The sequence below is a fragment of the Mustela erminea genome, chromosome 1 (genome assembly GCF_009829155.1).
Source record: "Mustela erminea isolate mMusErm1 chromosome 1, mMusErm1.Pri, whole genome shotgun sequence".
Classification (NCBI taxonomy): domain Eukaryota; kingdom Metazoa; phylum Chordata; class Mammalia; order Carnivora; family Mustelidae; genus Mustela; species Mustela erminea.
Window position 1 is genome coordinate 192,215,551 of NC_045614.1, and position 144,179 is coordinate 192,359,729.

At 37.8% G+C, this 144,179-nt stretch overlaps 1 protein-coding gene and 1 non-coding gene across 4 annotated transcripts; one reads left to right on the forward strand and one right to left on the reverse strand.

Annotated features, from left to right (window-relative positions):
* Positions 1 to 6,015: 6,015 nt before the first annotated feature.
* On the reverse strand, positions 6,016 to 106,657 carry NRIP1 (nuclear receptor interacting protein 1). 3 transcript variants are annotated; one of them, XR_004287894.1, is made up of 3 exons: positions 106,383 to 106,657; positions 86,949 to 87,030; positions 13,323 to 13,345 (listed from the first exon to the last, which is right to left on the reverse strand). XR_004287894.1 is itself a non-coding variant. In XM_032352665.1 (2 exons), the coding sequence occupies exon 2, from the start codon at positions 12,992 to 12,994 to the stop codon at positions 9,524 to 9,526; it is 3,471 nt and encodes a 1,156-aa protein (XP_032208556.1). In that variant the 5' UTR covers positions 12,995 to 13,345; positions 105,374 to 105,472; the 3' UTR covers positions 6,016 to 9,523. The 3 variants fall into 3 exon arrangements, 2 of the variants coding, with proteins under 2 accessions (XP_032208556.1, XP_032208566.1); XM_032352665.1 differs by lacking the exons at positions 86,949 to 87,030; positions 106,383 to 106,657 and adding an exon at positions 105,374 to 105,472 and having other exon boundaries at positions 6,016 to 13,345; XM_032352675.1 differs by lacking the exons at positions 86,949 to 87,030; positions 106,383 to 106,657 and adding an exon at positions 44,241 to 48,672 and having other exon boundaries at positions 6,016 to 13,345.
* Positions 64,205 to 64,311, forward strand: LOC116581442. Its single transcript, XR_004282062.1, has one exon. It is a non-coding gene; the product is annotated as a U6 spliceosomal RNA (small nuclear RNA).
* Positions 106,658 to 144,179: the final 37,522 nt, after the last annotated feature.

Below are 144,179 nucleotides of genomic sequence, written 5' to 3' on the forward strand. Positions count from 1 at the left end.
TACAGAAGCATAATTTTAGGCAAGTGCCAAATATCAAGGACCAGTCCTTGACTCTACACAGTCCTTCCTCTACATGGCTTCCAATCTAAGGGAAGAAAGTCTACCCTTGGTGTGGCGGGCCAGGAATGGTGGGCATTGGTTGACCTAACCACTGCTCACTCAGGGGGTAGATGTTTCCCACCAGAAATGGTGAGCAGAGAGCCCTAAAAACTATCATTTCTACCCAGAACCCTGCTTTTAAAGCAAGACTGTTAACTGAGAGAAGCAGACCACTATCTCTGCCCCAGCAATGCAACAATAATGGCTCAGAAATTTTGCCCAGGGGAAGAGGCAAGCAATAAGGGCAGAGAGTTCTGAAAGTCTTCCTTCATTTAGAACAGAGTTAAAGAAGTTCAAGCATCATGAGTTCTTGAAAACAATGAGGATCTTGGTGGTGAGCAACCCATCAGAGGCTGGTAGCTCCATGAGAACAAGAAGCTAAGCCATAAACCAGCTGTTTACCAGAGAGAATGAGGGCACGAGACTGCTAGGAAGAGCCCTCCCATGGAACAGAACAAATCTCAAAGACTGGCTTCAAAAATTACTCTTGCAAAAGGACCCAAATTTAATTAGATCAGACAATGGAGCTATTTATGCCCCAGGGCATTGTCAAAAACAATAGAGCAAGGATCAAGCAATTAGTGGAGCCTAACAGCTGGGTGTGACACCAGAAGAAGCAGACGGTTTAACAGATCAGGGAAAGAGACAGTCCAAGAGAGTCTTGCTCAAGCCAACATTCTAGGGTGCTGGTGCTGAAAGAAATTAAAGCCTACAATATATGAAAACACACCCCATGTTCATGGATGGGAGGGATTAATCTTGCAAAGATAATATTCTCCCAAAGCTAATCTACAAATTGAATGCAATCTAAATCCCACCAATCACTGTTGCAGAAATCGACAGTCTTACTCTAAAATTCAGGTATGTAAATTTACAAAACCAACGATAGCCAAAACAATGTTGAAAAAGAAGAACAAATTTGGAGAACTCATACTTGCTTCAAAAATGACCACAAAGCTACAGTAATCAAGATGGTGTGTTACTGCATAGGATAATCATATAAATCAATGGAATAGAATTGAGAGTCTAGAAATTAACCCTCACATTTATGGTCAATTAACTTTATACTGTAACGATGTGCATATGTGGCTATGTCCAAGCCAAATTTTAGTTGGTTGTCCATTTTCTTTTTGAAAGAGTGACTACAGCAACAACTATCATAGCACAATTATTCATAATAGCTAAAAAGGAAAACAACCCAAATGTCCAGTGACTGATAAATAGATAAAATGTGGCATGTATAAAATGGGAAATTATTCAGCAAAAAAAAAAAAATAATAATGCTGTACTGATACATGCAACAACACGGATAAATCTTGAAAACATTAAGTTAAGTGAAGGAAGCCATTCACAAAAGATCATATATGGTTCCATTTATATGAAATGTCTAGGATATATAAAAATCTACAGAGACAGAAACTAGATTTAGCAGTTAATCTAACACAATGGGAAGAAATGGAGTTTCTTTTGGGGGGGTGAGGAAAATGTGTCTAGAGATTATAGTGACTATACATATACTAAAATTCGTTGAATTTTATACTTCAGATTGGTCTATTACACAGTATGTGATTGTACAGTATGTATCTATTATATTTTAGAAAGAGAGAGGGAGAGAGATTGAGAAAGCAATCTGATAAATATAAGAATAGGATGCTCTGGCCTATATCCCTGCTTGAGTGAGTTCACTTGCTGATCACAAGGAGCTCTAAGTTCTCTATGATCCCATTCACCTACTGGCATCGATGTCATCATTATTTTAGGAAGTTATGCTTTGACTCTTGCAAGACCCTGGCTTCTTGGAACCTTCCTCAGATGACTATCAGTCACAATTTTGAGGAAAAGAAAATCCTGGAGTGTATAGTGTGATCGCTTCATCTTGAATACTCTTCTGCTAATCCTTAAGGCCATTTGGACATACAACAAGCATGATTTAAACTGAGACCTTATTTCTTCTCTTGGGGCTGGGAACAGGCAAGGTAGTTTTTCCGAATAAAATGCAATAATTAAAAATTAAAATGTTTATTATGTTAATTTTATATCTGAATAAAAGGAAATTACATGCATCTGCCCAGTTCCACACATGAAAAATGAACTTCTGCTTTCACATCAATATAACACAATTTTTTATTCAGCACCTAACAAATCACTGAATGCATGTATTACTTTACAATACTCTTAAAACATGGTGATTTGGTCTTATACCTAAGTTGACACCATCAAAGCACTCTGATGTATGAATATTAATTTGGATGGACTAGTTCATATGTTGCCCTGGTTTCTTGCATTTCCACACCATAGGGACCCAGACTGCCTTGAGAACCGGAAATAGCTTAATGCTAATTCCAGCTCCTTCCCTGATGAGGGTTTCAGCATCAAGGAGTTAGTTGTACCACACTCCCCAAGACAACATGTTCTGCCTGGCTTTGATTTTGTAGAGTTCGAGAGTTTGGACAAATGTAGCCCTCTGGAACATAAACACATTCATGACTGGCAGGAGAAGCCATGAATTCTTGCCTCAGGCCTATCTCAGCAGAGTGGTGCTTGGAAGGGTTGAGAGCTTCTTGGCTACAAGGCACAACTTCTAAGATGCGCCCTGCTCTTTGGAGGGAGGTACAGTACAACAGGTTATTAGATTTTTACTGGTCAAACCCCCCATTTCCATTCTGCTTTCAAGAACCAGTTTCTTTATCAGGAATTTCTTAGCAGGTCACATTTCTGTGGATTAGAGAAGGCAGAAGGAAGAATACACGGGCTGGACCACAGAGATCACGAGCTCTGGGGCTAAAGGTGGCTGAGGAGGCTGGACATTGTTTCAGGGAAATGGACCCGTTCCTACATAAATAACTTTGTTCATGTCTCAGACTGGTGCGTGGGGGTCGGGGGGCAGCCTTTCATTTTGTGTGTGTGTGTATGGCAAAAAAATGTATTTGTGTATTTCATTCGTTTTCTGACGAGGTACACCTTTATTGAATTAGCTGCTTTGTATCAGGATTTGGACTTGCTACCGAATGTCAGACTTAGAAGACACATTTCTTGCCTTTGGAAGAATACAAGGCATGTTGGCAAATACTCTAAGGATTGCAACAAAGGAGGCCCACACAAAGCATTATGGGATTACAGAGGCCTGAAGGGGCTCTGCCCTAGAGGAGCCGCAGACCAAGGGCTTCTTTGAGGAGGTGATATTTCTTAAATTGTAAAGACAAGTACAAGTTTATAAAGCCGGGGGTGGGGACGAAAGGGCAGAGGGAGGTGTTTTAGGCAATGTTATATGATTGAAAGGCGCTGATGCCAAGAAGGCAGATGTGTTCCCTGAATAGTGAATTCTTCTTGGGAAGGTATGAACATCAGAATGTTCTGTGATGATGGGCAGAAAGGTATTAGCTGGTGGGAGAAGGAGCTAAGAAAACCATCTAACTATTGTATCCTTAAATTATTTCATGTTAATTAGCCAAGAGAAAATAAAATCTCCGTGTATTCGCACTTCGGCTCTCCTCTGTGGTCCAGCTGGTGGTTTTAGAAAAATATAGGCTAGGGGCATCCACCGGGGAGAGGCCACATCCTTTTCCAGAAGTGATTTCACAGGGGGATGCTGGGTCAGCAGATAGGACTACAGCACACAGTCCAGAATGGTCATAAACTTCTCTCAACGTTTAGAGCACCTCCCAATGAAGCTTGGTAAAAGCAAAGACTGGAAAACAGAATTTGTCTAGGTATATGAGTCACTGAAAAGGCTGTAAGATTGCTTGGAATGACTCAAAAATCCTTTTGCTCTGACTGCAGAAATACACTTTTAAAAAACCAGGTTTTTTTTTTTTTTTTTTTTTAAAGAAGAAAAAGAAAATTAAATAAAACCTGGGTTTATATAGTTATTGTCAGGGGAGCTCTTGAGTGCAGCAGCCCTTCCTCAGGACTGATTTATAAGTTTTCATTTATTTATTTACTTGTTTACTTATAAGTTTATAAGATTCAGATTTTATTTCCAATTATTCTGCTAAAACTAAAGAATACATTAATTCTGGTTTTTCAGAGGAGTCTTTAACTTACCAAGGAAGATGCATCTTAAAAATGTTGTAAATATTACTTTACCAACCATTGAGAGAAACATAGTTCATGCTAAATGATACCAATAGCTCCCTCCACCAGCCCTTATGAGGTGCTTGTTTGATACCTCTGGTTTTTCAGAGGAGTCTTTAACTTACCAAGGAAGATGCATCTTAAAAATGTTTTAAATATTACTTTACCAACCATTGAGAGAAACATAGTTCATGCTAAATGATACCAATAGCTCCCTCCACCAGCCCTTATGAGGTGCTTGTTTGATACCTCTCTTAGCTTCATGGAATAAACACAAAGTGACATGCTTAATAACAAACATTTGAAACCTACTTTAATACATATATATGTATTAAAGTAGTATACTTTAGTAGTATATATAAAGTAGTATACTTTAGTAGTATATATATATAGGGAGATTATAGATAAAAATTATCTATAGATGATATCTATATCTATATCTAAAACCAAATAGGACACAGTTTAGTGATATCGGTGGTGGGAAAAAATTCTGATAATTAAAGACTTCATATTTAAGTCATGGGCTCTATCTTGTAGTCAAGAATTAGTAATTAGTTCTCTTATTAAAAATCTCTTTGGGGTGCCTGGCTGGTCCAGTTGGAAGAGCATGCAGACTCTTGATCTTGGGGCTGTTGAGTTCAAGCCCCATGCTTGGTGTAGAGATTAAATAAGCAAACAAACAAAAAAATCCCTTACTGGGCAATTAATTACTCAGTACACTTATTATGCATTTTCAGAATATAAATCAATAAACAGGGCTATGCTTCTAATGGTGGTATCTATATATCTATATCTATATAGCTATACATTGCTATACATTATAGCAAAGTATAACTTCAGTGCTTTGATGATGTAGAATAGCTGAATGTATTTCTGCTACTTGGTGGTTTTTCAGAAAAGGCTTATAGACCTGTTAGGAGAGTAGCTGCAACATTTTCGCTGTTGTAACAGACTTATTTTAGTGCCAGAAAATAGACACTCATTTTGGGAAAATGTCTTCCTCCTAAATTATCATTAATAATCCTTATGCAAAAATAAAAGTTCCCAGGCCATCGGTTCACAGGAATTGTTTTTTCCTAAATAAATTTGTCTACCTTACTTATTACATATTTTGCTTATCATTGTCAACTAGTCATTAGCTATATACATATGGTATATATTTACATATGGATGCCTGGGCACACGTTCTATATACATTGTTTTGGAAGATGACTGAAGACATTTATTTATTTATTTAAATATTTACGTAGTTTGAGAGAAAGAAAGAGAGAGAGAGAGACACCAAGCAGGCAGGGGGAGGGGCATAGGTTGAGAGATAGAATCTGAAGCAGAGTCCCGGCTAAGCAGAGAGACCCACAGGGGACTCGATCCCATGACCCTGAGGATCATGATCTGAGCTGAAATCAAGAGTCGGACACTTAACAAGCTGAGCCACCCAGGCGCCCTGACCTTTTTTTTTTTTAAATTTAAAATGAACATAACACTCATTGAAAATTGGATAAAACCCAATAAAATCTTATTTTAAACAAATGTTTATCAAATCTTTATTTCTGAACACTTTACAAATTCTTCCACACTTTGAAAATCTACAGTGATCATTGAGTTACACACCAAACAACGGAATCGAGGCAAGGTAAGCTGCCTGCCTCTTTGAGCTACACTTCAATTGCCCTGCCTCTAGATACATTAAGTCACTGGCCGCCACTTCTTCATTTTCTTTCGGAGAAGGGTAAAGTATCCTTGAAGACTTGCTACTTTCGTGACCAGGGAGTTTTATATTTATGGAAAACCTAAAAACCAGAGAAAGCCCACAAAATAACAGTCATTTGAAACCAAAGACAATGCATTTTTTTTCTCATTTATTCAAATTCACTGCAGGAAGTAAACACTAAAAGATTAAAAAACAAAACAAAAAAATTCACACTGCAGTATGTACAGTTCCATGACATCACATGAAGAAATTAAATTTCTAATAAAAATGACAAATTATATTACGAAGCAGATCGCATCAAAATTGGTTGTGTAAACGCCAGAATTCATCTCATGAGTGGTAATGTGCCTGTATTCCAGCATACTGGGATACTCCTGGTAGAACAGTACATTTCCAATGGGATTAAAAAATTCATGAAAGTAGTTGTGTGAACTTGTCATGTTGAAAAGTGGTTGACTTGATTTTAAAAAGTTTTAAGACCCTTGGATTCAAAGCACATTCTTCCACAAAGCTTAAACCACAGAAGTCATATCCAAAAATGGAATACTGTCATGTTGGGATGAACATCTGATCTGACTTGTTAAGACGTTTTGCCAAATGCACAGATGCACAGGGTCCCCCATGCATTTTTCATGCAGCAGGTAATCACAACTTAAATAAAAGGTTTATTCTATACATTTGTCCAGACTTGCAACTGTATACATACATGCACAATTTTTAAACCTGTCTGATTATATTTACACTTATACATGGAATATACAGAAACCAAAGAGATTAAAAGGCTTTTCTGTTGCATTAGAACAATACAAAATATGTATTTTTCATTAAGGAAATCACTATTTACATCACCTTTAAAAACAGATTTTAACATCTTCGTGTAACAAGTCAATATATATATATATACATATTATATATATATATATATATAAAATATATACTCTCACCAGTTTACTCTTCTGTAACATGTACCAGAGAATAAACAGGCAATGCTACCTTACTGTTGTCAATGAGAGCTGTAGTACCCTTTCACAAATGACTTCATTGGGAAGAAATTATCTAGTATCTAAAATAGTCCTTGAAAATGTGTATATGTGCATCCTTGTATCTACATATGCATAAACAAAGTGAATTTATGGATGTGTGCCCTTTCTCACTGTTCTTCTTTAAGATCACCCTAAATTCAAATTGGGGACATTCTCTAGTAAATCAGAACATCGTTTTTCTGGTCATGTTTAGCTACGTATTATATATCCTCATTCCTTTAACTGTGAACGACGACAACAACAAAAACAACCAACCAACCAAAGGAACAAACAAAAATATAGCAATGCTGGCCCTTGATGTTCATTCCCCTGACCTCAATTTCCCTCCCTTGTGAAAGCCCATTTTTCCCCGACCAAAGGGGAATACCAACAATTTTCCTAGCATATCTCTAAGGCTCCAGACCTTTCATAATGTAGCAGGGAAAAAAATGACTTGCTTAAAAGCTTATTTATAGGATGTAGACAATAAGATTGTCACAAAGTCAATATGGGATGGAGTAGAATATATTCACTGGCCAGTGGGATTTTCACTTCAGAATAAGTGTATGCCTTCATCTCTCCATGATGTAGCATAATACTCACTCCTGACTATTGTTTTATAATATAATCCAGTAACTATTTACAAATCATTTTGAGAAAAAATAATCATTTAGGGTTTTAATTCATATTAGGAAATAACGCCCATTTTTAATATAAAAATCTTAGAAACAACTTCAAGTAGAACAACTTCAAATAGATTTCCTTCTAATTAATAGTTGATTATATAACAATTTGTTGATAGGTCAGTTGCAAACCTGGTTCACTTTTAAAAACAAAAATATTACCGGGTGACTGAATTGTGGACAATGAAAGCTGAACTTAAACATATGGACTTGTTGCGAGATCAAAACCCCATGTGGCTCAATAATAAGTTCTTCCAAGATAATATTAATGTTTACTTCTAATTGCAATTTTAAAATAATAGGTCCAATGGAGTGATCGTGTACAACTCTGTCATGTCTATGTGCCCTTTGAACTTCTCTGTTTAGTCAAGCTGAGTTTAGTGCCTTCCTTGGGTTTGAAATGTTTTCATCTTTGTCAGCAGTGATCTTAGGACTATGATTTCAATAGAAACTAAGGATGTTTCAGGAGAAGTTTCCAAACCATCCTGGAATCACCTGAGTTTGGTAAGTGGCCCTGTTATACCATCCCTAAGGCTAATTAAGTAGATGTTACTCATTAGAACACGTAAATAATCATAGATTTTCCTGAGATGCTGAGCCAGATATGAAAGTTGTCCCCTCCACCCAATTTTTTTTTTTTGTCATAAAAAGTATTTCGAACCCGATTTTCCAAAGACAGAACGGTTATATATGAACTACAATATTGCAAATTTTGAGTTGATGTATAACTAACTGTACTGGGGAAAATATAGGCATCAAATAGTTGTTTTTTTTTCTTTTTCTTTTTTTTTTTTTTTACAATCCTGTGTTCTGAGAAAAGTCATAAGCAATGGTTCTCAAACTTCAGTATGCAGAAGAAACATCTAGGGAGTGTGTTAAGATGCAGGTGGGAGATTCCCCGGTCCACTGAGCAGAGCTTCTTGATCTGTAGATCTGAGATGCTGCCTGGGAATCTGCATTTTAAAACAAGGGCTCCAGATGATTCTAATGCAGGTGGTCTGAGTCCAGCTTTTAAGAAACCCTGGTCGTAAGACTCACAGGTACCACAGAAATGGTGAGAAGTAACTTTTACAAGAGATGGTGAAAACTGTCCAAAGAAAAACCATTTTGCTTCTGTTAAAAACAACTTCTTAAATATTCACCTATTCAGGAAACCACCTGAAGGTAAATGTTTAACTTTCCTAATTCTGTAAAAGGAGGACTATTAATTTAGTAAAGTAGCTAAAATACAAAAATGGAAATCTGCCTTTTTTGAAGGATCTATCAAACTCCCATCAATTGTAATCAATTTTTACTAAGTAGTACAAGGTTTAAAGAAATAGATATTGAAAAGGACTGGGGTAGGGCAGACACATTGGGAACCACAAAACCCCTTCCAAGAGTTAAAAATAAATATGTTTTTTAGCAAAAGTGAAAAATGTAAGCATTTTCTTTTCTAATTTGGTTCTGAATCAGATAATGAGAAGTGAATTAGGTTTTTTTTTTTTTTTACTCAATAATTAACATTTCAAGAGTTATTTAACAATTTGGATTTAAAAACAAATGTGTTATGCAGGCTGACTTCTGAAAAGCAAAATAAAGTACCCTAATAAAGGCAGCAAAATGCGTTAATCCACTATGGATGGAGATTTACATTTTCATTTATGCCTGTTATCTGACTATAAAAGAATTTCATTCATAGGCTACTCACAGTTGTTGTCCGATGCATACAGAGTGTTAAACAACCAATTGCTAGTTCAGTAGTTTCCTCATGACATCTAACGTAAAGCAAAAAGCAGTATGCATATTTAAACATCACCAGTAACCAATACTTTTCAAAATGAAAAAAGTGTCAATTATACCATGCTTTTCTCAAATCATGCTCTTATTTATACAGATCGCAAGTTCATACTAAGCAGTTTTAAAAAGATCCGAAGCTGGATGGCAGGTACGTTTTATTCTGATTCTTTTTTTATTGTTAGCACGTTTCCCAATAGTCCGTAAACTTCTCCATTGGCGCTGTGTGGACGAGAGGCGTTACTCCCCATATGGCTATTATATGGGCTTCTTAGATTAAAGAAAGAAGCTTTAGTTTCTGCGGCGGGAAGTAACTCTTCTTTGACTGTAACCTGTGAGATGCTTTCGGCAGGTGCAGGCTCCCTCCAAATGTCCTTGTCCTGCGTTTCTCGACTGGTAACAGCACTGCCTCCCTTCTGAAGCATGTAATACAGTATCGGGTTAGTTTTGGTCAGCCTGGGACAGTCCTTCTCATACTCATTCTTATCCGCATCTGTGATAACCCACTTAATGGGTCCCTTCTCACCGGTCACAGAACACCCGTTCAAAAGCCCAGATTCCGGTCTAGACCCTGCACAGCCCAAGTGCTCGGGAAAAGGGGGACTCATGGGAGATTTCACTACTCCTGGGTACGGAAATGTCCTGCTATCCATGCAGCCGCCGGGCTGAGGGGAACCGTACATCAGTCCATTCAGAGAAGAAATGCTGAATTCAGGTTTGCTATTGGTCACGTTATTTTTGTGTCCTTTCTTTTTACTCTCGACGACAGAGTTACTCCTGTGCTGGGACAAATCTCTTACACAGTTTTCTGAGAGAAGCAGCTGCTTCAGGACATTGAAGCTTTTGCTCTCCCTGGCCCAACTCCTATGTTCACTTTCGGGCGCCGCACCATGACTGGCAGGGTACTTAAGTTCAAGATCATTTTTGCTCAGTTTCAGCTCTTGCTGGTTAAGCAAGGACCCATACAGTCCTTCCGCAGCACTGTGACTGTGTGCCGCGTCGACAATGTTATTTTTCATCTTCTTAAATGGGTTTTCCAAAGGCTCAGTATAGAGCTTCCTTTTCTTAGGGACCATGCAAAGGTTCTTTGATTCTAGAATTGTCAGTTCACTGTTTCTGTGACTGTTGTCCAGATCTTCCGCCAGGTAACTCTCTTGATTTTGTCTTAGCAGTCGACTCAACAGACCGTTCTTTGAGAAAGAAAAATCCTGAGGTGAAACGGGCTCCGATTTAAAGTCCTCGGACACGGGTAAGGCAGCTGAACTTCTCTGCACGGGAGGCGCCACACCCAAGAATGGGGCCCCCTTGGCGTCATGGGTCAAGTGCACATTTGAGTTGTGAGTATGTAAGTCATCGCAAGGCTCAGATTTGATTTTGACCATCAGTATTTGTTCACTTAAAGCTCTATCCGCGTGTTCCTGAGTACTTTCGTCTCTCACAGAAATCTTCTCTTTCTTTTCGCTCTTCCCTTTGTTGGGGTTTCCCAGGAGCAGCTGGAGGACAGTGCGCCTTTCAAGCAGATTTTCTATTTCAGAACCAGAAAGTCCTGATTCGGGACCTGTTGCTTGGCTGCTCAAGGCCGTGTTTTCCTCCACCGCGTTTGTTTTATTTGCCAGCAGAGGACTGTTTAATCTGTCAACCATGCCCACGGGTCTATCTGTGTTTACACTTAGCAGCTGCCTGCTGGGTCTCTGCTCGTCTCCTGAGGTGGACTGCATTCCGCACTGAGCTAAGTTCTGTAACAGTTTACTGGCACTGAAAGTTGCAGAGTTTTGCGCGCCTTCATTCTGGATGGGCTTCTCTCCGTGCGACTCTTTGCTCTTCGTCAGGTCCATCAAGTGGCTGGATGCGGTGTTGGCGGGCTTTTCAGACTGAGAGCCGCAGGCGTATGGGGGGGAATTCCATTTGATGACCAGAGAGTGCTGGGAGAGATTGATAGGAGACTCTGGTTTCGTGGAGCCGAGTAACGGAGGAGTGCTCACGGGGGTAGTCCTGTTGGCACTGGGGCTTTCAATGACCGAAGTCCTCGTGTAATTCTGAGTACTGAACTTGGGCACATCGCTGGGTACTTCCTGAGGACTGCTGTTTCTTTCTACGTTTTCTTCATTCTTATGGCCAAGGAGCAACTGAAGAAGTGTTACTTTCTGGTGTGAATTTAGCTTAGAATTCCTTGAGGTATCTTGATCTTCTTTGATATCTACGGTGGCGGGGACTTTGGGATCCCAGGTATTTAGCAAGGACTGAGTTAAATTATCGAGAGAAACAGGCTGGTCAGGTTCCGGTTTCTCAATTCGATGTTTGCACGACAAGTCTATGGGCACACAGTTGGAATAAGAACTTTCGTCGCCACTGCTGTCATCTGTAAAACTAGGGTTGTTATCAGAGTACTCATCAATAGTTGTGGGCGTACTACTATCCTCGAAAATGCTTCCTCTCTCGCTATGGTGATGTCCGTTCATTGGCTTTGGTATGGTCTGGCTTTTAAGAAGATGTAGTAGCAAACTGTTACTAGCAGCTTGTTTGATATTGTTTCTTTCCAGTGAGTTCTTATAGCCTGCATTTTTGGGGGAAGAAGGAACGACACCCATTGGATTTTGGAAGGCCGTGTTTTTGCTCGCCATTAGTTTGCTCGACGATGTTCTTGCTTGACCATTGAGATGGCTCGACATTCCTTTCGAGAGCTGGAAACTGCCAACATCCTTCTGGCCGTTTTCTTGTAATCTGGCCATGGCAGCAAGTCTTTCACTTGCCGCTTGATTTGCATTTTGTGTTTTTAAAGCATGTTCCCGAGAATACTGCTGCAAATGGGCTTCACTTGAGAGGAGTAACGCTAACTGGCTACAAGCAACACTAGGTTTGGGTGAAGTGGCCGGACTAGCCCTTTTCTCCACCATGCTTGCGACAGCCTGTAATCGGGCAGCACACGACAAGGGTTCACTCATGACCTTTGTCCCGCTTTGTCCAACATGATGTGGTGACTCCACAAACCTGTCTCTGATGAGGTTTTTAGTTACATCGGGAAGATTGGTATCAGGCTTTTGATCTTTAGCTTTACTTTTCTTCAACAAAGTTTTTAAGTGACTTGATGCAACACCATAGCACCTTAAATCTTTCTCCACTTTTAAAGAATCATGACCCAGTGCATATCCTTGCTCCTTGAGGCTCTGCCTAATTTGTTGCGACAGAGCAACAGTCTGCAGCCTAGAGCTGAATGACTGAAGCAAAGAGGCCAGTAATGTGCTATCTTGTTTGCCTTTAGGCACATTGTCAACCATGCCAGCTAGCAAAGCTTCCTTCTTCACGTTTAAATTTACGATGGAATCAGACAGCCTCTTCCGCTTCGCGGCATTCCAGTCCTCCGAAGACTGCAAGAGTCTGGCTTTTTTGAGATGCAGCATGCCAGATCCCTGATAGGACTGTGCATTGAGAACTGGACCATTACTTTGACAGGTGGGAAATGCATTACCAGAAATGTTAAAGTTCTGATCCTCTTCATTATGCCCAGCAGACTTTTTGTCAACGGCAGTACCTGATCCCTCTGCTGCCTGATGCATTAGTAATCCTTCTAGGTAAGTTAAAACAATAGAATCCTGGTGCACATCAGAGCCAAGCTCTTCTCCATGAGTCATGTTCAATAGAAGTGTTCACAAGAGCTTGGTTTCTATTCACGTTAAAGAATGGTTTTCTGGGGGTGAGTGAGATGTAACTTTAATAAGTGACTGCCAGTTTATCACCTTCCATAGTAATCAGGCAGAAATGCCCTGTGACATTCCAACAAGGATTTCCTCTGGCAACGACAAGGTGAAAGACAGGCAAATTCCAAAGGAGCCTGACCACAGGGCTGATCAACTCCTAAGCAAGAAGGAGCAGAAGAATTCTTAATACATAGGTCTGCAGCAGCAAGCACATAGAATCCTTAGCGAATATACTGCTTTTCCTTCTTCATCTTTTGTGTCCAATTAAATGCAAATAGCAGTGTTCTAGAAAAAGAAAAAAAATAAATAAAAAAGTTAAGAAGGGGCAGAACTCATGTTATGCTACCGATAAGCAAAAGAATCTAGTATTTGTAAGTTTCTACATATGTGTGTGTAAAACATACTTACATACGTAAAACATAATGTACATACACATATATGCATTGTAGACAGTTCTTTGGTACATATTTTGCCATTCCTATTAAACTGCAACTTGCCACTGGAAATCCCATGAATCAATCCACATTGCCAATCAATTAGAGAAGATACTTCGGCATTATGTAACTGTCTTCCAAAGCACACCAAGTTTCTGAATTTTCATGAGCACTTTGCACAGAGTAATATGAATGCTAAGTCTCTTTTATAGTGATGTAGCTCTATAATGGAGCTAGAATTAGCCTTCTTATTTTACTGGGAGATTATGAGGGAACAGAAGCAGAGGTGCAGAAAAGAAAAGAGATCATGTGACATGGACTCATCTGATGAGCTGGGTGTAGGGTTGAGTACTACTTCTGATAGCATCCTTCAAACATCGCAAATTCCGTTAAGTAATCTGTAGGATTTCTGTTTTCAAAGAAATGGAAGACTGACAAGTGTAAGTATCTTACAGGCCTATGCAAAGTGTGACAGTCTTAGTCATATTCATAAACACTGAAGCATAATCAAAGCTTCGTTTTTACCATGACCTATTAAAACCAGAAAAGAGTGATTCTCTACATGCTCATCAAGTCTATCAGAGGTTTAATGTATCCGAAATCTTCACTCATTGCTCTAGGTAAAAATTTTAATGTGAGGTCCATTCGTAGCAGATGAAGAAGACAGGTTATGGATGAACCTGTAATTCTAAATTTCTAGAATGTTCCTCATAGAAAATACTCTTTTCCCCACCAATGCTATTTCTTTTTGTGTGACTTCATTATCAGTATAAATAAAGTATAAATAAACTATTATATGTGATTTGAAAAAAAATTTGTAACATTTTTTAAAATAAAAATCATTAATCTAGAAAAATGTGTCAGGGCACTTGTACCAATTTTTAGTTGAGAAAATGTGGTTACCATAATACGTGTAAACATTACCGTGTGTATACAAGAGGCAATCACAGCGCCCTGTAGAAAGTGAGTAGGAAACAAATTTAGAATAGGCTTGAAGGGAAGATGAATAATTGCTTCCAGAAAATTCTAAGTCGATGTGGTTATTTTTCATTAATTTTTTGGGAAAGAAAACATATAAACAGCACCATTATGAAACAGGGAGGAAAGACCTTTTTTTAATAGGAAACCTGTTTTTTAATACGATGAATCTGTAAATCAAAGGCTGCATTTCCTGAGATGCTGCTTCAAGAGGCACTCAGTGGCAATAGCTACCATCGTGCTAGCAAAAATGCCGAAGAAAGGAGGAATTCTGAGACTACTTAAGGCTTGAATTCACTCAGATCCTACTATTTAAAAACTCTTCAGGGAATTGAGTGAGCCAAATACTTTCTGATAACTTCCTTTTCTTTCCTTTAAATAACGAAGCAGGAGAAATCATTAACAACCCTTCCTAGCTTTCCCAAATCTTGCCTTTTCATATTTCCATTATAAAGAATACAATTTAATTGACAAATTTAGAAAAGAAACAAGAGGAGGCAAGGTGACTGAATATGGTACATCTCCCAAACTACAGATATTAGGGTATAATGTAAAGGATTACCACGCCTAATAAATAAACTTCTTAAAGTTAAAATCATGCAGTTAGTATAATATCCCGACTCATTTTCTTTTAGCAAAAAGACAACCACATTTTTTAAAGATTTTTAAAATTTATTTGAGATAGAGAGAGAGCACAAGCAGGGGGAGAAGCAGAGGAAGAGGGAGAAGCAGGCCTCCTGCTAAGCAAGAAGCCTCATGCAGGAGTCGATCCCAGGACCCTGAGATTATAACCTGAACCAAACGCAGACACTTAACCAACTGAGCCACCCAGGCACCCCATCACATTATTTTTGACTCTTTGACATAGAGTTTGTTTGCTCTTTTATTTTATATACAGGTTACTTAAAAACGCTGCCAGATGCTTAACACATATATTCGGTTAAAATTAACTAAATGTCAACACACTATTAAGAATTAGGCTTCTTGACGGGTGCCTGGGTGGCTCAGTTGGTTGAGCAACTGCCTTAGGCTCAGGTCATGATCCCGGACTTCCAGGATCAAGTCCCGCATTGGGCTCCCAGCTCCTTGGGGGTCTGCTTCTCCCTCTGACCTTCTCCTCTCTCATGCTCTCTCTCACTCATTCTCCCTCAAATAAATAAATAAAATCTTAAAAAAAAAATAAAGAATTAGGCTTATTGAGAGATTGGTAAGCAATATATTTTAAAACTGGAATATTTTACAAAATACTGTGATTTAGTGGCCTACCAGTGGATCTACTTGCACGTCCATAATTATGACAATGATTTATTAGAGCCTGTGTCTATTTAAAGATACTCAACGGTCTTTTCACAAACACAATAAAGAAGAGACTTTACTTATATGGCATACACTTGCTAAGTGGTTTTGCAAAGGAAACAGAATTTTCCACAACATTTGGATTATGGGAGGTAAAAGAAAACCAAGAGTTTTGTAAAAGTAAGGAGGGGGCAGGAAAAAAAAAGGTAGAAAAAAGTAACAAATGAACAAATGAAGGCCTCACAAGTTTTGTAACTCTCATGAGATTCTGTAAAGAATTTTAGTTTAGAAACTAAAACATGTTATATTAGTATACTATCTTTAAACATTAGGTTGGTAGATATGACAGGCAAAGCCAAGAAAGACTTAATGAACCCTAAAAATGCACATGTATGAAGGAGAAAAAAATTAAACTTACCCAGTGATAGAATAAAAGTTGATTGAACTGAAACTTAGTTGTCATTTTTATAAGGCGGTGCCACAGAACTTTTAGAAAAGCTGATTTTAAAAAAGCTCTATGTAATCTTTTATAATATATCAAGAGGTGACTTAATCTTCATTTTAGATTTATCATTCTAAATCAAAATCAGCTCTTTGTAATTTTAATGGATTTGTTTAACCCTCAGTGTACCAAGAAAAATAGGCATCACCATTACCATCTAAGTGCAACAAACATTTTACTAATATTTAAGTCAATTTATGAATAGTTAATAGAGTAAGAATGAAGGGATAATATTTTAAAAATCAGAATTTTAAGTAAAAATTTACACATTCTTTATTCCGTATCTTCCTGGTTTTGAAAGATAATGCTAACTGACAGCTCATCAACTGTCATGCAAGAACCTGGAAACATCCTTTAAGTACCAATTCCAGATTGGTACATGTCTAAGGGGTAAACTTTATTATCACCTCCGAGTCTTCTTTTTGTACTTGTATAATTCAAAATGTGTTACTTTAGGGAACTCTGAAAGCTCATAATGACGCTGACAAGAGGACAGAAATCTTCCTTGTTTCATAATTGCAAAATACGTATTTTTTATTTTTAGACTTACTAACACCAATTATAATGACCAACCTAATGAATTATTTCATATCCATGTCATCTCTTTTCTTCTGATCTCTTTTATTACAAACCAGCCTTCAATATTTGTCCACTTAACGATCATTTCAAATAAATTTGGATGTACCAACATCATAAAAGAAGAATACTGTCATACTTCCTTTGAGCGAAACAGAACAGTTGAGGTTCTTGTCACAAAATAGTGAGTGATGAAGCCCTTCTTATTGAAGTCAACTGACCAGATGAAATACTGTATTTCCTTTTTGTTTTTAGAACTATAGTGTTGTGGGAACAATGTGAGGTGATGGGTATATTAACTAACTTTATTATGGTAATCATTTTGCAAAAATGTGCATATCAATTCACCACACTGTAGACCTTAAACCTTCACAATGTTACATGTTAATTATACCTCAATAAACCTGGAAAAATATAAAAGAACTATAACGTTGGACTATATTGTTCACTCACTGATTCCTGAGTGTGAAAAAATTCATTGAGGATGTTGTCATCTGAAGACCACGTGAGAGCTGTTGCTTATACGGTCAATGTCACCATCGCCATTCATGTGTGGAGTACTACTAATCATTCTCTTTGCAGTCATCCTCTGATTCATCTAATTGGAACATCTTCCCAGGTCAACTTTCTTTTCTTTGACATTATAGATGGAAAATGGAAAATCCTGAATTTTCCGTTGTGTTTACTAAAGGCTTAGAACAGGAAGACTACAAAGACAGTGTGTCCAGACTTTTTAAACATTCATGAAAAATGATACAGAATTAATGGACTATGCGATAAGGAAACTGAAGATGATATAATGATGGCTTATTTCACTACTGCATCATCATTCTAGGCACTTCCATTATTTTCTCTTGGCTTATTCTTTTTAGTCTTTATTTGGCACAGTTGGAAATAAATAATGAATTAATTCTCAAGACCAGAAAATGGCAAAATACTTAATGGTATGGGAAAATTAAGGTCACTAAGGTTCTGTAACATATTTTTGATTTGGCACATATAGTAACAGCAAGACAACTGTTCTTTTCCTATTAAAAACACATTGATTAAAATGTTAAAAGAAGAGTTAAAGACATGCAATATAATCCTTCCTACTAGATAGAAATATTAAAAAAAAAAAAAAGTTTCAAAAACTAACACCAGATCCAAAGAACCCTGCTTGACAGTATATCAAGGATTAATGCAGTTCCTGATAATTTAATAAAATTCATGTAAAACTACTTTATAACATTAAAATTATAAACTGAATCTTCATTTTATTAACTGAAAATTATTTAGAAGCATGCAAATCTTTTAAATTTTATAAAGTTGACATTTTACTGCTCTAGCTAGCATATGGTTAAAAAAATTACTGTTAGATTAAAAAAAATAAACTATTAAAGAAGTCCATGGAATCTTGACCATATGCACAAAACTGGGGAAAGATTCAAGTTTCAACACATAGGTTAGTTTAGTTAAATGTCTATCTAGTAAAATGTGTGAATTCAGAGTGTAGTTTTTTAAAGCTACATTTTCTTTAAGTACCTGAAAAATATGAAATTATGTTGAAGTCTAAGGTTTTTTTTTTAAGAACTTTAATCAATAAGATAGTTGTAAATAATTTGCACGTTAAGAGTTCCCAAATGAGTGTTATATTGATTCTTTGAAGTAGTTAAACTATTTTCATTGCAATGCATTTTGTATTCCCTATTTGGTAATGGCTTATTAAGGAAAGGGAAAATCTACTGAATTTTTAAGCACTTTTTAAAATGGCAAAACAGATTTTTATTTGGATAAATGAAAGATGAATCTAATAGAATTCTTGCATGTGTGACTACTTTTAATTGACAATAAATAAATAATGAGAAAGGTCTTCCTCCAGCTGTAAAGGATTCAGTATCTTACTTGCATCAAATTCTCCATTAGAAACACATTTCAATGACTAAACACCTATGAATTCACTTTTTATGGTTTTAAAATTATGTCTAGTGAATACCTCATGACTTCCAAATGTTTCCATGAAATCTCTTCCACTCTATTCTCCATTATCAAGTAATACCTGTTTGGGTACTGAATTTAAAGGTACTTCTCCAATATCACTCTAATGAGCATTTTAAATTTTGACTCTGGTTCTTCAAAATGCAAAAGTAACTGAAAGTCTACTGAAATGTGACATTCAAGAGTAACTCCTATTGGACAATATTACCTAATTTCCACTGTAGATTATTTTAGGAATGCTTTTCACCCAACAGGCTAAGAAAACTATTAAGATGTTTCACTAAGCATTTAAAGAAAAATATCTGAGTACTAGGAAGATTCCAAAGTCCTTATTATTGAAACTTCCATTAAATCAATACAAATCAAGCTAAATAATTAAGAAAACTCTTGGTGTTCTCTAAGGTGAGACTTTGAAAGAAAGTTTTAAAAGTTGAAAAGGGAACAAAAATCCAAGATTTATATTTATTAAAATTTATCAAAAGCACATAACACCAAACATTTTCCAAATGTATGAGATTAAGCTTTCTAAACCAAGGGCCAATGAGAAGTTATAATACATGAAACTCAACACTAAATTTCACAGAACAAGAAAGAAAAAATAACATTTCAGATTGAGGGTCCTGGGACTTCCTTAAGAAGTAAAGACTACAGTGAACCCCCTATTATAAATAAAAAATTAGTTTTTACCCAAGTCAACAAAAACTATAAATAAAAAGGGAGATATTGCCATTACTGATACCACAGAAATGAAAGGGATCATAAGAAGTTATTATCAACAACTATACTCCAACAAACTAGGCAACCTATAAGAAATGGAAAAACTTCTAGAAACATACAACTTACCAAGATTGAATCAGGAAAAAAATAGAAAATCTGAAGAGACATTACTAGTAAGGAGATTGAATTAGTACTCAAAAATCTCCCAGTGAAGAAAAGCCCAGGACCAGATGGCTTCACTGGTGAGTTTCACTGACTCTCAAGAAGAATTAACACCAATTTTTGTCATACCCTTACAAAAAATGAAAGAGGAGGTAACACTCACAAACTCACTTTTTGAGGCCAGCATTATCTGGATACAAAACCAGAAAAAAGGACCCTACTAGAAAACAAAACAAAATGAAATCAAACATAAAAAACTACAGGTCAATATCCTTGATGAATACAGATAAAAAAAATTCTCAATAAAATATTAGTAAACCAAATTTAGCAGCATATTAAAAGAAACATTTACCATGATCAAATGGGACTAATTCCTGAGATGTACAGATGATTTAAGACCAGCAAATCAATTAATGTGACACATCGTATTAATGGAATGAAAGGAAAGAATGATGATCATCTTACTAGATGCAGAAAAGCATTTGACAAAATTCAACATCTATTTGTGACAAAAACTCTTAACAAATTTGGCACAGAAGAAATATCTCAACATAATAAAAGCCATATGTGACAAGCCCCCAGCTAACAACACACTCAATGGTGAAAAGTTGAAAGTTTTTGGTCTTAGATCAGGAACAAGACAATGGTGTCCAGTCTTGCCACTATTATTAAATATGGTATTAGAAGTCCTAGGTAGAGCAATCAGGCAAGAAAAAGAAATGAAAGGTATCAGAATTAGAAAGGAAGAAGCAAAAACTGTCTCTATTTGCAGATGAAATGATTTTATATATAGAAAATCCTAGGGGCTCAGTGGGTTAAGCCTCTGCCTTCGGCTCAGGTCATGATCTCAGGGTCCTGGGATCAAGCCCCGCATCAGGCTCTTTGCTCAGCGGGGAGTCTGCTTCACCCCCCTCCGCTTGCCTCTCTGCCTACTTGTAATCTCCATCTGTCAAATAAATAAATAAAATCTTAAAAAAAAAAAAGAAAATCCTAAAGACTCAACCAATCAAAAGTCTGTTAGATGCAATCAATAAATTCAGTAAGGCTGCAAGATACAAAATTAACATACAAAAATCAGTAGCATTTCTGTATACTAGCAACAAATTTTCTAAAACAGAAATTGATTCTATTTACACTAGAATCAAAAATAAAATACTTAGAAATAAACTAAGTGAATAATCTCTACTCTGAAAACTACAATGATGACAGCAAACGAAAAAGACAAATGAATGAAAAGGTATCCTGTATGCATGGACTGGAACAATTAATACTGTTAGAATGTCACTTTTACGAAAAGCCACCTATAGAGTCAATGCAATTCCTATCGAGAGTCCAATGGCTTTTTTTTTTTTTTTTTACAGAAGTATAAAATAACACTCTTAAAATTTATATGGACCCACAAAAGACACCAAATAGCAGTGGGGCAGGGGAGGGCAGCTAGAAAGAAGAATAAAGCAGGAGGCATCACACTTTCTGATTTCAAGCTATACTATAAAGTTATAATCACCAAAATAGTATTAGTATAAAAACAAACAGACCAATGGAACAAAACCTGGAGCCCAGAAATAAACTAATATTTGCCAAAAGAGTCAAGAATACTAAATGGAGAAAAGATAGCCTTTTCAGTTACTGGTGTTGGCATGACTGGATAGTCACATGTAAAAGAATAAAACTGGACCCATGTCTTATACCATTCACAAAAATGGATTAAAGACTAAAGTATGACCTGAAATCATGAAATTCCTGGAAGAAAACATAGGAATAAAGCTCCTTGACACGGGTCTTGTTAATGATTTTTGGAATATGACACCCAGCAATAAAGCAAAGCACAAGCAATTAAAAAAAAATTAGACTATATCAGAGTAAAAGGCTTCCACACAGCAAAAGAAATAATCAACAAAGTGGAAAGATAACTTATGGAATGGGAAAAGATATTTGGAAGCCATATATCTGATAAAGGGTAATATCCAAAAAATTTAAAGAACTCATAAAACTTAATAGAAAAAACCCAAATAACCCATTTTAAAAAAGGGCAAAAGACTAGAATAGTCCTCATATTTCTCCAAAGAAGATGCATGAAAAAATATGCTTACCATCACTAGTCATTAGGGAAATGAAAATTAAAACCACAATTGAGACATCACCTCACGCCTGTGAGAATGGGAGAGCAAATGCCAATGTGGGTGTAGAGAGAAAAGTCCCTTGTACGCTCTTGGTGTGTTTGTAAATTGGTACAGCCACTATGGAAAACAGTATGGAGGATCCTCAAAAAATGACAAACAGACCTACCATATGATCTGGCAATTCTACTCCGGAGACTATATCCAAAGCAAAAAAAGATACTAACTTGAAAACAGATCTGCATCCCTGTTTAGAGCAGAATGATTAACAAGAGACAAGATAGAGAAATAACTTAAGTGTCTAAGGATTGATGAGTGAATGGAAAAAGAAGCTGTGTACGTACACACACACACACACACACACACACACACGAATATTATTCAGCCACAAAAAGAGGAAATCCTACCATTTTGTGGCAACATGGACGGCCTCTAAAGCATTATGCTAAGTGAAATAGTAAGTCAGACAGAAAAAGGCAAATATGATATGATCTCACTTATATGTAGAATCTAAAGAAATAAATAAAACAACACTGCTGTTTGCTATCTAGGAAAGTCGTTAGAGTAAATCCTAAGAGTTTTCATCATGAGAAGAAATTTTTTTCCTTTTCTCTCTCTCTTTTTTTTAAATTGTATTGATATGAGAAGATGGAAGTTAGCTAAATCTATTGTGGCAATCATTTTACAATATATGTAAATCAAGCCACTATGCTGTACACCTTAAACTTATAGTAATGTATGTCAATTATTTCAAACTGGAAAAACTAAGGAATTCTAAGTATTTGTAAACATTTGAAAAACTTTGAGTTATTTCATGTAAAAAAACTGTAAATATCATTTGTTATTCTTTTAATTATTATAACTATCATTTTATTAAAACTAAATCTAAAAGACTGACCCCCGCTATAAGAGAAGCATAATAAATTAGTGGCAGAAATGGGCAAAAGTCAGTTTAAAAAAAAAAAAATTAAGGAACAAAAAGTGAAAGAAACATTCAATTGCTGCCATTTCAAGGGGGAATAAAAAGGGTATGGTCAAAGAGGAAGCCTGAAATTTCACTTATCAGAATCTATTTCTCATTGAAAAAAAGGAATAAATATTTGTTAATGTCCTTTGCTATAATTTGAATCTCAAGATAGTAATTTTCCCTGTAGTAGTATCGTCATCAAAAGACGGATGTGTGGTTGTACAATTTGATGGGTACTAGGAAAATAAGCTTATTTAAGAACACTCTGCGCTACTGGGGGCCTCAACATTAAATTAGAACAGAAGAGCTTCTTGCCCTCTCCCAGGCATTCTCATTTTAAATGTAAATAGTCTTCAGAGATTGCTAACAGAAGTCACTGACACTGTAGTGAGGAAAGCAGGTGTCCAGATTGCTCTGCACCGCAACCTGAGGGACTTACATATTTTTGCCCAAGGCCAAATTTGCTCCTAACTTCCAGGTCCATCAGCTTTAACTTGCTGTCAGCTGCTTCCATAAGAGTAAAATAGTGTCACTCACATTTCCTGTTCAAAGAGACTCCCCAGGACACACTAGTGCTTGACTTACTCAAGTGTTTAATAGAAGGACATGTATCTGAGGACCTCTTCAACTCTAAAATTTTATTTCTCTGATTCCAAGTAATTTATCAAATTGTAGTTGATGAACGTGACAGCATTTTAATCAGAAAGATGATAATCTTATCATAAAGTTGTGGAAATAGTCCTGACTAAGATGTGTTATAGTCTTTTTAGTGAATTCTGAGGGAAGAAAATGATTTTCAAAGAGCCATACACCTGGCACATCCAAAACCCCCCAAATTATTTATCTTCGCTTTTGTCTTTGGGGGGGGCACAGAATTTCAAACAGATATTTATTTAAAAGCCAAATATGAGCTAATGTTCAAACTGGAGCTTTGGCTTATCTCACAGTGACTACATACTACATAAAATGCAATACTAAAGATTTAGGATCCTTGATAACGTAGATAAAAGCATATGAGAGAGAGGACAATTATTTGTCCAGATGACAGAAACAGATATCCCCTATAACTGATACAGCAAAATAAAGAGCTTCTTTGTTCTGAAGGCTTATGTATATGATCAGATTCAATAAAATCCACTATCCCTTTTACTCTGCCTCTACAGTTTATTAAAAAATTTATTTTAAATAGAAATTAAGATGAAAAAGCTGGAGGTTTTTAAGTCAAAAAAGGCTCACAGAATGAAAGGAGCTAGAGAAAGAGCTCGATTGCCCAACAAGTTCTATGCCAAAAATGTAATGCTTTCCTGGATGCTGGGCTGCATTAGCTAGAAAACTAGAATACTTTTAGCTAAAATGAATTCTAACTACAACTTTTAAAAACCCAGAAGAGAATCATTATATGATAAAGAATACATACGATGTTTATTTAGCATTAATATTAATGTCTGTTCACTGCCTCCTACTGTTCTTGAGGAAACAACAGTTTCTCTGAAGAAACACAAAACACTCACTGACACATTATTTTGGTAGCACATCAATGTGGGAAAAAAGTGTTTAAATATAAAATAAATAGAAGGTATAGGTTCTATTAACCTTTTTTAAGAGCTCTTCAAAGTAACTGGTGCTCTCTTTCTATTCGTTTTCAAAAGTATATTTTCCAATCCCTATCAAAATATAAAGTATAATGAAAAATGGTGCTTTCTTCTCCTAGAATTAAGTGTTTACACTGTGTGTGTGTGTGTGTGTGTATGTGTGTGTACATGTGTATGTATTATGTATACACACACACACACACACACACACACAGGACATCCTTTGAGATTGTAGCATAAATCCTATTAAATTCAACTATGGTCTTCCCATCCCCAAAATAGATTTGACATACAGATACAAGCACAAGGTCAAGGTCACAGATCAGTAAGAAAGATTACCAACAGAACTGATGTAACAGCTGGCATTTGATCAAAGCTCCTGAGGTTTTAAGTACACTTACCAGATACTCTGCATTTACTCACAGGGTACACTCTGTTTTAAAAATGTTCCCCATCTATGAAGACAAGATCTTTGTGCACTTTTTGTTATAAAGCATATTCTGCCTAAAATGTTGTACTGATCACAGAACATGAGAAGAAACTTGTATATATGTATGTGCATGTGTATGCTTGCATATTAATTTGTTATTACCAATCTTTGCCATGTGACAATCTGAAATTAATTTAACTTGCAGGTCCCTGAATCATTCCCTGGTCCCCGACCCTTAATGCCTTTGTACCAGCTGAAATGGAAATTAATCATATAGTTCTCAATATTGGGCCACTTCTTCCCAAATACACAGATTTAACTGCTAACAACTGGTTGAACCAGAAAAATTTTAGAACGTATCCAAAGTCTTCCATGATAACTTCCAAATTATAAGAAGAAAATTTTGTTACTGACAACAGCAATAAAAGTGATTCTTAGTGGAATATATTATCTAACAAAACCATGCCTTTTGTTTTAGCTGTTCAAACAACGTATTGAATTTATATTAAATTACATTTATGAACCAAGAGTTATGTGATGAATGTTCTTATTCTGATCAAGAAATCATCATTTTTGGGGCGCCTGGGTGGCTCAGTGGGTTAAAGCCTCTGCCTTCAGCTCAGGTCATGATCCCAGGGTCTTGGTATCAAGCCCCACATGGGGCTCTCTGCTGGGCAGGAAGTCTGCCTCCCTCTCTCTCTCTGCCTACTTGTGGTTTCTGTCAAACAAATAAAATCTTAAAAAAAAAAAAACTTATTAAAAAAAAAAAGAAATCATTTTTAAGGGCACACAGTGGTTTCGGGGTAGATTCATACTATAAAAGCTTTCCTTCTTAAATCCAGTATCACCTGCTATAGTTTTATATAATTTGTAAATTATAATGTATGTACATGTAGACGTTCTCAATGATCAGATTTTCATTTTGCAAAATTATTTTTGATAATTAAATAGGTTTAAATGAAAATACCAGAATTGTACTATGGTAGGAAGACTGGGTTTCTCAGTTACAAAGTAGAAAGATAAAAAATATATGTATCCAATGAAATACCACAAAAAGTGGAACTTCCTTTACCAGGCAGAAAAAGAATGTGGGTGTAGTAAAATGACTAGTAATGGATACTAATTAGTATATCAAAATTTGATCACAGAAATCTACTGACATTTATTTTCTTTTAAATAAAGTTCCTTATAAAATACACTATTAATGTCTATTTAGAGGATCATCTATCAATTAATCAGTTCACCAATTAACATCCTTCTTTACATGTTGCCTGGATGAAAGTGCTGCTTTGCTATGAAGGTCCATGAACTCTGACTTGATTTTCCAGAAATGGTAAACATCACAATGTCATTCTTGCCTGTGTTGGCCCAGAATACAGAGCTTTCCTAATTGAAGGTTTTAGTCAGCCTGAGGCAGAGAAACATCACTACTGACACAATCCCTGGGCAGACAGACATAATGACGGTATCTGTAAGGAAAAGATGTCCATAGCCAACAGGGTCCCACCCCAGGGGATTAATAAACAAAAAACCAGAGTATGCACAATGTACCTGGAGAATTTCTGTCTTTAAATATTAAAGGGTAACATTAAAATATGTTCTTCAACTAGGAAGATGGAGCTACTGGCATACCAACCGTCAACAGGCTATTTATTTAAATGGTTTCATTTTTATTGAAGAAATTGCCACCCATACTTTCCTCCCAACCTGTCTAGTGCTCACTGGGCACGTAAGCAAATGTTTGCAGCAATCATCTCAGTGACTATAGGCAGTCACTACCAGTGTGAGCTCCAGCTGTGCTGCTATCCAGGTCTCGGGTCTGTTCAGTCCGTTCAGGGACAGTCTACTTGTGGCCCTTGCCGGGGTACCTGACACTCAGCCACAAATACAGACCCAGGTTGGGGGCAGGGCAGTGAGGAGGCTTTGGAAGAGGCTCCTCTCGAGCTGGAGAAGAAGTGAGAAGGACAGCAGTAATAGAAGTCAGGGCTTTTCTGACTTCGCTCATTAGACCAAGACATTTCAGAACAACTCTGACTTCAGCAATTAAGATCCTAAAAAACCACCACTACCATTAGCATTACTTACTGAAATTAAAACATTTTTACATCAAAAAATCACACACTCTAGCTTTATGAGATTCTCAGGGTATCATGTATATCATTTTTCTTTTTCTGACAGAATGATGATACGTGGAATGGCACATATACACTATTTCGATCACTTCTATGCTTAGTAGTTTGTTCAACTCTAACATCAACGACTGAAATCCTTACATCAATACTTTCTACTATTTATATTTTGCTTGGTTGTTTGGTGCTTATTGTATTTTCAGTTATAGCATTTATAAAATGAATTATTTGTTTCATATTTAAATTCTTGTCATTACACATGAATAAGACATAATAGTGGGAGAATAATGGATAGAGAGTCAAGAACCTTCTACTCAGTGCCCCTCCCCCATTCACCCACACAGTCCCTACAATCAATCATCCTCGTCTCATGAAATGTATCAGACATTAAAATGCATCAGGTCATACATTTTTGAATCATAAAATAAGCCCCATTTGCCTACTCTCAAGCTAAAGGAATAAGACACCTCTTTTATTCTGTAAGCCTCAGCTGAGGACTTACCCCTTCCTTGGACAGCCTTCCCCGAACTCTGGAGGCTGAGGATAGTTTTCCATTTCCGGGACTCCACAGCACTCAGTAGATCATTCAATCATCTCATTGCAAAATCGTATTTTATTTGTTTATGCCTGGTCCTCAACTAGAGGGTAAGCAACTTAGAGACAAGCATTATATCTTTGTCATCCTCATGTCCCAGCACCTGGCAGAGGTAGTGTTCCTAGTAGAACATGCAACAAGTCAGCCTCTTGGAATCTGAGTCTGTAAAATGAGGGGCCCACTGTCCTAACTCTAAAGTACTTTAAGATTTAAGATGATATGGGAGGTCTAGGTCGCTCAGTCGGTTAAGCGTCTGCCTTTGACTCAGGGCATGATCACTGGGTCCTGGAATCCAGTCCTTCATTGAACTCTGTGCTCAGTGGGGAGCCTGCTTCTCCATCTGCCTGCTGCCCCCCGCCCAAGCTGATGTTCATACTCTCTCTCTGACAAATAAATAAATAAAATCTTTACAAAAAATGTTTTTAAGATGGTATGATAATGCTATTTATAATGTTTGGTTCTGAATTCAAGATATCCTTTTCCCCTTCATTCTGGATATAAAGTTATAAAAAATAAATCACAAAATTACAGAGTAATAAAGTATTTTGTCCTATGCAGAAAGTTCTATGTTTGGAAGACAGTGTGACTAGTATTCTGTTAGAAAAAAACAACTTTTAAACATTTTAGAAATATATATATATTTAGAAGATTTTAGTTTTCACAGGAACATCTTCTTTTTCAACATGTTTATACATATGTATATATAAAAACTGATCATACTCATTGAATTTCCTTTAATTAGTGTCTCCCCAGTCAAGGTTTATAAGATCTAATATGCCCACAGACTATATCTAGAATGGGAAAATGTTTCAGAATACTGATATCATAAAGCTTTTTATCATATTTCCCCTCTTCAAACTGTACTCTATACTTGACATAAAATTGATTAAAACCTATTTAACATTATAATATTATTTTGTTAAATTTTCATATGACGGAGATATGTAAAGAAATGAAGTTAATACATTGAAAGATTTATTCCCCAAAGCCAGACATACCAAATCCTAAAAAACAGTTATGACAAACTGGGGAAAAGAAAGGTTTTATGAATTAACCTTAATTCACAGCTGTATCAACCACAATTGAGAAACTGTTTCTCTATGCCCATTTTAAAGATCAATCACTGAAGTAGACAATCATCATAAAGAACTTGAACCCTTTAAATGATGTGATAAAGATGAAATCAAATTGGTCAAAGCTATTCTTAGGATAATCTTTTCCATTTGAACCTTTAGAGCTCTAAGTGTGAGATTTTACTATGTCTGGCTAAATAAAAACAATATCCTACCAAAGTGATTCAATTAGAGGACATAAAAGTAATTGAATTATTTTTTGAAGACTTAAAAACTAAAGAACTAATAACCAATTCAATAAAAACAAATATTATCCAAGCAGGTCTTGAATACTGATGCAGGAGATCAAGCTGTCACTGCTGTGCCTTTTCTACTTTTCGCCCTATCTGCATGGTGCTGTTGGTAGTGATAAAAAATCAGGACATTGACTCTTCTGACCCACGCTGAAGGGGTAAACTTCAGGTCTCTTCCTGCTTCCCTGTATGGTGTTAAAGCCTAAATAATGTGTCTCAGGTCTGAGGAGGCGAGGAAGTCACATGGGTCCAAAAAATTAACTTTGACGTAGACGGAGAAGATTTTGAAAACTCAAGGTTTCTAAAATGTACAGTAAACCACTCCTAAATATATGTTAAAAACAAAACACACCTTAATGTATTCCAAAAGCTATTTAGTCATTGGCTTTAAAGATACAGAGCTTTCTAATCAAATTCTCTTGTCATTCATTATAATTTTTTTTCTTTTCCTGGCACTTTCTTCACTTGGACTCATGACTTCTTTTTAAAGCTAAACTGACCAACATCATAGTCTGCATAATATCGGGAAAACAAATTTATAGAATTTGTATAAAATTGGCAGAAGAGCTAATTTTTCTAAAGAGAAACCTATTTTCCTGTAATGACTCTACCGCGGGCTATCATTTCCCTAACAGTACGTCTTGCAAATTGATTCTACATACACTACAGGATGAGAATTTAACGGTTGAAAGAGAAGTGAAAGGTCTGCCTAACCAATCATTCCACAGAATGCTTAAGCCCCTTTATAACCCATTTACTAACTCTGATTGTCTAGTTTTTTTCCCCAAAACCTTCGGTGACCATGGACTGTCTTCCAAGGGGGTATCTTTTGGAACCAGACAGCTCTGGGTTCAATTTCTAGCTCTTCCACCTACCAAACTATTCTTATCAATTCGTTAGTAAACTGTCTGACTTTAAGCAAGTTAACTACTCTTGAAAGTTTTATTTACAAATGTGCAAAAACCTAGTCAAGCCTCTGTGAGGGCTAAAAGTTCCAGTGTTCACGGAGTGCACAGCGCAGTGCCTGGGCACAGAGCAGACACTCAGTAAAGGTTACCTATTATGTAGAGAATTTGTTTCACATTTGGACAAGTGCAACAGTATAAAAATTCTTCCCTACACTGGGCTATCCTCTTGTCTCCTTTTAGCCTGAGGGCTAGTCCTGTAGAGGCCTCAAAAAACTCGGCTAAGCCTGCGATTATCCTTCAGACCGGAGAAAAGAACTGTCATATTCCACTAAGTCTAGCACTTCGTTAAGTTCTAGGTAAGACAGTTAAAACTTCATTGTTGACAGGAGTCTAACAAAAAAGAGAAACAAAAGAAGACAAAAGTTCTCAGGCTCCAGTCTGTGGTGGGTGCTATAAAGATTCAAGTCTTTTTTTTTTTAATATTTTATTTATTTATTTGACAGAGAGAGACACAGCGAGAGAGGGAACACAAGAAGGGGAGTGGGAGAGAGAAAAGCAGGCTTCCTGCTGGGCACGGAGCCCAATGCAGGCCTCAATCCCAGGACCCGGACACCATGACCTGAGCAGACGCTTAACTGAACGAGCTACCCAGGTGCCCCAAAGATACAATTCTTTACATATTCCTGGCTGGCCAAAGCAGTGTCTGAAAAGCTCCTGGGGGCTTTCTGCTACAAACTGGACTCCTTTGCTGTTTACTGTAAATTAAAAAGGCCCTGATTTTCCCCAAGTGCTTTAAGCCACATCTCCTCCTCCAATGAAATACCAAGATATATTTCCTTCATTTCTTCTTACGGGGTTGGTTAATAGTGTATTATCCTCATTCACATTTTAACGAACAAAGGTAGTAAAGCTAAGAGCAACTGAGTGAGTGGTTAAACAGGCCATTAAGTAGCTCATCCAAACCTAAGCTGGTTCTAGCCTTTCTTATTAGCATGTAAAACTGCCACCCAGTAGAGCATAAGTGAATTTGGAAACATTTTGGTAAGGCAAATACATTTACAGCACTCTGAAAACTTTGGATTACTTTTTCTACTCCCAAATCTTGTCTCTATTGTCCTGTCTCTTGGTTTTTATTATAAGGGCCACAAAGCACAGTGGTTCAGAGAATTCTGTGGATTCCTGACTCTGTCATTCATAAGCAGGTGACTCTGGTCAGTCACCTATCCATCCTGGGGCTCAGATTCTTTAGCTGGAAAACAGGAATCACAGTATCTACCTCATAAAGCTGGTGTGAGGTTTCCAACATTCATGAAGCTGTCATCTTAAATGAAATACGTATGTAAAACACTTTAGTATAACATCATTTTTTTTTTAAGATTTTATTCATTTATTTGACAGAGAGGAATCACAAGCAGGCAGAGAGGCAGGCAGAGAAAGAGAGAGAGAGATGGGGAAGCAGGCTTCTCAATCCCAGGACCCTGAGACCATGACCTGAGTTGAAGGCAGAGGCTTAACCCACTGAGCCACCCAGGCGTCCCAAGATCTGGTATTTTTAAATGTTAACTATTCTATTCGTCATGGCCGTAGCACCAGATCTTAGCAAAAAAGAAGAAAAATTTCTTCATTTGCCCGTCATCGCATAAAGTTCCTTGAGAACTGAGATTGTCTTTTGTGTTTGTATCCTGTACCTAATAGATTAGAGACACTCAAAATTATCTGTTGAATGCTTTAACATACTCTCTATATATCCTGGAAAACTAAAATAAATAAATAAATAAATAAATAAATAAATAAATAAATGCTGTGTATCTATAAAATAATTGAATAACCTAGCTAATTTATTCCTTAATTTTCTAATATTTTATAAGACATGTTTCCATAAACCAAAGAGTAAGTTTAGGTACAAAAGATAGCGCTCATTTCTTTCTTCCCTAGACCTTTTTCGTCAAGTATCTGTTCCCCGTCCCCAGGGCACAGGGAAATGTGGGGACGTTCGGAACCTGCCTAAACTGGATTGATTCATTTCTTCTCTTGGGATGGGAAATTCAGTGAGATGGAAAACGTTCATTTTGGGTTGCTTTAATGCGGCCACAACACACAGATGACAATACCGAGGCATCAGTATGCTGAAAAGAGGAATGAAGCAGGCACATACAGAGAAGCAAAGACGAGGAAAGCCAAAGGAAGAAAGAAGAGACAGTCTGGAGTTGTTGAGTGGCTTTCCAGTTTCAAGGAGGTGCAACGCACTCTTGTCACTGGGTTCCTGAACTGACTGCATGTCTCTAGGGAGGCCTCCGTACATGTGCTGAGTGGGCCTCTGTACTGTGCAACCACAGCATCCTCATAATATTATAATAATACTACATAATAATACTACATAATACTACTGTACCTTTTTTTTTTTTTAAGATTTTATTTATTTATTTGACAGACAGAGACCACAAGTAGGCAGAGAGAGAGAGGAAGGGAAGCAGGCGCCCTGCTGAGCAGGGACGGGGCCCGATCCCAGGACCCTGAGATCATGACCTGAGCTGAAGGCAGAGGCTTAACCCACTGAGCCACCCAGGCGCCCCTACTACTGTACCATTTTATTGACAGTCTTATCTGCAATATATCAACACTCTCCCTTCCTTTTCCTACAGTGCCTTCCCCTCTGGATGGTCTGAGAGCAACATGTATTTCCAATTTTCAAATGGGGAAATGTGATGACACGAAGAGGTAAGTAAGTTGTCCAAGGTCATACTTAGTTTGTAGGGGCAGAGCTGATAACAGAATTTCTAATTCCTTATTCCCAGGAGCTTGAACTCACCCATAAACCAGCTGCCTCCCTTGATGGAACTAAAGTATGCCAATTATCCAAACTGTGTAGGAAACATTGACCAAAACAGGGGTTAATTGGACATTGGTTGTTTTAATTCCATAATCAGCTCTTTCCCTGAGTTACCCTGGGAGGGAATAACATATCTTTTGCAGGAATGGGAAGGAGGCCAGCGCAGGCCATCTGGCTGAACATGTCCTTTCGTCAAGTTATCCCTGCAGCTGTGTGAAACTTACTGATGTTGAGGAACTTTACAGTTTAATTTGTTTTATCATTTTCCCTCCACTCTATTAAATTTGAAAGTAGATAAATATTTTCATATCCGCCAAGCAGCTTAACTGACTCTGAAGTTACTGAATCTACATGAACTTACATATTGTGTGTGTGCATACATGTGCGTGGGCAAAGGGGACTGATATTTTCTGACATTTAAATTGACTTCTCATATTCGAAATGAAAGCAATTCATCTAAAACATGGCCACTGGAAAGGAAATAAAGACTCACTGTTCTTTTCACAGGCAACAGAATATTGGTCTTCCTCTCAATCAAGAAAAAAGGGAACCATGAAAGAACACAGGTAGCCCATTTCCTTCTCCACGATCCAGACTTCTCTACTTTGTAATTTTGTGAAGATGACAACAAATCTGGACTATTAACCTCAAGAGCAGGTCCTAAGACCTCAAGGTCAGATTCACATCCATCAAGTCGGTTCAAATCCTGGTTCTAGCACCATTAGCCTAAGGCTTAATTCTCAAGTCTTAAATTAATTTTACTTGTTTCACTCATCAATGTTGCAGGTATTCACAGCGACAACGGTTCCTGGTGTTCAAGGGAAAGTCCCATTCTCTGTGCTGGGAACTGGATGTGGGAGTGGGACAGGGTGGGTTATTCGTAGTTAACACTGCAGATATTAATGCCTAACTATGACTAAGACTAGGGTTGTCCAAGCCCTAGATGATGGCCCCTGAACCTTTTAAGTCATTGAAAACGAATGTTTGGAAGGAGGGGAAAAAAAAAAAAAAAAGGCAAGCTTAGAGGGAATGTCTTTAACCCAATATACAATCTGGGTATTTTCTCTTAATTGAAAGGTAAGGGTCTGTGCCAGGGAATTACAGTAGGAATCAGAAAAGGTGATAAAATCTTAAGGAAGACACTTGTATTCAAGCTGTATGTGTGAGTGGATATGGAAAATGAATTCCTAAAGTAGAACCAAGCACGAAGGGTGGGTAGATGGGTTATTTTGAAGTTGGCAAGCAAATAAAGACCAGATGGTTCTTGCTCAGAGGGCTCAATAGCAAAATATTAGATGAGGGGATCTCGATTCAGCTAACCTCTACCATCTCTAAAAACATACGCCCCTATTTCTAATAGGGCATGGGTACAGTGGGCAGCCTCACACTGGGTAGTGCCTGCAGTCGAGCTTCGCTAGTGAAGACTGGCTGGGAAGCTGGGTTACCCTGGCTCAGGCAAGCCCAGGCTGCACCTAAGGGCTGCAGATGCTTCTCTTGTTTCATCTGCTGCTGTCAACTAATGGATATCCACCTGCCTCCAATTCTTAAATAAACTTTGGTGGCTCCTGATCCTAGATTGCAGCCTCGGCCAAAATGTTTTGACACTAACTGTCCAAAGGAAGAGTCAGAAAGAACGATTACTCCATGGTGGGATAAATAAGAAAAGAGGCAGAAGGTTCCTCTGTGACCGTTCTCCGACTACTTCTCCCTCGATTCCTTCCTGCACATCACGTAGAATGCCTCTTCCTGTTAACAGGACCAGGGCACGATCAGCTGCAGAATATACTGAATTTGGCCATCGGGACCAATTCCTGGAACTCTGGAGCTACAATGGATACTGAAGGGGGGGAAAAGTGGCCTCGTGTTTTTATCTCTTTGTGCCTCACTCGACTCATTTAAAAGGAGAAGGCTCAACAAGATCGGGTTTAAGATTCTATCTCATCTCCTTCGGCTCTAGCTATTTTAGCTTCTTATTTTAAAGCCCTCCTTGAGAATGTTCTTAGTACAGCTAAGCCCAATCATTCTGCCTTTCTTTCTCTTCTCCATCTTTTAGGACTGATGCTCCTTTCAGGGGGTAAGTATATATGTGTTCCTACTCTAGATGGCATCAAATGCCTTCTTTCATCTTCCTTCTTACTCACAAAAGGGAGACTTTTGTAAGTGTCACTCCAATTGTTCTGCAGTTGAGCTTTAGAGGTAATTACCCTGGATTTCAAAAGGAAATACAAATACTTGCATAAAGGATACCAAATTTTCAAAAAGTGACTAAATAAAAAGGTAATGTACTCTTCTATGTATATCATAATCAGAGTAAACATGGTATGCATTACTCCTTTCACTCTCCCCACAACACACTCTAGAACCCAGGCATGTGAGAAAGATTTGCCAAAAATATTTCCAGTATTAAAGTGGGAGAAACTATAAATATTGTCCATTAACATCTGAGACGGTAAGAAACCGCATCCAGGATTCTTTTCCTTCAAGAATTTTTCCTCCTCCCCCTTGCTTTCCCCTGTTTCTCTGACGAATGTTTTCTCCTCTAGTCTGAATGCACTACTGTACCTAAAGAGACTCAGTCTATTTTGGAAATAAATTCCAGAGGCAAGGTTAACACTTAAACAATTTAACTTAAAAATTCAGCTTGAGTGAGGACAGTGGTTTAAAATCCACTCACAGAAATGGCTGATAAGTTTCTGTACCCATTTACATAAGAGAATACCATTCAAACTTTTAAAAGAAAAGACTCAGTGTTTCCAAAAAAAAAAAAGTCTAACCGCAAACACGAGTTTGCTATAAAATAGTTACCAAAGTTGTCTTCCTAAGTACAGTGTCCCCTTCACCCTTTCAAGAGGTATGCACTATAGGAATACTAAGAGTATTCCTTCCAGAATTCTAGAACAATGACACAAAGCAGGAAAGGGAAGGGGAGGGGGACCCTTCAATATACTAGTTTGCTATAAAATAGTTACCAAAGTTGTCTTCCTAAGTACAGTGTCCCCTTCACCCTTTCAAGAGGTATGCACTATAGGAATACTAAGAGTATTCCTTCCAGAATTCTAGAACAATGACACAAAGCAGGAAAGGGAAGGGGAGGGGGACCCTTCAATATACTAAAAATATCTACGATGTATTTTAAAAAAGTCCCCAAATTGAACCATATTTTGGTTCTAACTGTATTATTCAAGAGTATAAACATTATGAAGTAAAACTGGTTGGAACACATGTCAGAATAAAGGGACTAAATGCAGTTGTGTATAACCAGCAAAATCGAAGAACAAAATTATACATTAAAACCTGCATACTGGCACAAAACTGAGTAAGAATGTGCCCTGAATTTCTACTTTTAACTACACAGTCAAGAAAAACGGTCATCAGATAGTTGCTACTAGTCAAATCTTCTTAGTACACAATTATGACTGAAAAGGGAAAAAAATGATTAAACCTCCTTCAAATCTGTTCAATACCAGTTTTTAGTTGCTAAAAGAAATGCCAACAGGAAAAACACTTCTACAATGGCAGAAGATCACCTCTGTGTTTTGCATTATGAAGTCTTTATACTTTTGCGTTATCTGTGATGGGCCTAGGGACAAAAGATGGTTGGATGGAACCAACAAAAATGGAGACCAGAAACAGCAAAAAATTAGGACTGAGAAACTAAACTCCATGAACTGTTACACTGTCTTGGCTACTCACAGGACTAGATACCACTTTAATCGCAAAAGCTTTCAATGCCAATCCTTTAAAATGAAGAAAATTTAGGAGTCAGATTCTCCGCAGCTCACTTTGGAAAGAGCTTGTTTTACATCTTCAAACAATTCATATCATCAAAAATTCCTTCCAGTTTTCATTTATAAAACATACTGCGAGCTTCAAACACTGGGGCACTGGGGCTCATCCACTAGCTCTGCAACTGTGGGTAAATCTGTCTGCACCTCAGTTTAATATGTAGGGTATCAACCCATCGAAAGGGACAGTTGTGAAGACTGAGTAATGTATATATAACATCCAACACAGCGAGTCCTGAAGAAATGTTAACGTAGTTTCCTTCTTTGTGCTACTTATCTCTCTAGTAGATACTGCTGATAATTTATGTAATTGTTTTAACATAATTTTATATTAGTTAGGCAAAACCTGTCCTTTCTAAAACCAATCAATATAGTGGAAACTAAGTAAGTTAGTACTATACTGTAAATGTTTTGGATACTCAAGTATTTTCAACAACCTTTTATAAAATAAGACATAGCTAACTAACAGAATCTGAAATCTAAAGTAGAACCACATAACATGTATTTATTGTGACTTGGTATGTTAAGTGATAGGAAATCACTTAATCACGTATTGGGCCTACTGACTCTACTATCCTATTCTCTGTAAGATCATCCATTAAAAGCAAACTGCTAGATTTTTATGCTGTACAGGGAGAACTTAAGTGCTGCCTTAACTGTTCCCCCCCATTTTCATTTAATTAAAGGAAATAAAACCTTTAGTTTACTGAAAAGTATCAGCCTTTTCAGTGATAACACCTGCATCAACTTCAATTTTCTAAAAAAATGAGATTAAAAAAAATATTTTATTTATTTGAGAGAGAGAGAGAGAGAGAGAGAAACCACAAGCAGAGGGAGCGGCAGAGGGAGAAACACATCGAGCCTGATGGGGAGACCGACTCCACAACTCCAGGATTGTGACCTGAATGAGGGCAGACGCTTAACTGACTGAGCCACCCAGGTGCCCCAAGAACTGTGATTTTTACAAACTTAAGTTTAATTGACCTTTGCTTTTTACAGTGAAAAACACTGTTGACAGTGTAAATGCTTCATAACAGGGACACTGAGAAGATAACTGTTTCAAATATACCTAAAAAATGGGTAACATACCGAAGCTAAGAATTTGGCTTTGAATCTTAGTTCAGATAGTCACTTTTCTGGGATTCTGGGAATAATGTTACCTATTAAATAAGGCTGTAAAAAGGATTTAATGACATAAAACAAGCAAAGTACATAGTATTGTGGCTGGTATCTTGTAAGTACTCATAAGTGTAAGCAGATTCTATGGTAAATAAACTGTATTCTTCCCCAAAATTAGGCAAACAAAACAAAACAAAACAAAACAAAAAAAAAACACCCAAACAAACAAAAACACAAAAACAAACAAAAAAACAAAAAAACCCCACCAAACCCAAAAAACAAACAATGACTAAAACCCCAAACTATATTGACATGTCTTACATTTTTTTCAAAACTATGAAAAATAATCTAAAACCTGTGCCATCACAGAATAACAGTAAAAAGCCAAAGTTATGAATTATTCCCATGTTATTATGTAAGTTGAACAGTGGTCCTACAAATGCAGCTTCTGAGCCAAAAAAAAGAATGATGAATCGTACTCACATTCATACACACACACACACACACACACGCCCCCAGAAAAGGAGCAATCAGATAAGAGGAAATCACAACCCCTATCTGAATGATCGGAGGTTCAGGCCAGAAACTTACTTACTACCCTCTAACCTTGGCAGCTTGCTTAATTACTCTAAGTCTCCGGCGTCTTTTTGCACAAGAGGGAGAACAAGCTCTACCAGGAGAATGGTCCGGAGGATTAAAGGCCGTCCAGTCTGATGAAGCTTCTTAAGCCTGAGATAGAGGCTGCACAGACAGACCTGCCCCATCCACGATGTCAGCAGCTTCCACCATATCAGCAAGTAATTCCTTGAACCCCAAAGTACTAAGAAATGTTTCAGGTTTGTCAAAACTCTTAAAAATCTTTAAAGCTATACGTGATTTGAGGTATTACCGTTTCCATGAATTACAGTGCTCTGGGAAGCTGGTAGAGATTTAATTTTGTAAGAATTTTAATATTCCATGAACACGGAGAAAAGAAAACTCTTACACATATAAACCTAAACCCATGTCTAACATCTACAGCTTTCTAAATTCCATCAGAAGGACTGAGAAACTCACTTACGATTACAGACACGACTTCTTATATAACATTATCTGACAGCTGTTGTGATAACTGCGTTAGCTGTGTGTGTGTGTCCTACTGTAGGAGCTTCCTAATTGGCTCCCCTCCAATACAGTCTCCACGTTGGAGCCAATGCTCTTTGTGAAAGGTAAATCCCCTTGGCTAAAAACCCATAATGGTTTCCTATTTCACTTCAAATCAAGTCTGAATTCCTCTCTGTGGTCTGCAAGGCCCCGTATAACCTGGCTCTGGTGAATCGAACCAATTTTATCTCAAGCCATTTAGTTCCTTGTTCCTTACACCCTACTAAGCCGCTGTCCAACAGAAATATAATGAGAACCAAAAATGTAATTTAAATTTTTTTAGTAGCCATATCTTTTAAAAAGTTAAAAAAGGTAGAGCCAACCTGAATAAATTTTATTAACCCAATATACCCCAAATATTTTGATACCAATATAAAATTCTTAAGCTATTTTATATACTTTTCATCACACCAAGTCTTCTAAATTAACATATATTTTACACTTGGAGTGCATCTCCATTTCGACAAAGCCTGTGTGGCTCGCAGCTACCATACGGACAGCATCACTTGAGCTACATGGACTTCCCTTGGTGCCAGAACAGGCAGTTCTCCCCGCCCCCCCTTCATGAGCTGCCCTTCTCCTAGAAGGCTCTTCCTTTGACAGCTCCTTTGCCGCCTTCCCCAACTCAGTCTGTGTGTCCCCTCTCTTTCCAACGGCTTCACGCCCTAGCAAAGTACCCAGAAAACACAGCTGTTTTAAGATTTCTCTCATTCTGTAATTTTTTTTTCTTGCTTGCTTTTCCTTGCTTTTTAAATATTTGTTTAATGCCTGTCTTTGACCACTATGCTGTAATTATTGTTCCAGGAGGACAAGGATTAGTTTTATTCTGTTTGCCACAGGCATGTCGGAGACACTGAATTTTTGCTGAGTAAGTGGGGATCTATACATATTCTTAGTTTCTCTCTGACCACACAACTCTCATACTGAATAACAAACTGCAGCATAAGAAATACATATACAAAAAAAAATACATATACAATCACTTAAATAATTTATCATGTAAGACAAGTAAAGACGTTTTAAAAAGTATCACTAAGAAATTCTTTGATTTTTATGATTTTATAAAGATCAAAAGAAATAATCACTTTGTTTAAAATTATAAGTTAAATTTTAAACTCAGATCGATCATGAAGTATTTCTAATATTTCTCTTTTCTGTGACTTCCAGAGAAAGTACCGTGTTAAATGCAATTTATTTAGCATTCATGTTGGTACACTTAGATCCCCTAAAGATCTACAAAAGCCTTAAAATTGCTAGGTAGATCCTACAACTAAAGGGAGAAAAGAAAAGTGTGGAAACTACAAGTGTCACTGGAAGAACACTAAATTTTTTAGCTAAGATTGAACCAAATTAAACTTTATCTCCTCTAGCTTCTCATTTTCTAAATTATTTGCTGTAATTCTAAACTGAGATCCATGATTTACTTCAACATTTTACACTGTTACATTGGAAGGTGGTCATTGAAAATTATGCACAGTTTTTAATACATATTTTAATACAGTCAATGCAAATAAATACCACATAACTAACCAGTATGTATTTTTGAGAGAGAATAATATAAAATTACAGACTTTTTTTTTTTTTTTAATGTTGAAATCTGAGACTAAGTGGACAGGTTAAAAAAAAAGAGTATTTATACAGCTTCACTATACTGCATATAAAACACTATATCATTTATTTTAAAATAGCCAGAAGTTCTATCAAATTGTATTATGGTTATCTTTTCAGGGCCTCTGTTATCAATAGTAGCATAAAGATTACATCTTCACAGGGCAAGGCTGTCTTATATTGAGACACACAAGCCCCTATACACAAAAAATGATCAAATAATTATATAATGGTCCAAGCACTATTCACGAGTCCTTTCATTTCACTGTAATAACCTCAAAAGGTAGATATTTAATAATGCCCATTTTGAAGATGGGCAAACTGAGGTTTAGAGATGTGAAACAGTTTGCTGGTAAACTTTGCTCTGCCCAACTGTTGAATCAAAGAGCTAAGAATGGAGATTCCCCACCCCACCCCCCGCCACCCCCACTTACGGGAGAGAAAGGCTTAGAAACAGTTTATTGCAATTCCTCTGACTTGTCAGCTTTATATAAACTTTAATTTTAAGCATGAGACAGCCAAGTCCTCAAACCACACCTCCAATGCCTACTAGTTTTCCACTACTTCCATGTTTGGCCAATTTGGTTTCCCATCAGTTCTCTAGTTCCTCACTTATTTCTCTGCTAAAAATAAAATGAGGTTATAAATCTCAGCACAGATAGATGAAGACGAGTCTACTCTTATCAGGCACACATTTTGGACAGACTTTCTCATTCTATGACTTGGATACTCATCTGACATGCACTGCTGGGACCGATCTGCACACCCTAACTCCATCCCCACGAGTCCGATATTTCCAAGAACAATCAGAATATTTCGCAAACTTGTCAATTCAGCATTTAATTATGCTTCAAGGAGGCCATGCGAGGCTGGGATCTCCATCTTGGAGGTTCCCCTTACCCAACAAGAGTCTCTGTTAGCTGTTCTCTTTCTCTGCTCAGCCATTATTACACTATTAAGGAAAACACTGCCATAAATTATTATATAACAACAGATATTACGTGTTTGAGACTGTACCTTTCACAGATTTATTCTACTATAGACACTATAATTTTACACAAAGGTTTTCTCCCTAGTTTTTAATGTCTTTTTTAGTAATATCAATATTTTCTCACTCTTTCTGGTATAAAAATATAGGGGGTCCACATTCACTGGGAGCAATCCACAAATATGTGTGTATAAAATGATATAACAGTTTGCTTTAATTTACATCCTATTTGGAAATGAATTCAATTTTGTTGTGGCTATAAGATTTCTCATTTGTTAAATGTATGCTTTATATTAACTGATTTCTAAGGTTCTTAGAACTCAAAAGCTCTGGTCTAAGCTGAGCTAATGGACACCAACTAATGAAAACATTAACTCATTAACTGAGCTTAGAGAATTGTCACCCACATATTCAAAGTTGTCCTCAGGAATGACTTTTATTTTATGGCCTAAATTAATAGTCATGATAACATGCCAAATGCTTGTCTTCTCCATATGTTTCATGTACCTAGAAATCTCTGACCCAAGTTAACATGCAGTTTCCTTGGATGTTCAGTGTAATTTGTTGATATTGATTAATAAGCATAATGTACCTAGATTCACAAAATGAATCTAAATAAGAAACAGATTTCATAGTTTTAAAAAATTCAACATCACGGATCAGTTCTGATTTTCGTACTTCCTTGTCCTGTGTTCAGAGGAAGAACAAGATAAAGCAGTCATTTGAATTACTCTGACCGTCACATAATTCTATAAACACGATCCCTAGGTTGGTTCTAGAACAATGAGTCCCTATTCCTTCAACACAGAGTACTTTCAGAAGAGAAGCTGAGGGACCCCTGGGTGGCTCAGTTGGTTGGACGACTGCCTTCGGCTCAGGTCATGATCCTGGAGTCCTGGGATCGAGTCCCGCATCGGGCTCCCAGCTCCGTGGGGAGTCTGCTTCTCCCTCTGACCTTCTCCTTGCTCATGCTCTCTCTCTCAAATAAATAAATAAATAAATCTTAAAAAAAAAAAAAAAAAAAAAGAAGAGAAGCTGACGCTAAGCACGCATTCTAGTCCACACTGTAAAAACGGAACCGTAAATAGACAAGAGAGGAAAAACTAACGTGTGGTGCTGGGGTGGGGGATGGATTGGTTAAGCATTCTTTTTTCATTTGACCAAGAAATATTTACTGAGCAGTTATTATGTGCCAGATACAATAAGAATTTCGGGCACTTTGGTAAACAAAAAACCAACCTCCCACTCCACCAAAAGAAGGGAAGAGCAACAACTACAAAAAGAAAAGAAAACGTAAAGACCAAGTTCTTTATTGGGTATCCCCTTCTCTATCTTCTCATTCTGAGCGGGCTGAACATTATATATACACATGCCATGAATTTCTTTTGAGAAGGTGAAAGATTCCAAAATTTTTAAAGTTTGTGAAGTAATTACAAAACTAAAAACTAAATTTAGAACGAGAGAAAGTTTAAAAGATGTTTTATTCTGGAAAATATTCTGGTTCTTAGTGCCATGGTTTATTTTTCCTCGACGTTATCTCAATTTACACTTTTTCAATAGGAAAACGACTACAGAACTAAGTACGTAAGAGTACAGCAGTAATCATCTGGATGGCTTATATTCCTCTGAAAACATCTCTAGTACTCTTAATTTTGCCATCAAGTTTAAAAGTTCTTTGAAAACAGCCCTTCCCTTCACGGGTAATAAAGCCTTACATTTTAATCACATCAGGATTTGGTATATTTGTATTTGTTATTTAACAAATGCTTAAAAATATTTCTCCATTCACCCATTATCTATAAAAGTCTCTGAGAGCAAGTCTAGACCAATGTCCGAGACCTCTGATCTTCTGTATCAGGATGTTTTTGTGATATAAAACTAAAATTAGTATATGCAGAACAATTACACATTTAAATGGAAGTGAAATGCAACCTAAAAACTGTAAAGCTATATACTAATTTCAGGAATGTTGCAGTAAACAATGGAAAACAACTTTCCTTTCATCTCTGAGCTATTCTGCTTCCTCTCTGACCGAAATCAAGGTTCTGACTCTAATGGAAGGATCAGGATGGGGACAGAGGCGGCAAAGGGCACTTGCAGTTCACATGTGGCAAGAGGCTCAGACAAGAGGAATTTCTCCTCTCCCCTTCACAGTACAGATTTATACGTAACCTCAAAAGTGCAGCCACAACATTTCAAGAATGCCTGAAAATGGCCAAGGGGTCAAATTCCAATCACAGATATTTCAACCATTTTGTGAAATATTAAAACATTGATTGAATTCATACCAAACAACCCTAAATTTTACACTATAATTATCTGACAGTCACATAATTAAAAAAAAAAACCCTGAAAAAATATTTCAATTTCCTACAACAGAATCAAACAGTCCAATGTTCATATAAATGAATGAAATCAGTAAAAGAATAAAGTAAATAAAACATTTTTTAATTTACTTAATATAGTTAAGGCTGTACCGTGATTACCTCTTTTTTTTAAAATGAAAATCTCTTTTCTTATTCTCTGCACCACGTTATGTAGGACCTTTAACAAGGTAATATACTGAAAATAATTAAAAATCATTTCCTAAACCAACTAGGTTCTCCATGACTTCTCCCATTCATTTTGTGGTTAAAATCTTACAATATTAGCTTGAATTTCATCTCTGCCTGACACGTTTCAAGCAGTGAAGCAGATTAGTGCCTCAGAACACTTTACAGGGTTTCGTTATCAATCAGGGTTTGTTCCTCGTGACGCTTTCAGCAAAATTATCTTACTCGAATGAACTCTCATGGATGGAAGTAAACAAAGCTGTAGCCCACTGTTCTTGCATACTTTCCATTCATTTATTTCCTTTTTCTTTACTTACACTTAAAGCACGTGCCACAGAAAGAGCGCATGTTAAATATTCCTGGAGTGTCACAATATGTAATACAATAAAACAGATTACAACCCTACCTTTCCTTCACAGCAGTGGTGCCAAGCACAGGTACACCGGAGCAATCAATTTGTTCTGCAGACAGTAAGGCTTTCATAGAATACTAATGTAAAATCTCTTTTCTTTCTCCTTTGCCTTGACTCCCCAATGCCCGGGTCCCGACCAATACTAGGAGGAGGGCGGTATGTCTTCTGCTGAGATAACCACAACTACTAATCAAGTCTACGTGTACAAGGGCACAGGATTAAACCTCCACCAAGCTTGAGTCAGGGTTTGAGAGCAGCTAACACATGCACAGCACAGTCAAAATGAAACACACACACACACACACACACACACACACACACGCACACCCACCCACACACACCCACCCATGCACATGCCATGAAAATACAGATGTGTCTACTTCAGTGAAGTAATTCATCACACTTTACCACTGATAGTTTCTTTTCTTTTCTTTTTTTTTTTTTAATTTCAGGAGCATAAAATTACCTCCTGTTGGACTGGGGGCTTAGATCCAACAGTACCCAACAATAATTACGTTTTTCCAGAAACGAGAATCATGATCAATATTCTCTGCATTATACTGTTCAGTTTTTTTAAACATGGCATTTTTCTAAATTGGACTATTCAGTACAGTTTACATGGACTTATACTTTCAAGTATTAACACAGGGTTAACGGACTCAGCAAAGATTCTTAGAATTTTGCACTAAAAAGTAATAGCTCACGTCTACTCCTTCAAGAAAAGTATGTGCATTACCAACAGTGAAGAGATGTTCAAAAGATTTTCATTTATCTTAAAGTTTTCATACGAAGTATAAACACAAGCTATTTAAAAAATTTTTTTTCAGGTCTCAAAATTATTTAGAAAACATTTTTAACAAAACTTTATAATTATGGTAGTAGCATAGTGGTAATTTTGAGCTCCTAAATTCAAAACACTGAGGTTCCTTTCTATGGGGCATTTTTACTTGGCTTATTCTTCTTTTATCCAAAATGTGAAAAGGTAAGCCAATCACTGAGTAGGGTGATGACAGTAGTTGATAAATATTTTTTTAACAACACATATTACCGTTTTAATTTGCCTGCCTTAATTTTCAAAAAACTCCTCAAAAGTACTGACAGTCGAGGGGCGGCAAACGAAGCAATAATTAGGGACAAAACACTCTAGATAATCAAAGAAACTTAACAGGAGGTTTCCTAAACCAGATCTATTTTCATGTACACAAATGCTTTAACACTGCTAGAAAACAGGTCCTATTCTGCACACTTTTCTTAAAAAAAAAAAAAAAAGGCAGCAGGAACAATTAAGAAATACTAGGGCCTTCAATGAAATATTGCAATAATGTTTGCAATAATGTTTAATCAATACTGATGCATTTGTCCTTGACACACTGACCATGTCATCAGGCTACTGTCATGTGATATCATGTCATTTCCCCACCTGGCTCATGACCTTGTCCTCTAAATGACCTAAAGCTTCCCTCAAGTAGCAGGAGGCCCCTCCCCGCTGTCTCAGCAAGGTCGAATGGGTCAGCGTGTCCTCATCTATAATCCACCACCATTTGTCAGCAGGGAGGCTGGAGGAGGCAGGCTTGCTACAAGGGGAGAATGCCCAATTAGGCAGCTGTCACACAAAGCATAGGCTGCAAAATTATCCCCTGTCAAAAGAAAGAGCAGCTGCGGGTGCCAATTACAGCAACCTTTCAACCCTTTAGGTACTGGAAACTACACAGAAGTAAATGAAGAACAATTAGTGATAACAAATCGATGAATTAGGACAGTGAATTAGAAATTACTAGCAGGTGAGCCTGGGTCATACATGACATAAGGGCACAGCAGACTCCGGGCAAGGGCAAGTGAAGAATCACACGGACCATCTTCTTGCATATAGATTTTCCCTCTGGCTTTTTCTTTCTGTAAACCTAAAATCCTTTAAAATACCCAGAACCTCAAAGAACACATACCTTCTTACTTTTCAGGGAAGACCCAAAGAAACTGTTTCTTGACTAGAAGAAAATCCTTCAGAACAGTAAGTCTAGTTAACTCTAAGTTGTTCTTAAACAATCTGTCACGCTATTGCCTCAAACTTCAATTTAAGTGTGGCCCACAAAATCTAAAATATCAGTTCAAATAATCACCCTCAAAACCTCATCCCTCTTCACCTAGTACTTGCCCTGATTCTACTTTAATCACACTCACAGGGAAATGTCTCCAACAGAGTAACCGGGTATGAATTCTGAGAAAACTGTGATGTGGCTATCATTACGCCGATGTTAAATTTCTGTACAGGGTGTGATTCTGTGTACAGAGAAGTAACTGCAGTGTGTGCTTCTGTGTAGGATATGTATCTAAAAAACCAACTATAAATTACTCGGCTTATTCTGCATTAGGTGTGATATGCATTAAGTCCCAAGCATAGGAAGCTAATTCACTTGGATCTCTCCAAGGAATGTCTTTGCTACTTCACACTGCAAGGCAACAAAGGAGGAACAACATGGGCAAACAAGCCCCACAAAGGAGAGGGAATCCAGTATGGCTCAGTGTTCATGGACATGGTTTCGTTGTGCCTCAAAAAAGTTCTGTATGGTTAGAAACAACTTTCTGAAAGTCCACTTTAAACTGACACTATTTTTTTTTTCTTTCCCTTAGGAAAAAGCATGTAACTTCCCATACTGATTCTTTGAGAGTTGAGAAACCTGAATGAATCTGTGCTACGATTTCTAAAGAAGCAGGGACCAACTGCTCAACTAGAATTCTAAATCACAAATGGGCAAAAGTGAGGGAGACAAGGTGAGGCAATAAAAAGCCCTTCGCTCATCCCCTCCAACACATTATAAATAAATCACGGTTGCCAGAGGGAAAAGTTCATAATTCCTAGCTCCTAAATCAAGCCATTGGATAAAATTTCCAGGAGGGAATTGTCATGGGAAGAAAACTTCTCCATTAAAAGTTTACCTAAGAATTTGATTCGTAAATTACATTTCACCTTGTTAAAAAGTGGGCATTTACACATTTGCTTTAGTGCAGAAGGCAACCTTCTCAAGTCAAACGTAAGAATTCAAAGAAAGAAATGGCAAGTAGACTGGAATGAAGGAGTTAATGCCTTTAGAATTCAGCTTCCATCATACATGGGTGACTATCTCTTTAAATAATTTAAATCCTCTCCATCAACTACAAAGCTGTTTTGAAGCCATTTAGCTTTGTTCTTTACATGTGTTCTAATTAAGAAATGACCTTGTCATCACACACACCATAAATCCGGGATTATTTCCTACAGCAAAAAATTCACAGAGTCCCCAAAAAAAGAAAAAGAGGGGGGAAAAAAAAAAAGACTTCTTCCTCAGTTCCTCACTAAAGGAAGTTGTTGGTTGGCTAAACGCTGAAGCAGTTTCACCGCATAATTTTTTTTTGTTGTTGAATGTCACAGGGCGGGTTAGTGTGACCTTGAGCTGCATCAGCGGCACAGCAAGGGTCGAGATGCCTGCAGGCGCCCTTGTACTGGATTTGCAAGACAAAAACCTTCAAACTGGCTGAAGGACATCTTAAATCTCTTCAAAGGTTTTCCGAACTAATCTGGGCTGCTCTTAGCAGGATCTGTGCCAGTGTGAGAGGCAAAATTAAAAACAAGGTCTTTGACAGGATGTTGTCTCCTCTTAACCCTTCCCGAGCAGAACAGAACAAATCACAAGCTTTCTGGAGATATGGTTTACCTAGAAGCATTCTTTCATAACAAATTATGTAAGCAAGCAATCACAAAGGATGGGGCAGCTATTAGCCCTCAAAACTAAACCTCCCCACTGCACTTATTTAAGAATTTGGGTCAATTTTCTTCTTGCCTGCATTTTAGTGTAGTGAATGTAAAACTTAAAGCTCTGTTTGTTTGCTCTTAGATCTGCAGAACAGTCATAGGTTAAGAGTAAGGAAGTATTTCCATCAACATTAATCTCTAGAATTTTCTTTCTTTCTTTTTTTTTTTTTTTTTAAGAATAAGCTTCTAGCTGGTTAAGTTGCAAGCTTCATACGTATTACATATAGCTCACCACAATTACAACAGGTAAAGAAAATTACATCATACATTTAAAAATTTCTTATATCTAACATGATGGATACACTGGAAAAAGGAAGAAATCAGAATAGTGAAAATGAACATACTTTAAACAAAGCAATGTCAGGCTTGTTACAAAAAATCAGTATCAATGCCAGCACAGGGTGTGAGTCTTCCCTGGCAATGCTCTCAAAGTTTAATTTAGTAGCTATGCTCCCAATAGTCTAAGGGAACAAACACTGTAACACTGATTTTAAGATACTGCATTTTAAGTATCTCTGCACCTGTAACATGCCTGTTTGTCATCATCAGATATAAGGTATATCATAATTCATTGTAAAGAGCATTTAGTAAAAGGTACAGAATTTGTTAAGGTTCATTAGGTTTCAAATCATGCCCTTCAAAAAAAAAAAAGACTAAGTAAACTGAAGATTATGCTGAGTAACAAGGACACTTTCACTAACTTGAATTCTTTTTTTTTTTTTTTTAAGATTTTATTTATTTATTTGACAGAGAGAGAGATCACAAGTAGGCAAAGAGACAGGCAGAGAGAGAGAGAGGAGGAAGCAGGCTCCCTGCCGAGCAGAGAGCCCGATGCAGGGCTCTATCCCAGGACCCTAGGATCGGGACCTGAGCTGAAGGCAGAGGCTTTAACCCACTGAGCCACCCAGGCACTCCCACTAACTTGAATTCTGATAGGCTTTCCTGAATGGGACAGGAAAAGGGTAAAGCAGTACCTAGGTAAGTAGATAACGCATGAAAGTGAACCATACATGTGAATTTCTTTAGTACCTGTGCAAAAGGAGAAAAGAGTATATATACTGTGCTAAATGCTTCAGCTAGAAAACTGGTGTTAAAAAAAAAAAAAAAAAGAACTCTAAGGATGCAGAGTGAGCAGTAACTAGGTTTTCCGTTCACAGATACGTGTGCCCTAGGTGATGGTCCATGATCATTAAAAAACAAGGAAGGTCTGGCCAGGGAGAAGAGAAAGGCGCCACTCTGGGTTACATAAATAGGCAGGGAAGAGCTGAGTGTGATACAGGAAGGGGGTGGTCCAGTGTGACTAGAGATTAGGCTGAAAATGCAATTGGGACCAAGGACTTTGAATCAAGGCCATGCCAAGGAGCTAGCCTTTATCTGGTGGGCAGTGGAAGGTTTACAGGCAATGGTATGATTAAATGCATGCCAAAAACAAAAACAGAAGTTGTAGAGTCATTGATGGCTTGGAGGGGAAAATATTGGGATGAATTCGTGCAGAGAAGAAAATATGGTCAAAATATGACAGGGGCAGGAATGTTGAAGAAAAAAATTAACTGAAAAATAAATAAAGGCTGGTCTGAATATTTAGAAAGCAATTTATAGAACATAAATAGTGCTGTAAAAAAGGTTTTTTTTTGTTTTTTTTTTTGTTTTTTAAAGATTTTTTATGTATTTATTTGACAGAGAGAAATCACAAGTAGATGGAGAGGCAGGCAGAGAAAGAGAGGGAAGCAGGCTCCCTGCTGAGCAGAGAGCCTGATGAGGGGCTTGATCCCAGAACCCTGAGATCATGACCTGAGCTGAAGGCAGAGGTTTAACCCACTGAGCCACCCAGGCGCCCCAAAAAAGGGTATTTTTAATAGCAAATTCATTAAGTCAAAAAATAATGAAAATAATTATTATATCTGAAGCCCATATTTGTAAATCATCTTGTTGACATGATTTGTACAAAGTTTCATGATAACTAAGAACTCCTATAGAGGAATTTAGGGAACAGTCAGAATCAGAATTCATTGAGATTTGAATTTTGTACATTTCAAACCATAATCTTCATTAAGTATCAGGTAGGGATTGTTGTTTATGAAGGCAGCAATATGTACCTTTTCAGAATAGAGTGAAGGCATATCTCCCTTGGGTATAAGACAGAGATGTCTGGCTTAAATCATAACGTGGTTGATGAGGCTACCATATTATGAAGCATTTCATCAACACTAATGAGCACAAAATTAACTCTGCAAACATTTATTGAGTATGTACTATGTTTAGAACTCAGAATTAAAAAATAAAAAGTCCCCAACATTCTATCAGCTTTGTGCTTCTAGTGTGTCACTTACAATGATAAGTCCCTAAATTATAGTTCATACCATCACACCATTACACAATAAAAAGCCTATTAGTAAAAAGAATATTGAGTTTTCAGGGAATCAGTTCTCAACTAGCAGCCATCTTGGTATTCCCAGGCAGCTGACAAGGTATACAGAGAAAACCCAGAACTCTCTGGGAAGACCCAGTACCCATGCAATTTGAAGAGAGTCGTCAAATTCTCTGGAGACTGACTGTCCTGCTAAGACCTCAGAAAGAATTTAACAGAGGATCAGCCAAAGTAAGAGGGTAGGGAGTAAAAAAGAACAGGAGTCACCAGGGCCAAGAAACTATCTGCCAGAGAGCAGACTGTACTCTCAGAAAAGGAAAGGCAGCATCAGGGATCAGGTTGAGGCAAGTGGAGGGGAAGGTCAAACAAAGGAGAGAAGAAAGATTCTGAAGGGAGTACTTCTCACTTCCCTGAAGAAGAAGCAAACTTTACTCTGTGAACTCCTTAAGAAATGATGAAGTCTCCAAACCCTCCGGAGGAAGAATCATCATCACAGGAGATATATTTGGAGATTCACAAGTCATAAAAAGGTCTAGCAATTGAAAGCCAGTATAGTGAGAGGGCACAACTAGAAATGACCTTCCCAAGTATCTACAAACAAAATGACTTCTTGACTGAGCATCTCCACCCTACCAGTAATAAGTTTCCAGCACACTGGATGTCTAGTTATTAATATGGGGGTGGGTACTATGTTAAGACTTGTAGATACTAAACAAAAAACAAACCAAAAAACAACAACAACAAAAAAAACCCACACAACTTATTAACCTACAAATGCAAAAGCTATGATACATTATTGAAGTAAAAATACAGAATATTCTGTAGGCAATTAGACAGTAAATTCCTATAAAGCAGTTCTTAAACCATGGTCCAGGGAGCCCCAGAGTCTCCATGATCCATTTAGGAGGTGCATGAGGTCAAAACCTAATCTGATACCCATTTTGTCTCTCTCATGAGTGTGCAACAGTGTTGTCCAGGGGCCATGAGATGTGTCATGGCTAATGTGTTAATGGCTCATGGAGTGTAGCCTTGTATATTCTTGTGCTTTACAAATTTTCTCAGTTTTAATTTCTAGTATGGTAAAATATTGGTTGATATGACCCCCATAAAGAAAAGCTCTCTTGGGTCCTCAATAATTTAAGAGATTGAAGGCGTGCTGAGAGGGAAAAGTTTGAGAGCTGCTGCTAGTCTACTCTAATAAAGTTAATAACTTCCATCTTGGTTTTAATGTTCAAACAAAATCTCTACTTTCTAATTTTCAAGAATTTATGCTATAACTATGCCAGATAGTACTGTTCTCTATGCAGAAACGTCTCGGAGAGCTGAGTAGGGGGAAGAAAAAAATGACCTTTAAAAAAGAAAATTAGTAAGCTAGAGACGCACAGTTACTACTCTTCTGAATTCACCATGCCAGAAGTAACAAATCCACAAACATTTATAAATAAGCTGGTGTGTGCCGAGAGCTGAAGACGGGAGGATCACTAAGTAACAAACGAGCCCTTGGTAGGCTCACCCTGTCCGGAAAAACGTAATCCACGACCCAGTGAGATGCTAGTATAAGAAAAGGCCTGCGCAAAGCCAAAAGAGCACGGAAGGGCAAATTCTTGGGAGGAAGACAGGCAGGGAACACGTTTGTTAGTGAAGGCACTCTGCCACGGAGGTGGCATGAACTGACTAGCAAAAATCAGGCTTTGCCAAATGGAACAGAAGTTAAGGAGCACTCTTCAAGCAGGGGGAGGTGCGTCGGTCCCAGCGGGAAGAGGAACAGCACGGAGATGTTTTAGAGACTTTAAGTTTCTAGTTACAGATAACGGACCTCTGTTCAAGGCACAGAAATTGTGAGTAATGAAGACACTTTCTAGAATTCGATAAAGTAATATGATATATGAGTTGAAGTCAATGATGAAAAATTTGGACTTGTAAATTTGTAGGCCTTTTTCTTCATTTCCAATCTGTCCTAGATAGTGGCTTTTTAAAAAAATACAATAACAGTAATTTGTTAAAAAAAAAAATGGAGTGTAAACAAACACTGGTCCTTTGCCATAGGTATTTTGAGAACCTTAGAGAACAAGCTGCAGGATGGTGGGATGGAGGCAGGACAACTGGAGATAAAAATTTCATCATCTATTTTGCTTAGAAAAAGAGAGGACATGCTCATATAGGGCAGGGCAGGAAGAGGGCGGGGAGAGGGAGAAGGTGGGAGAGAACGTTGGTCAAAGCTCCATGCCCAGTGCGGGAGCCTATCCTGGGGCTCGATCTCACAACCCTGAGATCATGACCTGAGCTGAAATCAAGAAGAGTCAGACACTCAATCAGCTGAACCACACAGGTGCCCTATTAATAATCTTTCTATAAGTACTGCAAATAACTAACTAACTAAATAAATAAATAGGGTTTGAAAATTACTCTAGTATATGTAGTATATCTCTGATCTAGAATGAGGAAATTCTGGTTATCTAAATAACATGCATAAGCTGTACTGTTAGCATCACACTAACTTCAATGTGCAAACCTCAGGCTGTGTGGTTGGAGGGCAAACATCGCAGAGAATCAAGGAGAGTATCAGGTTCACTACAATTATTTTAAGTGAGAAAAACCAGAGTGTGAATAAGAAGAGAAAGTGAATGGACACTCTTACCAAGACATTTTAAAATTATTTTAATTATTTCATTTGAAAATTTTCATGGGAGAGAAAAAAACCTGAGTTGACATGGAGGCTTGGTGTAGTGGGGAATTTCCCTCTCAAAATGATGTTGGTTGTATCAACTAAGATACTAAGTAAAAGACTTTAAAAAAGCCAATTCTTTAATGACATCAATTTCAGCAAAATATTAATTATATTAACAGTTCCCACTGTAACAGTGAATTAGGATTAAGGAAGGCCTGTCACTTTCCTATGGTCATTGTATTACTGGGATCACTGAGTTATTTTATCAGAGAAGTAACAGAAGCAAATTGGAAGTTTTAGGAAAATGTGGTAGTTGTGGAGACAAGGCATAAGTAAGCAGGCTTCCAGCACAAGCATTCCAGATGAGGTATGCACTCGGAGACAAGATGCTGGGAAAGGAAATTAAAGAGTAGGTAGAAGCAATGCTGGAAATCAATACTTCATTTGAGCCCATCACCCAAATTTTCTTGCCCAGGTTGTCCACAAAGCCAGGGAAACATCAGCTGAGAAAGACAACTTAGTTTATGGGAATTAATTCCAACTAAAATAACTCACCTAGATTCTGGATTGATCTTGGTTTCACCAGTACCACAGTCTTCACTGATTACCTTGCATAAACACTTTTTCAAAGTGTTATTTCCTTCTTTCTTTCTTTCTTTTTTTTTTTTAAAGGTTTTATTATTTATGTGACAGAAGAGATCACAAGTAGGCAGAGAGAGAGGAGGAAGCAGGCTCCCTGCTGAGCAGAGAGCCCAATGTGGGGCTCCATCCCAAGATCCTGGGATCACGACCCAAGCTAGCAGAAGGCAGAGGCTTCAACCCATTGAGCCATCCAGGCGCCCCTGTTTTTTGTTTTCTCAAGTAGGCTCCATGCTGGGTGTGGAGGTGGGGCTTGAACTCATGACCCTGAGATCAAGACCTGAGCTAAGATCAAGAGCCAGATGCTTAATTGACTGAGCCACCCAGGTGCCTCTCAAAGTATTATTTCTTAAATTAAAAACATGACTTTAAGAAATGTTTTATAAAGTTTGGGGAAAGCATTTCATGGAGATGATTAGACTCACTTTACCACCTACTAAAATAGGTCACTTTACTGGTGACCTATTCTGTTAGAACCAACTGAGTAATGGCCATTGTCTTTTCATACAGATACTTCTATAACTGATCGAAAAGTTCTAGCACTTAAAACTGTTTTGAAATAGTTATGTGCATTGAAATAGCTATCACCAATGTAATCAAACTAGGAAAAAAAAAACATACATTAAAGAACTCTTCCCAGTGAGAACTCATGAGATATAGTAATAAAAACTCCACTTAGTGAGAAAATGAGTATATTCAAGTACTTAAGGTAAATTGATTTATGGCCAATTATCTAATTCTACCTGAGACAGTCACTGTTTTTAATATTATCAGTATTTGCCAAAATCAGCTAACAAATGCTGCACTCTGAAATAAACAGAGCACAGAAAGAATATGTAGTTCTAAAAACCAAAGAAAAAGGTGATTTTATTTTATTAGTTATGTGGGATGATTACTTTTTTTGTTCAAAAGAAGGAGCTCACAAGGGAGCAAAGGAGATCTCGCTTCAGGCCCTGAGAAGCTTTAGAAACACTTCATGCTTTATATGGTTTGCAATATTCATTTAATCCAATTCTTCTCCTTTTTTCCTAATCACCCTCCTTGGCCTCTCATTCAGGACATTACTCTACTTAAAAAACATGATGTACTGGGGCGCCTGGGTGGCTCAGCAGGTTAAGCATCCAACTCTTGATTTTGGCTCAGGTCATGATCTCGGCTCAGGTCATGATCTCAGGGTCGTGAGACTGAGCCCCGTATAAAGCTCCCGAGCTCGGTGTGGGGTCTGCTTGAGATTCTCTCTCTCTCCCTCTCCCTTCTCTCTCTTCCATTAAAAAAAAAAAAAAAAAAAAAAAAAAAAAGTGACCATACCCGTTCTTGGAGTGTAGCTGTATGACAGACAAACCATAGTAAAACCTCATGGAATATATTAATTCAGAGTCTTCAAATGCTTTTCTATCAAATACTAGTCTAAATAAGGCCCTCCTTTTGGAAACTGAGAAGTCAAAGGCTGGCTCATGGAATGCCTACTGAAAAGATATTTTATATAATGACAACTTCTCCCAAATTTATTTGACCATGGAGTCTCATTCAAAACACAATTTGGAGTGCTCGCTTCGGCAGCACATATACAAAACACAATTTGGAAAACATATACTTAACATATTCCCTTTCAAATCTTGAAAAAAATTTAAATATACATAAATGATTATCAGAAACAGCTCATTTGTATATGCTTTCCAAACTATTCATTGTACATTCTAAATAATCTGTCTTTTCTATCTGGGAGAAAGATCTAAATCTGACCATTTTTCATTTTAGCTTTATTGGCTAAGTAAATTTCTCAGCTGGCTATGTATGATTTATTTATCCAGCTGGCAAAGTGGTGGTCGGTACTTGGAACAACAAAGGTGTTGACAAAGAACAACAACAAACTAATTGTATCTTGCGGGTCACAAGAATATGCATGATTATAATTTTCATTTTAGTGAAATTAAAAGTTGGGAATTGGGGTGCAGTAGCAACTTAGCTCATCAAATATAAAAATAGATTTCAGACTATCAGTCATTAACACATAATTATACTTGAATGAAAGAACTCAGCATTGAACAAATAAAAGTCTGGCTGATTTAAAATCTTGATTTAGGGGGAAAAAAACAGTATGTGAGTATGTGACGAATGACGAGCAACCAAATAATTATGAGTAACTAATTTTTATTAAGTAAATGTTTTAAAGATTTTCTTGCTTAAACTACAAGAATAAACAGAATTAAAATAAGAAAGAAGTAGAATGCTTAAATAACTTAATTACTAGGTTTTCTGAATATAATCAGAAGAGTAAAGAAAAAGGAATTTGTATTATCACTGAGCCAACCATATGACACCTTAGATAAGGAACAAATTTGATTCAAAGTTGCCATTCTCCTTTAGAAACATCAGGGTCCATTAAAACACCATGAAGTTCAGGATATCCTATCTGCTTTCTTCTAACAGGAGTTTTCAGCTAGCTAATTGAAAGTGAACTCTTCACAACTAATGATGAGCACAATAATTAATCACTGTGTCCTTTCCCAGTTTATTTGGAGCGCTTCTCTGCCCAGGCGTAAGCAGGCACAAAGTCCAAGAGCTTAAGATATGACAAATTCATTTAGGTTCTAGCTCAACTAGATAACAGGAGTGTTAATCCACATAGAATTAGCCACTCACCCATCTCTTTCTGTTGTGCTGTCCACTTACTAGTGTTAATTTAATCAGACCATTTTATCGCTTCTCAGAAATGCTAATATACTATTTGCCTTATAAGAGGTAACCATTTTACCTAATTCAAAAAGTAATCATTGACTTAGACTATAATAATCCCACAATAACCAAGCATGCTTCTATTTTTCCTCAAAACAATAATTAACTTTTTATCTGAAATCAGATTGCTATTTCGGGTTTTATATTAACTGTTCATTTTCTCTGTTTTTTGGTAAAAACAAATTATCAACACAACCACTATTTCTAATTTCAAGCTTCCCAATCCCCACTCCACAAGTAATCTACTCCTTTGAATTCTATATTTTTTTTTGTCTTTCTTAATGGCGTTTAAGCTCTTTCTACTACTTGATTAAATTTATCTCTACTTATCCTTTCTCAGTAAGTTCCTTAGGATTGTATCTTATTCAGTATCGACTTTTTTGTTTGTTTTAAACCACGTTGTGCCTAATGAAATAATTTGCACAGATAAAACACAAAACATAAATCTGGTGATTACAAGCTAATTTATCACTAAGAAAGGATTCTCCAAAATATATTAAAATCACCATGATTAAGCCTTAAGAAGTCAGGAAGAATATTCTCACCATCTGTCTCTACTTTCTGAGAAAGGAAATGGAGAAAGCTGTTGAAAAGGAGCTCTAGTGTCATCTGGAAAGTTTAAATTCCCCGTTTCTCCTCCGGTCTAGTGTGCACCTGAGGAAAAGGAAAACCAGATTCTGGAATATTTTTTGTGGAGTTCTGTAAACTTTTCCCAGTATATTTTCTGTTCAAGTTCAATGTAGAAGTAGTCATTTAACAGAGGAATATAGTTTCATGAAATAGGGATCATTCATTAAGGGAAACTACGTAACTTTTGCTTTCTAGACAATACATTGGATCGAAGTAGATGTTTCAAGGCAACTGTGAGTAAGGTTTACAGTTGCTAGCTTGTGCTTGTTAACCTCTGTTAATTTCAAATTTCTGTCAAATTATTCCAATTAAGTTACATCTAAAAATTCTAAATCCTCCCAAAGGTATATTTCAAAAAAAAAAAAAAAAAAAGGAAAGAAAGAAAAAAGAAAACTAAAAAGGAAAAAGGAAAAATAGATGTTCATATTAAGCTTTTTCTGTTACAAAATACTCCCTATGTAACCTTCTAGCACAAAATTTGTAATAAATATCAAATGCCTTATGTCCAGAGACAGACTTGCACACCAATCTCCAAAACTGCTTTATTTTAAAAAGTCAAAAACTGGGAATAACTCAAATGCCTTTCAGTAGGTAAATGAATTATGGTATACTCATACAATGGGATATTTACTACTCAGCAACAAAAAAGGATGCACGATTGATATAAACAACAGCACAAATGAGTTTCAAAATAATTATGCTGAGTGCAAGAAGCCAGACAAAAAGGAATACACAGTTTGTAATTCCATTTGCATAAAACTGTAGAAAATGCAAAGTGATCCACAGGGAAAGAAAATGTTTCAGTGGTTATCTGAGGATCCAGGGGTGGGATGGTGCAGGAAGGAAGGATTACAAAAGGACATTACCTTAACTGTGTTGGACATGGGTGTATACACATTCAAAATTGATCAAGCTTTAAACTTTAAATATGTGCAGTTTATTAGATGTCAATTACGACTTAATAAAGCTACAAAATATTAAATTTCCTCAAATGTTGTATGCCCCTTTGTGTAGCAATGCCAAGTCTAGGATTTATCATAATGAGAAAAAAAAATGAGGACATATACAAGTATTCAGCCATAAGGATGTGACAATATACATTATTTCTAATCGTTAAAAAAAAAAATAGAAAACAGCCATTAAATGTAAAATAACAAATTTGGGACAGGTTTAATAAATTCTGGCAAATTACATGGTAGGATACTATGTAGCCACTAATATATTATATAACAAAATATAGGCTATCATTCCATAAAACATGCACTGAGTGATAAAAACAGGAAACAGAGCACTAAGTTCAGTATAGCTGAATTTGTTTCCAACATATATGAAAATAAATGTAGCAATTATTTCTGCATTTAGAGGTAATTTTTATTTTTCCTTTTTGCTGATTTATAGTCCCTAGTTTCTTTTTTCTTTATAATAAACACACATTACTTTGGTAAAATAAAATGAATTAAAGGATAAAAATACCAACAGCCTACAACTGTCCACTCCCTATACGAGTAAAAGACTCCTCAGAGCTGTGCCCATTACAGAGCTCTGAGCTATCATGTCACCTCCACCAGTGACCTACCAAACAGTCGTGAAAAAAGGGCACGTCTGACAGGATAAACTGGAGTAATAATTAGTAAGCTACGTGCTTTACAAAGCGCTTTCATGGGCATGACCTCATTTGATCTTCGTAACTCAGTGAAACGAGCAGAGAAGGCATGATCCCATTTTACAGAGGGGAAACAGACAACTGAGCAAGGCCAATCAAGTGTCATGTCCCCAAATTACAAATCTTGGATTTATTAATTTTTTTTTAAAGATTTTATTTATTTATTTGTCAGAGAGAGAGGGAGAGAGAGCGAACACAGGCAGACAGAGTGACAGGCAAAGGCAGAGGGAGAAGCAGGCTCCCTGCCAAGCAAGGAGCCCGATGTGGGACTCGATCCCAGGACGCTGGGATCATGACCTGAGCTGAAGGCAGCTGCTTAACCAACTGAGCCAGCCAGGTGTCCCCAAATCTTGGATTTAAATTGAGCCTTGACTATAAATTCTGATAGGAATTCTAAGAGAAACAGGGAACAATCACTTCTGATTATTTATAACTAGAAGGCAGTGATTTATATGTGAATTTAAAAATAACCACATTTGCAATCATATTAGTATTCCTATTAGCATCTGCTGGGGGCCTTAGGGATTTCCTAAATCTCCAGGGCCCAACTTCAGACGCTATACCCTGGCAACCCCATCTTGTCCCTTGTCAACATTATTTACTAAAGCTCTGAAATTCAAGTAGAATTTAATCGTTTATTTTTCAGTTGCAATTCTTTCCTTCTTGAAAAATAAAGAAAATGTATTACCTTTTATTTTAAAGAGGGTAAAAGAAAGTAACCATAACTATATACATAAATTTATGAATGCTACAAACATTGACCTACAAGAGGTCAAAAGATCTAACTTAATGGTATTTTAAAATACCACCTTTGGGGCCAAATCTTTTTGGGGACACGTGCAGTCAAGAAACAGTCTCCAGATGACTCCAAGTATACTCAGTGAAGAAAATGATCAATTCCTCACAAAAATATCAGAGGCACAACATTAACAAGCTGGTTAGCATCTGCTAATGAGGCCTTGAAGCATTAGGAACACTTATAGCTAGCATTCCTACCAACACGCCCACGACTACCAGAGACTTAAAAGGTAATTAATGGTAGCCTTGTTTTCTGGGTGCTTAATGTGTATCAGACACGCTAGTGTGTCATGTGTATCAGGTTATATACATGATCTTTAAAACGACCTAATGAGGTGACTATCATCAATCCCACTTTATAGATGAGGAACCTGGCCCCAAATCAAAATACCAGTAAAAGCTTAAAGTGGAATTCAAACTCTGGTATATTTTACTTACAACAAAAATGGGGCCTTGGCAGTTCTCTGGAAGAGACATCTGACTTTTCTCTAGCGTAACCCACCTACAGTGGTCTCAGTTCAGGAAGTACAAAACACTTGGCAATGGTATATGAAGTTCACGAGTCTATACTTTCTATGTAAAGAGAAAAATACCCAGAGCCCAAAATTGGTTGTCTGATATTTTGCCACATTCTACAACAGTTTAATGGCTAGTTTCTATTAAAGCACTATTTAACCTTTTTGAGCCAACACGATCACATGAAAGATAAATTAAAAGAATACTTAAATAAAAGTTGGCAAAAGGAAATATTAAAGAAACTACTCTCATAGATTAATATCTTAAGACTGTTTTATATTAATAAATGAGTAAATCAGTCTTAAATACAAGTCAGTGGAACTATATTTCCCAGAAGTTTGGGATCATGAAGATAGGAAGCATTTCTATGAATAAGAAAGCATTTAAGTAACTGTTATAATTACAGAAATATAGTATTTCCGTAGAATATTATGTGATCATCAAAATACATAATTTCAAATAATATTTAATGACAGATACAGCAAAATGAATATGAGGCTAAGAAAGCAAGACACTCAACTATCTGTTAAGATGAACAAATTGTAAGGGGCTAGGCACTGTGCTTGGTGTCGGAATTATAAAGTGAATAAGACAAGAACAATGCCAGATGCTGAACTACCCTTCATGTATATTCTCTTTGCCTGATTAGGACCTTCAGGTTGTCTAGATAATCAGTTTCAATGTCATTTCCTCAGAGAAGTTTGTCCACATCACTTTACATAAAGTAGCTTCCCCTCTACCTCTTCTTTTGTTTAAACTTTTTATTTTGTTTTATATTTCCCTGATTTTCTTTTATCTGCATCTACTGAGGTACATAAAAGGCTCTTGTCCTTTTATTCTATTAATAGGATATATTACATAATTGATTGCTTCAGAGTGAAAACAACCCTTCCTTTCTGAGACAAACATCTACAACTAATACCATACTTCATGGTGAGAAACTGAATGCTCTGTCCTACTGCCCTATAATCCTGGTAAAAAGGCAAGAGGCCTGCTCTAGACAACACTATTCACCATTGGACCAGAAAGTTTACTCACTGCTGTAAGACCAGGAAGAGAAAGACACATAAATTGGGGGTAAAAAAAAAAAAGGTTAAACTCTTTGCAGGCAACGTTATCTTCTATGAGATAATTCTAGGAAGTCTACCAAAAAGCTACTAAGAAAGTTTAGAGAGGCTGCAATATATAAATCTATATATCTACATATAAAATATAATGAAATTCCATATAATGGAATATTATTCAGTCATAAAAAAGAATGAAATCTTGCCGTTTGAAAAGACATGGATGAGCTACAGAGTATAATATTAAGTGAAATAAGTCAGAGAAAGACAGATACCATACAATTTCACTCCTATGTGGAATTTAAGAAACAAAACAAACAAGTAAGAAAAAAAAAAAAAAAGAAGAGAGAGTCGAACAAGCCAAAAAAAGACTTAACTACAGAGAACAAACTGATGGTTGCCAGAGCAGGGGGGGATGGGGATTAAGAAGTGTGTTTGTCGTGATGTGCATGGGGTGATGTATGGAATTGTTGAATCACTACATTGTTCACTTGAAACTAATATAACATGTATGTTAACTATTCCAGAATTAAAATTAAAAAAATTAAAACATTCTTAGCAAAAAAAAAAAAAAAAAAAAAAAAAAAAAAAGATGGCAAGTCTCCCCATACTGATCATCATCAAAATACCACCATAGCTTTTTTTTTGGTAGAAACTGATTCTAAGATACACATGAAATTGACTCTAAGATATATATGAAAGATATATTTATATACATGCACACACACATATATATAAAACATCTTATATATCATATATAGACATATATAAAATCTAAATAAGGATTTAGAATATCCAAAACAATTCTGAAAAAGAAGATTAAAGCTTTAGGACTTACATTACTTAACTTCAAACCTTTATAAAGCTATAAAAACCAACACAGTGTGATACTGGCATAAAGACAGACATACAGATAATGAAATTGGATAGAGCCCAGAATAAACTCTCACATTCATAGTCATTTCAACAAATGATGCTGGGACAGGTCAAGAATCACATGCAAAAGTAGACAAGTGTCAATCTTTCACAATATACAAAAAAATAACTTAAAATGGACCACCGCAGGAATTATAGAACTAAAACTTCAAAAATTCTAGGAGGCATAGAAAAAAGCTTGTAAGCTTAAGTTAGGGAAAGAGTTCTAAACATGACAACAAAGACGCAATCTATTAAAAAATGAACAAGAAAAATGGAAAAATTAGACTTCATCAAATTCTTCAAAAGTCATAATTTAGGTAAAAGACAAGCCCTAAAATAAGAGAAAATATGCACAAAAATGCATAATTTAGGTAAAAGACAAGCCCTAAAATAAGAGAAAATATGCGCAAATCATACAAATGATAAAGAAATGGTGTCTAACATATTAAAACCCTCAGACCTGAAGAATAATAAAACAATTTTTTTAAATGGGCTAAAGTTATGAAGCTATTTCACCAAAGATGCATTAATATTTAAGTAAACATATAAAAAGGTGCTCATCATCATTACCTAATAGAGAAATACAAATAAAACCACAATGATATTCCACTACACAACTCACTAGAATAGCCATAATTATCTTTATAAAATTGAAAAATTCAAAGTTTGGGAGGATAGGAAGAAATTGCAACCCTCATACATTGCTGATGAGAATATAAAATGGCACGGCCACTTTGGAAAACAGTTTGGCCGTTTCTCAACAGCCTACTCATATACTTAACCATATGACCCAGTAATTTCACTCCTGGGTATCTAACCAAGAGAAATGATAACATATGTCACTGTATGTAAATGGTCATAGCAGTATCAATCATAACAGCCAAAAACTGTAAACAGCCCAAATATCCATCAACTGGTAAAGGGATAAGCAAAAAGTAGTAACAAACAAACAAACAAACAAAAAATACCCCAGAAAGAAATTAGTAATTCATGCAACAAGGATAAAACTAAGAAACGTAATGCTTAGTGAAGGAAGCTAGATATAAAGACATATTTATATGATTCCATTTATATGTAAAATGTCTAGAAAAGCCAAAATTAATTAAGGAGAAAGTAGATCATATCCTGGGACAGGAGAAGGGAACAGAAATTGACTGCAACAAGCATAAAGGACCCCTTTGGAGTGAGGGAAATGTTCTACAACTGGACTGTGGTGATGGTTGCACATCATCATGCTGAATGCTAAGGAAGGGTAAACTGTATAGTATGTAAACGACACCTCAATAAGGCTATAAAAAATTAAAAGGATATATTCTAAATAGAATCATAAAGGAGTGTTTCTCAATTCATTTAAAATGAATTTTAATTCACTTAAATTCACTTAAAATGAATCCAATGTTAAAATAAATTGCTATTTCTCCCATTATTTAAAATAATAATCACAATTAAAGATAAGCCTAATGTATAGCAACTACTCTTTAGAGAATGCAAAAGTAGTTTTAAGGCGACTATTCACCTCTCTCATCTATTGCTGGTGGAAGGGTAAAATGGTATAACTGCTAAGGAGAACCAGTTTGGCAGTTCCTTAAAAGTTAAATACAGAATTACCATATGACCCAGAAAGTCTAACCCCTAAGTATAAATAGAAGAGAAATGAAAGCTTATGTCCATATAAAAATCTGTATATGCAGGCTCATAATTGCATTATTCATGACAGCCAAAAACTGGAAACAGTCTAGTGTCTCTCAACAGATGAATGGGTAAGCAAAATGTGATACATTCAGCAAGAAAGTATTATCCAATCACAAAAAGGATGAAGTACTGATACAAGCTACACAGATGAACCTTGGAAATTATTACGCTGAGTGAAAGAAGCCAGTCACAAAAAAACATGTACCGTATGATTTCGTTTACGTAAAATGTCCAGAACAGGCAAATTCAGAAACAGAAAATAGATTCGTAGCTGCCTCAGAGCTGGGAGTGGGGAAGGATAAGAATGGGGAGTGACTGATCATGGGTATAGGGTTTCTTTTAAGGATCATGAAAATATTCAAAAATTAGATGGTAGTGATGTTGCGTACACGTGTGACTATAAAGAACACTTTTAAATGGGTGAAATTTATTGTATGTGAACTGTATCTCAATAAAATCTCTTCAAAAAGATGATTACTGTGCTCACTTAGACAGCATATATGCTAAAAGTGGAACCTTACGGAGAAGAACAGCATGGTCACTGCACAAGGATGACCCGCAAATTCGTGAAGCGTTCCATATTTAAAAAAACGATGATTGTTAATGTACGATTTATTAAAATAGCAAAAGTAATTTCAGAGTAAAAATCTGGGCTTCTAATCTTACTTTCTTTTGAGCATGTCTAACATTTATCTAAACAGGTACGTTAGTGTTCAGTTCATTGTGGCTAAATAGAAATCATTTTTAAAAAATCAGCTGCAGGCACCTGGGTGGCTCAGTTCGTTAAGTGCCTTCGGCTCAGGTCATGATCCCAGGGTCCTAGGATCTAGTCCCACATCGGGCTCCTTGTTCAGAGGGGAGCCTGCTTCTTCCTCTCCTGTCCCTCCCCCTGCTTTTGCTCATTCTCTCTCTCTGTCAAATAAATAAAATCTTGCAAACAAAAACAAACAAAACCACACTTAAAAAAAAAAAACCAACTGCACTTTTACTCACCAGTAACAAACAGAAAATAACATTTAAAAAATATCCAACAATAAAATGTACCTAAAGAATAAAAGTTAACTTGAAAATTTATCTGAAGACATTAAATATGACCTAATAAACAGGAGGACATACCATATTCATCAAAGAAAGACTCAGTATCATAAAATGAAAATTTTCCCCCAAATTCAACTGATTTTAATGCAATGCCGATTGAAATTCAAAAGGTTTTATGAGTTGATATTTGACAAAAGTCACAACACTGCAGATCACTGAAGGAAGAAGGAATCATTCAACAGTGCTGAAAGAACTGGTTATTCATTTGAGGGATAAAAAGAAATTGAATCCCTCCTACACAACATGTAAAAAATAAATTCAAGAGGGATTAAAATTTTAAGTTGAGAATACAAGTTCTTAATATTTTTGAAAAAAACATAAGAGACTATCTTTATGAATTCAGAGTACGGATGATTTAAAACTTAAGACAGAATAGGGCTAACTATAAAGCATATGATTAATAAATTCAAGTACATTATAATTAAAAACTTTCATTCATCAACAGACGCAACAAGGAAAAATTAAAAAAAGATTAACTACAATACCACAAAGCACACTGCCTAAAAAAAAAAAAAAATTACGGTGCCTAGAATATGTGTGTGTGCACACGTATGTGTATCCTATAACATTTTATTTAAAAATAGGCAAAAGTCTCTGCCATCGGCTCAGGCCATGATCTCAGGGTCTTGGGATCAAGCCCTGCATCGGGCTCTCTGCTCAGCTGGAAATCTGTTTCCCTCTCTCTCTGCCTGCCTCTCTGCCTACTTGAGATCTCTCTGTCAAATAAATAAATAAAATCTTCAAAAAAAAAAAAAACCTTTAAAAAATAAAAATAAAAAAAAATATTAGGCAAAATGTAAGGGCGCCTGGGTGGCTCTGTTGGTTAAGCCTTCCGACTCTTGACTATAGCTCAGGTCATGATCTCAGAGTCACGAGAGAAAGCCCTGTGTAGGGCTTCTGGCTCAGCTGGGTGTTTGCTTGAGATTCTCTCCCTCTCCTGATGCTTCTCCCTCTGCTCATGCTCAGGTGCAGTGTCTCCCTCTCACTTAAATAAATAAATAAATAAATAAAATCTTTAAAATAAAAATAAAAATAGGCAAAATACAAAAACGTATCCCTGATCAGGGCTGTGAGAGTCTGAGCAGGATGAGGCTGGTACCATGCTGGAATGGAGGGAAAAGTGAGGTGTGGGAGTCAGCGTCCAGGCTTTGGCAGAGCGGTGTGGGTTGGAGCAGGACCTGCCCACCAGCGATCTAACAGCAGATGTGAGTGACTGATCAGGGGCAGGAGGGTGCCCATAAAATGATGCACTGTGCGGTGCATGTAGGAATGCAGGAATCCAAACTGGGTGAAGGGGGCCTCCACATGAAGGGTCTTCTAAGCTTAAAGAGAATTTGGACAGGAGGGAACGATGGATATGGCAGACTGAGGACACCCAGTGGAACTGGTCAAATTAAGTAAACACATTTAGGCTAATGATAGGCAAGTTTCTTAATGTTAGAGAAGGGGATATAAAAAAAGAAAGGGGGAAAATGGGACTAAACCTCTCGTGTAGGAATGAAATTGGAAGCAGCAGCATGACTGATGAATGACATGTCAAAAGAACACAGAAGCCAACTTTAAAGGAATCCCTCTGGCTAAATCGGGGCAAGGTGAGCATCAAAATAAGGAACAACAGTTACTGATCAGAGCTCACTGAATAAAAGACAGAATCATGAACTCATACTGATACAAATTAATTAATTAAATGAAAGCAGAGGGAAGAAGACAGTCACTTAGTTTTAAAGTACCTCTGCACAAAACAATTATTAAACACAGAAAAAATGAGTAATTTCACAGTAGAGAAACATGGCAGACACCATCTTAATCAAGTAATCAAGTAAACATACACAGTAATGGGTCACAATGAAAATCATGTGTCACCTGACAAGATACAAAGAGAAGACACAGCATAACATCCGTGATATTCCTGCAAATATACATTAACTTGCACGTAATCATTAAGAAACAGCAGCTGAACCTAAAGGTAGAGACATTCTACAAAATAAGTGGCTTATACAGCAGAGTCTTGAAAAGTGCCAAGGTCTTGAAAGTCAAACAAAGACTGCAGAACTGTTCCAGATTGAAGGAGACTGAAAAGATGTGACAAGTAAAATGCAAGCTGTGCTTCTGAACTAGATCCTTTTGCTATAAAGGACATTATTGGGACTACTTGTGAAAATTGAATGAGATCTGAGGATTAGATGGTAGTAATGCATCAATGTTAATTTCCTGATTTTGATGGCTTTATTGTGGCTTATAGGATGATGTCCTTGTTTGTAGGAAATATACACTCATTTATTCAGGGGTGATGAAGCATCACCCCTGAATGGGTGATTGGTTGGGGAAAAACTGGTTGGGGAAAATTTTTCCTCCTCATTGTGTTATTTTAAAATTTTTAAAATTTTATTTTATTTTATTTTATTTTTTAATTTTTAAAATTTTAAAAATAAATATATTTAATGCATAGTTTTGAGTATGTAATGGATAAAACACATAAATGAGAAATTCATGAAAGAAAAATACCAATGTTGAGTAATCACATAAAAAGATGTTCAATCTCACTGGCAATCACAGAAAAGCAAAATAGTAAGATGTCATTTTGTAGCTACTATATTCAGAAAAGTTAAGCAGCCTGAGATTTCCAAGTTTTGGCAATGATTTGGTTCACTGGGAGCTTCTGGTTGTTATTGGTGGTATTTAAACTGGTCCAATGATATGTTAAACAACTGGCATTAATTTGTATAATTGGTTAATATATTCATATAATGCTCATAATTCTCTACACCTCTACTCCCAGGTATGTATTCTAGAGTCTTACACGTGTGTTCCAGAACACATATAAAAGAACGCAGATATTAGCAATGCTTTTAATAGCAAAAACATATCTGTATCAACGTACAGATATACATCAAACTCAATATAGTTGCCCAGAAACAGGCAAACAAAAATACCCAACAGCAACAACAATCCAGATATCTACCAACAAGAAAATAAATACATTCATACAATGAAGTATTACTCAGCAGTGAAATATATGAACTACAAACTACATATGATAATAAATTTCAAAAAAAACACAAAGAACAAAAGCAAGTCTCAGAAGATGCAGAATGCTAATGCAGAATGCTACCATTTTTATAAAGCTTAAAAAAAAAAGTAAAATTAAATAGCATATTACTTAAAGACCCATGTGATAAAAGCAGTATTATTAAAAAGTAAATGATAAACACGAACTTGAAGAATGATTGGGGGGTCGGGGTCAGGGAGGGCAGTAAGGGCAGCACCACAGGGAAGAAGAGGCGTATGCTGGTAGATGTATACTTTATTAGTCAAGTTCTGGTTCCATGTCAGCTGGTGGATTCTTGGTAGATCATTTCAGTACTATGCTTTAAAATATAAATATATTCCTGATTGCATAATAAAAAATAAGCTGCCACGCTGTAGCAAAACAGAGTTTTACTTTGATAAGAATATTGTTTAGGTAAGCATCTTAACTTGCACACATGAACAAATGCTAAACTGCTGGGGAACAGATTTTCCTAAATCTCCTCTTCAAAAACAAAAGCAAAGGAGCACATAAAGAGATACACTCCACGGAAATGGAAGGTAGATTTGTAGATAAAAACTTAGAGCTCGGTCAACCAAAGAATGAGGCTAATTCATATCTACTGTCAATTTGGTCTCAAAACTAGCATAAATGCTTGCTTAATTACTGCAAATCTGCAGAACTCTTTCATGGGAGATGGTCACATTGCAAAAATTACTTAACATGAGAAACAGGCAAACTGAAGTAATTCAATATACTTCAGGTTCTGACTAGACAGTATTTCCCCTCTAATCCTAAGCATTTCCCCTCATTGGTCTTATAGGCTCATGGTTATATACTCATTCCGATTGGCCGAAAGTTTGATGAGAAAAGCCTAACCCACCTTAAAGCAAAATTTGTTTGCCCAATAAACAATTCCTTATACTCATTATACAATACTTTGATCTGACAAAACCCATGATAATTCAATTTTCTCAACAACCTTGCATTAGAGGTAAGGCACGTATTATCAAGCAACACTTACTTCATGCAGCATAGGGTTTTTAAAAGTTTAAAAATAAGTTAGAAATGTTAATGATGCTCTAAATCAAATTTTCTATCTAAATATTTATTATCTATAATATAAAAGGTATTTTATAAGGTGCTTCTCAGCACTTTATGTGATACACACAGACTGAAAATCTGGTTAAAGGGCATCTTGGACTAATTCCTCTTCAAAAGAAAAGCCACTCATCCTGATACATTATATATTGTGTGTGTGTGTGTGTGTGTGTGTGTGTGTGTGTGTGTGTGTGTCTGTGTACATAATAGCAATTATTTTTCCTGGCTTGGATCACTACTGAATATTACGCCTGAGTCTTGCCTATAGTTATATAGTTATAGTACAATACTGAGGAAATTGGGATGGGGGCGATAGCTTCTTGGTTAACAGACGTCCTTTAGAGGAAATGTTGAATCATGTTATAAAGGGAACAAGCAAAAACTAAATCCATGCACACCACTGGTCCTTGTGGTGCATTTTACTTTTCATGCGTATTTTTGACAAAGGTTGGGGTTTCAGGAATGAGGTACTGATTGAAAGAATAAATATATTTCTTGTGCAATTTCTGAAACTAGAATATATTGGGCACTAAATAAATGCTCAGTGCATAATTTTTTTTCCCCCATTGGTCTATCCTAAGATTCCTTCCAATATCTCCCTGTATTTGGTCAACAGAACATAAAATATCCCTCCCCATATACACTTTACTTCTCTGTTCCCTTACTCTCGTATGGTTTTTGTTTTTAAATTTATATTCTTTTAAAAGACATTCCCTATTTATATTAATGACCAACATTACCCTATTAAAAATATATATTGAACCATCTTTAAAAAATATGTACATATCCAACTGTTTATTTGACATCTCCATCTGACATCTATAAATTGTTTATCTGACATCTCAGATTTAACATGTCAATGACCAAGTGCCTGTTCCTTCTAATCTCAGATAATATTAACTCCCTTCTAAAAACCTGGCTGGCATCCTAGATGCCTGTCCTCTCCTCACAGGCCACATCCAATTTGTCAGCAAATTCTGTAGGCTTTGCCTTGGAAATATCTAAAATCCAACTATTTCTCACTGCCCCTTTCAAGTCACCATCATCTCTTCTGGATTATTACAACAGCTTCCTGATTGGTTTTTCCCCACTTCTGTTTCTAATGCCCTTTGCTCTCCTTAACACAACCGCCAAAGTGATTCAGTGAACACATTTTATGTGTTCACCTCTTGGCTCAAAACCATCTAGTGTACCTCACTCTGACCTCACTTCCTATGACTCTCTCTCATTCACCCACAGGGGCTTTGACTAGAATACTCTTCTCCTCAGAGAGCTGTATGTACCAATTCAACTAAGCCTTTACTTAAATCATCTTCTGAGTGAAAGGTTCCCTGGACATAATCTAAAATTTCATACATCCCTGCCCCAAACCTTCCAAGTTCCCTTCTCTGGTTCAGCTTTTTCTCAGCACAGTTCATAGGAAGTTGAACAGTTGTATACTCTTTGTCTGTTTCATCAGTAAAATGTAAGCTTCAAAGGGACAGTGATTTTTCCCCTTTTTGGTCACTGCTCTATTCTTAGGACAGAGAATAACTAGAATACAGTAGATACTCAATAAACATACATTGAATCAAGGCATACCTGTCTATATTTTGTGATCCCATAAGGAAGCCTGTAGAAATTAAAAGAACTCTGAACTTCCCTAGCTGTGTCATCCACCGTGATAGCCCTCTCAAAGACACACCTTCCCCTTCTCACTTGCTGGCAGAACACTCACTCTCTTCCTCTTAGGAACTGAATCCTGATTAGGTCAAGCCACCATGACAAGTAATGTTTACTCTGCCAGTCAGGAGTTTAGGCATAGGTATATGAGGCAATTATGGCCAATGGGGTTTACTAGAAAATGTTTTCTCACTTTAAAAAAAAAAAAAAGTAGTATGGAAAAAATGTCTACCTCGTAACCAAAGATCACCAGAACATTCAAGACAACAGAGTAGAGAAATGGAAAATAGCATGTGCGTTCCTGATCACACTATTATGACAATTAATTAGCTACCTGTATTTTAAACTTCATGTTTGGTAGGATATTTATCCCTCATTATTTAAGTTATTTTAGTTAGGTCTTTAATTACTTGTATTTTAATTAACACAGAAAAAAAAAGTTTTTAAATAGTCACAGTTTCCTGCAATGTGTTAATCAAATAAAATGAAGATGGATATCAGGTGTTTTTCGCCTTTTTTATGCTGCATGCCTACAGAACATGTCATATGACAATAAAACAAGATCTCTCAATATGACTCATATTTTCTCGCAGGAATTTAATTTATAAACAGTGTGTTCTTAATTAAGAGTTGAAAAGAAACATATGACCAAAGCAAAGGCAATCTAAATATAGAACTTTGAAATAATTTAAATAGGGAATTGTGCTCTAAACTACTATCTGCCTAACCAGGTTCTGCAGCACTATCAGTACTCACCCAAAGGAAGGAAGAAAGGGAAGGAGAAAGAGAGGAAGTTACGTGGTAAGGAGGGGCGTGGGAGGTCTCAAGGCCACACAAAATCAGGACATGATGAATTAAACATAAATAATTACACTTCCTTTGTGTGTGTACACACACTGGACGGCAGCTGGGGGACCCTTTTATCCGTGAAGTAATTGTAGAGTTACAGGGAAGGTGGATCTGGTGATTCAGTAATGGTTTGAGTACAAGGGCTAATAGTCATCAGGTTTTGGTTTTTAACTCAAAGACAAATCATTGGTAACAAAGCCAAAGTTTCATCTATCCAAAACTCTCTTTCAAGTTCTCACTCTAAGAACCTACCAAACTACAGTGTTTGCTCATTAAGGTCTTATAAACTTAGAAAATTCCTTCAAATGTAAAATCCCTATGCCATTAAACAACTTTCTTTAAACAAAAAGGGCACCAAACAGAAGATTAAAAAAAAAATTAACTTTATATAGGATAAACTTAACTCTATACTTAATATAATGCCTACAATATATGTTAAGTATTTATTTTTTTCAAGATTTTATTTACTTATTTGACAGAGATTTGACAGAGACACAAGTAGGCAGAGAGGCAGGCAGAAAGAGAGGGGGAAGCAAGCTCCCCGCAGAACAGAGAGCTCGATTCAGGGCTTGATCCCAGGATCCTGGGACCATGACCTCAGCTGAAGACAGAGGCTTTAACCCACTGAGCCACCCAGGGGCCCCTATGGTAACTATTTAATTGCCAATCTTTTATTAGCTGCCACTTGGAAAAATTACTGGATGAATCATGGCTCTGAAAAAAGTCACTGAAGGATGGTGGGAAAAGTAGAGATTTCCTTTAAAATCTTCTCCACATATTCCACAACAGTAAAAAGGCAATAAAAATTATTCTATTGGTAATACTTCAAAAAGTATACATGAATCAATTTAGCCGAGGGCTTTAGTTCTGCGAGTACGTCTGATCAAGGTAAGGCTGACCATCTACTGACATTGCCTCCTCCTGCTTTCCCTGCTTCTCCTTTGGGTCACTCTCAGGCAATGACACAGGAAGGAAAGCAGAAACATGATTAAAGACTGGATTAAAAGTACAGAGCCATAAAATTGTTCAAAAAAATGGATACTGTCTTAGTCCATTCAGGCTGTGATTATAACAAGAGTTATAATAATGGACTGGGTGGCTTATCAACAACAAAAACTGATTTCTCACAGTGGTGGCTGGTAAGTCTAGGATCCTGGTACATGCAGATACGGTATCCAGGGAGAACCTACCTTCTGGTGCAGAGATGGCCATCTTTTCACTACACCAAAGATGGCAGAAAGAGAAAGGGATCTCTCTCAGGCCTTTTTTATATGGAAACTCATCCCACTGTGAGGGTTCCACCTTCATGATCTAAGCACCATGTTCTACCTCCTAATGCCATCTTTTCAGGGGCTAGGATTTCAATATATGAATTTTAGAGGGGAAAATAAATATTCCGACCACAGTAGATGATATATAAAAATGTGTTTTTCCAAATATAAATTAAGTGCTATCTGGACAATATTTAGTATTTTATCTTAAGTCAACTAGATAAGCATTATACAAATGGAAAAAAAAAAAGTATCAATTCCAAAATTCCAACATTAACTATTACACCAAAAAAATTTAGCCTATACTTCTCACAAGTTCTAAAGGCCATGTTTAAAGGGTATCTACGGACTAGCAATAACTAAAACTTACTGTGCCAAGAACAACATTAAGTGCTTTCCATGGTTTTAGTCTTTCAATTCTCAAAACCAACCCTACTGCGTTATCCCCATTTTACAGATGAGAAAACTGAGCCTTAGGAGGTAAGATGGTTAGTCCAAAGTCAACAAAGCAGGTGTCAAGAGTTAGGATTCAGACTTGTCCAAAACACAACACCAGTGTCTCAATCCTAGTCAAATTCAGTCTATTAGTTATAAACACTGATTTTTTTTTTAAGATTTTATTTATTTATTGGACAGAGAGAGAGAGAGAGAGATCACAAGTAGGCAGAGAGGCAGGCAGAGAGAGAGGGGGGAGGAACCAGACTCCCCACTCAGCAGAGAGCTCGATGCAGGGCTCGATCCCAGGACCCTGAGATCATGACCTGAGCTGAAGGCAGAGGCTTAACCCACTGAGCCACCCAGGCTCCCCATGAACACTGTTTTGACTCTAACATGGCTTCCTAAAGATTTTAAAGAAATCTTAAATATATTTCCATACTTTAATGACTCTCAACATGCAATGCAAGTTTTTTTAAGCAAGTTTTTAAATTCCAGTATAGTTAACATAGTGTTATATTAGTTTCAGGTGTACAACATAGTCATTCAACAATTCTATACATCACTCCGTGCTCATCATGGTACGTGTATTTTTTTTTTTTTTTAGATTTTATTTATTTATTTGAGACAGCGGATGGGGGAAGGGCAGAGGGAGAGGCAGAGGATCTCAGTCAGAGACTCCACACTAAGCCGGAGCCCCACGAAGGGCTTGATCTCACGACTCTGAGATCATGACCTGAGCCGAAATCAAGAGTCAGATACTTAACTGACTGAGCCACATGGGCGAACAAAAAGTGTACTCGTTAGAGAGGCAAGTTTTTGTTTTTTTAAGATTTTATTTATTTGATAGAGAGAGTGAGAGAGAGCATGAGAGGGGAGAAGGTCAGAAGGAGAAGTAGATTCCCTGTGGAGCTGGGAGTCCGATGTGGGACTCAATCCTGAGACTCCGGGATCATGACCTGAGCCAAAGGCAGTGGCTTAACCAACTGAGCCACTCAGGTGCCCCAGAAATGCAAGTTTTTAAAACTACTATTTGGAGGGTTAAATCCCAGCCATTAAAATGAACTTTTATTAATTAGATGGCAAGCAGATGCCAGTTTTTGTTTTTGTTTTTTAACAATCATACTAAGTCATATATTATCTCACTTAATCATTATCTATAAAACAGATACTATTCAACTTTACAGATGAAGAAACTAAGGCTTCAGAGCCATGGAGTGACTTGCCCAAAGTCATAAACAGTTATGGGGTAGACCTGGGATTCAAATTCAGTCAGTGTGCTCCTATAACACATTGAACAAACCACAACTGAAGGAAGCCTCCACAGTGTCAGACCAATTGCCTTGGTCAACCCATCTGCTGATCATTTCATGAAAGACTAACTGTATGTTTTTAAATCACAGGTCAAATTTACTCTGCCTGGAGCTGTACAAATATAATTACTAGTCCCTTCCTCTTTAAACAAAAATACATCTCTAGGATAGTCTGGCAATTTCTGTAAACAAATTTACCAAATATACTGCTTTTGTTACTACCATGGCATAACTACCCTGAATTTTCCTTACTGGAATAAAGTCTGTGAAGCCTTTTTGCAGGAAAATCTCTAGGACTTTTTAAAGTATCAAAAACGTTGAGGAAATGTTGATACATTAAAATAAATCTTGACCCAGTAAAAACTGGCACTAGGCCTTTTATTTTCTTGCAGTCAGCAAAACTACAAACCTATAAAAATTCAAATAGTAGTTAAGGGCATGCATTTTGAAGTGCTTTCATACGTGGTGAGTCACTTTACAAACTAATACTTTATACTGAAAACTTTTTTAACCTGGATATGTAATCAGAAATCACTTTACAAACTTCTAAATACTATACAACGAAAAGAAAAGCAAGTCCATTTGGGGTTTTATCCATTGTTTTCTCTGACAACTGTCTTCCTGAGGGGGAGAAAAGAGTATTATTACTTACGGGCCCCTCTCTACCTTGCTTTATAGTTCACACACATTCGGGAGCTGCTGTTTATAACCCTGTATTAATCTAGATCTTTGGAAAAATCAAATGACGGCCAATTTAATCACCCAACAAAAATAAGCAAGTGTGTATGGGGAGAGCACAGTTGAAGGAAGCAGAGAGAAGTGGGTCAGTAGGTGGCAGATGGTAACGGGTTCAAACTTGAAAGGAGTTCAAAAGCGTGGAGCAGGGTTTATGAAAACTCCTCAAGTGGAAGAGAAGCAAAAAAAGAAGAATGCATAATGTGTGGAAGAGAGGTCCTAATTTAGAAGGGTGTGCTATTGAGTAAAACAGTAGTCATCCAAAAACCTATTTTAATTCTTCTGGAATATACAGAATTAACAGTATTGTCAATAAAACATTATCTTTCTAGAACATTTCACTGGGTGACAACAAACTTACTTTCTCCTTTACTTTTTGCATAATATTCTTCTGATGTAGGTTATGTCCTTATTTTACAGACAGGGAAACTCGAGGCTCAAGTTAAACAGTCTCTTTGGTGAGCTACAGCTCAAATGTCAAACTTGCGACTCTAAGACCAGCATTTTTCATGTCACTGTATTAAACTGTGGCCATGACAGGACTACTCTTGGGATCTGCACAAGGAGTAAAAGGAATGCCACTGACCCTTGAACAAGTTTGAACTGTGTAGCTCCACTATCTTTCAGTAAATATATTGGAAAATTTTTTGGAGATCTGCAACAATTTGAAAAAACGGAAGAACCATGTAGCCTAGAAATACGAGAAAATTAAGAATAAGACTACAGTATGTAACACACATAGCTGTTCATGGTTATCAGGAAGGCTTCCAGTAAACAGTAGGCTATTAGCAGTTAAGTTTTGGGGACTCGAAATTACACACAGATTTTCGATTCTGCAGGGACTGGTACCCTTAACCTCCATGTTCAAAGGTCAACTGTCTATCCTTTAGTATATATATATATATATAACAAAGAAACAGCTACTTTTGCCTTCTCTCAAGTTACATTAAGACTTAAAAACTAAGAAAATAGCATTCTGTGGTCACCATACTAGGTTTAAATTATATGCAACTTTCCAACAAATACTATTCACCCTTAATAGAAACCCATGGAAGTACTTAAATAAAATGAAAGTGTTATTTATCTATTTCTTATTTACTGAAATTATTGTGAAAATAGCCAATTAGCATGGACTCAGTATTAATATAAACCCCGTGCACATATTTTTAATACACTTGTCAAAGTAACATTTAACATTCACTGTCCAGAATTCACAGCCATTCACTGTCAGGCTTTATCCATTTCTATTAGGGTAAACACTTGGACTTTCCTTCAAAATTTTTGTCTGCAATATAAAAAACAAAAACAAAACAAACAAACAAACAAACAAAAAGACTGAAGGATCAAATATTTAGCCACCATTAAAAAAATAAAAGGCTATTTCCTATTATGACCTAGATAATAAGTAAAGGCTTTGTATATTAACCACCTAAAATATACCTGGATGGCCTGTAAGGTTAACTTCTCAAACCTATTCAGTTGCCAAAAGAATAGTATCCAAATTGCACATCACATTTTACCACGAGTAAGGAGGATTTAGAAACCATAATCCCATAAACACAAGACCATACGGGCCCCTATTTTCAGGGTCTACGGTGGTGACTGTATTCATGGTTCAAGATGCTGGTTCTATAAAACCGTTTCCTCCCTGGAACCTCAACCTATCTCTTTCTTTGAATTAATTCCACAGCTATAACCCAGATATACATGATATCCAGATTTTGGTGGGGGGGTAGAAAAAAAGAAATCCTTGAAAAATCAGAAACTTACTCCATTTCTAGATGCTGTTCTGAGCACCAGAACTATATCCCCATTACAAAAAAAAAAAAAAAAAAAATTCATCATTCTGATTTTAGTCCCATTTAGAACGTCTACTAGCCTAGTAAGCTATTTAATTTTAAATACTCCTAGGAAATAGAATTGACAGGGATGGGGTCACCTTTGAGAAACTTATGGAAATCTGTGAGATGATGCCCTTCAAAATTTTTTTTTACTCCATGTAATTCAATATGATGACTTAAAGATCAATTCTGGGAAGTTGTTAACAAAACTTTCAAATTCATTCATCTCTCAAATTGTTGCATTCACCACGCAGGTAATTTATTACTTTCCCAAAGGCATCTCTATTTTCTTTCTTGTTTCAGATGAATGGTAAAGAGACTTATTACAGTAAACATTCAAGCTAACATACCAAATCAATCTTGTCATTAGTCAGGTAAGGAACATTAAAACAACATTCTATGTATTTTACATGAATACAAAGAAACTTAAAGTCCACAAAACACAGTTTGAGAACTATCACAAATGCTTAGATCATGCTTTGGAACCTACAAATTTCTAACCACATGTAAAATCTTCACAGGAGCCACATGTAAAAATTGTTGCACCTTAAGCACCGTACGTGATGAATTTGTATCCTTTTCTTAATTGTATCTAAAGCTCCAGGATATACCCTGGAGCTGCTGTCTCATCAACGTTTTATCATCCCATACACACAGGGCTTGAAGCTGGGTGCTTTATGAATCGCAGATTTATAAAACATATGGTCCCTTTCCCTCAGAAGTTTACAATCTTGCAGAAGAGATGAATAAAATAAATGCAGTGAGAAAGGTACTCATCAACTACTAAGGGAGAACAGAAGAGGGCACTTCAGGGTGATGATTCAAATCACAGGACAGGTAGCGTTTTTTGGTAAAAGAAAATGAGCAGAGATCACAAGACAACGCAGAAGAAATGTGCGTTAACGTCTCTGAGGCCCAGGCAAATGGAATATAATGTTGGGATAAGAAGTAGGAGCCAGATCAAAATAGAACTTGGCCTTTATCTTGTTAGGCAAAGGCCTTTGTTCAGAGTTATTAATACTTTCTTCTGAGAGGTCTACTGTCCTACAGTATGTAGAATGGGTTGAATAATAAAAAGGAAAAGGCAAAAAGACCAGTTAGAAAGCGGCAGCAGTAACTGTCTCGCAAGCAGGAAGCACGGATGCTTGAATTTGGAGAACAGCAGTGGAAAAAGAAAGAAACAAACCAAAACTTATAATTCTTCCTGTTCTCATAAAAATGACTATTGAAATGGTCAGATATATCATGGGTTGATAAATAAAGGCATAAAATAAAACCAAACACTTGTAAACAGACTTGCAAGAAAAACTGCTTAAATTACCACATAAAGTTACCTATTCTACTTTGGAAAAAAAAAATAAAAACTTCTTTTAATTTTAAAATTTTTAAAATATTTTTTTCATCTTTTACAGCCTTATTGAGATATAATCACATACCATACCATTGACCATTCTGGAAAAACCACTTATAACAACTCCTTTCAATGTATTCTAAGGTAGGATACACCATTTGTTAATGTAAGTCTTTGATTACATTTTTGTACTATTTTAAAGATATTTATTGTAGGTGACCTAAATATAAAACTTTAAAAACTACAATTAGAAAACATCTACTAAAAAAATAGAAAAAAGAAAGAAAACATCTAATAAGTTGAAAAGTAATCTATACTCTGCTACATATAAATTATTTCTTAAAAACTATCAAGGTCTGTTTGATTCATACTAATTTTAAGATGCCAAAATACGTGTGTCTCTATATTTCACAAGAAGAAGTATCTTATAAATGTATTTCTCTGATTACCAACATTATTTTTATGACCCAAATAAAAAATACACATATAAATACCCAAAAGATAAATTACTTGGCCATAATAATTTACATGTTACCTTTCAGTGGTATAATACATGTATCAATTGGATGAATAAACTATTTTTGATGAATTCAAATTATCAAAATGTATTATTATATATACAACTGAAGATCTTTGTTTTTTTCTTGCTTTAAATATTCCCTGCCCCCAGAAAATTCCTAAAGGCAAATTTCCAGGAGTGGAAAAAAAGTGTAGTTTGTCCACAAATTCAAGAAATACTTAGTCAATAAATATTTATGAGCTCCTTGTAAATCCCTGTCATCAAGCAACAACAATTTTTAAAAGTAAACTGATATACAAAATGCTATACAGCTTGATGAATTTGGAAGTAATCACACACTCATGAAATCACCGCCACAGGCAATGCCATAAATATATCCAACACCTTCAGAAGTTTCTTTCCGCCCTCTTTATTTTTTGTATGATTAGAACACTTAACATAAGACCTACCTCTCAGCAAATTTTTACGTATAAAATACAGTATTGCTAACTACAGGTGCTGTGCTATACAGCAGATCACTAGGATTTATTCCTCTTGCGTAATTTAAGGTTTACACCTTTTGACCAAAACCTCAGTTTCCTCTTCCTCCCAATTCCTGGTAACCCCCATTCTATTCTCTGCTTCTGTGAGTCTGACTTTTTGGAGTCCTCACCGAAGCAAGATCGTGTAGTATTTGTGCTTCTGGTCAGCTTATTTTACTTAAGGTAATGTCCTTTAGGGTCATCCATGTTGTCACAAATGACAGGATTTCCTTCTTTTTTAAGGAATGGAAATACTACATTTTCTTTGATGCATTCACATGCCGATGGACCTCTGGGTTGCTTTCATGTTTCGGTTACTGTGAATACTTCTGCAATGTACACAGGAGTGCAGACAGCTCTTCAATCTCCTGATTTCAAATGCTTTGGATATAAACCCAGGAGTAGGACTCTGGATCAGACAGTAGTTCTTTATTTTTTGAGTAAGCTCCACACTGCTCTACAGTAGCTGAACCAATCGAAACCCGGCATTATTCTTGCTTCTTTCATATATATTAGTGATGAACACAACATAAAAAGATTCCTGCCCTTGGGGAGCTTTACTTTAGAAGAGGAAAATAATCAATAAACAATAATTTTTAAAAATTTTATGTTGGTAATTTTAAAGGTGATAAGTGCTGCGGAAAAAGAAAAGTGGAGAAAGGAAAGAGAGTGGTAGCCAGGTAAGGCCTAATTAAGAAGATGTGATGGCCTGGTCAGCAAAGACAGGACTTTAAATTTTACTACAACCAAAATGAGGGATTTTCAACAGAAGGATGATTTTCATCTTTAAAAAGCAGCCAATACCATGTACTGTTAGAACTGGATGTCAACTGATTTCTTTTATAAAGGAAGAGGTTAAGTACTCTTAAAAAAAAAAAAAAAAGTTAGTGAGTAGAACTCTAAACCGGCTACCTCAGATCTAGAATCCAAAATAACAGGTAACATATACAATTACGGCCAGTATTGCTCAAGGAGCCCTATCCCTCACAAGAACTCCACATGTGACCATATTCAAAGGTCAAAAGAACCTTATCCACATTCTGAACACTGAAAAAGCTTAAAGTAATGCAATTTGGTAGTAAAATTCGACCTAAGTTCATATGAGGTAGCATATGTCTTGATTTATCCTACTTGGCAAATATATGCATGAAGAAACATTAATTAACCCTCATAATGTAGGTAACCTTTAAATATCCTCACTGATGAAAGTCACAGGTACACCAATATGTATATATATAACCTTTTTTTAACTGCCCTATTTTATGCGGGAAATAGTGGAATTACATTGCTCACATTCAAATTGAACCAGCCATACTTTTAAAAAAATTTTTAAAAAAAGGAAAAAAGAAACATACAATAAGATTAAAATTCTATCCATCATATAACCTAGAGTAAGATGGAAGCTATGACTCATCTGCTGTTACAGATTTCAATTCTGCGGTTTAGAGATATGTATTTTTCATACATGTTCCCTAAACATGGGTGAATTGCTTTATCTGATGTTCAACCAAAGAAAATGTTAATTATTTCAACAGTGAAGGAAAAACTGGCAGTTTGAGACCCACTCAATGATGGTATATTAGCTTCTGATAGCACGAGCAGGAAGGTCAGAAAGAGAGAGAATCTGAAGCAGTCTACTTGCTGGCTGTGGAGCCCAACGGGGGGGTTCGATCTCAGGAGCCTGAAATCTCGAGCTGAGCCCAAACCCAGAGTGGGCCGCTAAAGCGACTGTGCCACCTAGCACCCCTAAGGGATAACTAGATATGAATTTGACTAAAGCCTTGTCTTTTAAAAACCCAAGATGTAATTCTATAGCTGTGCTGTCCAATATGATAGCCATTACATAGATACATGTGGCTATGAAGCACTTGAAAAGGGACTAGTTACTAGTTTGCCTTTTCAAAATCTTTTCAATTTTAATTTTCAATTTTACTTTTATATATATTTACACGCACACACACTTGCAGCAAGAATTACTATAACACTCATTGACTGGGCCAAACAGAGCCCCTTGTGAGCAAAAGACTTGCCCCTCCTCATGTAGTACTACCCACACTTGCAAGGTAACTGGCCAGGCAGTGGCCTCAACTCCAAGCTCTAACAATGTAGAGGAAAGATGACTAGTTTTAACTGAGAAGTGACATAAGTGAAAATATACACTGAATTTCAAAAGCCTACTATAAGAAAATAAATGTAAGATATCTCATAATTTTATATTAATTATGCAATGAAATATATTTTGCTGATACTGGGTTAAATAAAATATTTTATTAAATGTTCAGTTTCTTTTTCCTTTTTTAATGTGCCTGCTGGGCAATTTAAAATCACATGTGCAGCTTACATTATACTTTTTTTGAATGAATATCACTGCTCTCAAGACTGAGAAAAAGACCTGACAAAAAATTTCTCAAGTACTAATGTTCTAGAATGAATAATTTCACTTTAGATCACCAAAAAGATGAACACAACACAGATAAAAGTAGAAAGAAATATTCATCACAAATGCTAAGGTAAGTTTTTTGTGACTCTAGAGTGTATTATTTTAGATATTCAAGAGGTATCCCAAAATTCAAGAATAAGATAAAAGCTTCATGTATAAAATGTCTGATTTCATTTAAAATTTCAGTATTTCCACAGTAGTAAATATATATGGGAGGGTTTTACGTCCTATTTTCCTTCAGTAGGGTTAGGAGAGATCTAAGTTTCATAGATCAAATACATGCCATAATGGCATCAGAAAACAGGCAACTTATTTTTAATAGATGGAAAAATTTCATTCCTCCTAAAAAAAAAAACAACTTTGGAGCTTGCACAAAATTGGAGAAAAATAAATCTGTATCACAGTATAATCTGTCATTACAAAAAGATACACTGATTGACATTTCCCAAATATCCCAAAATATCCCAAAGAGCACTCCAAGTATGCATTCTACTAAAGTCAGACAAACACATGCTCCACAATTTAGCAGTTCGGCTCCTGTGCATACACTCATCAGAAAGGAACGCTTATTCCTACCAAATGATCTAAAAAAAAATTCATGGCAGCCTTATTTGTAGCCCCAAACTGGAAAGCTATTCAATGTCCATCTAAAGTGAGTGGAAAGGAGAAACAGGGGTGTGATCACCCAACGGAATACATACAACTGAGGGAACACAGGACACACACATGATGACGCTCAGAGACAAGATGCTGATGAAAAGCTCTGACACAAGAGTTCACATTACGTGATTCCAGCCATAAGAAGGTCAAAAACAGGCAAAACGAACATGCGGCAAAAATGCCATAGATTTGTTTCTGTTGAGTAGAGATAGTACTGACTAGGAAAGACAACCTTCTGAAGTAGGGTGTTAGTTACGCAGGGTATGCTTATGTGTAACAAGAAAAAAAAAATCACTGAACTACCAAGTAAGAGTGTCTATTTGACTACATGAAGTTATACCTTGGTAAAAAGTTGTTTTGTTTTGTTTTTTTAAAAGTAACTTTTCTTTTTTTAAGGGATCTTAACTATCATTAGTTTCAAAAGAATTACTTAAAACCAATTCCTATTTTGAATTTACATTCTTTTTTTTTTTTTTTTAAAGATTTTATTTATTTATTTGACAGAGAGAAATCACAAGTAGATGGAGAGGCAGGCAGAGAGAGAGAGAGGGAAGCAGGCTCCCCGCTGAGCAGAGAGCCCGATGCGGGACTCGATCCCAGGACCCTGAGATCATGACCTGAGCCGAAGGCAGCGGCTTAACCCACTGAGCCACCCAGGCGCCCCTTGAATTTACATTCTTATTCTGAATTTACTTAATCCTACAACTAAACTGAATTTATTTGCATTTTTAATAAAATATCGTAACCAGTTCAACTTTATTCAAACATCCTCTGAATTTTGAGATTACATGATAAACTTTCATAAATGGATAATTCATGACTTGAAAAGTATAACAAGCCTCTGTATAACTAATGAACTATTTGAATGTCTGTTTCAAAAATTTAATTATAATAGTTCATTCTTATCTTCAATTTAAAAAGATAACTTTCCATGAATGAGAAGAACAAATATTGTTAAAAGGTTTAAATTACCCCCAAGCAATCTTTACCATTAATGCAATCCCTATCAAAATACCAACAGTGTTTTTCACAGAACTTGAAAAAAAATCCTAAATTTTTAAAAAAGATTTTATTTATTTATTTTAGATAGAGAGATAGAGCAGAAGCCTAGGGATTGGCAGTGGGAGAAGCAGGCTCCCCGCTAAGCCAGGAGTCCAACGTGGGGCTCGATCCCAAGACTCTAAGATCATAATCTGAGCCAAAAGCTGATACTTAACCAACTGAGCCACCTGGTACCCCCCCAAAATCCTAAAATTTGTACAAAAGAACCCGAACAGCCAAAGCAATTTTGCAAAAGTAAAGTACAGCTGGAGGTATTATAAACCCACACTTCAAGTTACAGTACAAAGGTGTAGTCATCAAAACAGTCTGGTATTAACACAAAAAAAGACACACAGCTCAATGGCACAAAATAGAGAGCCCAGATATAAACCCACAATCATATGGTCAATTAATCCTTGACAAAGGAGGCAAGAATATGTAATGGGAAAAAGACAGTCTCTTCAACAAATGGTGCTTGGGAAAACTGGACAGCTACATGCAAAACAATGATACTGGACCACTTTCTTACACCACACACAAAAATAGACTCAAAATGGATTAAAGACCTAAATGTGAGACCTGAAACCATAAAAGTCCTAGAAGACAGCAAAGGCAATAAGATCTGTGACATCAGCCATAGCAATATTTTTCTAGATAGGTCTACTGAGGCAAGAGAAACAGAAGCAAAATAAACTATTGGGACATCAAAATGAAAAGCTTCTGCAACAGTGAAGGAAACAATCAACAAAAAAAAACTAAAAGGCAACCTAGTGAATGGGAGAAGATACTTGCAAAGACATATCCAATACAGGGTTAGCATCCAAAACATATAAAGACGTATACAACACCCAAAAAACAAATAATCTGATTAAAAATGGGCATTTTTAAGACATTTCCCTAAAGAAGACATCCTGATAGCCAACACGCACGAAAAGATGTTCAACATCAGTCATCATCAGGAAATGCAAAATCCAAGCTGCAAAGAGGTATCACCTCACACCTGTCGGAATGGCTGAAAACAAAACACAAGAAACTCTAAGTGTTGGGGAGGATGTAGAGAAAAAGGAACTCTCTTTCACTGTTGGTGAGTGCAAATGGAATTCAATGAATGCCAATGGTACGGCCACTGTGGAAAGCAGTGTGGTGGTTCCTCAAAAAGTTGAAAATAGAACTGCCATATATATACATAGGAACATATGTCTGTACATATATATATATAATAATATATACTGGAATATTATTCAGCTATTAAAAAAGAATGAAATCTTGCTCTTTGCAATGGCATGGATGAGCTAGAGAGTGTAATGTTAACTGAACTCAGTCAGAGAAAGACAAATACCGTATGATTTCACTCATATGTGCAATTTAAGAACAAAACAAAAACGTAAGGAAAAAAGAGAGAGAGAAAAAGAGGGAGAGGGACAAGCTAAAAAACAGACTCTTAACTGTAGAAAATAAACTGATGGTTACCAGAGGAGAGCTGGGTGGGGGGATGGGCGAAGTAAGTGATGGGGATTAGGGACTGCACTCGTGTTAAACATGGGGTGATGTACGGAATTGTTGAATCACTGCATTGTATATGTGAAATTACTATAACACTGTGTGTTAATTATACCAGAACTATAATAAAATTAAATTAAATTTAAAAATAATAAATACTAGTAACCCCTCCCCCAAAATAAAAAGGTAACTAGATGTCACAAAATCCAGAGTTTCTGATCATATCATTTCTTTCACTGGTAATAGTCAAAATTAAACTTAACATTTGGGGTTCACTTAAAATTTCTTTTATAGTCCTAATGTGCTTATTTAAATTTCTTACTCACTTTTACTCTCCCTCTCATAACTGACAAGAGGAAGGAGAAAATGCCACTTTGCCAATGGTGAAGAATTTTAAATACATAAAGTTACTACTTTAAAAGTTCAATATATTGTACTAGGAAACATACTGTAAATGTAATCAATCCTAGGAATTCATGTGGTTTGACAAATGATTAAGAAACTCTGTGACACTGATTTCTGTGTTATCTCATGTGAATATAAATAATAAATATCCAATTAATAAAGAAAATATGTATTCAAAGAAGTTGGCTTATTCACTACAACTTCAAGAAATACATTATTTTATTAAATATTTCTATTCCAAGCAAGAAAGCAGGCAAGTTTAGGAAAACATAAAACTTAGGGGAGGTTTAAAAGTGGATATTAAGAAGGAAACTTTGGATAAGGCTGAAGGGAACTGTCTTCACCACTGACTTTAGTCTAATTTGGTGCAATCACACGGGGTCTTGGGGTCACAAAAGACAAAAACATAAAACGGGTAAGTTCCTTCCTTCCTAATAATACATTACATGTCTGAGACTCAGGCTTTGCAAGCAGATGAATTATTATGCAACACTGATCTAACCACGTGATAACGCAGATAGGGAACTTAGCAGATGGACAGAGGCAGAGTCAGGTGTCCAGGGATCCTGATGAAAGACTGGCAGAAATGTAGACAGCAGCTGATCCCTATACTACACGGTGGAGTTGTCAAAGGCAGGAAGGACTTTAGCCCTGCCTGATTAATTTAATGTCTATTCTATACTGTCTTAGATAAATAAGTGCCTTCAATATCTCATTTTCAAATGAAAACATTCTTTAAAATAGTCCTGTATGAAAAAAGGTAAAATGTAAATACTTCAGGTGCTCAAAATAGGCAACACTGTTTCTATCTATGCCAGATTTTTTTTTTTTGGAAGATTTTATTTATTTATTTGTCAGAGAGAAAGAAAGAGACAGCGAGAGCAAGCAGGGGGAATAGCAGGCAGAGGGAGAAGGAGGCTCCCCACTGAGCAGGGAGCCTGACGTGGGGCTGAATCCCAGGACCCTAGTATCATGACCTGAGCTGAAGGCAGATGTAACCGACTGAGCCATCCAGGCATCCCACTAAGCCAGACTTTTAAACAAGATTTATTTATTTATTTTAGAGAGAGAAAAAGAGAGAGTGGGGGGTGGGTAGAGGGAGAGAATCTCAAGCAGATTCCCTGCTGAGTGAGGAGCCCCACGAGGGGCTTGATCTCATGACCCTGAGATCACGACCTCAGTGGAAATCAAGAGCGGGATGCTTAATGAACTGTGCTAACCAGCCAGCCCCCCAAAGCAGCTTTCTTTTACTGACTTACACAAAATTCAGAATTACTAACACTGAAATATATCCCTCTCCTCTGTTACAAACATCAAACAACTAGTTAATCAATATCTGAAACTTAAAGAAAAACAAAGAACAAAATGCAACATAATATTCTTTCTATAATTGGAAAGGCTTAACTCTATTTTTTTTTTTTAAAAAATGAAGCAACAGACAAAATACAATACCTTCCGGATGTGTGTCTCCTGACTGTTAAAATAATGGGTCCTGAGAACAGAGGTCTGAAATAGCTCACAGTCCAGAAACTCCCTGAAAATTAAGAAAAATAAATATTACTTCAAGCGCCTCTTATCTCAAAGAATTTCAATGGTATGTTTTACAATGGAATCGTAATCATTGACTAAAATAAATTATCTCAAAAAATAGCAAAAAAGATATAAGATAAAAAATATTCTTCATTATACATGCTTTCCTCTGCATAGCTGTTGACCGTATCTGATGAACAATCTGCTTACAAAATTATTTACCAAAATACACTGTCCTTATACTACATAAACACCATTACCTATTCTCAAGGTCAGAAGTTAATGAAGATGAAGAGGAATTCTGAGAGAAAAGCTACTAGGAGTATTCTGTAGTCAATACTGAGTTGAAACACCTCTTTTTTTCCTCTCTCTTTCTCTCTAGACCACTAGGAACAAAAAAACGCTGAGCTGAGATTTAGAAGCCTTCTAGATACAGAATGACATCAACGTGTGGGCAAGTGTATACCCTCAGGAATAGAGGAGCAGGTGAAGACTTTCTGACCATCAAGAGACACAGGCTGTACTTCAATACTGCGGTAGCTGAGGGGACTTTATATTGATCAACAGGCTAATGGACAGTGAAGTTAGCTGGTCCTAAGGAAGGTGTGACGCAGACACCCTGACCCCACTACGGCAACTTCAACTTCCGAAAATACAGTAGCTACTTTCCATCATTACTTTATTTTACCAGTGTCTGTAGTTACCCTAAACCACATAGAGGTATCAGATTTCTTTGAGTAATACTTTCTCAACGCCCTCCCCAAGCAGGCTCTTTGACCATTATGCTTCCAGATCACTTTCTGGGCATCATGCTTCTTCTTACTCTCACTGTGACTGTGAACCCCTCATTCATCTTTGAGTCCTCCGACACCTAATACGGTGCGAGGCCCAGAGCTGACCGGCTCCACCAATCGGTGGATCTTCCAGACTTCCTCAATAATATACCATGCTGAAGTAAAAATAATACCGTGAAAGAAAGAGGGTAATTATATGGGCCAACTACAATGAGGAATACTTGCCTTTTAATTACTTTACTCACACACACACACACACACACACACACACACACTCCTTCATCAGCAAAACTCTTCTAGTATCTATATTAATGCTCTCCCATCCCTCATAGACAATCAGCCTGGTAGGGTGGTGCATCTCCTTTCTGACCTAGGACTCCAATCCTGCTGTCTGAGGTCCTGCACCAACTGGCCTGGTAATTGCACATGAACACAAATTCTCTACGCACATACATCAGCGGCTCCTAAGCAACCCTCCATCAGCAGCAGGAAATGTCACCTACATGTATGAGTCAAAGATACCCAGAATCATAACTAAGGGCAGAATGTTCCCAAAATTTTAGAAGTAGACAGACGGTATCATCTTTAAATAGAATTATAACTATTAGAGACAGATAACAAACAAACAAACAAAAACCCTGAAAAGACCTCCCAGGGGTTTAAAGAAAAAAGAAAAAAGAGCATTATCATTTCCTATTAGGACATTACTTTTTCAGCAGCTAAATAAAAACATTACCAAATCATTTTATGTAATAAAATTTAACCTTATTTTGACCTTCCTCATAAAGCAAACAATCTCTCTATCCAATAAGGTTCCATCTGAACTATGTAAGATGATAAGCAATACCTTAATTGCATTCATTTACATGACTTTGAAACTATTCTGGGCTGAAGTCACTGACTGCAAGGTCACAGAATACAAAAAAGTAAAATGTATACAATTTACTGAGGAGGAATGATCCGCTTAGAGTGATAGCACCTTCTCCCTCCTCATTAAAAGATACCAAATGCTTAATGCAATCAACAGGTGCAGAGTTCTCTTTTTGAAACATATCACACATATGCACACTGATTTTATAACTATAAATACATAGATATACTAAGAATATATATTAGAATAAGTTCATCATATATTATGGCTTGCTTGTTAAAATCAATCTGCCTGAGTGGAGGTAAAGCACAATTCACCAGCATTTAAAACCAAAAGATGAAACAGAGCTATTGTTTTTTCCATTCTCTCATGAAATTTCTAACAACTAAAATTCAGGTTACAAAGTTATAACAATTTTTAGGACAAGAACTGCAAACACAGGATCTTAAGTATATTAAGAGTTTCTGCTTTCTCTTTTTATAACCTAAACAAGCATACATTCAATTATTCGGCTTAGAGAAGCAGATTTTAAATGTCTCAAAGTCAGTAGTGCAGTACTAGTAAAAGGAGGGAAATACAACAGACAGAAATTGATTACCACAGATTATAAGCCAAGGCAGATCTTTGAAAACTTCAGAATATACCAAACCACACAAAAACAAGATAACCAAAAAAATATTTCCCTTTAGTTTTGTAAAATTCTAATACAAACTAGGTAATACTAGCACTTGAATTTACTGGAGAAAAGAGAAGGAAACGAAAATAGGATCTCGGGGGTACCTTAAAAATGTTTATTAGAACAAATGTAGAGTATCAGATATTTGTTTTATGTTTAACATAACATCACTGGAATACTCATTTAAGAAATTCCTATCCAGGGTTGCCTGGGTGGCTCAGTCAGTTAAGTGTTCAGCTCGTGGTTTGGGCTCAGGTCATGGGCTTGGGGTTGTTAAGATGGAGCCCCACGTTGGGCTCCGCACTGGACTAGGAGCCTGCTTGGGATTCTCTCTCTCCCTCTGCCCCTCCCCACCCCCTCTCTCTATCTCTCTTTTTCTCTCGCTTAAAAAAAAAAAAAAGTTTCTGTCCATTAAATTAGATAAGCCTCCCACATTTCATTAACTAACTAACCACATACTTTTATACTCCCCAAGCCAATGTTTTGTAATTAAAACTGAGTTAGTGAAAGAGAAACAACCTTATTATAAAATCTTCATCTTCTTCTCTACCTTCACAGAAGGGCAAGACTTTTTTCATGTAAATCTGTTAGATCCAAATAGTTTCAACCGATGCTACTCCACAAAGAACACAGGATAAATACATATTTATTTAAGTACTATATTCCTAAATAAACTCCAATACCATAATGTCATTTTATTCTTTTTAAATGAGAAATAAAATATCTCATTTTTTTCTCTATAAGTTAAGCCAATTCACTTTGGAATAGCTTACTAATAAAATTAATGCATACAGGTATTTCTAAAGGTACTAGTTACTATTATGATCCACATATAACTTTCAGTGGCCATTTCTTCTTTAGATAAATTTTCTTCTGTAAGAAGCAACTCAGGGTCTAACATAATATACATAATTTGTATAACTATGTAACAGGCAATTCATGGTTCATACCCTTTGACAAGGATAAAAACATGGGGGCGGATCAGAATCTTCCAATATTTTTTCCAGTGTTCTTGGTCACATTTTTTTTTTTCTTGGTCACATTTTTACTTAAACTCAAATCTCAGGTTGACAATATTAATTTCCTATTAAGATGACAACTTTTTGTTATTTCTGAAACACTTCCCTCTGTCCACCCAAGTGACTGAACGAATGCCTTATGTTCCCGCAGCTCACTGATTACAATCACAACATCTGAAGTTCTATTCCATCCACACAAATTTAGGATTTTCCTTTCCTTGGATACCAGAACACGTTAAAACCAATTTTTGTAGCCACAAACTAGCCTTTGTGTATCTTTAAATGGGCTACAACCTTGAACTAAAAACGAACTGTATTAACGGCATCACTCCAGCTCTCGAAGAGAGAAGTTAAGTCCGACTCCAGGTTTAGATACACTTATTTTAACAGCATCAATCTCAGGTGAGCCTAGTAAATCCTACCCACAAAGCAAGTGTGCACGCGTGTTCAAGTGTGTGTATGCCTCTTTCCATTTTCTCTTTACTTTTTTCTTTCTTCTTCCCCAGAAGGTTAATGAACAAAATATTATACTTTTAAGTATATATAATGATTCAGAGATAAACTACCCATGTGTCAGAAAAAGAGTTACCTAAATAAAGAAACTTAACAATTGTGTATGTAAAATTAAATCCTGGACAGGGTTGTTCAGATAACACTCAGAAAAGCACAACGTGACTTAAACTGTAAGGAACAGGCCAAAAACACTCCATAAAAATCAAGTCTGCCTAGAATACGCCGTATCTCCATTCGAAACACCTGCTAAGAATATGTGCATTCACAATTCTGTCTAGGAAATATTTTTCTTCCTCTCTCACCTGTTCCCGGCCCAGCCTGCACCCACCTCCATAAACAGCAGTAATCCACCATTATAAAACAGTTGACGGTTAAAACAATGAGCCAACGGAGAAAGTACAATATTCCATAACTGACATTTACTGCATTGGCCTTGGACTTCTAATCTTTACCAGACGGGCACACAAATCAATCCATCAGCTCATAAAGGTGTGCTTTTTTAACCTCTAAAACAGATGGGATTGGCCAGAAGTGTCTGGCATGTCAAACTGCTAATCACTGCTGCCCTTTGCACAAAATAACCCACTTAAGTTGAGGCATGGTTGCACTGTAACCGACATTAGTCTGTGGGAAACCCATTTAACTGTCACATACTCCTGCCACTCCTGCTCTCCCTTAATTAAGCCTAATGCCTTATGCTTTGACCTTTTGTTCTAGCCTATTAACCCTATCTAGTACAAGTTCAATTATGTTAAGCTAAAAACTTTGCTGTAAAATATTAAATGCCAAGCTCAAAAAATCATAAGGGACACCCTCCCAGCCCTTAGTTCTACGCACCCTGTTACTCCAAGCATGCAACAGTAAAACCTCGTTTTTGAAGTGATACTGACTCTTAACGGAGTTGAGAAGAACCAAATTATGATTCTAGCCCAACCCCCTTATTTTACCAACTGAGTCCAGAAGAACATTAAATGACTCGTCGCTTTCATAGTTTCAGCTGAGCCATACTGAAACCTGTCTCTGGCTCTAATCCTTTATTCTCCACTGTATCTCTGATTAATAGTTAAACCAACTGATAGCATGTTAAGGATACTAATATTTTCACCACAAATGTGGATTCCCATCCTCTAGAATGCACTACACATGTCGCACTGCACAAACTGGCCTAAAGCAAAATATGTGGGCACGTGAACGGACCTCAGAAATAATTTCCCCATGCACACAGGACTTTCTATCCCCGCCCTATTTCTTTTCTTCTTTTTAAAGGCTAACAATGGTCATCAAGAACGGCTAGCTTCTGCAACACTTGAATATAAGGCAATATGTATGAATACAATTTTTTCTTTCTTTCCTGATGCTTCATTTAAGTATTCAACAGAGAAAATGACTTAGGCCACACTAAGCAATTACAACTCACAACTTCTCCCCAGCAGACGAATTCATAGCTGGATATCTTTTGAAAATACCTCTTTTTTACACTCATATGTATATGGATTTCTGTTCACATATATCAGAATTTCAAAATATATAGACAAAAAAACCTTGTTTTTTGTTTACAGTGAAAAAAAAATTCCGTGTAAAATCAAATCAGATATAGTCCAAACTAACATGCTGTCATCACTGGGGTACTTGTAACATATAGTAATGTGCATTATTATTCCTCTTTCATTCTCTTCATACCGCTAGAAAACTTTCTTACTACTCTCACTGTAACACATGAAAACAATGTAAAGATTAGTAACAGGTAACAAATTTTTTATTTCATCTGGGATTCTTGTGAAAAAATGCATATTAATTTTCAATTTTCAGAAGATTAGTCATCAGATTTTAATTTTGTCCTTATTGTTGAATGTCCAAAGCCCACTTTACCTATTTCCAGTATTAATCAATGCTGTCATTCCACCAGAACCTTACAGGTGAAGGTAATATGCCTTTAATTGGAACATACCATAATTTTTAACAGAAAGATCAGTGTTGTACTAAAATGATGACTAAATCCAATGACAGAATTTATTATGTGTTAAGGTGTAAGAAAACATGGCATCAGAGTTTAAAACTCAAAGTAAATGTGTTCATGCTATTAGAATGACACCTTCAAAGGAAAGTGTCACTTGGCATTATCAGAAGGCATATGAGGATGTATAAAATGTAAAATACATGGATGGATGAGTAGTCAGAACTAAAACAAACACTGGTAGCAGGGAAAATTACCAGCGAAATAATGATTCAGAATCTTATTCACCCTTTTTACTGCAAAGGAAAATGCTGTTAATTCAAACGACACATCATGTCTTAGTTACAAGAGTCAGTTTATGAACATAGAGATTAAGTTTGGGTCTTTGTTGAAGAATCCTACTTTGGAAGATTTATACCAATGTATAGAATTCATGCATTCTCTTAACATATTGACTGACATTAAGGAACAATGAAAGGCAAAGACAATTCAGTTAATCAGGATAAAACAAGGTTGAAAGCACAAAGTAGAATATATCACATAATTAGTAAATGTGCTAATTTTTCTACCCTCTTACTTTGGACAATTGTCCAGTGGCCTGCATATCTTTTTTACTATGATTTATAAGCATGTGACATAAAAAAAATATATACGAGCCATGAGAGAAGACATCCCTTCCAAACATGCTTGAAGTTTAGTAAAAACACTTTTGTCTTCACAAAGCAAGAAACTGGATTAAAGTTATTTTAAGAGCATTTGTGAAATCTCAGTGTTGTAAATATATATATCCCTGATAATCTACACATTTCCTTTTGCATTTGAAAATGGCTAGTTTAGAAATTTCTGAGCTCCATTTTAAAATAAATTTCTTCTCTACCTTAGCATTATTAATCTAGTTGACTACAACAGTATTCTAACAGAAGATTCACCTCCAGAGAAGAGCAGTTACTAGTTAAAACAACAGCAAAGGGGCTTCATATACTACGTAAGTCCTCCAACTTAGTAGGTTTGAATCATCAAATCATTCTTGATGGCCTCTAACTTTTAGATTAATTAACACCAAAATTAATTCTAGACATGAGATTTCAAAATGCCTCCATCTTCCCAACCAGTCAAATCCAATGTGATTAAATGTGTCAAGCTGGTGGATTTTACATTACCATAACCTAAAGAGACTATCTATAAGGCTCTATAAAAAAATTTGTTTCCTTAAAAAATAATTAAATGTTCCCCCAAAGGTTTCGCTAAATGTGTTTTCTAATATATTGTCATTTGTGTATTTTTGAAGAAACCTAGCATTATAAAACAATTTTAAGAGCCAAGTAATTATAATGTCACCAATAGTTTCACATTTTTCTTCATAATTAATATGCCTAGAAAGATGATGATAAATTTTAAGAAATATTATCCCTTTTAGAAGTCCTAATTTAAATAGTCTAAAGAAAAAAAAAAAACCCTGTAGAACAGTAGCTACTAGGAATTAGTTACAGATAATAATTAGCTGCCGTTATATATAAATACATAAAGACTCCATTCCTGACCCCCCCCACAAAACCAGATTTTACCAGTAACTGGGATTGGTACGGTCCATTTCAACAAATGTTTATAAGAGCCTTCTCTGTGCCAGGCACCTATGGTACCAAAAGTACACTGATGAAAAGCCCCTATTCACAGAGCTTAGGGTCTACTGAGAAACACAAACACTAAACAAGTGGGACTATTACAATCAGGAAGGAGTACAGAGAACTGTGAGAGACAAATCTGATCTTACTGGAGGCCTGGGGACTGTAGTGAGCATCTACACACTCTTGCCCACTGTCCCAGGAGTGAGAATATTCCTTCTCAATCTGCTTCACCAGGGTTAAAATGTGGTCAGTCTGGGCTCCCCTTAGGTTTCTTCTCTTGCTCTCATTCTAGAAGGGTGGATCTAGACACACTTGGCTCAGGGCATCACCACCTTCGTCCACACAGTGCCCTCTCATCTTGTTACCTTTTCATAGGAGAGCACTGAAACAGGGGCCATAACCTTACCTTATATTCCCAATTGAACTGAGACACCCAACTATCTGCACTGATGATTTTAGAACATGACTCTTCAGTAATAACCAGAGCTGACCTGTGAGTATTTTGATCCCACTAGCCAACTAAAGGCACCTGGCTCTGTTAACCTACAAAGAGAAGTTTCCCTACTGGTTTTTAAGTAGAACTCAAAAATGTATGTAACATGTAGGAACAAAGCTGCTGCATGAATAGATGCATAGCTCCACTGTAAAACTTGTTTTAAATTCTCAGCCTAGAAAGTAACATTCCAACTACTAGAATACATGAATCGTAAGACTGTTCTGAAGACCATATTTCAGTCCCAGGAGAAGAAAATAGGCTACAAAGACGTTGGGGCGGGGGGTGTAGCTGGCTCTGCCTCACTGTGCTTCTCAAGACCGTCTTTCTGATTATCATGAGGTCAGCTTGGACTTTACTGCTAGATCCATCACCAAAGATTAATAACTACTTAACACCTGGTACATAGCTCTCTTGCTGAGACTGCCTTAATAAAACAAAGTGTGAAATAAATTAAGACTTGATTTCTTATCCTGGGTTTACTCAACTGCTATCCGTATGAGTTTTGTTTTGTTTTTTAAAGGAGCTCAGGATTCCTTATTTTATTTATTTTTTTTTTAAGGTTTTCATTTATTTATTTGACAGAGAGAGATTACAAGTAGGCAGAGAGGCAGGTAGAGAGAGAGAGGGTGGGGAAGCAGGCTCACTGCTGAGCAGAGAGCCTGATGCGGGGCTCGATCCCAGGACCCTGAGATCATGACCTGAGCTGAAGGCAGAGGCTTAATCCACTAAGCCACCCAGGCGCCTCTGCTGCCTGGATGAGTTTTAAAATTTACTAAAATTCTCAGGGGTTCAATTTCCTCCTCTGTAAAATGCAAGCAACTGTTTTGGATATTTTATTTTATTTTTTTCCAGTTTTTATTTAAATTCCAGTTAGTCAACATACAGTGTAATATTAGTTTCAGGTGTACAATATAGTGATTCCACATTTCCATACATCATAGCATTAACAACAATGTTGGAAGATAAGCAAGTAATTTTACCCCATTGCATCACAGGTATACCCTGGCAATAAAGAAAAAAGAAAAAAAAAAAAAAACAAGGACAAGTTAGAAATTGAGAAAACAAAAGGGAAAACAGGAAAAAGAGGAAACAAAAAAAAAAGGGGGGGAGAGAGAGAGAAAGGAAGATCAAAAGAAAAAGGTGTGTAAGGGCTAAACAGTAGCATTTACTACTATTTGATTTATAGTTTATACCAACCACCTATCCTATGTGCTTTTCCATTATGATGCCTCTATAAAACCAACTTGTCTGAAAATGGGGAGGACAAAATACCTCTAGGACAAATATACTTAAACCTGGAGCATCCTTAGGTTTTATCAAATTCCCTTCCAATCTGAAAATCTAAGGATTCTATGAAATTACTTCAACTCGTAAAAGCTGAAAACCAAACAAAACAAAACAGGAAGAGGAAAATATGACGTTGATTCAGGTCAGTCAATAATTACTAGGATAGGTAAGAGCAATGTTTTATTAACAAAGTAAACAATGCAATTCTTTGAGTTTTGCGTCAACACCACCAAACATCTGGATATTGGGAAAGAACCAGATGGTGAATACAAAATTTCTATCTTCAATCCCTGGCCTCATGGAGATTCAGTCTATTTCAATTAAATATTTTTTAAAGGCATGGATGGGTTAGGGAAATATGAAAATATGTATCTGAACCCTAGAAAGTTTGCCCCCCTCCAATAGTTCGCTTATGTAGTTTCTTGCTTACATGGCCAAATACAATACATCCTCTTAATAAAACATCATAGTAAAACATTCTTTCGCAGGTTTTATAGAAACCCTTTTGTTTATCCAACGTTTACTTGGCAATTCAAAATCCAAAGCACACTAGAAAATATTATGTATATGAGCATTATTACTCATCCTTGTGTCTTCAATGTTGTTTGAATTTGACTGTAACTTTTAATGTAGAGGGAACCAGTCGGGCTTTTTTTTTTTCTTTTTTTTTAAGATTTTATTTATTCATTTGACAGACAGAGATCACAAGTAGGCAGAGAAGCAGACAGAGAGAGAGGAAGGGAAGCAGGCTCCCTGCCAAGAAGAGAGGCTGATGTGGGGCTTCATCCCAGGACCCTGGGATCATGACCTGAGCCGAAGGCAGAGGTTTGAACCGACTGAGCCACACAGGCAACCCTTGGCTTGACTCTTTTGGGTTCAAAATTCCATAAATTTTAAATGAGGTAAGTAAAAAGAGGTAAAGAGGTTTAGGACTACATTTCTCATGACCTCAACAATAAAAGAGCATGTCTAATGTACACTTAAAAATACACTATATGCCACAAACCTCCCTAAAATCAAAAATCTCTTTCCTGACAATAGTCTACTCCCAAATGAAGCCAAATACTCATCTTTCTATCTGCTTCCTTCTGGTAAATTCACAAACATATTATTAATTTCCTCTTTGTATCAAAGAGCCGTTTATTAGCATAATTTAGTCTTTAAAATAAATTATTGTAGATGAACATAGGGCAATGAAACAAAATTCATGTCAAGAACCGTTATAGTCAAGAATTTTAACTTTTCAACCAGGAAGAGCTCCAGGTCTGAATTTGTGGCAACTGCTCCTTGAAGTAGACAAACATAATTAGCCTTGGGAATATCTGGATTAAGACCATGACAAGGTGTTCTAATGAATTATATCGAGAAACATAGTTGCTTTCTCTGCTTCAAAGAACATTATAGTAACTCTTTGGTATACTTTCCAAGGGTTAGCATTTGAGGAGGGGAAAGAGCTTGCATGGTTGCCCTTGGTGCTTATAGTTTTCAGGTAAGCACAGGGAATGGGGCATCAGTTCTCCAGAGAATTAACAATAACTCCTGCAGAATTATCAACTGGAAATAAGAGTGCCTTCCTCCTAGGACTGGTTTTTGAGAATCCAGGCTGGGTGGACTGGATGTGCTCCTTGAGTTCTCCAGCTATCAAGTTTGGGAGCAGGATCATTGATGGCATTCTAGAAATCAAATAGAGACTGGTTTTCTCTTATAAAGATGGCATATTCCCATGATAAAGCAAATCATTATCAATGAAATTAGGTGTGTGACCTCGAGAATTTTTCAGATTAGGTTTATCTTTATAAGTAGAGAAAATGATAGCATTATACTACATGGAACTGTAAAGGGGGCAGCTCAATGCCTGGCCAAAGCAGGTGCCCCCCCAATCCTCTTCCTTTTCCTGATCTTTCTCTTAATAAAAAAGGACAATGCAAAAAAAAGGTAGCTTTTCTCTATTTCAAGTTTTTCCCCTTGTCTACTCCTGTTAAAACCATAGGCTTGAAATCTTTACTGTTTACTGACAACAGCATACATCGATATATAGAACTAGAATTCCAGAAGTTAGAAGTCAAACGAATCTCCCTTGCTCTATAATCTAATGATGTTACCCAGAGAAACAAAAGGACTTTCCCATTATCTGTATCATACATTGTATTAGTAGCAGATCCTAAGCTTGAAAAAGTATATTTGGGAAAACATAACAAATACTTAAAAATTAATTTTCCAAAAATCAAACTTGAGCCTACATGATCCATTGTGCAAATACTCCTTTTACAGGAAAAAAAAGTGAAACTGTGATTAATTCCTTTGAGGATGTTTCTTATTATATCCTACCTGGGAGGGTTTCACAGGTTTTCTAGTACTTTTTCTTGGTGTTCGTCCCCTTCTTCTATCTACCCTCCTTCCCTTAATTTGTTTTTTTTTCCTAGTGTATACATCCACCACTCTGTTGTAGATTACTATAAATTCATAAATTCAAGAATCAAAAAAATATCTAAGAAAGTATGCTTTTCAAAAACCAGTTACAATCCCTTAAAGACTTCCTGTCTCAAATTCTGAAGAGACGCCTTAAAAGATAAAACCCTTTTTTAAAAAAAGATTTTATTTATTGATTTGACAGACAGAGAGCACAAGTAGGCAGAGGCAGGCTCCCCGCTGAGCAGAGAGCCCGAAGTAGGGCTCCATCCCAGGACCCTGAGATCATGACCTGAGCTGAAGGAGAGGCTTAACCCACTGAGCCACCCAGGCCCCTGAGAAATTTTTTTATCTCGAACTTCTAATTCTTAAATTTTGATTATGTTCTGTCACATGCAAGTACTCTTATCTACATTATGTTATTAAATCAACACAATTATAATACTATTTTCACTTTAAGACTGCATATAAACATGATTTCCTAACTACTGCAATGCTAAATTATCATCCGACTTTTTAAAATACGGTAACATATTTAAGATGTTCACATGTTATACACAGTATGGGCAAATTCAACAATTAAAAGCCCACAACTACAAAGAGAAGCTAGTATAACCACTATGTGACTTAAGCTTTCCTCTTATCTATCTAAAACTAATCCCCTGACTTTTCACCCAGTAACCTCATATTGCTGGTACAGGTAAAATAAAGCATCCCAATAACCAGAGACACTCCTAATTCCTTAGTTCCTGATCTGTCCTCAATTCATCACCAAATTACAGATTTGAAAATAAGCCCTGTCACTTAACACGTGACTGAAAAAAGACTCTCTTAATTAGAAGTCCAAGGGCAAGAGACTCCGTCCGTTCCACCAAAGCTCTGAATAAACACCAGCATCAGGGCAGTAAGAGTTGTCCTGGTCCTAGTGGTATCTTAAGCTGATGACTCAAGTTCCCAGCAGACTTCTAGTTTAATATTTCTTGAAGCACTAGGCTTAGTCACAGAGTGACCTGGAATTTAAGGCAAATCAGGGTCTCTTCCTTTCATCCTTAAAGACATTTTTGCTAAATGACACAAAGTTAAAGAGGCAAGATGGGTTTTAATTTAGAGATTTTATTCCCTGAGGTACACCAAGCCAAAAAATTTCCTGGGGAGAGTGTAACATGCTAGCTTTGAATTTCAAACACAACTATTAACCCTGTCAGAGAAGAAATTCTATTTCCAAATTTCTTAACAAAATGCTCCCCCCTCCTCATTTATTAAAAGAGGAAGGGAAGACAGAAGGAAGGGTGGGCAAGAGGACAGTGGATGGAGAAAGTTGGGGAGGGGAAGAGGGAGAGAGAGAAGGACGGAAGGATGGACGGACAGACGGACGGACGGATGTCACAAGCATCCTCCTAAAGTTTCAACATATTTGAAACTTTAGTTTCAACGTATTGCCGAAGTTCAACATATTCTGGAATTATCCTTGAATTTATTTCAACCAAAAAAACAAAACAGATGAATTATCCAAATCAGGTAGTTATCCATAACATTATCTTCAGGAACAATCTATCTTAAAATCTGGTAAAGACAATAAGAAAATAATCTTACTACTACTTAGTAAATAGAGTATAGTGGTCCTTTTTTTTTCAGAACTACCTTTTTGAGTTGCCAATCTCCTAATGAATTCTTTAAATCTCTCTCTCATTCTATTGCTCCTAGAGTTCTAGGCGAAATGTTATCCCTAGCATGGTCTAAGGTATTAATTTTAACAAAATGCAAATACGGTGGTAAAATGTATCACGTTTCCCTCTTTTCTGATCTTCTCAATGTTCTATGAACTTGAAAAAAAAAATTATGTTGTTTTGGATGTATTGACACCCTAAAATATCACAAGGTTTGTAATGCTTTATCTGTAATATTTGCAATATAGTGCAGGAGTCCATTTGAATTTCAAGGTTCTCGGTGCAGAGAATGTACTATTATAATGGCAACAGTTAGTATAATGTTATCTCAGTAGCTGTATTTATTATGAAAAATTAAAACTGCCCTTGATGACTGTAGTAAAGTGAAAGGAAAGTTCTGTTCTAAATGACCTCTAATTTTTAGAATCCTAAATATTCAGTATCCATCAAATTGAATGTTAAATTTCAAGGAACAAAAAAACAACAGATGGGCATTTATAACATAATGTGTGAAGAAACCCTGATAAGACTTCAGATGTCTCTTATTTGCAGTTTTCCCCTGCCCCTGATAATGTGCCTCAAGGAAACATTCTTTCTGTAGTAATTGACATCGAGTTATCTTCTTCTGCAATCCTATAAAGGAAGTCCCTAGTTCACTACCCAAATGCAGCACTCTCTTCCATGTTCAGGAAGACCCTTAGAAGACACAAGTTCTTAAAACACAAGTTCTTAAAAGAATAAAGAGAAGGTGATCTAATATGAATTCATTTTCTTCCAAACAAACTGTAAGTCCTGGTTCTATCCTGGTACCCAGTTTTCATCTTCCAACTTAGGTAGATTTAAGAGACATTCAAAAGCAAAGTGTGCACAGGCACAGATGGGGAATTTGTCATTTCCCCCCTCCAAACAACCACTATTTATATAATATTGCTGCCCTCATAAAAGGGAATCCATTACCATCAGCAATTCATGTCCCTGCTTCAGCATCAGATGCAAACAGGATACGGAAACAAGATCTCTCTCCTCCATTTACTTTTTGTTCATTCCAACCTCTGGACGTAACCCTCAGTCCCATTCCACTGGTCTGCTCCATCATCTGACACTCCTGATTTCTACCTTTTCAAGTCTTAGTGACCATCCTGTTACACTTCGGTGATTGTTCTGGTGTCTAAATACTACAGAATGAGTTTGTTCATTACCCTCCAGACAGCAACTTAAGGAAATGAATCTTAAACAATTCAGTTCAGGGATTCAAGTGTATTATCCTGAGGTCCCTCCCCCTGCCCTATTCTGTTGAGAATGTTTGACTTTTCAATAGTAATCAATGTGCTTTTTGGTGATCAATACACTTTTCATAAAAATATTTCCTCAGTTGGAAGATGCGGGTACAGGGGCTTTGTTAAAAGAGCAAATGCTTCTTTCCCTTGTCTTCACCCACAGAACAGTAAATCAGTATTAAAACAAAACAAAATGCACCCGGATGGTGTATTAGCCTCCTGAAGGGGCATATGGAAAAAGCACTCGAGTAAAGGAACTGCCCCTCACCATAGCTGAGAAGGGAAGCTACAAATGAGGGCATTTTCATGAAAGAACACATCCCAAATTGTAGAAGCTGTTTACTTTAGAAAAGGGGGCAGGAGAGGAGAGAGCAATAGAGAGGTGTAGCACTGACAGATAAACAAGAATTCTTCTTTATTAACCTACACTCTAAAAACTAACGGTATCTGGCAATCTAAAGTCTGAAAAACAAAACTGATCCTTTCACAGTTTAAGCTGAACAACACTTTCTTGATGAAAATTGGATGTTTTGAACTTATTTTGGCAGAATTATCTTTTAACCTGATACATAAAACTACTTTTCCAAAATAACACTTAAAATATGAGCTTTCAAATGTCTTACAATCTGCAAGTCTTAAAATTAAAGTCTCATCCCTTTACCATCACATATCCTAAGCCACTTTGATTTAACATCACCTTCTGTATCATTGCCGCCTATTATTGGTTTGCAATGAAATCTGTACAATTAATAATAAGCTTCTTCCCTCTCATCTTTCTAGAGAGCCAAGGATGACATATCTTCTTATCTCCCTACTTGTTCCATTAGATTGACATATTTTGCCTCATCTGTCACCTTCCATAAAACTCTGCTTTCAGATATGAGTTAATTCATTTTTAGTTGTCCTCAATGTTCTAAAATAGTGATGTTTGACAGAATTAATACAGTGCTCTAGTTCTCTCTGTTCAACGGGTACTTAATTAAAGATCTTGGAGGCCATCTTTCTCTCAGGTTACACCATTTAAAGAAGGAACGTTACTTCCTCCAGACAATGTGATAAGCCACATGGCTCTAAAGCTGCCATCCCCAGGTCTCCCATTTAACAGATTGCTTTACCATGTATAAACTACCAGCAAGACAGATTACCACTTTACTTCACACTGATTTACTTTTAACATCTCTGAACCCTCAGTCTACTTTGCCTACACTCTCTCTTACCTTGTGAATCTCCAGAATTTCTGGCGTTTTAACATTCCTTTATACTTTTATCATTGCTTCTATTTGAAACAGACCTCAGAAAGTCTTAATGACATTTAATCTGTAACATTTCTTGAATTTCTGGTTAATAATGCAGAAAAGTCGTGAAGCCATCAGAGAGAGCAAACTTGGAGCACAAACTGAAAATTCCCTGTTTTAAATTCTTTTGAATTAGTACCTTTTGGAGAATAGCCACTCAACTGGATATGTCATAATTTTCATTTCTAAAGGCACCATGGATAATTTAAATTGGCACTTGTTATTTATTACACAAATAATTGTTCTCTCGGATGGCCTTTTGAAAGCTAGCACTTCTTCATCATTTTTTGGCCCTACTGGAACCACAAGAGACATGTCAATTTAAGCAAACTTCAGGAGCAATAAACTAACAAACAGACTCTAGGTGGTGGTATAGGTTATTTTTTATCATGATGTTTTGCTCTTAAAACTGCAAGAGTCAGAGGAGCCTTTAGCCTCTTCTACAGACACTTCTTTCTTACAGACCTACAATCTTTTAGGATGTTTCAATTAGTAAATCCAAGTTCTACAGAGTTTTGGAGACAAATGCAATATATGGATCTAAGTCAAGTTTTCCCGCAGATATTAAACAAGGTTTTCAATTGCTTCAAAAGCACTGCAGAGATTTCACTTGAGTAAAACTAACAATGAGCAGACCTTTTTTTTTTTTTTTTTTTCAAATACGTATTTACTCATAGGGCACTTTCAGGGGTAGGTGTGGAAGGAGGTGTTTCCCCACCAGAGTGAATGAAGTGGACCAGAGAAACAATCCCACAGCTGTTTCATTGACTGACTGTTCTTTGTCTCTAGGAACTAATTCCAGACAGAGAAAAGTTGCTACTGGTGATGAAGCCTTATGATCAGAACCAGCTAAACCCACTCAACATCAATGAACCCCCGAGCAAAACCAAAGCAACTTATTTCTAAGTTGAAAAACATTTCAACATACTCCAGGCAGCAGCCTAGTTAGGTGCCAGGCAATGGAAGCACTAGATGTGTTTAAAAAGTCCACTCATTGCAAGGCCTCTTCCACGAAGGTGGCAAACCGGTGATTAAACACTGAATAATCCATCGGGAAGATGCACCCACTTGCTAAACCTATGATTCACTAATAAGTAGGTTCAATGCAATTCACAGCTTTAAAGAATGAGTTACCAAAGCCCTCTGCTCCACAAATCCCACTCCCCTCCCCAAAATGTAAAGAGCATTCATGGTATAGAACCCAACACCTATTTTCACTTTGGACACCTATACACAGTCTTTCTCCCTCTAAAGACAGTTTTTCAGCCCCGGACCATCTCACAATTTAATCATTTACATGACCGGAGACAAACTCCAACTTCGTTCCACCGACTGAGAGAGAAGTCCTTGCAGGTAGGAACGTCTTAATTTTTGTCTAAAATAAGATGTCCTATTAAGAAACTGAACGCAAAAGTACTTATCATTCTGTTCTTTGACTATCTTCAGAAACCCATGAAATCACTCATGAGATAGATGGTAAGAACCGCCTGCAATGCTTCAGAGATCAACATGTGTCAGAGTCCGGGCTTGCTCGCCTCGGAGACACAGTTGATTCCTTTGTTCCTCCAGACGGAGCACCAACTCTTGGTTAAAATTTGGAAACTACTTTGGAAAGGATGGGAGGGTTTGTGGACTACTTCCAGGGAAACCGTTCATAAAACAATATTCACTAGTAGTAAGGAGGGCAGAGATGTAAGAGGAGAGGAAAGAAGCCTCCCAGGACCTCCACGGGGCTCATCCCAAACGAGAGCCCCGCTCCGCGCTCGGGGGTTGAAAGTGATGGTTGAGGCCTCGGGTCCAAAGAGCCTCGCCCTCGGGGAAGGTGGGGGAGTGCGGGGGGAGGACAAGGACCGATCGGCCAGGCTTGGGAGTCGGGTGGGGGGGCCCGGAGAGCTGTCCCCAGTCCTGTTCACTTTTCTCGACCCGGAATCCGGCGAGCGCGGAGCCGGGAGGCACCGGGCGAGAGGCGGGTAGCAGCGCCCGGCGCCGCCCAGGTCGCCCCGGGCAGCAGGACCGAGAGCTGCGCGGCCAGAAGCGCCCGGACTCCGGGCCGAGGGGGCAGCCGAGCGGGGGCGCGACCCGGGCCGGGCCAGCCGTGCCCGAGCCGCCTCAGGGGACACGCGGCGGCGGCCCCTCGGCCCAGGACTGCCACAGACCGGCCGGTGAGCCCGGGGCCAACTCCACAACTTGCCCGCCCGGCTGCCCGGGCCCCCCGAGTGCCCGGGAAGGTGCGGACCCGGCAGGAGGGGCGCAACGTCCCCGGAAACGCTTACTGCCCGCCGCCGAGCCCACCCCGCCGTCCGCGTTCGCTCCCGCCGGCGGCCGCGCCATCTCCGCGGCCCCGACGCCCCCGCGGCCCTGCCCGCCGCCGCCGCCGCCGCCGCCGCCGCGGGCCGCGCTCCCGGGCCGTTTCCGGCGGCGCCCGCGGCCGCTCCCGGAGCCCCCGGCCGCGGCCGCCACTCACCCGAGGCCGCCGCGGCTCCGAGCCTCGGGCTCCGTCAGGCTCCCTCCGCGAAGGCGCCCCGCCGCCCCGTCCTCCCCGGCGCCCCGGCGAGCTCTTCCCTCAGGTCGGCGGCGCTGCCAAGCGCAGGGGCGGCCGCGGGGCCACCGGCGGGCGTGCGCGGGCGGGCGGGAGGGCTCGGGGCCGGGTCGTCCCTCCGCCTCGGCCGCCGCCGCCGCCTCCTCCTCCTCCTCCTCCTCCTCCTCCACCGCCGCCGCCGCCTCCCGAGTTCGGGGCTCTGCTGCAATGTCTGCGAGGCTGACTTTGAGCGCCTCGCTCGCCGCCCGCCCGCAGCCGCGCTCCTCCCTCCGCCGCCGAGTCCGCCGCGGCCCAGTCCCTCCCCTCGCCGCTCCACGCCATTCAGCTCTTCAGCCAAGTTTCTTAACCCTTTTTTCCCCCTCCCTCCCATTGTCACCGGGGCTGGAGGAAGCCGCTCGGGTCCCCGCGGCTCCCGGGCGCTGAGGAGCCCCCCCCCACACACACACACCCCGGTTTTGCTGTTTTCCTCCTTGCCCGCCCTCCGGATGGCCGGGCGGGGGCTGCAAGGGCCCCCGAGGCGGCGGGAGGACCGCGGCGGCCGGGAGAGGTGGGTGCTCCACGCGCCCGAGCCGGCCCCCTCGGCTCGCGGCTCTGTCCAGCCGCCCCTGACCGCCGGAGGCGCCTGGACAGCTCCTCCCGGGGCCCGGGGGCTCGTTCTCGTCGCCCAGGCCGAGGGCTCGCGTTTGGGACACAGCCTGGGGGCCGGGACGCCCAGGTCCCGCCGGGGTGCTGGCGCCTCGGCGTCCCCCTCCCATCCCCCCCGGCTCCTTCTCACCCACCCCCAGCTTCCACCACCTTGCAATGTATGTGTCCTGCTTTGATCTTGGGGGGCACGGGCACTAACTCCAGGTCACTTTGACCCCACGCCTTAGCGCGTAGCAAGCGCCCGGGAATAAATGTGGAGTGACTCGGAGAGGAACACTGGGGAGGAGACCTGAGGAGTGCCCCGTTCAGCTCCTTGGACGGACGTAGGACCCAGAAGCAGGGTTTGTCTTCAGCTGCTTTGTCACTGCGAAGTCTCCGGCGGAGTCAGTCGGCGAATCGACATCAGGCCGGGAAGAATTTGACCCTACCAGACGAGGCAAAAAAGAGCAGGGCTGCCACTTCTTCGGCAGCTCTCCTCGGTTCTGTCTCCGAATAAGAAATAACAATTACATCACGAGGCCGGGGCGGCAGCGCTGTGGAGCCTCTCGGTTTCCTGCAGCTTAATCTCGCTGCACCCGCCTCTAAACTGGGGGGCATATGGATTGGTGGCGAGAGAAAGTGGAGACGGGAGAGAGTCCTACGAAACCATAATCCACCACCCCCCCCCCGACCCCCCGACCTTGCATTTGCTGTTTTAAAAATCCTATCCTCAATGCTCCCCCAAACATCTAACTAGAACTATTAACACCCCTTCAACACCTCCCCAGATGTCAGGTTTCTTTTTGACTCTAGCATCTAGCATTTAGTAACTCGCCATGAAAAAAAAAAAAAAAAAAAAAAATTACCAGGGGAAATGAGTGCTGTTGCTGAAATTGTTTTTGCTTGATACAAAAACGCTGAAGTACGGCTTAGCCTCACCCTTAACTCAGAAATGGCATGCCCGTGTTAAAACACTTATTACACAAACAAATGAGTGGGTGAGGCACTCCATTCTTACATGGAGGTGTCCATATCCTTAAGAATTCTATAACATTTGAAAATAGAGTTGCTGGTGCACTTAAACACCCCCCCAAAAAAAACCCAAAACTCACTATCCTAGTCATGAAACAGTATTCTGTGCCTGTTATGTAATGACTATATTGTACATTTAAAATCTCATTTAACCTTTAAAAATATGAATGAAAGTTCTGTAATACCTTCAAGTCTTAATAATGAAAGCAATGGTTAATATGCTTAATAAATCCACCACCTAGCACCGTGCTGGGCCCATTGTAGAAATAGTTTGCTTAATGGTGATAGTGCATTTTAGAACAATTATTTTACATTACCTTAGTGACTCAACTGTGCAATCTGTTGCCATCTTATATTGTTTAAACTTCATATGATGGCTTATTGTGTGTATATACCAGTGTGAAATCTGTTCAAGGCAACTTAGTAAAACCTTCTGTTCCATAGTATATCATTTATCCAGGATTGATGCAAAACAAACTGTTCCAATTAAGTGATGATCAGCAGAATTGGAATCTGGCCCTTTAAAAGTCAAACTTCTTTAAAAAAAAAAAAAAAAACTGTTAAGTATTATACAAAGATTTTCTAAAATGGGTTATATATATTTTTTTCCTTAAGCAGTTTATTGGATTTCTTTCTTTCTTTCTTTTATTTGGCTTGTTCTTTAAAAAGTCAGGGTTAATTATATTAAAAGTGTTTATTGTGGTAGGTTGTAGTGGATTCTACAAATACATCAAGTTTCTCTTCTGTATCAGGCTTCTTCCCACGTGTTAAGAGATGCTCCCAGGAGGTGCATAAGCTATCAATGGCTGTGCTAAAGGACTCTAGAATGCTATGACTTCATGATTTGTTCTACCTTTTGTAGTTTCTCTCTTCTCCTTCACTCACTGAGGATCTGTTGGCCTTATTCTCTATTGCCACAGCATGCCTGCCTCTGGTATTTTCCTCCACTTCTGACCAGCAGCTTCTAGTCTGGTGCAGACTGGGAATCTAGATAACTTCACTTCCCATAATTCCGTACAGTAAAACTAAATAGATCTTATGTAAGAAGCTGATGTGCTCACCAAGGAGTAAGACACATCAACCTCAATGCATAGACTTTGGGACATCTATTCAGACCACTCAAATGTTGCTTTGAAAAGCATTGTTTTTGCTCCTTAACTGGGTTTTGGATCACTGAGACTTGTAGACAAACAGCTTTCTAATAATAAGTGAGGTTACACAGTTGACCCAACCAGCAGAGTATCTGTCCTGCCCTCCAACGCTAGCATTAAAGTCTACAACCATTTGTCAGATGACTTAACAAAGGTGCTCAACTCTTATTAATCCATCTTCTATTCCCCCAAAAAATCCAATCACTGAAATCCTGAACTCTTTTTTGATAGTGCCTTAGTGAAAGTAAATTGAGCACCTTTTGTGGAATTCATTTTTACTTAATCATGCTAATTGTGATGAGGCTCCTTTGTTGTTCTTTGTTTTTGAAAAATCAATACCTAAGTTTCCTGGCTAAGAGAGTCATTGCAGTGATATGGGGCATATATATAATATCAGAATGCCTATTCAGTAATTTGAAGACAACACTCATTTTAACCAATTGTGATTTGAAAAAGATGCCCTTCAGTTTATATACTTAAACACAAAAGTATTTTTATAAACCCAGGGTTCCTATGGCCTCACACGTTCATAGTTCAGGCTTAGTATGATTATCCCTCACAGAGAAATAGTCTGGGAAGGGTATGTTTATGAGGTGCTCCCTAATCTCCCCTATTATTAGCATCTTTTCACACCATCTTGTGACTGTACCCCATTCTAAATGCAAGCACTGCTGGCAGAGTCAGGGTCCATATCCCTCTGGTTCACACTGGTATCTCTCCACCATCTATCCCTGTGCCCAACAAGCAGAATTCAGTAGATACTGGGCAAGATTCTGTTCTGGCCCAGTGGACAGTGGTTAGCTCCACCTGGGGTACAGATGTGGGAGGAGGGAGTTTAGGGAATATTTTTACAGAGAAGATAATGCTTCCTCAAACTATTAAAAGGTAAAATTTGCCACATAGGCTAAGTAAGAAACGGATTCTCAGGAAATGAGAAAAGACTGTTGGACACGAGAGAGGTATAAAGAAAACAAAAATATACACTGAGGGGTATTGAATCTACATTATACACTATGAATTAGTGACTAACGAACTATGACAACCGACAAAAATGTTTAGTGACGGGACTGCAGTGTAGCTACACTGTTATGATCTCCTTAGCCTCCAGAGAAAGCACGGCCCAATAAAAATATAAATTGAGACACAAATGTGAGCTTCATATAGACTTTTAAGTTTTTTAGTAGCCACATTTAAAAAAATACAAAGAAATAGGTGGAAGGAATTTTAACCCAATATATTAAAATATTATTTTTTAAAGATTTTATTTATTGATTTGACAGAGAGAAATCACAAGTAGACTTAAAATATTATTTTAATGTATGTACAACATAAACATTATTTCTTAGATATTTTTCATTATTCACACTACATTTTCAAAATCCAATGGACATCTCAATTTGAATAAGTCATATTCAAGTGTTTAAAAGTCATGTACAACTAATGGCTGCTGTACTGGACAGAACAGCTCTAGAGGACACAAGAAATATTTAACAATACAATTAAAAGAAATCTCTTAGGGGCGCCTAAGTGGCTCAGAAGATTAAGCACCTGCTTTCTGCTCAAGTCATGAGCTCTAGGTCCTAGAATCGTGATCTCCAGGTCCTGGGATCAAGTCTGGTGTCTGGCTCCCAGCTGGGCGGGGAATCTGCTTCTCCCTCTCCTTCTCCCTCTGCCTCTCCCCCTGCTCGTGCTCTTTCTGTCTCTCTCTCTCTCTCAAATGAATAAATAAAATCTTTAAAAAAAACTCTTAGGATGAAAAATCTAAGTCTTATTAAATCTAAGATTTTATTTGTGTTGATTACTGGTGTTTAACTATACTGTGTTATAAAAACCACTTTCTTGTATCTAGGCTTTTATGCCAATTAGAAAATCAGCAAAGTTTACGTTTTATGTACTGTGTCTTCATTAACCATACAGTAGTTACAACTACTGCTATTTCTATTAACTCTGGTGGTGGACTGTAAATGTAAACTGGCTTTATGGCAGAAATAAAACACTATAAATTTGGGGTTGAATAAGCTTTAAAGAAGTCTTCTGTGAACTACCTCTGTGCAAGTTACCGTCAAGCATGTTCTGTGCAAGCCCAGGTTTTGCTTTTCAGTTCCTCCATGCCCAGTTAGTTACTTGTGGACTCTAAAATCCAGACCAGCCTTGTTTGAGGCAGTCACCTGCCTGAAGCCGGTGGTAAGGTTGTGCCACAGAGTCTTGGGTACCGGAAAGGTCTACAGGGCTCAGATGAAGATGTTCAGACATCTGTCTGCAGGCTACTGTGAAGTTTTCCATAATGACATTGGAGCCTTTATACTTTTGGTGGGGCTTGAATGTCATGGACTGGCAAAACCAGGGCACTCAATTTCTACACTGAAATGAACCCTGAAAACTGGACCTTAAAAAAAAAAAGTCTGAAAATGATTGTGTGCCAGCAGCTTCATGATCTTAGTTAAGCAAACCTTCTTAGATATGGTACCAAAAGCACAAGTGTCGAAAGAGAAAGTAGGTGTATTGGACTTAAATAAAATTAAAATCTTTGGTACTTCAATGGACACTATAAAGAAAATGAAATGACAACTCACAGAATGAGAGAAAAAATTGCAAATCATATATCTGATAAGGGAGTTGTGTCTAGAATGTATAACTCTTACAACTCAATAATAAAAAGACTATTACTCAATATTTTAAAATGAAAAAAGGCTCTGAATAGACATTTTTCCAAAGATATAAGTTAAGCACATGGAGAGATGCTCCTTGGCAGTAGTCACTAGGGAAATGCAAATCCAAACTACAATGTTTTACCACTTCACACTTGCTAAGAATGTCCATAAACAAATGAAACAAAACAGTTAAAAACAAGTGTTGGGGAGGATGTGGAGTAATTGGAACCCTTCTACATTGTTGATGAAAATCTAAAGTGTCGTGGCTACTTTGAGAGTCTGGCAGTTCCTCAAAAAGTTAAATATAGTTACCGTGTGACCCATCAATTCTACCCCTAAGTAGATTCCCTGAAGAAATGAAAACTCTATCTCCACAAAACAACTTGTATATATGAATGTACACAGTGGTACTCTTCATAACATAAAAAAAGAGAAACAAAGGCAAATATCCAACTGATGAATGGATTTGGAAATGTGGTCTATCCTTACAATGAAATATTACTGAGCAATAAAAAGGGAATAAGCTGACACATGCTACAGTATGAATGAACTCAGAGAGATTATGCTGAATAAAAGTAGTTAGTGCCAAAAGACTGCATAGTGTGTAATCACATTTATATGAGATGTTCATAATATGCGCATCTATAGAGATGGAGAGTAGAATAGTGATTACCTAGGAGAGAGGCAGGGTTTGGGAAGAAATGGGGATTGACTGATAATGGGCATAGGATATCTTTTTGTAGTGACAAGTGTGTTCTAAAATTGTGGTGATGTTTGTACAACTCTGAATATTCCAAAAACCATTGAGTTATACACTTTAAATGGATGAGTTGTATGGTATATGAATTACATCTAAATAAAGCTATCATATATTTTAAAAAAATCAACATGAAAGAACCTTTCTATCTTCTCATTTTGAAAATAAAACTTTGACATGTATCAAACAATAAAGTCTGTAAATGTTTAAAAAATGTTACAACTCAAAATTATTTTTGCTGGTTACGATTTGCCAGAAATTAGCAAAATAATGTATCTATTTATAAAACCAAAAAACTACACATTGGAAATTAACTTTGGCTGCTTTACAATTCTTCAATGACACAGTACAGAGGATAGGTTTTATCGGGACAGCCCAAGTGTCAGTAATTTAGTGTGCACTATATTAAGTATGTGTGCGTGTGTGTGTGTGTGTGTCCTCTTTCAGCAACACTAATATCGAATTCTGGAGGTGACTTAGGAAGAGGATTCTGGATAAACTACATTATACTGCTCATGTCCCACAAAGCTGGCTTATATGATATACATAACTCAGTAATTTATAGTAATAACTATTCCTAAAAAGCTAAATGATTACTCTTATTAGGTAGTTCACTGTATTATATTTCCCTAATAGTCATATCCAAGAAATCTAATTCTAAGTTCCTTCATTTAGTAACTACATTTGGTTGCTAGTATAGAGGTAAACACTAACAGCAACTAAACCAAGATAGAAGTTTAATTTCCTTCCAATGTAAAAATAAAAATCCACAAAGGCATTTCTGGGACTGGTTTGATGATGCTATCATCTTGAAGCATCCAGATTCCTTCTATTCTGTTACTTTTGGCTCTTTCTTGGCTTTCACCCTAAAGATTGCCTCATGATGTTGATTGGCTGCTGCAGCTCCAGTCATCAAGTCTGCATTTCTGGCAGAAAGAATGTGGGTGACCTGCCACCTTTTTAAGGAGTTTTCCTGAAAGGACCATCCAATAACTTCTACTAGCATTTCACTAGAAGTATCCAGAGAGAGTATGGGGGTATATAGTGTTTTAGTTAGGAACAATTCTCAGAGAAAATCAAGGTTTTGTTTCTAAGAAGATGAGTCTCCATATTGAGCGGGTGTATTAGATATCTCATGCTGCATAACAAGCTGCCACAAAAATTAGTAGCTTAAAACAAGAAACACTATTATCTCATGGTTTCTGGTAGGTATAAAATTCAGGAACAGCTTAGCCAGATCATTCTGATACAAGGTCTCTCATGTGGCTGCAATCAGGATATTGGCAGGTTCTGCAATCATCTGAAGGCTTGCCTGGAGCTGGAGTATCCAATTTCAAGAAGGCTCCTTCACAAGGCTTTTGGCAGGAAGCCTCAGTTCCTCACATGGCTGTTGGCAAGAGACCTCCGGTCCTTGCTACATGAGCTTGAGTATCCTGACGATGTGGCTGCTAACTCCCCCCAGAGAGAGCAATGATGAAGTCACAATGTCCTTTGTGACCTGGTCGCCCAATTCACACAGAGTACTTCCATTTTATTGCATTAATTCCAGGTAAGTCACTAAATTAATTCCACTCTTAAAAGGAAAGTCATCCTGAAGGGAAGGGTATCAAATAATTTGTGGGCATAGCTTAAAGCCAAGGCAGCAGGCTATTAGCATTTTCTGTCATGGTCTGCCTCTTTTCTAAACCAGTATATACACCTTTGTTTTCAGAGGCTCAGCAGTCTCACTGTCTCTTCCAGGCATCCAAACACAAGTCTTTTTTCTGAGACTTCCTCAGATCTACTGCCTAAGATTTCTGGATGATATGCAGCCCTTTCCAAGGATCCCAGATGTGACTCCCTGTAGGCTGGCAACCTTTAAAACCTTTAGTGTTAAAGACATGTTTTCAGCTATCAGCACGTTTAAGTTTTGGAGAAGGAATGGATTATTGCAATAATCTTGTCCATTTTGAAAAGGGAGAATGAGAAACATTAGTCATTATTCCATAATAATTATCAAAACCTACTAAGCAGGAATAGCCAGGACTCCCTGCCCTGCACCTCAGGGAGTTCCTTGGTTGGCCAACCTGACAGCTCCTGGTTCTTTCTCTTGAATGTTTCCCTTCATGTTTTATCTCCTGCTGCTCCTGGATCTGCCCTTAGAGGTTCCTTCTTGCCAATTTTCCTCAATAAATACATATGAGGTGGACACAGGGGAGATTGCCCTTCTTGAGACCACATGAACTTTAAAATACTGGGGCATAGATTGTTTTCAAGTTTCAACAACCACAGACTATTATAAACCAAGTTGGGGTGTCTTTGGGAAGATAATTCCTTCAAACGTTGAATAGACTTGATTTACTTCCATTCTGTTCTGTGTATAAACTACCATAGCCAACCAAAAGTCTTGTCTAGACATGATTTTTCAGCCTGTAGATGCTCCTCTTTTATTTACTAGGCTCTGTACTCTACCCATCCCTTTGGCCCTTAAATTAATGGTGGTTACCTTGAGAGCATCTGAAATAATAGTCTTAGTTGGGGAAGCAATACAATTCATCACCTACTGCCAGCAATACCACTGCTGCTTTACGACAAAGCAAGAGTTTTACCTCTTGCTAAGACTGTAGGTTCATGGCCACAGCTTAAAACGTCTTCAAGGTCAGGTACAGTGCAGATGACTTTTTCAACACTACATGGCCCGAATCAATGGACTCTTCACCGGTGGCATTAGCATGCAAAGGCAGGGAATTCCTCTCTTAGTAAATCTTTGCTCTCTTCCACCTCTGCTTCAAGAAGGTTTGGTTCTAGTCTGAGTTCATCTAATGCATTAGATTTTGCTAAAAATAGCAAAAATGAACTAACCCCTACCAACACCACAAATGTGTTTTGTTATTTCTTTTAACATTATAGCCTCAGCCAGCAAATAGCCTGGTTTTTAAGGTAAAGAAGTGACAGGTTAAGCAAATCTTTGGTGAGCACATTAAAATTAGACCCTCACCACTCACTATCCAACTGCTTTAACTAAATCAGTGTTATTTGTATTTTGTGGCATCTCATTTCTGGTACCAAAATGAGGCCATGGTTCTTGGTTTCAGAAAACAAAATCAACTCTTGCTAGCTTAAGCAGCAAAAGGGTTTATTATAATGTAATATAATAGATAATTTTACAAAATTCTGTTGGGACCCAGGAATCAGGCTTGGATCCAGGAACTGAGCTTCCATGATGCATAGGAGGAGGGTCCAGCTGCATAATGGGAACAGCCAAGTAGAAACTCCATCCACCACCTGCCACTTAAAACTAATGAAGATACAGACTAAGTATTAGAACCGCCATTGCAGCTCTATCGAAGAACTAAACACTCAGCCACCTGACTTGCCAAAACAGCCCTATACATTCTGCTTACCATGTTTATACCTACCTCTCATGTCTCATCTGGGTGCATCTTCTGGCTGGCAGAAACCAGGTTACATGTGAAACTCTAGCTTCACCTGAGTCTGAGAAATGTATGAAACATTCAGCATTCTAGTCTCTAGTAACCAGGAAAGCATGCTAGAAAGAAGTTAGAGTGGTATTTAGTGTGTCATTCGATAGCATGGCCAAAGGGTTATTTCTGGTAGGGAGCAGACCCAAACTTTCCGAGGCATACCAAATACTTCAGATGGTAAAATAAACAATAATTCATCCAAGGATCATTAAGTTGGGGTACATTTTGCATTAATTATGCTTCATTGTAGTCCAGCTCTTGGAAAGCTTGCCAACCTGTGTTAACCAGTATACTAGATCTTCATCTTGATGGGATACAAAAAGTGTACCTGCACTTGGATAGAGTGTCTTTGGTTTTAAGGAAGAGAAACATACCAGTTAACTTGAAAAGAAAGGAAGCTCTGAGGGACAAAACACAAAGAATCTAAAAAAATGTTGCCCCACTAGCCCTCAGAAGACCATAGAACTTCATTGTGGTGCTCCATTAATGCATCTTCATTCTCCACTTGTTCAGACGGTCTGTTGGTCCAACTCTCCAAAGAGAAAATTTGATTGACTATTAGCCAGGCAAAGGACTACTTTTATGGACAAGTATCTACCCTTAGTCTAGTCAGCTATAGCCATGAATGGAAGTGAGGGAAAGTTAACTTAATACAAGGGATTGGGAAGCCTGAGTGGCTCAGTTGGTTAAATGTCTGCCTTTGCTTCAGGTCATGATCCCAGGGTCCTGGAATCAAGACTTGCATTGGACTTCCTGCTCAGTGGGGAGTCTGCTTCTCCTTCCCGCTCTCCCCTCACCCCTGCTCATTATCTCTCTCTTTCAAATAAATAAATAAATAAAATCTTTGGAAAAAAAAATATGAGATTGAAGTTCCCAAGCCTGTGAATAGAGCAAGTAAAACTAGAAGGGTAAGATGGGTGCAGTAGATCAATAAACTAATATTTGTAGTACAGTCATTATCTTTTATACCACATAAATTAAGACTTGTAATATTGTAACAGCATCATTAATCTTATTTACAAACTGTCTGCCTACAAATTAATGCCTGTGAATCTTATACACAAAATACATTAAACATATTCATTCTTTCACCAATTATGTATTGATTGCCCACTAAGTACCCTGTAGTACATTATATCAAGTTCTCTGGATACCAGATGAACACACTATGGTTACTTGCTTTAAGGTACCAATTTGAGGAGAGAGCTAATATTTAGTTTGGTATGTTCTTTTATAAAGATGTGATTAAGATGGGTGTTACTGGGGAAGGAGGCATTGGTTTGTATTTCAAGAGTTCAAGGAAGGGTTTTTTCCTTTGAGGAAGAGATTACTGAACTATATCATAAATGATGAATTTACCAATGTGTTTTTTTTCTCATGGCCATCACTGATTAGCTTTTTATAAAAGCTACTTACTATAATACCTTGTCATCAAAACACATTTTGCAGATGTTATTATGCTTCCAGCAATTTTCATTGATTGTCAACGTGTTAACATAGGACTAGATTGGTATTTTATCAATTGCAAGCAGATTCAGATTCCTCCCGGGAGCTAAAATTTGCTTTTCCAATACCCAGATGGCTTGCATGCACATCAGAACTTTCCAGGTCTCTTTGCAGTAGTGGTTGTTGTTATTTTCCTGATCTCTTCCTCAAACAAAGTTATGAAATGCACCAACCTTACTTTTGGTGTCAGTACATGACCTTTTTCCAACTCACTACAAATACATAGTAACATTCTGTATTTATGTACCAACTTTCTAACACACCATCAATTGCTTCATGTACTATTAAGAAAGAAAATTTCAATCAAACAATGACATGATGCCTCTTCATCCCATAAAATTTTAATTTTACATGTATTGTAGGAATGCTTTTACACTTAATACATTTTTAAAATATTTTATCACTTTTATGCACAAGTTAAAGGAAAATATAAGTGAAATACATTCTTTGAAGTATTCCTAAAATGTTTTCACCCCGAGTCTGTCTGTCAAGGATACTTTTTTGACCCAATCATTGCTGTCTATATTTTGTTTTGTTTTTTTAAACACAACTTAATCTTCTGGGCCACCAAGAAGCATTTGCTCTGTAGCATTTCTTAAAAGAGTGTTCCATGACTATCTCTGGGATTTTTTTCCCCAAGCTGCTGACATTCTCTTAGCATGTTTTTACCCAGATGTACTGGCAATTGACACCCCCAGACAATGAGTGTAAGATACATTGGCATTTCAGAAATGTTAGACATCAAATGATGAATCAATGTTATATGACACAGAATCAAAGACAAACGGTATAACTTGATAGTTCCTAAAGTGTTATTGCATACCTGGTGTCTCTTGAGCATTGGTCTTCTGCTAGTTAGGCTTTTTCAAATTTCCTCAATTACATAATGTGAATGAGACATTCTAATTTTAGGATGGCCCTACCTGTGATCAACACTTTTTTCCAGTCCATTTTGTGGGGGAGTAGCTCGATCCTGCATGAAAGAACCAAACTTATAGGTTCTTTTTATCTAGGGAAGAGCTGATGCACTTAATTAATCTTTTCAGGAAGCTAGGCTGACTCTCACTACTTCAACACATTGTATGTGTAAAGCATATATAATTTAATCCTGTTTGAATGATGTGTGGAAGAGAATCAACATAAAATAGCAAGAAAGCTCTGAAGTGAACTGAGCTATATAATTTGGGCATAAGCATTCTTAATATCACCTTTAAAGGAACTTGAAATGTGTTTGATGATGGGAGAAATTTTGGTATACGTTTGAAAACTATCAGACGGCATCTGCCGGCTTCTCCATTTTGATTAAAACATGCTCAGAGGGAAAATAGTGGTTTGTCTGTTAAGTCAAACACTAATGAAACATTTGCTAAAATAATCTCTTTAATTTGGACAACATTCGGCAATAAAGTGCACTCATTGGATCATTTGCCTCTGTTTTGATCCTTCAGAGTTAACTGAGCACAGCTAAGTCTAACATGGTAATGGGCTTTTTGTTAAAACCTGGGCATATGCATTTCTCACGCTCTATTGTCTTCTACTCTGGTGAGGAGAGATAAGAAACTGTATTGCGATGGCATTGAAGGTTTTTCATTGACATATCTAAATACCACGAGCCTGAACTGTCTCATTTAGTCATATCCTGTTTCTGTATATCTCATGGATCAAAGGTATCATGATTCTCAGTCTCAGGTGAGTAATGAGGATTAGCGATATTAATCAAGTCATCACAAAAAGAGCTGGTAATTAATGTTCAGATACTCTGGATATGCTTTTTGAATTAGCCTATGATAGTTACAATACTTCCAGTATGTGAAACAAAATAAAGCCAGTAGTTAATACTAGTAGAAAATAAAAATACTCCATATTACCACTATTTACTGTCTTTTAATTTAATTTTTTTATTTTTTAAAGATTTTATTTATTCATTTGAGGGAGAGAGAGAGAGAGAGAGAGAGATTGAGATCACTAGCAAGGGGAAGGACAGAGGGTAAAGCAGTTTCTCCGCTGAACAGGGAGATCCGTTCAGGACTCTATCCCAGCACCCTGAGATCGTGACCTGAGCTGAATGCAGATGCTTAACCAACTGAACCACCCAGCAGTCCACCACTTACTATTGTTTCATAGAAATTGGACTACTTGTTTAAAGATTCAAAGGGTTTTTGTTTTCAAATTATTATTTTCCATTTTATGTATGTATGTGCATGTGTGTACACATCCCAGTACTCATCACTCCCCAGCACCCACACATTAAGATGGACTCAGTGTTAACATCTATCACTTGCAGTATGTTATCAGGCAAGAAACTAGTGGACAAAAGTAAAACAAAAACAGCTATCTTTCTGTTTCTTCTGGCATCCTGCAAAACCAGAGGCATCATTCACACATGTATACTTGGAAAAACTGACCTAAATATGCCCTTCTAGAAGATATAAGTGATTAGATCATCGTGTTGAAAGCCTTCACTGGTTTTGGGTTTTTGTACTATTAAAAGAACAGCAAAGTGATGACCTTTTTAGAAGCTTATGCCATTACCGTAGGCTGAGATGGTCTTCCTTTTATTTTTTTGTCCATCAAAAGCCAGAGTCAGCTCAAATGCCACTCTCTTCATAAAACTTGCCTTTCTTTATAATGTTTCTTCAACTACTTTGTTAGGACTTAGTTCATCTAGGCTTGAATATGGTTGAATTTTCAAATGCCCTACACCATGTTAGACTGTGAGCTTCTGAAAGGCAGGGGCCCCGTCAGATCTGGGAGCGACCGGAGGCGGTGTCCACAGAGGCAATGTCGAAAGTTGTTCAATGGAGATGACAGGACATGTGGCAGAGGAGATAGGGCCTGCAGCAAAGGAAAACTTGCCAGCAGGCATACCAGTGGCAGGAGTTGCAGAAGCAGAAGAGAGGTAACAGAAGTGAAAGCAGAGGAGAAGTCAATGTGACTGGCCTCAGGTTTGTCCATCAGAAGACTCGGATGTGGCAATGTGTTTCCAGGTGCTACTCCCATCCTGGCTACCACCTAGAATTAAATTTTTGATAAGAGCATGTAATTATAGGACACATTCTCTTTTATTATAGAGGTGCCTATAATAAAACATTAACATTGTTTCTCCAGATAGATCCTTTTTCATCTCTAACACTGGATGTCACAAACATAGCTTCTCAAAGATCTTAGTCCAGGGTCAGAGAATGGAGCAGTTAGGTTTCAGACGATTAAAATGTCAGAGATGATCCCTACACACAAGTTAATTGTTAAGAGACCATTTCTCTCTTCTTGGCCGAGGAGTCCCAGGGATTAGCATAGGGCCTGGCCCATATTTAGTCCTCAATAAATATTTGTTAAGTGAATGACTAATCATAATTAATATTTATTTGAGACATATATGTTGGACATGCTGCGGAATACTTTACAAATGTTGTTTCATTTAGTAACAGTTACTATTATTCCTATTTTATACAGGAGTAAACTTGAACTTGACAGATCCAATAATTTGTTCAAAGTCACATAGCTAATAAATGACGAATTAGGATTTGAACCAAAGAAACCTATGCCCAGGATATTATACTACCTCTCTATACTGAAAGCATACGGGAAGGAATGATGAAACATTCTACAGTTGCATGAGAGACAATCATTCTCTAGGTTGGTGGTGTTCCAACAGTACAAAGAAGCTTAATGCATGTGCAAAGGCTCAGGGCACTGCCCATCTTTACAGCTCATTTACAAAACAGTAATTAATTTTTGCTTAATTTTTCCTTGAAATGATACAGAATGTTCTATCAAAATCTTCCGACTTTATTTTTAACCTTAACACATCTACATGATAAAAGGAAACCCAAGATGATAACTACTTCAGCAAAGAATGATAAACGAAAGACCAGATGCTACATATTTTCAACTGCAAAAATATCACTGGAAGCCAGCTGTATCTTCTAAAATTTCATGATGTCATCATATGGCTTCAGGATCTATTTAGTCGGTTTATAATCTTATTAGCTTATCTCTGCTTCCAGTCATGCACCAGGCTTTAATTGCATAGGTTTGTTTATAACATTGTTAGAATTAGAGCTCTGGTCTCATATTTCATGCAAGAAGCGTATTACTGGATAGCGCACAAAAACTTGCCACCCTGCATAATACCTAGTGACCCACTGTAAACTGATGTCACTGTCCCATTATTCCGAGGAGGTCATCACTTCCTGGCATCGAGCTATCCCAGAAGTGACTCAGAGTTTTGATCTTATTCAACTTTTCCCAAAAGTTCAAATCTAGGATGATGATTTCAAAGTGTGATGGCAGCAAAGAGTTTCAATTCAGCAAGTTTCAATGTCACGGTGAAACTGACCATGTTTTCCAGGCATCTGTTCCGCTGCCAGCTCCAGAGAGATTTCCATTATATTAGGGATGGAAATAATTTTGCATTTCCCACATTTCTACTCTGAACTTCACTGTTCCATTTCTTTGCTCCCCAATTTTAGCCACCTTTTTATTCAGTCTCAGAACCTCATTCTTTCACAGGTCAATATTTCCTATTACAAAATTTTAGGTAAGCCACTGTCAGATATTATCTCAGCGATCCCGTATTGGGGTCTACCACTCTCTAAATTTCTGAAAGGGAAACCCCTAGCCTATTGTCCAGTAGAAGAGCCTGCTCCCTATGGCTCTGCTAGACCTGGATTGGGTCTTTCTAGTGCATGAATGGCAAGTTATCTCCATGAGACAGGACACCTACCTGTAAACTACTAATTAGCCAGGCAAAAATGAACCATCTTTCTTTCCCTCAGTGCCTTATATGAGTAAAACCTATTATTCAGGGCTCTTTTCTATGCAATGGAAACTCAGTCCAAACTATTGTAAGGGCAGAGGTAAACTTGAATTAATTAGCTGATGTAACTGGGAAGCCAAGATCAGGTGGATTCAGGTGGTGCTGGTTTAGGCAATAGCTCACTGGGCGTCCTCCTGGTTTGGATTTGCCTCAGTCCTCTCGGCAGGATGGGGATCTGAACTTTTGGTGTGTTTGCTTCATCTAAAGCTTTATTCTGAGCTTCACTGGCAGAAAAAAAAAAAAAAAAAAAAAAAAAAAAAAAAGATGGTGGAAACATTTCCTGACTTTAAATTTCCCAGTTCCTAGCCCAACACAAAGAGACAAATCTGATTCCTCCAAAGGGCAACAAAAATTCACCCAAATCGGCATCATGGGATCTGAGGCGGGCTGTGGCATCTTTGGAAACCAATTACTGTTGCCAGAGAAATATGATGTTTTAACTGGCCAGCTGCAGGTGGCCTGTTGGTTCTGGAGTCAAGGTAACATTTTTTCACCAGAGACCATAAGAACTGAGACTAGTGGCCAAGAACAGATTCCCAGATAAATTGGAAACAGTTATCAGAATAGAAAGAACAGATATTGGGCCCCTACTAAACAAGTCATGGCCCCTGGAGTGCCCTTTCAGTTATCTGTTCTACTCTTATCTTTAGATTTTGTTCCATTTCCATGTCTTTTTCCCATTCTTTTAATAAGCACGTTAAGGGCGCCTGGGTGGCTAAGTGGGTTAAGCCGCTGCCTTCGGCTCAGGTCATGATCTCAGGATCCTGGGATCGAGTCCCGCATCGGGCTCTCTGCTCAGCGTGGAGCCTGCTTCTCTCTCTCTCTCTGCCTGCCTCTCCATCTACTTGTAATTTCTCTCTGTCAAATAAATAAATAAAATCTTAAAAAAAATAAATAATAAGCACATTAAATAGGTGGTCTCTGTTTTCTGTGGGGCTGTGTGTTTCTGAAAAGTCATCTCACATCTGGCCTTTCTATATCCATCTTAAATCGGCCCATACTATTTCACTTTGTCTTTTTACGGCATTCTTATTTTCTGTTGCTGATTTCTTCGATTACCAGCCTGACACAGCTCATTTCAACACCTGCTATTGTATTTGCAACTTCATTCTATATTGCCCAGTGTGGGGATAAATGCTGGAATGTGAATGAATGAATGAAAGAATGAACGTCCAGTAAGCAGCTAAAGAGTCTTTTATGCAGATAATACTTTTTAGTAGCAGAAGAGGAAAACCAGTAATTAGTAGTAAGTAGAATGTATGGATGTCAAAGAATCAAGAATTAAAAAAAATTAAAATTTTCAAAACATCTCATTTTAATCACCAAAGTCAACCTTTTCCTCATAAAGTCTTTTATACGAGCAATTAACAATAACAAATAAATTTATTCGAGTTTTGCCTCCCCTTTACGACCATGCCCATTGGAGCTGTTAATGAGCAGGAAAATGATTAAGAGGCAGGTGGCAGAGGACCTAAGGATGTGAATCAAAGAGTCTAGATAATACACAAGCTCAATAGTGAGTGTTAAGATAATTGATACCTGGTGAAGATAATGCACAGGAGACAATGATACACAGAGCAAAATACTATTGTTACTAATGGTCTCAGGTTACTGGCTACCATACGCCAAGAATGGCTTTACATTCAATTCTTACAGTGATACAACCCATGTTTTTGAACCAGTGTATTTGAAAATGAATTCTCCTGGAGGCCTGTGGATGTATCTTGTTCATTTGGTAAAACAGATATGAGGTGACAAAAGAATGGTTCTTGAAGTCTGTCCCCTATTTACTTCAGCAAAACCATCTTACATATCTATTGACTTGTAAGTAGAATGTTTTAAAACTGATAATACCAGCAGAAGGAACTAAATTCCACAGGCAGGCAAAGTATATGGGGAACATAAGTCTCTCTCTGTCCCTCAGCTATCCAGTTCTCTCCAGAAAAACCCACTATTTCCAGTTTGTTATGTTTTCTACTATAGACAACCTAAACCTTTACAAACATAGATAGCTCTACGAACATAAATTTATTATATACCCACTTATGAACACACAGTTATGCATCTTACTTTTTCACTTCTTATGTTGAAGGCTTATAATAGTAAAATTACTAAAAAGATCTTAGATCACAGGATGGGATCGGGAGGGAGACAAACCAAAAGAGACTCTTAATCTCACAAAACAAACTAAGGGCTGCTGGGGGCAGAAGTGTAGGGAGTGGGTGGTTTGGTTATGGACACTGGGGAGGGTATGTGACACTGGGTAGGGTATGTGAGTGCTGTGAAGTGTGTAAGCCTGACAATTCACAGACCTGTGCCCCTGGGGCAAATAATACATTATATGTTAATAAAAATAATTAATAAAAAAAGAAGATCTTAAAGACCAAGTTTCTAATACAAAGTCTACCATTTGGAAGACTGCTATGACAGTAGGCATAAAACAATTAAACCAAAACACGTCCTCTCGTGAGTGAACACATAAAAAGAAATGCAAAAGGAGAAGCAAATGAGAAAATGCTTTGTCTCTATTGAAGAAGCAAATAAGAAGAACAATAAAATAGCAATAATGAAACCTAAATTTTCTATAGTCAGTTGCTGAGACCAGAAACTTGGGAATATTTTCTGATTTATTTCTCTGCTTCATTTACATTTAATCTTTCACTAAGACCTGCCCTGTCATCTTCTCAAATCTACGTACTAAATCTCTTCAGAGGATACAGCTAGGTTGTAACCAGATTCCTGACCCACGAACACTGTAAGATAATAAACCTTTGTTGTTTTAAACCACTATAGTTTGGGGTAATTTGCTATGCATCAAAATATAACCAATACACATCTAATAGAAACTTATTTTATACAGGCAGGGTACTTTTAAACTTTATAATTGATCATTGTGATATTTATTTAATGTCCGTGCCCCCCACCCCTTACCCCGCCCCGCCCCACCCTGCATACCCAGGAGAGCACGGTCCTTGTGTGTTTGGTCCCAAAAGTATCTGTTGAGTTTATTGTAGTTCATGAAATTCGTTTGTTGAATAAAAGAATGAATAAATGAATTACCATTCTGGATATGCTACTGTTGGGAGAGCATAAACCGGTATAAGCTTGTCTTCTGCAGGCAAGTTTATCATTTCATATGAAAGGTTTTAACTGTGCAAATTCTTTGACCCAGCAATTCCACTGTTGGGAATTTATCCCGGAATATAAAAATTTAAATAGGCTAATGTTTATTGTAGCTGTGTTTATACTAGGAAAAAAATAATGTAAACAACTTGTGTCTAACAATAGAGGATTAAATTATGGTGCGTCCTCTGTATTTATTAAAAGTCATGTGGAAAAAAACATGGATTGACATGGAGAATCTTCATTACATGTTGCTGAGTAATGTAAGCAAGTTAAAAATCAAATATGCAAACAATAGTTCATGTTCGCAGAGTGGTCTAGTGTGCGACAGGCACTGGGAAACAGATTGTTCTTGTAGGATCTCATATGTGCGTATCTATGCATAATTATCGTGTGTGTAGGCATGTGTGTGTAAGGATATAGTATGAAAATGGTATTTCAGTATTTATCCCTGAAAGGAAAGGTGGAATTCTTATTTTTTCTTTTTGCTTCTTTCTCTCATGTTTCTACAACAGGAAGAAAACTAGGGCCCCAAATGCCAAAGGCCAGTTGCCAAATGATAAGGGTCACAGATACTGAAGCTGGAAAATGGATCCAGATAGACAAAGAGCAGAGCAATAGATCAGGATTTAGGCAGGGATCCAGGACATGCCTAGAAGAAGGCGCTATTGTTAATGGTTCTGCTGGGATATGCTGCCACTTTTTTAAGATAATAGGGATCCTGTAAAATCTGGGAAAGACTCTGGCTAGTACCTTGGTTAGGCACTGACATGATCAGGCATCTGTATGCTGTCCCAACTGAATTGTCTTGGTCAGTTACAGTATGGCCCTCAGGTCCTCAGGTCAGAGGAGTTCTCAGAGAGTTGTCTGCTTTTCTCTACCCTGCTGTATTGTGTGACCTTGTGTCTGCTTGTGTCTGCTGGTGCTGACTGCCCAAGATTTAGACAATGAGCTGGTTGAAGTTTAAAGAACACAGCCATGTCCCCTGTCTACTCTGGTTGCCTTGGCTTTTCTTGGCCGCAGTGTTTAGATGACTTGTCATCGTTTGTCTTGGAGACCTGGCTCAAACTTGGCATTGATTGCCAGAATTTCCTGTTCTGTAAGCAGTAGGGATTTCAGGAAGGACCAAGTTTCTAGAGAGGTGGGCACTGAGATTTCTCCTGCAAGGATGCTCTTGTAGCACCAGCTTTGCTCGAGGTGGAAGGAACTTTGCTCACAGTGTCAGGAGAAGGGTCATTTTCCAACTGTTGGAATGCTGAAGGCTTTTCCATGGGTCAGATTACCTGTTTCAGTTCCCGAGAAGGTCTTGTTGGGATGGTCCGAGTGAAAAGGTAGGGCGTGAACCACTGTTTGTATCTAGAAAATCATAGGAATTGGTGGATATCCTTGACTGACGTTTTCCTCTATGATTAGTGATATTTGTAGAGTTGTACAAATTTCATTTTCAAATTTCTCAGTATGTTACTGGTATCGATGCCAAGATGGTCTATTTACACTATGTTTAGAATAGTCCCAGTTAGTTAGGATAGGGTGAAAAGGAGCTTCCTGATATACAACAAATGACAGTATTTATAATTTGCTTTGGTCCAGAACCCTTAGACTCAACTCTTGGAACACTTAATGGAATCACAATGCATCCAGAAGTTTGAAAACCATCTTCCATTTGTCACCCTCTCAGATCGAGGGGTTCAGTCTGCAGATGCTGGATTCAGATGGAGTTAGGTGACCCCCAACTCCCATGCAAATGATTCAAGTATAGGTAGGGGTCTCAAAAGGGAATTTCATGTAGGCTATGGCAGATGTAGATGGAAAAAAAAAAACCCACAACTTTTCTATTATTTTCCAGAAGGGGTGCCATGGAGTATAATGAACTTTTATTACGTGTCTTTATCTATATATCTTTGAATATGAACAAAGAGAAAGTGCTTGCTAAAAAAAAAACCTGTTTGATGGGCAGGAGCAGCTGCACAAAATAGTTTCTAATGCCCAATTTGTGTTACCAAATTCCCCAAATTTGAGGTCTCATGGCATTGCCTAATCCTATAGGAATAGCTTCTTCTTCTTTTTTTTTTTTTTTAAGGAAAGTTGCTGGGTCCACTGGATCATTGCAGGGTAAAGCCGTTATTCGATCCTTCTGAGTATATCAGGATTAGAATCAGATGTGGGTCCCTTGTAGCTCTGAATCCATGGGACAGAGTATATCTGTCTGTCCTCTTCAGCTAAGGTGTGATGAAGGTATGAATGAAGTCCCGGCCTGTTTCCGTCTTCACTGCAGCCAGAAGGCACTCTTTAACCTTTAAGTTTTGTCCTTTAGTGCCACAGTCTACAGGTACCAGGCATGAACATGAGCTATAGCTTCAAGTATCTTGCTTGGAGAATAGGAAAGAGGGAGAAAGGGTAAGTCCACAGGGTTCCCTGGTCATGAACAGAGTGGGTAAATGGTGCTCAGACAAGAATGGCAGAGATGTTTAACCACATTGTCAATAGAAGCGCTGTTTATATCAAAAAGGGGTCTTTAGTTAAGCCTTTCAGTACTAGTGTTTTAACCCTTCCAGGAGAAAACACTATTCAGTGTAAAATTGCATGTGTCACTAAAGAGCAGGTCAACAGACCCCTTGAATTTCTTGTCCTAATCTGAGTGGAAACTGGAAGCAAACAACCATATATAAACACAAGTGTTTCTGGGACACTTGGTTGGCCCAGTCGCTTAAACCTCCAACTCTTTATTTTTTATTTTTTATTTTTTTTAAGATTTTATTTATTTATCAGAGAGAGAGGTGGGGAGAGAGTAAGCACAGGCAGACGGGTGGCAGGCAGAGGCAGAGGGAGAAGCAGGCTCCCTGCTGAGCAAGGAGCCCGACGTGGGACTCGATCCCAGGACGCTGGGATCATGACCTGAGCCGAAGGCAGCTGCTTAACCAACTGAGCCACCCAGGCGTCCCAAACCTCCAACTCTTGATTTCGGCTTAGGTCATGATCTCAGGGTCATGAACTTGAGCCCTGCATCCACATCCATGCTGGGTGTGGACCCTGTTTGGGATTCTCTCTCTCCCTCTGGTCCTCCTCATGCTCTCTCTCAAATAAATAAATAAAATATAAAAACAAAAAACAAACCAAAAAAAGCAAGTATTTCCTTTAGTCAACATGCAAGTTTTTTTCACAAATACGAATGATAGCTAAAACCTAATAGTTTATTTGTGAAGCAATTAAAAGTTAAATGACTGTTCCACAGAAAATCAGTGTGTCAGAATTAAATCTGAAAGTCAATTCCCAAATATCTAATATAGATTCTTCTACCTGGCTAAATTATTGACCATCATATAGCTTAAATTTGTCTTATTGATCTAAGTAGGATAAAAAGAGATGAGATTTCCTGGAAAAAAATTGGCTATTTCTTTACTGTCAATATTTTTATTTGACATCTGTCAACTCAAACCCACATTTGTTTTTAGTTATTCCAACTTACCAAAAACTATTATTTTTGTGCCATTCTTTTAGAATGCAAAATCATCGATCTTACTGAAAACATTACAATAAAGCATGTATGATCCACCTTTCCCATGACCCAGTTCTATCCGTCTTGGGGGGGAAAAAAAAAAAACTCCTGTAAAAAAGATCTAGGTCATTATCAAGAAAAATGGTTCTTCAAAGCTCTATTGATTGCCAAAAAAACTATTACTGTGAAAAGAGAAATCTTCAACTACTCCTAAAATAATTGCCTGGACATATGTTATGTGTGACCCAATGGCACTAAAAAGAATTTCATTTAATCAACAAAATAGATCTTTCACATAAAAATTGGCCTCCAATAATGACATACAATAATCACCAATTTTATAGTGGACTCTAGTATTAAAGAAGCCCTTCTGAAAGCAATGGGCTTTTAAGTGGTCTCTCTCTCTCTCTTTTTGACATCATTAGATTCACCTGATGTCCACACTAAATTGTCTTGGTCAGTTGCAGTGTGGTCTGGATGAGCAGAGGTCCCCAGGTCAGAGGTGCTTTCAATGAGGCGACTGTGCCACTAAGCCCTGATGGTTTATGTGATGAAGCTTCTGCTGGTGCTGGCTGCCCAGGATTAAGACAGTGTGCAACCAGAACCAAAAGATGACCACATGGAACTATCTGGAAGAAATTTTAACATTTTTTTTTTTTTTTAAAAGTACATTGAGATTTGGGAAACACTGGCTACAATCTGAACAGGTCACTTTTTATTTTTTATTTTTTGGCTTTGGTTTTCTTATCTAAAAAATGAGGGAGGACTTGAATTAGATAATGTCTAACTCCCTTTTCACCCCTAAGACACTATGCTTTTATTAACGCACGCTAATGCCTGTTCATAATGTTAGTGGATGACAATGTGTTTATGGGTGTTCATCTCTTGAGACATTTTCATTTGCACCCAAGGTGAGATCTCTTTTATTGTGACTTTCAACCTAAGTTCCATTTTAGGAAGAACTCTTTCCACTCAGTTTTAGCTGGTCTGTCTCTCGTTGAAAGCAGTCAGAAATTAAATTTTTCTGAGCAAAAATTATGTCAACAACAATAAAGTGAAGAAATGTGGGATAATAGCTTCTCCCCTCTTCACAGAAAATTCTTTGAGAACAGGGCATTCCTGAGTCAGCTGAGATTCCTGGTGGTTTGTGTAGTGAGGGAAGACAGAAGGAAGGGATACCGAGGGCTTAGAAGTGATTGGCAGTCCACAACCATCCAAAAGCAAAGAACCCAACATTGGAAAAGCTGTCACAATGAAAACTATAAAAGCATATTGTCTGTCCTCAAGCATTATAAACAAATAGTTTAAAAAGAGTACTCGCTGTCTCAAAAATCATGATTATCTACTATTGTTCCTAAGCATATTTGAATAAGTTTTACAAAACAAGTGTTTACCTTATTTTCTCATTATCTTGACCCTGAAATTGATTCTGTGTCTACATGTGGCTATTGGATCAATTATTTTTTGTCGAATCTCTTTTTTTTCTTTTTTTTTTTAATCTTGGTGATTCAGTTATGCTTAGTTGATCACTGAAATCACAAAATCCGTTTTTTTTTTTTTTACAAGTAGGTTTTCCTCCACATAAACCCAAACGGAGGTCCACTTTACATCCATTCATTTAAATTTATTAACATTTCTCTAGCTTTCATGACTGCACACAGTGGAGCAGAGCTGTCAGGTTGGTTTCTTTGAAGATGGCCAAAGGAATGCAAAAATGCCTTTCCAAATGAACGAAGTTCAACATAGCTCTAATCTCATTGTTTTCTTACATGCACACACAGACATACACCTACATTAGGTAAAGGAATACCTATACAACTCTAAAGAAAATTTGCGAAAATAAAAAGAAAAACAAAATTTACTTGTAATCCCATCACTCAAACATTAACATTTTAATTCACTTTTATCCTAGTCTTTTTTCTAACATGTAAGCATAAACACATATACATGCAAATACAAACAAAATGGTTGCTATCTGTCCTATCTCTCTCTCTATCCATGATTCTATTTGCATAGATGGATATGTATACACATATATACATAGTACTATGTATATGCTTTACATTTTTCCTTTTTTATTCCTTGTTAAAATTTCAGTATGGTCATGCACATGTCCCTATCTTTATTAAGTCATCTTCAAAAACAAGGTTTTATAGCCTGTATAATATATCATCAAAATATTGACCATATTTTGTTTATATATCTCTTTGCTATTGAACATTAAAGTGTTCATTCCGAATTTATTTCCTTGGGGACCCTGGGTGGCTCAGTTGTTAAGCATCTGCCTTCGGCTCAGGTCATGGTCCCAGAGTCCTGGGATCCAGCCTCCCATCGGGCTCCCTGCTCAGCAGAAAGCCTGCTTCTCTCTGTCCCGTACCCCTGCTTGTGTTCCCTCTCGCCATGTCTCTCTGTGTCAATTAAATAAATAAAATCTTAAAAAAAAAAAAAAAAAGAATTTATTTCCTTTTTGAATACTGTTCCAGGTTTGCATCTCTAATCAACAAACTATTTACACCCTGATATTCATATTTTTATGTTTAACGGCTCTATTGTTTTCCTGACCATGATCATCTGACTGAGGCCAGTGGAGGAGCTTCCTTCCTGTCATTTCATTGTGATGGCTCCATATCCATGTAAGAAAACAACTCTTCTCTTCCAAATAAACAGTCCTTTTCTCTTTAGTGCCCAACTCAGTGCCTTCAAATATGTAAATGAGAAGAAATCTGGTTGACCCAGAAAAATGAAGAAGAACTGGCGATTTCCTTGGATTTACCTGGTTTATAGAAGGATCCACACCACCTTAAGCTTGTGGTTATCTCTGAGGAAGGGGGAGGAGAGGGAATAGCATGAGGAGTGGTATAACATTCTATTTCTGGAAAGAAAATGACAGCGGAGGCACATCTGGCAAAATGAACATATTTGTTACATTGGGGAGGTGGCGAGAAGAGCATTTGCTTTATTAATCTCAATACTTTTCTGTAAAATGTCATGGAAAGGAGACTAAAGTGTTTTGGGTTGGAGGGCAGGTAGGGAAGTGGGAACAGAAAAGACTCAGTGGGTGGTGTGGGGCTGGCCAGTGAGCCTGACTGATGGCTTGGGAAATTGCCCATAAAGGGAGCGGGCATCTGCCCGGGAGGGCCGAGTGTGCGGATATCCACAGGATGCTGGGAGGGCACTTTCTTTGAGTGTCCAGCCTCTGGTGGTGCAGCCTTCCCTGAAGGAGAACTTCCTGCTGCTCGCCCCGGGCCCTATGAAAAGTGCTCCTCTTCTCAGGACTGGAGAAGGCTTACAGGCTGACCCTTTTTGTCCCAAGCAAGGTGTGAATGGCACAGACTTTGGCCTCTGTATGATCTGCCAGGTGGATATCTCCCACAGTAGTCCAGGATGGCTGGAAATAGAAGGACTCTTGTCATTAAATGCGAATGTGGTTGGAGAGTGCATACAGTTGTCACTCGCATGTCTGCTCCCTTCCTCTGCCCCTGCCTCAGGGCTCTAACAAGCATACTATTCTTAAACATGTTACAGCTGAGATACATGTCCTCTAAAGTTCGTAAAGAATCAAATACAAAAGCCATTTGTTGCAAAAAGAAGTTGTTTGTCTTCTGCACAGTGTTGGCAATGAAACTGGCATTTTGCTCATCTCTAGTGGGATGGCAAATTGGGACAAATTGCCAGGTAAGTGTCAAGTGCCTTCGAAGCCCTATCCTTTCTGACCTAGTGATTCCTTATCTTAAAGAAAAAAATCAGAAATATGAACACGTTGCTCATGGAAATGTTATTCATAATACAAACTATTAGAAATGTCCCACGATAGTGAAATGGACAGACTGGTGCCATTAGATCCATAAATGGAATATTCTACAATGATTACAAATGATAGAATCCTTTGTGATCCTTAAAAATCATAGTATGGAAGCATATTTATTTGCAAGAGGAAAATATTTACAATAGACTTTAGTTCAAGGAAAAGAGCAGGAAACAGGTTACTATATACCTATCAGTTTCAATTTTATAAAATATATATACATATATATTCATATATGTGTGTGTGTGTATGAGAGAGGAGATATTTTGAAATGTTGTTACCTAGGATTTTTACTTATTCTTCATTCATTTTTACTTTGCAAATGTCCTACCATAAACATGGTTTAATTTCTACAATAAAAAACAAACTTTGGGGAAAAATTGGCCACCAAATTGTAAATACTTTGCAATCTTCCCTTCACTTTTGTAACAGACGTGTCATGTAAAAGAGATTTGGTCCAGGAGTCAAAGGACTGGAAATTATCTTTCTTCTAACATCCGATTTGTGTGTCTCTCTGGCCCGCAAGTTTGTCATCTGTAAAACTGATGATGATACAGACCCCAGCTAGGGAGTTAATGCTCAGTTGATAAAGACCTTCAAAATCTGTGCTTATTTTCTGGTTTTAGCTTTCTCTCTACCCACTCCCCCTACTCCCCCCAACCCTCCTGTACTGTACTGTGATATATTGACCCTGTGGTATATTGAATCTCATTCAGGGTCTCCTTCCCTGCCAATCTGCCAGTCTGCAAATCCTCCACCCACCCCTTGTGAAAAAGCACTGCCTCCTTCCCCGTGCACTTACCATTTGGCTCAGAGTTGTTCCCATTGCCCCCAAAGACTGTGAGCCTCTTGAGGTCAGTTATAACATCATATTCAGCCCTTTGTCTGTAGTGTCATTTCTGAATAGCTTCTCCCTTTCCCTGGATTGCCTCTTTGTTTTGTTGACTGTTTCCTTTGTTGTGCAGAAGTTTTTGATCTTGATGAAGTCCCCAAAAGTTCATTTTCGCTTTTGTTTCCTTTGCCTTTGGAGACATATCTTGAAAGAAGTTGCAATGGCCAATGTCAAAGAGGTTACTGCCTATGTTCTCCTCTAGGATTTTGATAGATTCCTGCTTCATGTTGAGGTCTTTTATCTACTTCGAGTTTATCTTTGTGTATGATGTAAGAAAATGGTCGAGTTTCATTCTTCTACACATCACTGTTCAATTTCCCAGCACCATTTATTGAAGAGGTCTTTTCCACTGTGCATTTCTTCCTGCTTTCTCAAAGATTACTTGACCATAGAGTTGAGGGTCCGTATCTGGACTCCCTCCTCTGTTCCACTGGTCTATGTATCTGGTTTTGTGCTAGTCCCATGCTGTCTTGGTGATCACAGCTTTGTAGTAAAGCTTGAAATCAGGCAACGTGATGCCCCCAGTTTTGTTTTTCTTCCTCAACATTTTCTTAGCAATGCAGGGTCTCTTCTGGTTCTCCAAAAATTTTGGGATTGTTTGTTCCAGCACTTTGAAAAATGCCAGTGGAATTTTGATCGGGATGGCATTGAAAGTACAGATTGCTCTAGTCAGTATAGACATTTTAACAATGTTTGTTCTTCCAATCCATGAGCATGGAATGCTTTTCCATATTTTTGTGTCTTCTTCAATTTCTTTCATGAGTGTTCTGTAGTTCCTCGAGGACAGAACCTTTACCTCTTTGGTTAGGTTTATTCCCAGGTATTTTATGGTTCTTGGTGCTATAGTAAATGGAATCGATTCTCTAATTTCCCTTTCTGTATTTTCATTTTTAGTGTATAAGAAAGCAACTGATTTTTGTACGTTGATTTTGTATCCTGCCACATTACTGAATTGTTGTATGTGTTCTAGTAGTTTGGGGGTGGAGTCTTTTGGGTTTTCCATATAAAATATCATGTCATCTACAAAGAAAGTTTGACTTCTTCATTGCCAGTTTGAATACCTTGACTTCTTTGTCAACTTAATACTATTTATTTCTTTTTGTTGTCTGGTTACTGTTGCTAGGACTTCTAGTACTATGTTGAATAACAGTGGCAAGAGTGGACATAAAATAAAATCATATTCACCTTTATCCCATTAGTACCCAACTCAATTCCTGATATACTGTCAATAAATATTGGTTAGCGAATGAATAAAGGAGAATATGTATCGTGAAAGCAATCTGTGAACTGTAAAGCTAGAAAGTATTTCTTACATTACATATGGAGAGATCTTAATGTTAAGTGTGCATTAACAAACCGATGTAGTATGTAGAAACTGAGTAACAAATGCAGGATTAGAATGGCTGTTCATAAATTTGACTAAATATTTTGGAGATTTTAAAATGAATGAGAAAGTTTCCTAGCCTCAAGCACCAGGAAAAGTCAAAACAAACTTAATCTTTTTGAGATAGAGTTATAAAGAAACCCAGTAGGATCCCCTAGGAATAGTATATAATGTGAAGCACTTAGAAAAAATGAACAATATTGATACAGAGTCAGAAATGCTTACGGTGCCACTGTCATAATATCATTGTTGTTAATCAACTTCACAATAAACAAGTGTAAATTATAGTAAAGCCACAGAATGGGGCCATTGCTGCCAGTCTGTTGCTAAGAAAGCTAAGATGATGTGGGGATACACTTGCATACACCACAAAGCATAAAATGCTGTGGTGGCCCACACGCCGTCTAGAAGCCCAGACTAAGCCAGAGCCACAGAAGTCTTTGTCCCATTTGGGGCTCTGTACTTTTTAAGTGATTGCGAAAGTTGGAAATGAACCAGAGAAGAGCAACAAAAATAATTAGTGTTGGCAAATGGACCTATGGGGAACAAAAGGGAAAAGAACTTGGAATTATTTGAGCTGGAGAAGAAATTGCTGCAGGGTGACCTCATAATCATTTCCAACTGAAGAAAGGGTATTATAAGGATAATAGGTGTTGGGGATGGAGGGTGCCAATGAATTCTTTTCCTCCTCACTTCCGGTTTTCAAGTTTCTAGAACCAAATTGAGAACAGACACAAGCAAGCAGGTAAGAATTCAAGGGTAGAGTCAGCTTTCCTACTCTTAACGGTCATGGTTTCTTGGGCTGGGGGTTGTGGCTTGGGGCTGAGACCCAAGTACAGTTCTATGACTTTGCCTACTTTCTTTGCTCCATTCACTGTGCTATTTCCAGTGTTCAACTCCACGAATCTTTACTCAAGGCCCAGGCAAGGAAAGCACTGGGTCTACAAAGCAAGATGCTTACCCGCAGGTCGATGGTTGTTTACAATCAACCTCACATGTAGTTCAAGGGAAAGAGAGCCAAGAGATCAGGCAAGGCAAGAACAGTGATTTGCCCTAATCTTACCAAGAAGGAGCACCGTAAAAATAGATAGAGAGATAGAAAGTGTCCTTCTTTGGTGTTTCTTTTCAGGAAGGGAAGCTCAAGTGTTCTTCACTCTATAGCAATAGTGGGGAGCGGAGTAATAGCACTGCCCTTCCCACTCAATGGTTGGAGCCAGTGATCCCCATTTTCTTAATATCCTTGCCAATTTACTAAAAGGAAGATTTCTCTTGAAATCAAGAATGCGGAATATTTCTGAGAGAATGACATAACTCTCTGAAGGAAAGTTTAAAATTTTCTCTGGAGAACCTCTGGCAATTGCAATCATTTGATCAACATGATTCAAAGTGTCATTTCCGTGTAAGAGTGGTTCCACAGTGTGTTAACGGGTCATGTGAGAAAGAATGTTCTGTGGTCAAATCTGTTTGAGACTCACTAGGTTAAATGAAGTTGAATCACTTTCTGTATTGAAGGTCATAGTTAAGCTTTTAATATTATAATATTTATTGTGAATCTCCATGTTTTCCAGAATCTTTCTTTGTCTCCCTTCAAAGATTTTCTTTTTGGCAGAGTGTATATCTTGGCTTTGGTTTCATAAAATGCGCTTTGGAAAATGGAGCCATAGATGGTTTCATTAACTTAACGTGGAGACAGACAAAAAAATTGGATCTCATCTACAAGCCTCTTCTAGCTCTACTATTTCATGACTAAGTTTGGTGCAATGACTCATCTTATTACAAACTGTAATCACAACCTTTCACCAAGCTTAAACCTAGAAGTGACTGGGGCAAATTTTTAATGGAGATGAAACTTGGACGGTATCTGGCTGACTACCTCTCCTTGGGAGACAGTGTGGCTTTGTACGAACCTTGTGTACTGACCAAAAACACGGAAAAACACGTAATAAATGCTTTCTGCATTTATCTGGGTTTAGCAGCAACATCGTTGTTGCTCCGATGGTTAGTGTAGGGTGTCAGTGAGCTGAAGTTGAATATTGGACAATGCAACTTTATCATTCTGCCATTTACAGTGGTATTATGCCTTGACTTAGGAGGGGCCCAGCCGGAGTGGAGCTAGAAAAGGGAAAATCCACGCTTGCTTCCTCACACATGACTTTCCCTAGAGAAACATCATAGCATGCTAGAGAAGAAAAGAAGCCCTCTCACAAGGAAAGGATATTATTAACCCAAAGCTCCCCTGGTAGCTGCTGTTTTTATTTTACATAAGAGCCCTGTGACAATTTTCAGATTCTGAAGATATTCCCTTTAAAGTTTTCTGTTCTTTGGGATCATGAAGTGGCATCCGAAACAACATCCTCCATTCAGCGCAGGGCTTTGGCAGGAAGCGGCTGACAGAAACTGCTTCCATAGGCAGGGAAACGTGCTGAGGCTGCACTTGATGGTCGTGGAAGGAAGACTCTCTCAGCTGCTTTCAGGGTTTTGCAGCTTGGTTGGTTAGTCCAGAGGATGGTAATTAAAAGATCCCTTCAAGGGAAAGAACTGCTTCGAGAAAAATCAAGATTTATGAGTAAATTAGGAGAGCTTCACAATTCGGGGGCCGCACGTGGCCTGTCGCCAGGCATGCCGACCGCTGTGTGACTCAGTGGCATACCTGAGCAACTGGGAGGAAGCCCAGAGCCTCATTTTCTTCCTCGTGCAGGGCTCCAAGTTTCTTAAAAGTCACTCTGCTGTCAGCATATGTGTGTACCATCTTTTACAAGAGAGCACCGAGAACGAGAGGGCATATTATATTTCCGGCTCTGACGTACTTGTGCTGGCTCTATTGTTTGGAATCTGCCATTTAGACGGAAGATTTATCAGCCACTCTGTCAGGTCTGTCAGGAGGGCTCCCTTGGATGAAGTGAGGAGAACGAGGCATCTGATGGATAAATTCAAAGTCAAATAGGATCAGAGGCGTAGGTAAAGTCTGGCCACACATTAGGAGGAGCCGGGATAGCCAATCTGCCCTCTGAGGTTGGCCAGAATAAACAGAGCTAAATATACACGTATTTCTGTTGCCCACTAACCCTCAAGCTTTCACCTACTTCGCTGAGAAACTTAATGCTTTCAAACAAAGCTACAGACCCGAAGCATAACGCACGTCTCCACAAATACTAACCTTCTTGCACAACTAGAATTCATCTGGTTACCAGTGACCTGGAATAAATGTAAAGAACTGGGTCATGCGCTGTCCTCACACAGCATTTTTTTTTTTTTTCAAATAACCCAAGCAAAGACCACCCCGCCCCCCGCCCCATCCAGGGCCAGGCCATGAATGTATTAAGGAAATACTCACAGCTTATTCAAGGAGTTGAGGGAAAGATGTGATTTTTACATTGAGCTATAAATAGATACCCGGATAAAGAAGGAATAAGATGTTGCTTTAAAAAAAGCAAATTAATCTTTTCTCCCCCTCCCCACCAAAGCCATAATTGTTATAATTAATTCATGACAAGTGCTCTAGAATAGTATCCTCCAAAGCCAAGGAGAACCCAAACAAGCTGTCCCAGTAGGAGGTTCTCGGGATCTCAGAGAAAGAGTAAACATGGCTAAAGAGACCGCAGTTGGCCAACTGTGCCATATGTAAGGAGAGGTGAGGACAAGGGGTAACCTTGGGAAAGACAAACCAGAGGATCACAGTATCCTTCAAGTTTTTCAAGTCACAATCACTGCGATTTTTCATGGTTATGTAAAATAAAGGCAGCCCAGGAATGGGCAAAGGAAATGAGTAGGCATTTTACAGAGTAGAACACCCTAAATGGCCAGTAAAAATAGGGGTAAAATACATTTTGTCAACCTCAGTAGTTCCTATAGATAAAGTAGAAATGAGATCTCACTCCTCGTTCATCAAGTTGTAAATACAAATGGTTTAGGTCCAGGTGCCCAGTGGCTTGTGGGGAAAGCCATCCTTGCACATTCCTACAGATGTGTGAACTTTTCAGGCTATCCTGGGAGGCACTTTGGCGATATCGCTTAGCATCAAATCTACGTCTGTGTACACATGCCCGTACATTTTTCTGGCTCAATGATCCTACTGGAAGACACTACTCCATAAAACCAAAAACACCAACTATATAAAGATGCCTGTTGCGGGTGCCTGTGTGGCTCAGTAGGTAAAGCGTCTGCCTTGGGCTCAGGTTATGATCTTGGAGTCCTGGGATGGAGCCCCACATCGGGGTCCCTGTTTAGCCAGGAGTCTGCCATTTCTTCTCCCACTCCCTCTGCTCATGCTTTCTCTCTCTCTCTTTCACTGTCTCTCTCTCAAATAAATAAATAAAATATTTTTTTAAAAGTTGCCTATTGCATCATTATTTGTGAGAGCAACAAAACTGGAAACAATCTGAATACTCATAAAGAGGTGAATAATTGAATAAATTGCAGGACATTCATACTAGGGTTTATTGCATAACCATTAACAAAAAACATATTAATTTTTTCCTAGTCATCCTTGAAGGATTTCAGCAATGTGTGGCTAGGTGCGAAAAGCCAAATACAGAAAAGTAGGTGACATATGAGTCCATTTTGGAGTAAAATATGTAATGTATTTGCATATGATTGACCAGCAGAAAGGTGTGGAAAGAGGAAAGAAATAGAGGGGAGGTAAATAATGGATAAAATATAAAGCTGTCCGAGTGAAATCAGTCAAATAGAGAAAGACAATACCTCATAATTTCACTTATAAGTGGAATCTACAAAAATAAAACAAATAAAATGAAACAAATTTCAGACTCAAAGATACAGAGAACAGAATGGTGGTTGCCAGAAGGGAAGTGGGTTGAGGGGTGAAATGGGTGAAGGAAATCAAGAGCTACAAATACCCAGTTATAAAATAAAGAAGTCATGGGGTTGCAATGTACAGCGTGGGAGATATATTCAATAATATTGTATTAACTTTGTATGGTGACAGATGGTACCTAGACTTATTGCGATGATCATTTGTAGCGTATACCAATGTCAAATCACATTGTCGTACACATGAAGCTAATAGAATAGTACATGTCGATTATATTTCCATTAAAAATAAGTGGCTCGTGGAATTCGGAGAATCCTATGACTATGACCATATTTACATAATAGGATACAGGAAGGTATAATAAACAGAGATGTTATGTGTTAGTCACGGAAACGTGAATGCACCTCTGAGAGGAGGAACTTCAGGTAAATCTCTTTTCTATTCATTGCTGTATTTCTTTTCACAATGAACATGTGTTTTGTTTGAGATTTTATTTGTTTGTCAGAGAGAGAGCACACAAGCAGGGGGAGCAGCAGGCAGAGGGAGAAGCAGGCTCCCCGCTGAGCAAGGAGCCAGAAGTGGGACTTGATCCTGGGATCATGACCTGAGCTGAAGGCAGATGCTTAACGGCCTGAGCCACCCAGGTGTCCTGAGCATGTGTTTTCTTAATCAGAAGAATTAACAATGATCTATTTCAAGTCAAGTAACTTAGTCTTATTGCGATGCCTTTTACACAACATCTCACTATTGCTTCTATACAACATTTCACATGGATGAGTATGGATCATGCAAGGGACCAATGAAGGCAGTGGGGGAAAGACTGGGGAGAGGAGTGTTTGAGCCAAAATGTGCATTCTTTTATTTCCTGCACTCTGGATCTATTCAAATCTCGTCTCCTGCTGAGGGATTCAGTGCAGAACTAAAATATGATGACTTACTTGGCAGCAGCAGAAAAAAGAGCATTTACTCAAATGCAATAGAGATAAGCAATAAGTTTCAGTGATGCATATAGTATGTTCTCTGCTCGCCTGCTTGTTCTTTCTTCTCTCAGCAGAAGCTCGACTGAAAATAAGCTCAAACAGCAATTAGCCAAATTAACGAGTCACCTCACTTGTGACCAAATCACAGAGAGATGCTGAACCCCAAGCTTTTGCTTCCTGGAATATATGTAGTTTGAAGAGACTTCACTTAGCGGGTAAAGGGGTGGCCTAGCCAGTTTGAGTTCTCTGGGAATGAGATGCAGAAATCATCTTTGTGCAGGATACCCACACATAATAACCAAGTTAGCGCTCCCCAACTACCCACTTCTGAAAAATGGCAATACAAAAAAAAAAAAAAAAAAAAAACACCTTTCCTCTTTTTCCTGTCCTTTTGCAGCTTCAAAAGAAGGCAAGATCATAATCGCAGAGTAAATCCTAAAAAAGCTGCAGGAAGAAATAAAGAGATGAGAAGAGAACTTTGATAAAGTACTGGTTGGATAAGCAAGAATTTGATAGAGGATACAGTCGATCTTTACCTACAGAGGCGAGCGGTATTTACTGTTGGTTTGTGTTTCCTTTCTTTCTCTGGTTGGTTCCCTGATGGTCGGTGCTGGGTGCTATGAACAACTCTGCCTCAGTCATTATGCACAGAAATTAATATGTGTCCTTTGGGGTCTTCTGATTGGCTAGCATGAAGCAAGTTCCTCCCTTGGGAGAAAGAGACAGCCCCTTGTGAACCAAACCACCAGGAAGATGGGCAGTTTCCCCAAAGGAAAAAAAATACTAGGCAAACCAAAATATTCACTGTTCACTGCATTGAGAGGCTCTTGAGCAGTAATAGCCTCGGTACTATCCTAATGTGACTTTTTTTTTTTTTTTTGTCTACTCTGTCTTTTAACATTTTTGGCCCATACAAGCAATGTATGAATGCAAAATAGTTGATTTTTTTCCATGGGGGTTCAGAGTGAGGATTTTACCCCATACATTCACTTTGAAAATTATTTCTAGAGGTATCTCTTTATTTGTTTTCCTTGTTGGCCCAGCTAGTACTGTTATATACTCTTGGAAAGGTTGACATTTGATTTTTTACCGTAAATCACTTTTATATGCTATTAGGAGAATCAAATAAAGATGTTACTCCTTAGTACTTTCAGTTATTGATTAAAATTCTCCAAATAAAATAAAATAAAATAAAATAAAATAAAATAAAATAAAATAAAATAAAGTTCTCCCATAAGATATATCTCTAAGCAAACACAAAAATGCTTTTTCTTTTTGGAAATTCACCTTAGCCACGAGAAGCGGTGCCTTTTCCTGACGTCGAGCCACTTCTCGACTGCCTATATTTTCTGTTGTTGTGTAACAAATTGCCACGATCTTCACAGCTTCACACAACACACACTTATCTCTCAGTTGTGAAGGTCAGCAAACATGTGAACATAGCCGGGCTCTCTGCTCAGAGTCTCACAAGGCTGAAATCAGGGCCTTGACCTGACTGGGCAGTATTGTGGAGCCTCTAGGAAAGAATTTACCTCCAAACCCATTCAAGTTGGCATACCCTATTCCTCTGGTTGTAGGACTGATGTGGCCATTTCATTGCTGGCTGTCAGCAGGGAACGGCTCTGTTTTCCTACAGAAAACTCTGCCTTTCTTCTGGGATGGCCCCCTTCCTCTCAGAGCCAACAATGGAGTCCTGAGACCTACTCCTGCTTGGGTTTCTGTGGTGTTCTCTTCTGCCACCATTTGGAGAAAGCTTGCTGCCTGTAGGGGTGCATAGGACTGGATTGAGACCCCCTGGGCAATCTCCCTTTCTTAGAGCCAACCGTACCCCTATAATATAACATAATCATGTAATTTGATAACTCATCAAATTCGTAGTTTCTGGAGACTAAGGAGCAGGTGGGACATCTGAGACTTTTAGAAATTCTGCCTGCCATCTTGCCTCTTCCTCCTCCTCCTTCGAGTCAGCATTTTAGTCAGTGCTTGATGTGTGCCCAACAGGTGCTGTGTGGAGGGCTTTCTATGGATTATGTTTACAATATCTCTGTGAGTTGGGCACTACCGTCAGTTCCATTTTTGCGTAAGAAAACAGGCTTAGGCAGCAATGTTCCTTGCCCTAGGTGACAAGCCAGCAGAAAAGGTGATGTCAGGATACGAATCCAGGCCTGACTCTTGTGATTTTATTCTTAACTACTTCCCTGGTTAATAGTAGCTTTTTCTCCTCCTAACAGTAATCTTTTAAAATAACAAATTACAAACTCTCCTAACAGTAGCCTTTTCTTTTTTTTTTTAAGACTTCATTTATTTATTTATTTGAAAGAGAGAGAGAGCACGAGTGTGGGGAGAGGGAAAAGCAGGCTGTCTGCTGGGCAGGGTCCCAACACGGGGCTGGATCCCAGCATCCTGAGATTATGACTTGAGGCAAAGGCAGGCCTTTAATGGACAGAACCAATCAGGTGCCCCTAACAGTAACCTTTTTTTCTTTTTTTTTTTTTTTTTAAGATTTTATTTATTTACTTGAGAGAGGAGAAAGAGAGGGAGCATGAGCAGGGGGAGGAGCAGAGGGAGAAACAGGCTCCCCGCTGAGCAGGGAATCTGATGTGGGACTCAATCCCAGGACTCCAGGATCATGACCCAAGGCAAAGGCAGACTGCCGATTAATGGGCTGAGCCACCCAGGCACCCTTACCAAGAACCTTTTAAAATAACAAGTTATAGACTTACCTAAAGGTTTTAAAGTTACATTTAGTTCCTATTTGATTATATTTGTTGTATTGAGATTTTGTTGTATTCAGTATCTCATATGAACAATCTATAATAGACTCCAGTATGTTGTAAACCTAAACAGAATATTTTAATTTTCCATAATAAGTAAAATGTGCTGTATTTGAAATGCAAAAAAAAAAAAAAAAAAAAAAAAAAGAGCCATTGTCATTTTCATGACAGGCATTTTGAATTTTTTTTTTTTTTAAAGATTTTATTTATTTATTTGACAGAGAGAAATCACAAGTAGATGGAGAGGCAGGCAGAGAGAGAGAGAGGGAAGCAGGCTCCCTGCTGAGCAGAGAGCCCGACGCGGGACTCGATCCCAAGACCTGAGATCATGACCTGAGCCGAAGGCAGCGGCTTAACCCACTGAGCCACCCAGGCGCCCCATGAATTGTTTCTAATAGAAGTGGTCATTCAGAATCAGCCAAAGTCACAGCTGCTAGAACACCTTCGTGTGTATGTTATTAAAGGCACCACTTCAGACCTCTGGGCAGACCATTCAGAGGAAAGGGTGGTATAACTTAGAAAAAAGCACTGTGTTCTGGGCTGTCACTTGGGGAATGAAATCTGGATGGGCTTTCACTTCTACCCACACCCTTGGCAGAATGCCCTCTGCCTCCCCAGACCAGACAACCATAGGCTGAGGCCCGCTCTCAGGCATGCCCCTTCCCCAAGCCCCACTTTGCAAACAGCAGTGCTCACTTACAAAACTGCCACATACGTGCATACCCACTCTCGTTATGCACTCTCTTGCTGTGGGCCTAAACTACTGGCTTGTGCAAGATCAGATATCTTTCCAGTGCCTTCCATTAGATCAGATACTGAAGAGACTGGCCCAAGACACCATTGGAAATGTTTTACAAATTACACAGCAGCCAAAGAAATGGATTTTATGAGTATCAATTTAGAGAGACTTTTATACCGTTATCTTTGGTGTAACTTTTCACATTAATCTTTTCTATTTTATGGGTTAAGTATAGAAATACCGAGAAGGGAAAAAAGTCAGAAAAATAATCTTTTGGGTATTTCTAAATTGCCCAGTTCACTTTTTATAATCCCGCCTACAAATTAAAACACAAAAGACAGGAATAAAGGATTTGCTGTGTCTCCCAGTCAACATTAGAAACACTGTCATTCAAAAGTTGGGCTGTTTCTTTGTATTTAGTGTAGAATTTATGAATTCCCATAAACCACTCATATTCACTTAGCACTCTTTGGAGTCTTTTGAGTACTAAAACGTTTGTTTTAACGCAGCACATTAGTGTCAGAATTTCCAAAGTAAGAGGCTAAATTACTCATTGTCTTGAAAGGAAATAATATTTGTTTTCACTTTTATGGCAGAAGTGGTAACAACAAATATGAAAACCAAAACAAAACAAAAACTTAAAAAAGTCATTACCTCAGAAAATACATCTCTTTTCCAGCGCCCACAGTTCGTGACTTTCATTTACAGTGTTTTGCTTCAAATCTCAAACTCCACACTAATGGTCAAATATTTAGAATATGAG

Coding starts and splice junctions, on each gene's coding strand:
- NRIP1 (XM_032352665.1), bottom strand. CDS start 12,994: ATGACTCATGGAGAAGAGCTTGGCTCTGATGTGCACCAGGATTCTATT.